Consider the following 144,179-nt stretch of genomic DNA (forward strand, 5'->3'; position numbering starts at 1 on the left):
GAGGAGGTCCCTGTGGTGTTGGTGTCATTGGTTCCGGAGAAGGCGGAGCTGGGGCCGCAGGTTCAAAAGGGAACATTGACATCGCTTACCTCTCTAGTCCCCCGTGGAGACCACCTCTCCCCGACCCAACTAAAGGAGGTTGCCCAGTTGCAGACAGAATTTTCAGACGTGTTCTCGCCCCTGCCCGGCCGCACCCGCCTCATAGAACACCACATTGATATGCCCCTGGGGGTGGTAGTGCGCAGCCGCCCTTACAGGCTGCCCGAACACAAGAAAAAGGTGGTTCAGGAAGAACTCGAGGCCATGCTCAACATGGGCATTGTCGAGGAGTTCCACAGTGGCTGGAGCAGCCCGGTGGTCTTGGTTCCCAAGGCCGACGGGTCGGTCCGGTTCTGTGTGGACTATAGAAAAGTCAACGCAGTGTCTAAATTCGATGCATACCCAATGCCTCGTGTTGACGAGTTGCTGGATCGACTAGGCACGGCTCGTTTTTATTCGACACTGGATTTGACAAAGGGTTATTGGCAGATCCCCTTGACTCCATTATCCCGAGAGAAAACGGCCTTTTCCACAACGTTTGGCTTACACCAATTTGTCACACTTCCTTTTGGGCTGTTTGGGGCGCCCGCTACGTTCCAGCAGCTTATGGACAGGGTCCTCTGCCCCCACGCCACCTATGCGGCCGCATACTTCGACGATATTATAATCTATAGTAATGACTGGCCGCGGCATCTGCAACACCTAAGGGCCATCCTTAGGTCGCTGAGGCGAGCGGGTCTCACAGGCAATCCGAAGAAGTGTGCGATTGGGCGGGTAGAAGTACGTTATCTGGGCTTTCACTTGGGCAATGGGCAGGTGCGTCCCCAAATTAATAAGACAGCAGCCCGCTGACTGATCTCACTAAAAAGGGGGCACCAGATTCGGTCCAGTGGATGGAGCAATGCCAGCGGTCTTTCTCTGAGATAAAGGCTGCACTGTGTGTGGGGCCACTGTTACACTCCCCTGACTTTTCTTTCCCCTTTATGTTACAGACGGATGCATTGGACAGAGGGCTGGGGGCTGTTCTGTCCCAGGAGGTGGAGGGGGAGGATCGCCCAGTGCTGTACATCAGCAGGAAGCTGTCGGTGCGTGAGGGGCGCTACAGCATGATAGAAAAGGAGTGCCTGGCCATCAAGTAGGCGGTCCTCGCCCTCCACTACTACCTGCTGGGACGCCCTTTCACCCTCTGTTCGGACCACGCGCTCCTCCAGTGGCTCCATCGCATGAAGGATGCCAACACGCAGATCACCCATTGGTATCTGGCACTCCAGCCCTTTAACTTCAAGGTGGTCCACAGGCCGGGGGCGCAGATGGTCGTGGCGGACTTCCCTTCCCGTCAAGGGGGGGGGGAGTCGGCTGCAGGCCGGACGGCTGCCCGGCCTGAGTCGGGCGGTGGGGGTATGTGGTAGCGGGGACGGGGTCAAACGTTGGTCTGTGAACGGAGGGCGGAGTCAGGGAAGGTAAGTGGCAGAATCACTGCACCTGATGTCAGTTAACCTCTGTTTGTGTGTCTTCCCCAATGACCATGCCCTATAAAAGGAGAGAGAGAGAGAGAGAGAGAGAGCATAGGAAGGGGGCTCTCTCCCCAACCAGACACCTTGTGTGTGTGCATGCATGTTTGGCTGGGAGATTGTGAATGTCACTGGAAAATGCAAAATAAAGAGTTTTTGGAAACTCAGTTCTGGCCTACCGTACTTCTGTGCTCCACCCACCTGCTCAAATTTATATATATATATATATATATATATATATATATATATATATATATATATATATATATATATAGCGGGAACGTAGCTAGACCAGTAAATTGAGAGCTATGCCTTTTGGCTCAGCTCTCTCTTTACCACAACAGACCGGTTTAGTGTCCACATCACTGCTGACACTGCCCCGATCCGTGTGTCCAACTCCTGCTCCCCCTTACCCTCACTTGTGAACAAGACTCCAAGATAATTAAACTCCTTCACTTTAGGTAGCAACTCCCCCCTGACCCGGAGTAGGCACTCCACCCGTTTCCGGCTGAGCACCATGGCCACAGACTTGGAGGTGCTGATCCTCATTCCAGCCGCTTTGCACTCGGTTGCAAAGTATCCCAGCGCATGCTATAAGTCACAGATTGATGAAACCAACAGGACCACATCATCTTCAAAAAGCAGAGACATGATCCTGCTGTGGAGTGGCACGGTGGTGTAGTGGTTAGCGCTGTCGCCTCACAGCAAGAAGGTCCGGGTTCGAGCCCTGTGGCCGACGAGAGCCTTTCTGTGTGGAGTTTGCATGTTCTCCCTGTGTCTACGTGGGTTTCCTCCAGGTGCTCCAGTTTCCCCCACAGTCCAAAGACATGCAGGTTAGGTTAACTGGTGACTCTAAATTGACCGTAGGTGTGAATGTGAGTGTGAATGGTTGTCTGTGTCTATATATCAGCCCTGTGATGACCTGGCGACTTGTCCAGGATGTACCCCGCCTTTCGCTCGTAGTCAGCTGGGATAGGCTCCAGCTTGCCTGCGACCCTGTAGAACAGGATAAAGCGGCAAGAGATAATGAGATGAATGAATGATCCTGCTGCTACCAACCCGGTGTTTCTGCACAAATATGACCTAAAACATCATCAGATTTTAACACAAGTCCTAAAAGTAGATAAAGAGAACCCACTGAAACAAATGAGACAAAAATATTATACTTGGTCATTTATTTATTAAATAAATAAATATCTGAGTGGAGATACTCAGATGATGGAGTGGCATCATTCTAATGAACTCCCCTTGTGACATAGAAAGGGGAGCCAAATCTGAACGGCTTGTTGAAGGTCATGTTTTCTGAAATAGGCAGCACAAAAAAAAATCACAACAAAAACAACAACACAAAACCTGACTGGGTGTCTTATTTCAGAGTCTGTGGGTTGGTAGGCTCTGGATACCTAAATGTACGTGAACAAACACTGAAAAAGTGAGTTTTACATAATAATCACATGATTTACTGACATATTAGAAATATTAGTAATGATGTAAATAAGCTTACTCACTGTTACACACCACTAAGGTCAACAGTTTTGGGCACTCCTACTTATAAATGGTTTCCTTCATTTTTAAATATTTTCTACTATTTTAGAATGATAAGACATGAACATAATGAAGTAACATATGTATGCAGTTATGCATGGCTCAAGAACAGTTTTAAACAAATCAAAGCTATATTTTAAATTCTTAAAAATATTCTTGATGATGCTTGCACACACTCTTGGCACCTTTTTAACCAGCTTGATGAGGGAGACAAAACATCTTAAAATTCCCAAATAGGCTGACAACTTGTTGGCTGCTAATTCTAAATTAAGTTCTAAATGAAAATTAAACACTGGGGAAACAATTTTAAGTCATAATTATTTGTTTTAGGTCAGAACTATTTCTTTAAACAAATTCTTCATCGTAATGTCTTTAAGATAGTGAAAATACCGTATACAGGATATTCAATCTAATCTGTCCAAATGTTTTATTTACAGTGTATATGAGAAGTGAAGTATGTAAACTCACTTGTTGTTGTAGATCCACCCCACAATCCATAACCACCAAATGATATGAAGAATTTGACCAGAAGCCAGACTTCAAGGCGACAGTGAGTTTTTCTTTCTCTGCCTCAAAATAAGCCTCAAATAAGGCTTTAAACTGAAAGACTTACAGCCAATCAATTGAAACGAAGGTTTCTTTGTTTTAAAGCGAGACGCCCTTTCGATTTTATAAAATCGGTGAAATTTAGTTCCCTCTGAAATTTGGTCATTCTGATATATGTTTATTTCTCACAAAATATCAGGCCATTCTGTGGCTGGGAAGTTATTTAATTTGAGGAGATTCTCTAGCAAATAATGTGCATGAAATCGCTTGCTTTGTGCAGTCAAGCAGACAGAGGAAGTCTGTGTGTGTATGCACAGGTTTACCTTTGACCGTGCACTGACAGTTACATCATTCTGTCACTCAACGAACAGCTGATCACACCGAGGTGCTCGCTGACCGCCGATATTTATTAGTTTGGTCCTGCGTTTCCTTTCCTTCGCAACATAACATCTTTCCTTCTCACTTTCCATTACTGTAATCAGTCTTTCATGTTTCATTCACACACTCACGTCCTCCATTTTTCTCTCCTGTTTCAAATTTGTATCCCACAATGCCTTGCATGACTGGGGAAAGCCCACCATGTCATGCATGATGTAGTATCTTGAACTGGGTCATGGTAAAGGACGAAAAAATAGCGGAGAATTTAGGGTCAGGTGGCAAAAATAACTGGGTGTCAGGGAAAATTCTTTTCATGACCTACACTTGAAAAATCTGAAAGACAGTCTACCTTTAAGAAGTGAATGATGCTGAAATTGAGTATTGATATCTCAGAACATAGTCATACTGTATATTTAAATAATATTGGCTGGCTTTGGGTGGTCTATCAGACATGTTCCATTCAGCTAGCATGATATTGAACAAGTCGAAGACGAGTTGGTGTGTATATATATATATATATATATATATATATATATATATATATATATATATATATATATATAAAACATCTTTCCTTCTCACTTTCCATTACTGTAATCAGTCTTTCATGTTTCATTCACACACTCACGTCCTCCATTTTTCTCTCCTGTTTCAAATTTGTATCCCACAATGCCTTGCATGAATGGGGAAAGCTTTATATATATATATATATATATATATATATATATATATATATATATATATATATATATATATATATATATAATTGGGGTTTTTCTCAACAACTTAAAGGTTCACTGTGTATGCTTCACACCCTGGCTTTTTCTCATGCTAGACAATAGGTATGATCCTCCATTTTACAAAATTTGGGTTCTCAAACTTATTAATCAGCACCAGCAAACACAGATTCCTCTTCTTTCTTCTTTTTCATCTTCCTTTCTGCACTTCCTTCCAGATTCACACTGCTGCTTATAAAAATGAGAAAAGCAGAAGGCGCTTACTGGAGCTTTGTCCATTCTGGGCTACTATAGTGGTGCAACATGGAACTGGACCCGCACCCAAAGTAAATAGAAAGGGCTCATTCTAAACTAATGAAAACACAATGATTTGTAGTCACAGTAATGAATACAGTAAATAATAAATAAATAATACAGTAATGAAACATACTTATTATATTCCATTTATGTTAATAGATTCCCCTAAATCCAATATACAATACTGTGTAAAAGTCTTAGGCACATGTAAAGAAATGCTGTAGACCAAAAATGACTCAAATAATAATGAAATGAAATGTTTCAATGTTAAAAAATACTGTAAACAGCAGTAAGGCATAATGAATGAAACAAAGTCAATATTTGTTGTGGGATGACCCCTTGCTTAAAAAAAAAAATTGTACTCTTAGGTACAATGAGTGCAGTTTTATAAGGAAATGAGCTGTAGGTTTTACTGAACATCTTACAGAACCAGCCACAGTTCTTCTGGACACTTTGACTGTCACACTCGCTTCTTAATTTTGCACCAAAACCCAGCAGTCTTCATTATGTTTTCTTTTTTAATCTGAAAACTGCTCTCTTATGTCATATGCTCATCAGATACAAACATATTTTTTTTTCCTGTAACATTTAATTTTGTGCTGGAAAACGAGTGTTTGAACTCTAAAATGTTTTTGTACTGACTAGTGGGCGGCACGGTGGTGTAAGTGGTTAGCACGGTTGCCTCACAGCAAGAACGTTCTGGGTTCTAGCTCAGCGGCTGGCGGGGGCCTTTCTGTTGCGGAGTTTGCATGTTCTCACCATGTCTGTGTGGGTTTCCTCCGGGTACTCCGGTTTCCCCCACGGTTCAAAGACATGCGGTTAGGTTAATATGGGACGGCCTTGGGCTGAGGTGCCCTTGAGCAAGGCACCTAACTCCCAACTGCTTCCTGGGCGCTGTTAGCATGGCTGCCCACTGCTCTGGGTATGTGTGTGTGTTCATTGCTCACGTGTGTGTGTGTATGTGTGTGTTCACTGCTTCAGATGGGTTAAATGCAGAGAGGAATTTCACAAGTGCTTTCTTTCTTTCTTTCTTTCTTTCTTTCTTTCTTTCTTTCTTTCTAATGTAGAAGTCATATTTTTTCCATACAAACTTTGTTATAGATTTCTTTCTTTCTAATTCTAGAAGTCATAAAAACAGAAATCTATAACAAAGTTTGCATGAAAAAAAGGGGGCAAATACTTTTGCACAGTAATTATTACTGTGCAAAAGTATTTGGCCCCTTTTTCATATATATATATGAACTCCTATTGCACTTTTAAGTCGGTCAGATGAAGTGACAAATCATGGACCCTCCCTTCAGCCTCATCATTCACGGCTTCTGGAAAGGGTTGCCAGATTTTCCCTTAAACTCCTCATTTACAGGACAGATTCTGTATTTGAATGAACAGGATTGCAAAATGATCTTGTTTTCGTCAATGGAAGTCAATAATCGTGGCTTTTAAAAATGTTTCTCGAGTTTAGAGGTGAAGATGCTTGGCTGTATAGTCTGGTGGTTTTTGAAAGTGTTGGCCTTGTGTGAAAGAGAATGCAATAATCAGGACAATCTGGCAACCCTGGCTATAACTGTAACCAGCACAGGGCTTTAAAAGACGCGGGCAAGTCAGAGGTAGAGTCAGTGTCTGTTCTCCAAAACCCTGTCTTGTCTTTTTTTTTCTTTCTTAAAAATCTTCAATACAACGTTTGCACCTTGATAGTTATCCCTGCTCTAATACTGCATAAATAAATCTAGGCTTTTTCTCATCATGATCATTGGAGTATCAGTGCTACAGTGTTATTGTCTTTCTTTCTGAAGAATGGTTTTGATGCACCGCCGCAGTTAGAGAGCTTTCCTATGACGATGACGTGGAGTGAGCGGACCTTAAGGAGAACAGGAACCGCACCTCCTTCACCTGCAGCCGCACCGATCAGTGCAGCCAAGAGGAGCCTGTCCAAGCTCAGCCGCAAACACAGCAATGGATCTGTCCAGTAAGTGTGTGAAGACTGAAAGTGAACTCTGTTGTAGTCTGAATCAAACAGTTCTGTGTCCATGGCTTTCTTCTTTTCCAGATCAAACACACCTGAGTCAGGCAGATCAGATCAGCATTCTCTAATAGTCAGCCATGTCTGCACAAAGAAAGGTACCACCTTGAGGTGGTGGTGGTTCCTTGGTGAAGGTATTCCCATCAAGATCACATCTACTCTACGTTTAGTATGTATCTTTCACCTGGAAATGTGGCCATCCATCCATCCATCCATCCATCCATTATCTGTAGCCACTTATCCTGTCCTACAGGGTCGCAGGCAAGCTGGAGCCTATCCCAGCTGACTATGGGCGAAAGGCGGGGTACACCCTGGACAAGTCGCCAGGTTATCGCAGGGCTGACACATAGAGACAAACAACCATTCACACTCTCATTCACACCTATGGTCAATTTAGAGTCACCAGTTAGCCTAACCTGCATGTCTTTGGACTGTGGGGGAAACCGGAGCACCCGGAGGAAACCCACGCAGACATGGGGAGAACATGCAAACTCCACACAGAAAGGCCCTCACTGGCCGCTGGGCTCGAACCCAGGATCTTCTTGCTGTGAGGCGACAGTGCTAACCACTACACCACCGTGCCGGAAATGTGGCTAACTATTAAAAATTTACAAACTACAGGGGCAGTCAGTAGAGCGCATACCTCCGCCAAGCCACATATCCAGATTGGCATCAAAACCTAATCGATTGTTCCTGAGTCCATGGCTCAAAATTTCATCAAAATTCATTCACTACTTTTTGAGTGGGTGGCACTGTCGCCTCACAGCAAGAAGGTCCTGGGTTCGAACCCAGCAGCTGGTGAGAGCCTTTCTGTATGGAGTTTGCATGTTCTCCCCGTGTTTGCGTGGGTTTCCTCCAGGTGCTCTGGTTTCCCCAAAGACATGCAGGTTAGGTTAACTGGTGGCTCTAAATTGACCGTAGGTGTGAGTGTGAATGGTTGTTTGTCTCTATGTGTCCGCCCTGTGATAACCTGGCAACTTGTCCAGGGTGTACCCCGCCTCTCGGCCATAGACAGCTGGGATAGGCTCCAGCTTGCCTGCGACCCTGTAGAACAGGATAAGCGGCTACAGATGATGGATGGATGGATACTTTTTGAGTTACGTTGAAAAAAGACAAACAAACGGAGGTGAAAACATAACCTCGTCCAACAAAATTGGCAGAGGTAATGATTTAAGAACTAAAAGGACCTCTGGTTTACTCTAACAGGAAATTAAAGGTACATCACATTGACCTCCATAGGTAAAAGCTCGTATCACCTCAGTGACAAGGAAAAGCAGGATTTGGTATATTTATTTCTGAGAGTGCTCTCCTGAAGATCTGCTGCCTAGACAGTTGATTGATGTACTCAAAGGACCAAAAATATCACAGACCTGTCCATGGACGCTAATACAGACAGAGCAAAGATCTGCAGTATTACAGTACATAGTTATCGGGCTCAGGTACAGGGACGGACTGGCCATCAGAAAGTTCTGGAATTTTTAAATTGTATTTTATTTTCCTCTGAGTGGGACACTGGGTTTTTTTTCCCCCCCAGTTCTTTTTGACACATGCTCAGGATCAGGACACACACACATAGTAGAGCAGGCAGGCACGAGGGCACTACCAGTCAGAAAGATGTATCACGGTCATTGTATGATTTCTAGCCTGAAATGGAGCACCAGCACTACTTGACGGAATATAATTTTGAGCCATTGATGGTTTGCTTACGAATTAAGTCAAAATTTTATCATAGAAATTATTGAACAAAAAATGAGCTGAATAATTTGTTTCACATATTATTTGATTGCGGTTGTTTCTGTGGAATCAGGTGATATTAAAGCAAATGAAACATGAGGCAAGAGGAGTAGAAACAGTGCAGGATGTTGTAATACTAGATACACTTTCTCGTGCTGATTTTTATTCCCAGTCTTGTATACTGTATATAATACACATTCACATACTGTATGAATTACACAAAGGACTTGTAGCTCAAGAAAATGTATAAGCATACAGGCTAAATCACTCATACAGTGTTGAATTATACAAATCAGATACGTTTTAAAAATACATATGATTAATGTTCGCAAAACAATTCAGCTAATTTGTAATTATGATCATTAAGATTTTCGACACTCCTATAACAGACTTTATTGGTTTACTGAGAGGTCAGTACTAAGTGAAATTGATTACATTTTTATGAACTAAATGCTGAACCACATATTTAGCACACTTTGATAACCGACACTCACCGGCCACTTTAATAGGAACTTGTTCTTGAGTCTAAGAGTCCTGTTCTTGGCTGACAGGAGTGGAACCCAATGTGGTCTTCTGCTAAGATGCTTTTCTGCTCACCACGGATGTAAAGAGTTGCTATGAGTTGCTATATCCTTCCTGTCGGCTCGAACCAATCTGGCCATTTTCCTCTGACCTCTCTTACCAACAAGGCCTTTGTTTCCACTGACAGAACTGTCGTTCGCTCAGTGTTTTTTGTTTTTCGCACCATTCTGTGTAAACTAGAGACTGTTGTGTGTGAAAACCCCAGGAGATCAGCAGCTTCTGAAATACTCAAACCAGTCCATCTGGATCAAACCAACACACACAGTGCCACAGTGAAAGTCACACTTTGAGACCACAATTTTTCCCATTCTAATGTTTGAAGTGAACATTAACTGAAGCTCTTGATGTGTACGTATCTGCATGATTTTATGTATTGTCCTGCTGTCAAGGGACTGGCTGATTAAAGAACTACATAAAACAGCAGGTTATGGTGTTCCTAATAAAGTGGCCAGTGAGTGTATGTGACAGTCGGCTGGAGATTTCTTGAATAGACTTTATTTTTGACAGAAAGTATTATTTTGTCATATTTTTCAAATATTGCATGCAGTTCATAGATATTGCTGGTTGAATTCTCTGTGCTGAAAGGGGACCCTTGTGCCAATGAATGGACAAAGTACTGCGTTTGCACATGTTCAAATCTGAGTTCCAGAGTTCCTTTCTTCTCATTAAAAATTCGCTATTCCTGTCTATTTTAATTGAAGACCATATTGGGATGGTTCATGGTCACCATGTTGCTCATGGTTGTAGTCAGTATGGTTCTGAACTTTCCAATCCTGTCTCACTCTTTTACCCAGATCCAACTCGTCGGGTGGCACTGCCATGTCTGTGGAGGGCATGGGCTTCAGGCAACCAGCCAAGAGCAGAATTCGCCGGCATCAGCACCGCCTTTCCTCTGTGTTCAGCCGCGGTGTTCTCTCAGCTCGTGGAGACATAGCTACAGCTGGAGAAGAACCATCAGTAACAGACGATCCCTCAGAACTGTCCAGTCACATAACGGCACCAGGAATCCTGAAAATTTTTGGCAACGAGATCTGCAAAGGTGCAAACTATAAGAGTGTCCTGGCTACAACCCACTCCAGTGCCAAAGAACTGGTAAAGGAAGCGCTTGAGAGGTGAGGACACCAGAGCTTCCTGTATTTATCTGGGTGGATTCATCTGAAATGTTGATATTTTTATTACTCGCCAATGCCACTTAAAATGCCCAATGAACAAGCCCTGTTCCATGACACTGCATCTTTCCCATTAAAAGGTATTAAGCAGCTTTCCAACATAACTGACCTGGCAATAACATTGACTGGAATACTATGAAAGAATTTACACATCGGACTTGATTTAAAAAATCGCAAATAATGAGTGCTAATTATACGTGATACGTAATACATGATCAATCAGATCATGTGCACAGTTCATGGACATGTTGTAGGTCATTTCCAACGAAAAATTTTGTGATTGACATACCATGTAAAGTTGGGAGGGAATGTAATTTGTGAGTGAGATTTTTGAATGTGCTTCATGAATTTTTAGATCTCATAAGATCTTGAAAGATTTATCAAAGAAATATAACAATCCAATCCAATATACGAGCGTGAGTCTGTTAATAAATTAGGTATATCTGAAAACCTTTTCAAATGCTTTGGGAACTGAATATTTAAAGCTAGACGGCCTTTCGATTTCATAAAATCGGTGAAATTTAGTTCCCTCTGAAATTTGATTATTGTGATATATGTTTATTTCTGTAATATCTAAAAAAAAAAAAAAAGGCCATTCTATGGCTGGGAAGTTATTTAATTTGAGGAGATTCCCCGAGCAAATAATGTGCATGAAATCGCTTGCTTCGTGCTGTCAAGTAGACAGGGGAAATCCATGTGCGCATGCGCAGGTTTAATTTCTTCTTCTTCTTCTTTTGGGTTTTACGGCAGCTGGCATCCACAGTGTTGTATTACTGCTATCTACAGGTTTACCTTGATCGTGCACTGACAATTACATCACTCTGTTGCTAAATTAACAGTTGATCACACTGAGCTGCTTGCTGATTGGCGATATTTATTAGTTTGGTCCTGCGTTTCCTTTCCTTCGCAACATAACGTCTTTTTTTCTTGCTTTCTGTTACTGTAGTCGGTCTTTCATGTTTCATTCACACACTCACATCCTCCATTTTTCTCTCCTGTTTCAAATTTGTATCCCACAATGCCTTGCGCGAATGGGGAAAGCCCACCACATGATGCATGATGTAGTATCTTGATTTGGGTCATGGTGAAGCAAGAAAAAATAGTGGAGAATTTAGGGCCATGTGGCCCTAAAGTCATTAATTGTTCTATTTAAAAAAAAAAAACCTCAATAAAATTGGAAGTCTGTGATTCGAATTCAGTAGCTTTTGGTCCACTAAACAAAAATAATTGACTGTCAGGGAAAATTATTTTTATAAACTTGAAAAATCAAGGCAGTCTACCTTTAAGATGAAACCAACATCATTAGTAATAATAAGTCATAATTGTGAGGAACATTCTGTTTACTTCGCTAAGGCATATTTTTTGCTAAAATTTTTTTAAACAAATGGTATCAATTTGGCTTCAAATTAATTCCACTAGTATTTTACCTACCTCACACATGCAAAATTAATCAATTTGCAGAGACAGAGCTTCATGTTTTGCAGCTTTAGAAAGAAAGGCTAATTACTTATTCATTAAGCAAACCCACAAAATGGACAATAAGCACATGTGCTCATGTGAAAGAGCAGTCTTCTGGAGACCCTGTCAATAAATAAATAAATAAATAAAGTTAATATAGTTAAGAAACATTTTGTTCTACACAAAAATCTTTCGTTAACCAAGCCATCATTAGTAACTCTAACCTTAGGCACAGTAGTAGTTTAGTTGTAAAGCCTCTTTGATAGTGGCTTCAGGAACAAGTCCTGGGCCTTCCAGAAAGCCACTGGTTGGCCCTTTAGAAAGACCATGAACCTTTAAACGGTTCAAAGCATCAAAGCTCGGATTGGATCCTGGTTTCCTTTTAAGGCTCATCTGCCAATTGAGTAGATTCAGTAATGGGTGCTGGCAAGGTCTCTCTGACTATTACAGCTTCTTTTCCGTCTTTTGTCATGTTCCTTACGGAGCAGAAAATGACTTGAACAATGACATTAAACCACTACTGTGACGTCATACCATTCCCTTGAAGCCACTTTTTCTCCCAAAACATTCCTGAACCAATCTCTGTGGTTTTCTTTTCAAAAACTTCACTGATAATCCTTGTTTGTGCCCTTGGATGAAAAGCAGAGAAGTGCCTTGCAAGTACATGATAAAAAGAAGAATGTACTCGATTTCCGCTATATGCTGGAGAGTTATGTCAAATTCAGAACTGTTGAACTGTGGGTTTATAGCTTAATACAGTATTGTTAAATGATGTAGGGGGGAAAAGTAAGAAAATTTAGCATGAAACAGCCATTGTGCACATGGCCAGATGCCTGTTCGAGTTAAGTCGAATGTCTGAATGCCAAATGTCCCATTTATGTTCAAGATGGGGGGAAATTTGAGCAGAAATGAATTCATTCAATGCACTGCAAACCATGAATGCTAACCACGAGGATGCTGACTCGGGATTTTAGAAAACAGTTTTTGGGTTTTTTTCACTTTTCTCCCATTCCACAGCGAGACGTGCGCGCGCGTGTGTGTGTGTGTGTGTGTGTGTGTGCGCGCGTGTGAGTGAGTGAGTGCATGTGCGCCCATGTTTTTATATCTTGGTAGGAACCACCAAATGTCCACAAGACAATCAGAATATCTGACTGTTTTGATCTTATAGGCACAACTGATTGGTTGTTTTCATACAAAAAAAAAAATCCTGAAGCTTCTATTGAAAGAAAAAAAAACCCTCAAATCCTTCAACACCAAATGTTTCCTTTTGGTTACTGAGGTTATGGTTAGAGTTCGATTTAGGTGTAGCATAGCATTAATTAGCTGCATTAATAATCACATCAGTAAAAGGTCTTCACAAGGACAGGACGGCAAACGTGTATATGTACTTGAGTGTGTTTGTATTGTTGTCTATACAACTACTGTACATTTTAAATCAGCAATCAGGCAGAAGCATTTTCTAAAGCGTGAACATTAATTTGTTCCGTGTGTGTGTGTGTGTGTGTGTGTGTTCCATTAAAACTTAACTTAGCATCAAACCAGGAACCCTGCAGCTGTGAGGCAGCAATGCTACCCACTACACCACTGTGCTGTTCCTGTTTTATGTATACCCACACTAATGATCTTTTCATCTTACAAAAAAGTCCACTATCAAGATCTTACACTCTTTCAAGTCATTTCCTGAATACCTTGAATGAAAACATACAAATGTCTGTGACTTCTGTTGTGTTTTCATAGATACTCTCTGAACAAGGCGGATGCTGATGCCTATGTCCTTTGTGATGTTATTGGCTGCATCAGAGAAAGAGAATGGAGAAGCGAGTGTGTGCGTGTGGTGGGAGACAACGAGCGGCCGCTGCTCCTGCAGTCACTCTGGAAACCCAGAGAAGGCTATGCGCGGCGCTTTGAAATCCAGAGCAGAGCCAGCGTGGAAGAGAAGATCTCCAGAGACAAGGACACAGTGACTGCAGGTACAGCACAGCTGCATGTCTAGACAAATCAAGTCCTTGATAATATTTACAAACAGATTTGCAACCAGTTTTAGAACGTCTTTTATGAAAGACTGGAAAAAGCAAGGTGATGTATTTTTCTAATCTTCAACTGTCCAGTTTCGGGGAGTCTGTGCCCAAGATAATCTCAGATTTCTGTTCTTGGCTTACAGTACTGGAGCCTGATGTGGTCTTCTGTTGTTGTAGCCCACCCACCTCAAGGTTAGATGTTTTGTCCATGCTGAGATACATTTCAGCTCACCACAGCTGTAAAGAGTGATTATTTGAGTTAAGGCCAATTTATGCTGACAACCCAGTCCTCGCAGACGGTGTCACAGATAGCTTCTGCGTAGCCCCCCCCCACCTTCGCAGACGCTCTGCGCGCACCTCCCAAAAATTGTGACCACCGCAGAAGCCTCGCAGACAGCGTCGCAGACAAGAGGGCTCTGATTGGTCCACTCTACATCCGCTGTACACGCACTTCCGCTTCCCTACTTTCCCGGTTTGTTTTGTTTTCACTACCGCCATTTTTAAAAACACGAGCGAAGATGGAGCAGCACGAAGAGCGGTTGATTGAGGAAGAACGTACATCTATACAACTCCAGTTCTAGTCATTCTAAAAAAAAAAAGTTCTAGTCATTATAAGTAACCGGAGGATAAACACTCCACTGACCACACCCACCAAATACTCCTAGCGACTTCGCGCCCCCTTGCGTTGTGCCGGTGAATAACATCGCGCACGCCTATACTCCCCGTTCAACAATAAATTACAACTGTCTGCGAAAAGCTATCTGCGAAAGCCTTGTCGCAAGAGCATGCAGAGGCCTTAACTGTTATCCTTCCTGTCAGTTTGAACCAATCTGGCCATTTTCTTCTGACCTTTTTTATCAACAAGCTGTTTTCACCCACAGACCTGTCGCTCACTCACTGTTTTTTGTTTTTTGCACCATTCTTTGTAAACTCCAGACTCTTTTTTGGGGGGGTGAAACTCTTAGGAGATCAGCAGTTTTTGAAATACTCAAACCAACCCATCTGGTACCAACACCCATGCCATGATCAAAGTTACAGAAATCATAGTTTTGTTTCATTTGAATGTTTGACGTGAAGCTTTTGACCTGAATCTGCATGATTTTTTGTATTGTGCTGCTGCTAGATGATTGACTGATTAGATAGCTGCATGAATACGGAGGGGTTCTTAATAAAGTGGACAGTGAGAGCATATATGAAATAAAGCAGCAGTGGCACTAAACAGGGCGGCATGGTGGTGTAGTGGTTAGCGCTGTCGCCTCACAGCAAGAAGGTCCGGGTTCGAGCCCCGTGGTCGACGAGGGCCTTTCTGTGCGGTGTTTGCATGTTCTCCCCATGTCTGCGTGGGTTTCCTCCAGGTGCTCCGGTTTCCCCCACAGTCCAAAGACATGCAGGTTAGGTTAACTGGTGACTCTAAATTGACCGTAGGTGTGAATGTGAGTGTGAATGGTTGTCTGTGTCTGTGTGTCAGCTCTTGTACAGGGTGTACCCCGCCTTTCGCCCATAGTCAGCTGGGATAGGCTCCAGCTTGCCTGCGACCCTGTAGAACAGGATAAAGCGGCTAGAGATAATGAGATGAGATGGTACTAAACACAGAAGGCTAACTCATCCAGTACTTGTTTATTTTGCCCTCCAGTTAAGCTGGCTTTTTTCTGTACCCACAGGTCATTCCATCATTGTGCTGTATGATGTTCCTGAATGACCATGTCTCCACTTTTTATTAGGCATGTAACAATATATTATGCGACAATAAATCACAATACAAATTTATGATAATTGATTAAATAAAAAATGAATTACACTTATTATTAGGCCTCGCAATGATCTGGTGACTTGCCCAGGGTGTACCCCGCCTCTCGCCCATAGTCAGCTGGAATAGGCTCCAGCTGTACATAAGTACAGGATAAGTGGTTACGGATAATGGATGGATGGATGGATGGATGGACTTATTATTAGGCTACATGGTCTTGTTTTTTTCTCACTGTAATTGCATTGATTAGACAGCAGAGAGCACAAAAACATACAATAACAGGAATGCATGTGACTTCACCGTAGGCGGAAGTAACACAGATCTAATGCCATGAAAATACTAAAAAAAAAAACAGATTTAAAATGGGAAAGAGCTGTTGTGTGATTGACTGTACAAATATATTCAACAAGAAATCTGAGCTCTCTTTTAACAAACTGCTGAAAGCTAAAGAAAAGTGAAGTAAATGGAGGTAGTACAGTTCATGAAAGTTTATGAAGAAAAGGCCTATTTGTTATTAACTTTTTCATTTTTAACAAAAGGAATGTTTTCGTTAATTGGCTATTACAAATGTGGGTAAATAATTATTGTTGGTTTTTAAGAAAATGAAATAAAATGCTTTTTTTAACTTAACAAAAGGAATATTTAAGTTGATAAAGAATAGGATAAAAAATGTTTATTTTTTTGTTTATAACATTTTCTTCAATTTTTTCCCAAAAATATTATGGTAAAATCATATCATGGTACATGTACCCAGTATCGTGAATCGAATCAAATCAAATCAAACCAAATCATGAATTGGGTGACTCATGCCAGCATGCCAAATTTTTACAGCTGCGCTTGCTAGTTTAGAAATCCATGGCAGGGTTTCTAATGGACACAACTTTATATAGCTTTCCACAGATCCCATATGAATACTTCAACACATTTTATGTCATTTTGTTATTTTTGTTTCCCAGGGATCAATGCTCAGGCTCGTAAACTGCAGAAGACGCGCTCACGGGGGAGGTCTGTTGTGTTCAGTGGAGGCGGGCATGACATTGTCACAGACATTGGGCTGGGTCTGTGCAGGAGTCTCAGTGAAGCAGATCTCAGGCCCTCCCCTGAGCCCCAACAGAACCTTAAGAGCCAATTGGGTGGGGAAGACTCAGAGGCCTACAAAGAGCTTCCCTGTGTGGCTGGCAGAAAAGAAGAGACAGAGAACGGCGATGACAACTGCACACAGTATTCCATTCACCCGCCCGTGCACTTCCCTTACTTCCTGCTACTGCAGGGCTTCAGTTACAGACAGGTAGTACAGATCTGCCCCACCTCTACTACACATTCTCCCCCCTCTGCCTTATCCAACATAAGTTCGACTGTTTTTTGTGGAATTCCTGGTGTGGAGATATTCTATATTTGCAAGCAGTGCATATATTTTCCCAGACATCCATCACTATATCAGTGGACTGCTTGTTCATGTTTGAGCATGTCTAAATCATGTTTCTGCACTTTCTGCAAAACTAATGTTTCTTTAATGCCATTTGCTCTGGCACATTTACCCTCTTTATTAATCAGAAGTATGTTTCGACTCACTGACTTTTTAACACTCTGGCTTTGGGTTGGTATGGGCCGTGTGACGTCAGTGTGCCATGGAACAATATTTTATTCCATAACCCCCTCGATCCCACTGGAAAAGAACACAAAGAGGTCCTGAGTGCCAGACAGAAGGGAAAATCTTCTGAAAAAACAGCTGTGTGTGCAGAACTCAGCTGCATATAAACACAAGGCAGGAAGCAGTGTGCCGAATGTTGGGTGTCCAGAGGGTGGACACATTTCCTGACAGATTAACTTTGTCTGTTGAGTGATTAGCACACTGTAACATTCACTACAAATTATGTGTAATAGGGAAGTGAAGCATCTAAGTCCAGTGTTAAAATCTGTTTGCCTGCTTGAATTAGGATTTAAAATAGTTCAAAGAAAACAAAAAGTGTAGTAATATAAAACAGGACTTATTATTTCTCTTACAACCCTAATTCCAAAAAAGTTTGGATGCTGTGTAAAACATAAGTAACAAGTGTTACCAGGCACAACAAACCTCACCCGGTAGCACTTATGATGAATATGAAGGAAGATATCGCAAAAAAAAAAAAAAATAGGTACCCTATGGGTCCATGTGGCTACTGCTTAGAAATAAAACTGTTTTCTGATCCCATGTCCATACAGTAAATATAGCATATATATTTACTCTATGAAGCAGTAGCCACAAAAATGAAGCATAATCCAAAAATCAACAGTTTGGGGTCTCCATTGATGTATTTTATGCTACATAATGTGCCACACATTTTCAGTGTGAGACAGGTTTGGACTGCAGGCAGGCCAGTTTAGCACCCACACTCTTTTACTATGAAGCCATGCTGAGAATGTAGCTTGGCATTGTCTTTCTGGAATAAGTAGGGACGTCCCTGAAAAAGATGTCATCTGGATGGCAGCATATGTTGTTCCAAAACCTGTATGTACCTTATGGGAAAATTTTCTGTAAGAAGACATTTATTTTGCATTTTTGGAAAGAGTCGCTAATGTCAGTGCTTTGTAACAGTCAGAGGTAAAGCTTTTATTTTAAATTTTCTGACATGAGGAAGTCCACTTTGCAGCAGGCTGCATTATTCCACACCGTTATTTCTTTCTTTATTTTCTTATAGTTTAAATATTAACCAAAAACTGTTAATACAGAGAGGTGGCATGGTGGTGTTGTAGTTAACACTGCTGCCTCATGGCAAGAAGGTTCTGGGTTTGAGCCCAGTGGCCGACGGGGCCTTGCTGTGTGGAGTTTGCATGTTCTCCCCGTGTCTACGTGGGTTTCCTCTGGGTGCTCCGGTTTCCCCCACAGTCCAAAGACATGCAGGTTAGGCTAATTGGTGGCTGTAAAGTGACCGTAGGTGTGAATGTGAGTGTGAATGGTTGTCTGTGTCTATGTGTCAGCCCTGTGATGACCTGGTGACTTGTCCAGGGTGTACCCCGCCTTTCACCCATAGTCAGCTGGGATAGGCTCCAGCTTGCCCACGACCCTGCACAGGATAAGCGGTTATGGATAATGGATGGATGTTAATACAGAGATAAATAAAATAACTGTCTACCAAAATTAGTTTGTTCACAATTGGTGACTAACAAACCAAAGCACCACTGTATGGAGTTTTATTCCTAGCTTTAATCAAGAGTGTGATCAGTATTTGAGAACAGCATTTATTCATTTAACGTTCAGATTTTGCAGTGTTTCCCCCTCTCTCTTAAATAGCCCCTGCTTGCATACAAATTTGTTCTGCTCCTGCTCAAAAAACCTGCCATCTCTCTCAAACAGCCCCTGGCCGTGCTCAGACTGCTTTTATGCACTCACAAATCTTCTGCTCACACATTTCTGTGTGCTCTTGCAGATTTTGGTGATATGACTCTATCAAAATTCCCCAACCAATTGAATGCAAGGTATGACATTGACCAATGATATCGTCACTGGCTGTTTGGGTGCATTCGCTTTACTTATGCATAGTTACTTTTAAACAGGGTTAATCCAGTAATTGGAGTTTTAGGAATAAAGCTCCATACCACTGCTAATGTCTGCTGTGGACTCAAGGAAGAATTCAGCCTCCTATTCAGGACTCTGCTTTTAGTTTCCCATTTGTCTGAACTGGATTTGTCTGATTTTTCACTGCTGTCTGCAACAGTCCCAGTCAGTTTTTCATCTGAGTTTCATCTGCAAGCAGTTGTTGAGAGCTGTTATCACTTTTCACATAGAGGTTGCTGTAAAGATGGAACTAATTTCCACCATTCTTTTGTTATAATAGTTCTCTCTAAAAATCATGAAATGATTGTGGCTTGGATTTTCTTTTGATTTATGTGCGTGTATGATTTATTTGTTTTGGTTACTTTGAGAGGAAGATGAATAACAGATGTACTTGAAGTTTCATGCCTGGCTCGATTTCTCTACTGACCAATGAAAAAGACGTTTTTGTCATATTAATTTTATAGTCATGAAAGACATGATTTTAGTTCTCATGCTCCCTCTGTTTCTTAGTTAAAACATCGTGAATCCACATCTGCCATCAGCATGGAGTCTTTTTGCATAAATCTAAAGATTAATATTGTAATAATAAAATTTAGATGACAAATAGGTTTTAAAAGGGACCTTTTAGCATAAATATATCCACCATAAATCCATACCACCAGAGGGGAACCATCACGGCCTTCTGGGCCTTCAGAGAAGACCTAAACATATCAGCATTTCAAATATTATATTTAATTTATTTCATTCTTTAATAGCTTTCATTATTTCATTATAATTATTCTCTTCTAATTTTAATTTGGCCTCATTTTCTATCAAATTTGCTTCAGAAATGAAAGGGTTACTGTCCTGAAAACATTAAAATAGTTATCCAATGAGATTTTTTTGTTTGCTGAGAAGATTTTAGAGCCGGCTCACTCATTGCTTAGGACTTCATTGCCGGGACAGAAGGCCATGGCAGTGTATGTTTATATAGGAAGTAACAGATAAATTAACCAATCAGATTTTGATTTATAGTGGGAGGGACCAAAAATCTATCAGCCTCGGCCTTCTCAAAAGCCACCATGAGCTTAACCATAAGTCGGTGCAGCAGTGAAGTCACCTTCCAGCCGGTGTAGCGTTCATCAGTAGTGTTAGTTAAGGCTCATAAAGTGGTCAAGCCAGTGCTATCGAGAGCAAGTAGCAGAGACTAACGACCGAGAAACTAAGATTTCTGTCTCCAGACTTTTCTTCCACGCACGCTTGCTATAGTATTTTTCACTCAGACTTAAGTATTCAGTTCCCTCTGTAATTTACTTAGTTACTTTTAAAATCAACATTGACAACTACACACAACGGAGCGACCTGGCAGCCTGCCACTAATCCCTTACAAAATCCTTTGCCTTGTTGCTTTTTTGTTGTGTCTGGCTAAGTTTTGGCTGAGCTGAAGTCCCAGCTCTAATAGTAATGGTTCACCACTGCATACCACCATTACGATGGTACCCAGCATGCATTGCAGAAACATGTCAGACTGTAATTTCTTCTTCATTTATTCAACTTCTTCCTCAATTACCACTCATGAGTGGTATTACACATTTTGCATTTTTTTTACTACTGTATTTCTATATATAAAGGCAAAAGAAAAATCTGGAAATGTCTATGTAACTCATATTATGTGAGTATAGGCTATGCTTCACTCTGATTTTAGTTATTCTGCATCATTGTTGCCGAGAACTAACATTCTCTCTGATCTTATTCTCAGGACTTCATCATCTACTCTTTAAATAGCAGCTGTACAATTTTTGGCTGTAATTCTGAACAATCTGATGGAGTGAAAGATCCAGCTGTAGGTGTGACTCTTTGGGCTCCTGACATCCAACCACAGCACTGCTGCATTCAGAGACTCCAGGTCTCCACTTCTGACCCTCAGCAAAAGTACAGGAAAGGATCAGGAATCACGGTCCTGAAGCCCTTATATGGAGCTTTGGTCAAGAGGAATGGAGCTGTTGTCAAACAAGAGGTGGAGCTTCATTCGGGAGATGTCATAGGCTTGGGTCAGAATTACCTCTTCATGTTTAAGGATCCAAACACTGAAATTTTGGGAAGCTGTCATAATGTAGCTCATCCATGGCTGTGTGAGCCACCACAACCTCATCCTCCCACATCATTTCCTCTTGATCAGACATGTATGTTGTCTACATCAGAGGGCTCAGGAACACCCTGTGCTGCAGAAAGCATCTTGCCTTGCCTGAGGGACACAAATGGACAAGAGCTCATCCTGTTTTATGACGTAGAGCATGAAACACGGGTCCTGGAGGAGATAATTTCAAAGGTAGACCATCATGAAGACTTACACAAGCTTGCCCCGTCTTTCCTAATGTGTTTATGCCTCCAGCAATCAGCCACACATTTTCCCATGACTGACCTGCGACGACTTCTGCTACATATAGCCAGTGAGGTTCAAATCGCTGTATTGGTAAGGTTCAGATTCTAATAGAGAGTCAATTGTATTCAACTGTTTTGAAGTCCTCACAATTGTTCTTCTTGTTTTTATGTTCATACAGGAAAGGGCGAAGGAGCTTGCAGCTGTTCATTCTGAAATGTAGGTCTCTTCTTGACAGTTTTACTATCAGAAACTAGCATGCCATAACTACACTCTTAATGCATTCAGAACCAGTAAATGGCTTCTTAGCTGTGATTTGATTCCTTGGTTGATGTATTTCCATTTGAAACAGGAAGTCAAAGCGAAGGCTTGATGAAGTGCTTAACTGAATTACACGGTCGCCAATAGTGTTTGAAATATGTATGCCATACCTCTGCCAAATCTAAACAATCATGACAGTAGACTAGCAGTAGAAAATTTTAGAGCACTTCCAAGCAATTGCTTAGAAAAGGGAATAGTGTATGAAAGACCCACAGCCAAAAACACACTGATAAACTATGTTTACTGCTAACAAGCTACTACTGTACAGCAAGACCCACCTCTGGGAGTGGGACACAGAGTATAATACATTCTACAGAACATTTAATTAATTTAATTTAATTTAATTGAACCAACATGAAGTTGTGATGAGATATCAATCAGCAGAAATTCAATATATTTCCAGAAGTGATGAATTATAAAATAATAAATGAGAATATCTCCAAAGCTATTTTTTAAAGATATTGTATCATACTAATGTCCATAACACTAAGCTTTGAAACACAAATGTATCCATCCATCCATCCATTATCTGTAGCTGCTTATCCTGTGTAGGGTCGTGGGCAAGCTGGAGCCTATCCCAGCTGACTATGGGTGAGAGGCAGGGTACACCCTGGACAAGTCGCCAGATCATTGCAGGGCTGAAACATAGGCTACGTTTACATTAGACCGTATCTGTCTCGTTTTCTTCGCAGATGCACTGTCCGTTTACATTAAACCGCCTGGAAACGCCAGGAAACGGGAATCCGCCAGCGTCCACGTATTCAATCCAGATCGTGTCAGCTCCGGTGCTGTGTAAACATTCAGAATACGCGGATACGCTGTGCTGAGCTCTAGCTGGCGTCTCATTGGACAACGTCACTGTGACATCCACCTTCCTGATTCGCTGGCGTTGGTCATGTGACGCGACTGCTGAAAAACGGCGCGGACTTCCGCCTTGTATCACCTTTCATTAAAGAGTATAAAAGTATGAAAATACTGCAAATACTGCTCATTGTGTAGTTATGATTGTCTTTAGGCTTGCCATCCTTCCACTTGCAAGTGGTAAGTGATGTGCGCTGGGATCACACACACAGCGGCTCAGTCCCGAAAACACTGCTAGTGTGCTTCACTCGCGCGCTCTGTGAGCTGCGCAAGGCCGGAGTGCGCACCCTCCAGAGGGCACTCGCTGTTCAGGGTGGAGTGATTTGGAGCGCAGGATGCCTGCGGAGCCGAGCGTATCCGTGTATTGGTATTGTTGTGTGCACGCAAATCGTGTATTGGTGTTGCTGTGTGCACACTAATCGTTTTAAAAACGTTAATCTGATGATCCGCTGATACGGTCTAATGTAAACATGGGCATAGACACAAACAACCATTCACACTCACATTCACACCTACGGTCAATTTAGAGCCACCAATTAGCCTAACCTGCATATCTTTGGACTGTGGGGGAAACCGGAGCACCCGGAGGAAACCCACACAGACACAGGGAGAACATGCAAACTCCACACAGACAGGCCCTCGCTGGCTGCTGGGCTTGAACCCAGGACCTTCTTGCTGTGAGGCAACAGTGCTAACCACTACACCACTGTGCCGCCAACACAAATTTAGATTTGGGATTCCTTGGGTAATTACAATTGGTCATGCATTAATGAATTCAATATAAATTTCATATATTTAATTTTGCAATTTAAAAAATGTCAACTGACTTAACAACATGAATAATACAGAATTAATCTTCTCCTTTCATTTTTTAAATAATGAAGTCTTTGGGGTAAACTTGCAGCACATAATAGCATGAAGTGGACCCGAACACTGATTTGCAGAAAACCAAGAGAACCTTGGCTTATTTTTTGGCCTAGTATAAAACCCTCAAACAGAGTGTTCTCAGAAATGGGTCCAAGTAGCTTTCTTTTTATAAGCTAAGAACTCTTAATTATCCAGAGGAACATTAAAGAACTATTTTTAAGTGTGTAGCTTTCTCTGTCTATTATAATAAGCTCTATAGGCACATCTGAATTTTATTTAATTTCAGTTCAGTGTGATTAAATTTTTGTTTAAGCAATTTAATAGAATATAAATGTTGTCATTCATACTTTATACTCTTAGAAAAAAAAAGTTCCATCTAGGACTGACAGTTTGTCCCAAAGGTCTAAAGACACCATATAGAACCCTGTAACAAATATTATTTATGCATAAATACTTTAATAGGAATTTAATAGGAATTTTTCTGATGTTGCATGCTGAGATGCTTTTCTGCTCACCACGGTTGTAAAGAGTTGTTATGAGTTACTGTATTGTTTCTGGCAGCTCAAACCAATCTGGCCATTTTCCGCTGATCTCTCTTATTAACAAGGTGTTTCCACCTACAGAACTGTCGCTTACGCAATGTTTTTTGTTTTTCACACCATTCTGTGTAAACTCTAGAGACTGTTGTGTGTGAAAACCCCAGGAGATCAGCAGTTTCTGAAATACTCAAACCAGTCCATCTGGCTCAAACCAACACCCATGCGCCAGTGAAAGTCACACTTTGAGATCACAAATTTTCCCATTCTGATGTTTGAAGTGAAGATTAACTGAAGCTCTTGATTTGTATCCACATGATTTTATGCATTGTGCTGCTGTTAAGGGATCGGCTGATTAGAGAGCTACATCAAACAGCAGGTGGATGGGTGTTCCTAATAAAGTGGCCGGTGGGCGTATTATAAAGAAATACATCTTTGGAAGTCTGATTATGGTGCTTTGTGTATTACTGCAGGATTTTTCAAGACAGAATTATCATGTATACAGGAATCCTTTCCATTATTAATGTATACTCATGGACATTATAAATCTTGGCTGAAATGAAAACAGAAATTCAGGACTCTCTGGAGAAAACATCAAAAAGCAAACGCTGAATTTTTACTATAAATAAAGAACATTTTTTCTTACTATTAAGTAATATGTAATAATTTCATTTTTTTTCATATTATACTTTTGAAATGTGAAAATTATTATTTAAAAATATTATGCTTAATCAAAAAGCTACAATGAAAACAAACAAACAAACAACAATTTAATTACTATGTCTTTTGACAATGTGACTTACGTCCTAATCATTTTCAACTGAAAAGTTTTGGCCCTCCAAATTTCTATACATTCCTGATTTCATTCCTGGACATAAAACTGTTTATTCTATCCACATTCACTGGATATGAGTAATTGCACACTCTGATTGGTGACTATACTACTAGGCTATCAGCTTATATACCGTGAGAAGAGAAAAAAAATGGCGGAGCATGTTGCTGAACCAACCGAGGATGAAATAAAAATTCTACTCGAAAACAAAACCCCCAAAGCAACAAAATATGGCATAAAAATATTTGATGGTAATAACGCATCTTTTTTTTATTTTTCAAGAATTATTATTATGATAGCATTTTTCACAAATTGCTACTGTCATTTTGCTGGTTTGTTTACATTCTAAGCGGAAATGGTTTTGTCAGACGTTTTGTATAGTTTTTATGTATTGAATTTGCAAAAAATAAAAATGATCTGTTTCTCTAAATCCAGTGAATGTGGATAGAATATAGCAGTTATTCCACTCAATCTCGTTGTACATGGTTTATAGCCAACTCGGTGCAACGTGCCTCATTGGCTATCAGCTCATGCACGACTCGATTTTGTGGAATAACTGTTAAATATTCATTTCACAGGGAAGGTGTTGACTCTGTGGAACTGCATCCGGAGAACCTTCTCAGAAGCCTGCAGCCGCTTGTTCTGTGGATGGCCAACTCCATCGAGGTCCTCCATTTCATCCATCAAGAAGTTCCTTGCTTGTTACATGGGATTTCACAAATGGAGGAGGAAGAGGAGGAAGATTGCATGGGTAATTATTTTACAGAAGAGTATGATAATTTAAAGTGACAGTGATGATATTCTTTATTATCAACCAGTAATCTGTCTGTCCACATGCTCCTGAAAGCTGTTTTGGAGCTGCGCTTGTCTACTGTGCGGCCTGCCAGCAAGGAGGCCATGACGGTCCTGGAGGAGGTCATTATGTTTACCTTCCAGCAGTGTGTCTATTACCTCACCAAGGTCGGTGTGTTTCTGCTTTGGCATGAAGTGCTTGTTAAATAACCCCAGCCACTTTGGCTTTTGTGCATAATAGCTGCCTGTTTTATCACACAGGACCTGCTGTTTTTGTAAGCATGGAGATTGAGTAAGAAAAATAGTCCTGGGCTAACTTTAGCACAACATGCTGTGTGAGTTTGTTTTGTATCTCTCTGGCTGGAATGAATGAGAAATTATCATGAAGGTGAGAATCAATTTGGAGAGCAGCAGCATTATAGCAGTAGCATTGTGGATCACATAAATGTGGAGCATTCATATATTCATAATGAAGTACTTCATCATGCAGAGACTTTGACTGCTTCCAGGTGGCTAATTTAGATGTGTTTTTGACAAACCCAATGAGGACAAACAACAGTTTTCAGTCGTAAAACATTTCACTCACTTTTGAATTCTTTTTTTTAAATTCAGATTTTAGAACTGTGATCATGCACAGGTATGTAAAAATACAGAAACATGGAATTTAAAGGCACTTCCAGACAAATTATGGAAATTCAGAATATGTTTTGGAAAAGGTATGGCTAGATATGGATATCTATTACCATACTAGCATAAACCCAAGACGCTATGGATCTAAGTTCCTTGTCTTTAGACATTTCCTTCATGCTACAGTTGTTTAACATTTTCAGGAAAATCAAACACGGGTCTTCAGAAGGTCCAGAATTTTGTTTATGAGGAAACATAAGAACCTTGAAGAGGTCAATGTCAGGGTCATATCGCTGTAATATTATACTTATTACATGAGCCATTAAATGAAGGAAGACACTGCACATCCATTTCCTGAACAGGATGTACAGTACTGTGCAAAAGTCTTAGGCACGTCTAAAAAAATGCTGTAGACCAAAAATGGCTTAAAAATAATGAAATGAAATGTTTCAACATTAAAAAAAAGACGATAAACAGCAGTAAGCCTTAATAAATGAAACAAAGTCAATGTTTGGTGTGAGACAACACTTTGCTTTATTAAAAAAACAAAAAAAACAAACAAACCAAGAGTCATCAGGAGATGACATATCCCCCCGGCGGCCACATGAAACCCCACTCCAAATTTTCCTAAGTTGAATTGGTTGCCATGGAAATACAGAAAAATAAAAATCACAGAAATGTCAAAAGGCACTACTCCTCTAGTCACTTAACATAACTGTCAGGTTTTGTGAAAACATTCCTAGTAGTTTTTGAGTTATGCTCCAGAAACTAAAATGTTTACAGATGGACAGACAGAGCAATAGCTATATTCCCCCACATTATATGTCGGGGGTGGGGATAAAAAATAGTAGTCTCAGGTACAATGAGTGCAGTTTTATAAGGGAATGAGCTGTAGGTTTTACTGAGCATCTTACAGAACCAGCCACAGTTCTTCTGGACACTTTGACTGTCACACTCGCTTCTTCATTTAGCACCAAAACCCAGCAGCCTTCAATGTTTTCTTTTTTTCATCTGAAAAGTGCTCTATTATGCAATATGCTCATCAGATACAAATTTTTTTCAGTACAAAACCATTTAATTTTGTGCTGGAAAACGAACGTTTGAAACTCTAAAATGTTTTTGTACTGACTCGATAATGTAGAAGTCATAAAATAGAAATCTATAACAAAGTTTTTATGAAAAAAAAAGGCTGCCTAAGACTTTTGCACAGTACTGTAGGTCAGAAACTGAGATGTGTTCCTCATGCCCCAAATCATTAGGCATTTATGTAGTCTCTGTCTATACTGGACAGACTCAGCTGGAGATAGAACACCTGACTGCACACTAAGCCATAGTTTGGCTTTATCACATGATTAGTTGACTTTATTCCAGTGCGGAATTGAGATTTGTAATAATCTGTTCCCTATGCTGTAGGCCCGGCTGTAGGAGTACTGATTTAAATTAACAAAGTATGTGTCCCATGCAAAGTTAAAAAGCTTCCTTTTTAATTACTTCAGGATTTTCAATTGAACTGTTCCTTGTGTCCAGTGGAAGGTGGGCAATCGTCCAACTTCCCTTCAGCCTTGAAACTTCTGAAAACCTTTTCCTAATGTTTATTCCGTCTCCTGTTTCTATTAAATATAGTTACCAGAATCTCAGCTATCAACCATCAAACAAGGAAGGACTTTAGTTTAACGGAATAACAGGCTGAGCAGAGAAGTTTAACTGTCCAAAAGCAGGTCTCAATTCTCACAGTCTGAAAAAGTGCTTTCATTCAGGGCCTATTGCTATTATGAAAAAAGTGACTTTCAGACCAAAAGATAAAGTATCATATCCACTGGGGATAATTAACAGTTATTCACAAAATAGAGCCGTACATGAGCTGATAGCCGACAAGGCACGCAGCGTTGGCTTATAGCCGACTAAACAAGAATGAGTGGAATAACCGTTTTATTCTATCCACGTTCACTGGACTTTGAGAAACGGAGCATTTTTATTTTTTGCAAATTCGATAAATAAAAACTTTATACAAAACATCCATCAAAATAATTTCCACTTAGAATGTAAACAAACTGTCGAAATGACAGGAACAATTTGTGAAAAATGCTATAATAATAATAATAATAATTCTTGAAAATTAAAAAATGTTCTTACCATCAAATACTTTTATTCCACATTTTGCTGATTTTTTTTTTTTTGTATTTTGGGGGGTTTTGTTTTCGAGTAGAGTTTTTATTTCATCCTCGGTTGGTTCAGCAACACGCTCCGCCGTTTTGTTTTTCTCTACTCATGGTATATGAGCTGATATCCTAGTAGTAGAGTAGCCAATCAGAATGCGCGATTGCTCATATCCAGTGAATGTGGTTAGCATATATGGAGATATGTTTTAAGGTGCCTGTGTGTTCCTTGCTAAAGGAGCTGTTGAACTGAAATTTCCTTTCTTGTGCCTTGATCATTTGGCATAGCCTGTATTTAGGAACTGCTCCACGTTCCATTTTGGAAAAATTCCTTGAGGCATCCTGTCTCTGGGAAAATCTGAATTCGTCTTTGGTTTCTGGGACGTTTCAGTTCATCTTTGGTCTCGAAGTTGATCTACTATCGGAAGATTTCCATAGGCGTCGGCTGATTTGAGGGATTTTAGGATCCGGAGTGTGGGATAGCCTTGGTCTGAGGGAAGTGTACTTCATGACAGATTTGTGATTTGGACCATTGCTCTCCTCAGAGAATTCCTTCTACTAAATCATGAACTTGGCAGAGCATAATGCAGTAAATGCACCATGTAATCAATCACAGTTGAACATTTTAGCTGGCTAGTTAACCCAGTAGGTTGACTTGATACTTAGCTTATTACCGTACAGGAAGGTTGCAGCATCTTAAAATCAGAACTCAGGAGTGCCACTGAAGATTTGTTTTAGGCATATTCGCAAAAAAAATCTTAAACTGCCTGCTGCTTTATTCAGTACTGACTTTGTACAGCTTCCATGAGTTTCAACAAAAAAACAAACAAACCACAAACTCAATCTAATATCTGTCATGCCATAGGTATAGTCAATATTTTTAATAGGAAATGCAAACATGACCATGAGGAAAGGCAACAGACGGTTTATAGCCTGAATAACATTTGCAGCTCTCTGTCTAATTTGTAGGCCTGCTAGGCTTCTCTATCTAGCAGAAAAGGAAGCAGCTGCTGGTCGGCTTAGGAAAATAAAAGCGTGGTGTGTTTGTGGGTTTGCAATTCCCAGAGGCAAGGACACATTCATGTGGTGCTTCTGGGAACATAATAAATAGTCTGATTAACAAAAAAACATTCAGTGCATTTTGTGTAGAGAAATATTAAATATACATACATGTACGCCTGATGCAGCAGACGGATAGCTGCCAAACAGCTACAAATCATGTTCCTTTTTAATCACACATCAGGAAATAAGGAGCCATTGTTCTGTTTTTTTTTGCTCTTCTCTTACTTTTTTCTCCATTTTACATGATTTGCAGCAGGCTTGCCAAAGCAGCCAGTGGTTGCCAAGAGTGTGTGGTGATACAGCAGTTTAAGAATGTATACTGCATATATGATGGCCAGGGTTAAAACTGCTGCCAAGTACGGACTGGATACAACTGTCCATGGACTGAACAAAGGCAGTGTTGTCATGTCTGAGCACGCAGAGAATAAAGAAGTGTTGAGCTAGAGAAAGTGGGGGGCAGGACACTGAGGGCCTGAGTGGAAATCTTTTTTTTTTTTTAAACAAGGCTCTTCTCTCGAGCTGCTCCTGCTGTAAATCTTAATGTTCCTTCAAAAGCCTTCCTTCTTGAGAGGTTCCCCTTCAGCAGGCTTGTAGTAGACATGTGCCGATAAACAAATATGTGGCACATAAGGCGTATACCACAATGCTATTGAATTTTTACCTCGCCCGCGATAGTGTCTACATTAAACTGTAGAACCCTTCGCTCTTTATCATCTCGTGTTGAGCTAGATAAGCTCATGAATGACTATAACATTGTAGTCACCTGTATCCAAGAACATCGCCAAGTGCACGCTGATTCAGAACCAGAAATTATCGCTTGTAGCCTCGGGAAAAGCACACTGTTCACTGCATCTGCTACAAGAAATGAATGTGGTGCCTCAATCGGAGGCGTAGGCTTCTGCATTCAATTGAATCTGTTACCACTACTTACGTCAGTTAAGAAATACAGCGACCGTTTGATAGTTGCTACATTCAAAGGCAACCCCAAGACAGCGATTGTATCCTGTTACGCACCACATAGCGGTCTTTCTGATGAAATTGCTGATGATTTCTACTCATGCCTGAACAGAGTGGTAACAAATGTACCACAACAAGCAATGTTGCTCGTATGTGGAGACTTCAATGCCCAGTTGAGAAACAGATTCTCATTGCACAAGATCACCAACCGAAACGGCCAACTACTTTTGGATTTTACACAACAGCACAACCTTATTATTGGTAACCAGTCATTTTGTAAGCCCACTCGTAAACTCTGGACCTACCGTTCACCTAAGGGCTCTCTCTCACAAATAGACTTTTGTTTGTACCAGAAGCGCTGGCGCAATAGTGTCCACGATTGTCAAGCCTACTCAACATCAAACCCTATCGGAAGTGACCACCGCATTGTTTCAACTTCTGTTAAACTTAGCCTGCGTACCACAAAAGCTGCTAGGAAGAAGTTATATTGGACCTCAGTGATGACTGACTCCCAACTTGCTTCTAAGATCGACACCAGCGTAGTAACACAATTCAACCACCTTCCTGAAGAAGAACAAAGTTACTCATCTTTTATTAAGATTGCAAATGAAGTCGGTGCGGAGCATCTTCCACCAAAGCCTCGCCCTCCAAGACCTGTTAGTGTCCGCCCTTCGGTAGTGGCAGCTCGCCAAGCCACTCTGCATACCTCAACAGGTCAAATTCAATCTGCTCAGAATCATCTTCATAGGACATTTGATCACCGCGAAGATAAGCGTATTAATGAAATCCTCAGTACCTTCGAATCTGCAGCAGCTGCCTCAGCTATCAAGTCTGCCTGGGAGCTCGTGAAGAAACTTTCCGGTAAAAAGTCAAGTAATCCCATTTGTATTGAAGGAGATGATCGCTTGCACATCTGGGAAAATCACTTTGAAAATTTGCTCAACGTAGATCAAGCTAGTGTAGATACTGATCAACCAGTTGAGAAAGTCTTCGATCTGTTCCAAGAAATACCAACTGGTGAATTATCACAGGCAGAAATTGACGCTTCTATGAAGGCAATGAAAAACGGTAAAGCTCCTGGACTTGACGGTCTCCCACTAGAGTTTTGGAAAATGCCAAAGGTGAAGAAACAACTCCGTAAGTTCTGCAATCAGACTTACTTTGGCAACCGTCCTGAGGAATGGGGTCTTTCTGGCCTAGTTCCAGTCCCCAAAAAAGGAGACCTTAGACTGCCAGACAATTACAGAGGCATCGCACTGTCACAGATTGCGTCAAAAGTCTATAACCGATGCCTCCTGAATCGAATCCGGCCAGTTATCGACAATGTCCTCAGGAATAACCAAAACGGATTCAGACAAGGAAGGTCCACTACCTCACACATTCTTGCCCTCCGCCGTATTGTAGAAGAACTGAAGAACTTTAGCAAGGAAGCAATCATAGTTTTTATCGATTTTCGAAAAGCATTCGACTCAGTAAACAGAGAGAAAATGCTGCAAATATTGATTGCTTACGGCATCCCAGAAGAAGTGGTTGAAGGAATAAAGGTCATGTATAACAACACCTCTGCTCAAGTTATCACCCCAGACGGAATGACTGACCCCTTTCTTATCAATACCGGTGTACTACAAGGTGATCCACTTGCACCCTTTTTATTCATTATCTGTCTTGATTATGCCCTGCGAACTGCAATCCAAGACACTGATGGACTCACGTTGTACAGACGTCGTAGTAGACGATACCCAGCACAGACTCTATCAGATCTAGATTATGCTGATGATATCGCCCTCTTGGAGGATACTGTTGCAGAAGCTCAAGACCTGCTTCGACGTGTAGAAGACGCATGTAAAGCTATCGGCCTACACTTGAATGCCTCCAAAACCAAATACATGCATCTGAATCCTACATCCCAACAGGGTGTATCTGCATCTGATGGCTCCAACATTGAACGTGTTCAAGATTTTAAATATCTTGGAGGGTATACAGACTGCGCCCATGATATTGAGTCAAGAATCGGTCAAGTTTGGGGCGCCGTACACTCTTTAAAGAGAGTCTGGAAAGCTCCAATCAAAAAGTCTACCAAGACAAAGGTCTTCAAAGCTTGTGTAGAGTCCATACTTGTCTATGGCTCTGAGTCGTGGGCATTAAACAAAGTCAGGAATGTAAAGTTGGATGGAACATACACAAAGATGCTGCGCGCCATCTACAACGTATCATGGAGGGATCATATCCCGAACACACAATTGTATGGCCCACTTCCAGCCCTATCTCAAGTAATTCGAAAGAGGAGGCTTGCCCTAGCTGGCCATGTGATCCGAGGAAAGGAACCAGCCAGCAAGTTACTGATGTGGCAACCAGAAGGAAAAAGAAGAGTTGGTCGTCCTCGAACTACCCTCAAACAGATCATTGAAGATGATACTCAGCTTTACTCAGACGATCTCATCAATGCAATGCATGACAGAGAATTTTGGAGGAAGAACTTTGTTCTGGCTTCACCGGAGTTCAAGGACAACGCATGACTCACTGCGATGGAGTAAGCGGGGCGAAGTATTGTAATCAGTGTGGTTTGTTTGTGTGTCTGTCTGTTAACAATCTAGCGTCTAGACGGTTGCACCGATTGACTTAAAATTTTCAGGGTAGGTAGGCAATGGTCCATAGATTACCTGAATAAAATTTGGGGGTAATAGGGTCAAGGTGAAGGTCAAAGTCACCGGAAAGGTCAACCTTTTGGTCAAAATAACACATTTTCCATTATAACTCAAAAACAGTTGCTGATAGACAGATGTTTACTATTATGAGCACATACCATCGGAACTCCCATATGGCCTTTCATTTGGCACCATGATCTTTGACCTTGAGTGACCCTGAATGGTCAGACTCAAGGTCACGGATTTTCAGAGGGCTGTAACTTGAAAACGGTTAATGGTAGAAAGATATTCACCATTATCAACTTGTAGGATGTGCCATATGGGCTTTCATTTGGCACCATGATCTCTTGACCTTGAGTGACACTGAAAGGTCAAATCGAAGGCCATGGGTTTTCAAAGGGCTATAACTTTAAAATGGTTTATGATAACCAGATGTTTACCATTATCAACATATAAGAAGTCCCATATGGGCTTTCAGTTGCCGCCATGACCTTTGACCTTGAATGACTTTGAAATGTCAAACTCAAGGTCATGGATTTTCATAGGACTATAACCTGACAGCTGATGACTGAGAAATATTACCATTATTAACATATAGGTACGGTATAAAATAAGTTCTGCTGGGCGAGGTTTGTTTTGCCTGGCAACACTTGTCATATTTGTCTCTATTAATTTGCTTGGTCTAACACAGGGGTTTTCAAAGTGTGGGAGAGTCAGACCCCCTCAGAGAGCAAATAAACAACAGCGCCCCCCCCCCCCCCTTACAATTTTTGTTGTTGCTATACTAAATGTTCCATTCGTATTTAAAAAAATGGTTGTTGTACACATTTTTAATTTTTTTCTTTTACACATTTTAAACATCTGTGCTTTTTAAAACCTCTTTTTTACACATTTTAAACATCTGTGCTTTTTAAAACATCTTTTACACATTTTAAACATCTGTGCTTTTTTAAAACCTCTTTTTTACACATTTTAAACATGTGTGCTTTTTAAAACCTCTTTTTTACACATTTTAAACATCTGTGCTTTTTTAAAACATCTTTTTTTACACATTTTAAACATCTGTGCTTTTTAAAACCTCTTTTTTTTACACATTTTAAACATCTGTGCTTTTTAAAACCTCTTTTTTTACACATTTTAAACATCTGTGCTTTTTTAAAACCTTTTTTACACATTTTAAACATCTGTGCTTTTTAAAACCCCTTTTTTTACACATTTTAAACATCTGTGCTTTTTAAAACCTCTTTTTTACACATTTGAAACATCTGTGCTTTTTAAAACATCTTGTTTTACACATTTTAAACATCTGTGCTTTTTTAAAACCTCTTTTTTACACATTTTAAACATCTGTGCTTTTTTAAAACCTCTTTACACATTTTAAACATCTGTGCTTTTTAAAACCTCTTTTTTACACATTTTAAACATATGTGCTTTTTAAAACCTCTTTTTTACACATTTTAAACATCTGTGCTTTTTTAAAACCTCTTTTTTACACATTTTAAACATCTGTGCTTTTTTAAAACATTTTTTTACACATTTTAAACATCTGTGCTTTTTTAAAACCTCTTTTTTTTTTACACATTTTAAACATCTGTGCTTTTTTAAAACCTCTTTTTTTACATATTTTAAACATCTGTGCTTTTTTAAAACCTCTTTTTTTTACACATTTTAAACATCTGTGCTTTTTTAAAACCTCTTTTTTACACATTTTAAACATCTGTGCTTTTTAAAACCTCTTTTTTTACACATTTTAAACATCTGTGCTTTTTAAAACATCTTTTTTTACACATTTTAAACATCTGTGCTTTTTTAAAACATCCTTTTTACACATTTTAAACATCTGTGCTTTTTTTTAAAAAACATCTTGTTTTACACATTTTAAACATCTCATACGGTAGCATAGTTAGCTAGCACCTCTTGGCAGACAACACACTGTGGCAGTGGAGCATCTTCAGGTCCAGTCCATGAAAATCCAAACTTTAAATAATCGTGGTCATACTTCCTTCTTTTTTTGCTTGGCCCAGACTCTGACTCCTCACTCACTGTAGCTTTAGGTACTAAAAAATCAATCCATTTTGTCTCTGGCAAAGGCTAGCTGAAGCTCGCTAAATGTCCGCAATAGTAACTTATTCTGGTTTATTTTTCCTCACGTTGCGCCCCCCCGAAGAACTCTGGCGCCCCCTAGGGGAGGCGCGCCCCACACTTTGAAAAGCCCTGGTCTAATACATTGTCTTGCAAAAGTATTCATCCCCCTTGGTGTTTGTCCTATTTTGTTGCATTATAAGTGTCAGGGTGCAGGTGCTTACGGCTGTATGTGCAAGGGAGAGCGGGAGAAGCAAACTGGAAACGAAGTCAAATCACAAGCTGAGAATCGTAGTCAAAGAGCAGGTGAGGGTCGGTCAATGGGCAAACAGAGCAATGCAAGCAGGACTAGAGGCCGAAGAGGTGAAAACGAGAACGAGGGTCGAAGAAACTATAAACAGGCAGAAAGGAACCGGCTTGGTATGACAGGAGTAAACACTGAACAATACTTCGTGACTATGGGAGTGTCAGAGAGGCTTAAGTAGCAGGACTGACGAATTGTGAGTGAGAGATAGGTGTAATTAATAAGCAGGTGACAGAGGGTGCTGTGGTTCTTGGGCATTGTAGTTTTGAGAAGCCATGTTTGTAGTCTGTTCTATTTCGTTTCTCCTGACCGCCAGAGGCGGTGCTTTCAGCACATGGATATCCATCACACGAACGTGCAGGTCGAGTAATAGTAACAACAAAGTCACGTGTGACCTGGGTGACGTCACCCCGTGACCCCGGCATAAAAGACCGGTGAACCCAGGAAGTGACCTCTTGCATCTTCTCACGTTTGCAGGTTGCGAGTTGGATTGGAATTTGGACAAAGCGCCGTGTTAGTTTCGTTACCCGTAGGGTTGGGGCTGTGCTTACGCACCCTCCAAGAAACTGCGTTAAGTCCACCAATTCCTTTTCTCTTGTTATATTCGTATTTTACTCCGTTAAGCGGAGCGCTCTCGCTCGGTGGAGTTAGCTGATTAGCCCTCTGGGGCGGTGTCCTCGCCACTGGAGGCCGGCTTGTGTTCGTTCAGGTAAGCGGTTTTCATTCATTTAAATTAAAGCGGTGTTTTTCACCACTGTTTGTTATCAGTTCTGTGGCGCACAGCGCCTATCTTTGTTAATATTATCGACCGCCTTGTTTTGTGGAGCCTTGCCTCCGGCCTGCTCACGGGCCGGCTGTCTTGTGTGTGTTGTATTCGTATTGTTACTCCCTTAAGCTGAATGCTCTCGCTCGGTGGAGTTAGCTGACTAGCCCTCCGAGGCGGGGTCCTCGCCGCTGGAGGCCAGCCTATTTTCGTCCAGGTAAGCGGTCTTCATTCATTTAAATTAAAGCGGTGTTTCTCGCCGCTGTTTATCAGTTCTGTGGCGCACGGCGCCTATCTTGTTAATATTATCGACCGCCTTGTTTGTGTAACCTTGCCTCCGGCCTGCTCACGGGCCGGCTGTCTTGTGTGTTTAGCGGCGTATGATGTCTTCTCACGCTAGTGAGCGACTGTTAGTTGCGGCTGTCTTTTAAACCCGCGGCAGTAGGCTCGAGGTCCGGGTGCTCCCGCTTAGGCCCCCGCACCATTTTTTTTCTTCCTCTCCTGACCACGGGTGTGTTCGCCCGGTCGTTTTCGTTGCTGCCTGATTGTTTATTTTGGGATACTTACTTGGGGTGTTCTCGCCCTATTTTTTAAGTTCCCCTTTGCCAGCCAGGTGTCATGGACCTATTCTCTTGCTGCGCCAACCGCCGGGCCCCCCTCGAGCCGGAGGACGGCCACCGCGAGTGCCCCTCGTGCCTGGGTATTGATCACCTGCGGCAGGGGCTGACGGACATGGCCTGCACAGACTGCATGTGCCTGAGCGTGGCTGCGCGGACCGCCAGGCTGGCTCGGATGGATCCCCCGTCCGACATCCCCCGGGCCTCGGGGGGACAGGACATGGTGCCGGCTGCAGCAGCGGGGCCCAGCAAGCGCCGTGGGGCGCCCCCACGTGTCTCCGCTTCCAAGGGTGATGTGCGCCAAGCTGGAGGAGATGAAGGCCCTGCTGGCGAATCTCCAGCCTCCGCCACAGGGCAGCAGTGTTCCCGCAGCCACCCCATCTGCCTGGCAGCCCGACCGTTCGCCACTTCTGTCACCGGCCGTTGATGCATGCGGCCTGGATGAGCTGTCGATCCGGGTGTCGGAGAGCTTTGACTGCGGTGGGTCTGACGGTCACGACTCCACCTCTCCGGCGGGTTCCCAGGCCACCAGCCATGGTACCGTGGCAGCGTCGGAAGGCGGACGCTCATCCATCCAGCCAACGCTGAGGGCTGCATTGGCCCGTGGGGTTGGACACGCCCCGGTGGCCCAGCATCAGAGCACTTTCTTCAGAGGCTCCACAGCCTTCCTCGTTGTCTGTTCCGCCCTCGGCCCCATACATCGGGGAGTTACAGAGGTGTTGGGTGGACCCTAGATGCCTTCCCACCTCCCTAGTGACTGCAGGGCCCTGGCAGCAATGCAGGACGCCCTACCTACGGCCTCCAGCAGATGCCCAACATTGAGCCCTCCGTGGCTGCCCTCGTCCTTTCGGACGCCCGATGCCCCCGCACTCAATGCCGTGCGACCGCACGATGAGGTCGTCGGGGATACGACACGGCGGCACAAATGGGTCGTATTGACAATTCCATGTCCCATCTGCTGCTGGCCCTCGCCCAGACGCTGGAGGGGACGAGCACGGCATCATGGGAGCTGTGCGACGCGGCTCTCCAGGCCTTTGCCTACTCGTCACGGGAACTGGGCCGGCTGATGTCGTATCTCACCCTCGCCCGCCGGCAGATATGGCTGGCGCAGTCCCCTCTGGCCGAGCCCGACCGGCGTGTGCTGCACTCTCTCCCTGTTTTCCCCAGGGAGCTGTTTGGCGAGGTCGCTCAGCAAGCCCTGGACCGGAGCGCCCAGGTCGTCCAGGCGCGACAGCAGTTCGCTGGCCTCCGCCAGGTCCACCACCACAGCAACGCTGCCCAGTCCTTCAGGGGGCCCACACCGGCTCTGTCTCAGCCACGACCCGCCAGGAGACCAGACGGGTTGATTACTTTCGTCGCCCCACTACCTCCCGGACCCGCAGCGCCGCCCCCTACACCCAGTCTGCTCCTCGTCGTCCCCATGGTGACCGACGGGGGCGGTCTGGGCGGCGCTGACGACAGCGTGCCGGCGGTCGGCCGCTTTTCCAGTGAACAGCTCCAAAGCTGGAGAGCGTTGACCCCAGACCCCTGGGTGCTGGTGACTTTCACCGAGGGTTACCGCATCCAGTTCTGCCGCCGACCGCTGCGTTTTCATGGGGTCAAACACACCACCGTGAGCCATCCGGGGAAGTCCCTTGTCCTCCGGCAGGAAATCGCCACCCTCCTGGAGAAGGGAGCAATCTCTCCCATCGACAGGCAGAGACAGCAAGGTGGGTTCTACTCCAGGTATTTTCTGGTTCCGAAGAAGGACGGCGGTATCCGCCCAATCCTCGACCTGAGGCCCCTCAACTCCCACTTGAAGACCATGAGATTCTGCATGCTGCGTACAGTGGATGTCTTACACCACATCCAGGCGGGCGACTGGTTGCCACCATCGACCTGAAAGACGCCTATTTCCATGTTCCCATTGCGCCACACCACAGGCAGTTCCTGCGGTTTGCCTTCGAGGGCCAGGCTTTCGAGTTCAATGTTCTGCCCTTTGGGATATCGCTGGCACCCCGTGTGTTCACCAGGTGTGTGGCAGCGGCATTGGCACCACTTCAGGCAAGGGGTTTGCGTGTCCTGCCTTACCTGGACGACTGGCTCGTCTGTTCATGGTCAGCAGCTCAGGCCCGCACCGACATCGCGACTGTGCTCTCACATGTCACAGAGCTGGGGCTCAGGGTGAATTACAAGAAGAGCTCGCTGGTGCCCAGCCAGGAGACGATTTTCTTGGGCAGGCACCTGGATTCGAGGTCGTTGATGGCAACCCCCTCCCAGACCAGGATCCACAACATCCGCCTGCTACGTGGCCGCTTTGGACGGGGCAGGTCACTCGCCCTGAAGACCTTTCAGCGCCTGCTGGGCATGCTTACGGCAGCCTCCTCTCTGGTCCCGCTGGGGCTCCTGGACTTGCGTCCACTTCAGAGGTGGCTCAACGGTCTCCACCTCCACCCGGCGCTACGGGCTGTGTTCCTCGGCCTACAGCACTTCCTCCCAGGCCTGGCCGGCAGACACGTCCTGGTGCGGACGGACAACGCTACGGTAGTGTACTGCATCAACCACCAGGGAGGCACCAAGTCCCTCCAGTGCTTGGAAGTGGCTGGCCAACTTCTGCGGTGGGCCCATCAACATCTCTTGAGCCTGCGTGCCATGTACTTGTCAAGCACTGCCAACAAGGCAGCAGATCTGCTGTCCCGCCAGGACCCCGATCCCGGGGAACGGAGATTCAACCCAGCGGTGGTTCTTGCCATCTGGGAATGTTTTGGCAGGGCAGAGGTGGACCTCTTTGCCTGCCAGGAGTCGACACACTGCCCTCTGTGGTTCAGCCTCCACGGCCCCAGCTCCCTGGGCCAGGATGCGCTGGCGCATGCTTGGCCGAGGCAACTGCTGTATGCCTCCCCCCCCTCTGCCGCTGATCGTGCCAACCCTACACAGGGTTGCGATGGACCACCACGGGCTGCTGCTTGTCGCCCCTCGGTGGCCGGGCCGAGCGTGGGTTCCGAAGTTGCTGCAACTTCCGAACGGCGACCCCTGGTGCCTGCCAGTGAGGATGGACCTGCTATCACAGCTGGGAGGGCAGATCTGGCACCCGGATCCAGCCCGTCTGCAGCTCTGGGTGTGGCCGCTGAAGGGCCGGACCCCCTGCTAGGTCTTTGTGAGCTGGCAGTGGTCAACACCATTGCAAGCTCTCGGGCACTCTCCACCAATGCCCTCTACGCCAACAGATGGAGGCTTTTTTCCAACTGGTGCTTGACTTGGGGGGAGGAGCCTACATGCTGCCCCCTGACGACCATTCTACTGTTCCTCCAGTCTCTGCTTGATAAGGGTCTTACTCCTTCCACCATCAAGGCCTATGCAGCTGTCATCTCTGCTCAGCATGCCAGAGTTGGGGAAGGACTGTGGGGTCCCACCCCTTGGTGGCACGTTCTTGAAGGGTGCTCTCCGGTTGAGACCCCTCCGACGGGGCCGGGTACCCACATGGGATCTTCACTTGGTGCTGCAGGCTCTCTGCGACGCACCGTTTGAGCCCCTGCTCATGGCAGACATTTCATGGCTCTCCCTGAAGACTGCTTTTCTTCTGGCCATTACATCGACGAGGCGCGTCGGGGAATTACACGCGCTGTCAGTCAGTGGGGAGTGCCTGCAGTGGCACTCCGGCAATAGTGGGGTCACTCTGTGGCCTAACCCCTCCTTCCTCCCGAAGACCCTCTCTGCTACCTTCGTCAACCAGCCCCTTAGCCTTGCGGCGTTCGAGGCGGGCCATGGTGAGAGGTCGGAACTTTTGTGCCCAGTTCGCGCCCTCAGGGTGTACGTGTCCCGTACGGAGGGCTTCCGTAGGAGTGACGCCCTGTTTCTGTGCCACACAGGGCCGAGGAGGGGTCTGGCGCTCTCTAAGCAGAGGCTATCCAAGTGGATAGTCGGCCATATTACATGCCTACAGGCACAGTGGCTCCCCGATTCCTCCGGCTGTCAGGGCGCACTCTGCACGGGGCGTGGCGGCCTCATGGGCATCACTGAAGGGCGTGCCCCTTTCAGACATATGCAGCGCAGCCTCCTGGGCTTCCAGCTGCACCTTCACCAGGTTTTACCGTCTTAATGTCGTCCCACATAATCCTGTGGCGACGGCCGTCATTCCAGGCCCGTCACAGCAGCACTGAGTACGGGTAGGCACTCCTCATGACCTGGTTGGTATTAGTCATCCATGTGCTGAAAGCACCGCCTCTGGCGGTCAGGAGAAACGAAATAGAACGAGGGTTATGTATATAACCGCGGTTCTATGAGTTTCGGATGACCGCCAGAGCTTGGCAGTCACTTGGAGTGTACACGAGAAGATTTGCCAAGAGGTCACTTCCTGGGTTCACCGGTCTTTTATACCGGGGTCACGGGGTGATGTCACCCAGGTCACACGTGACTTTGTTGTTATTATTACTCGACCTGCACGTTCGTGTGATGGATATCCATGTGCTGAAAGCACCGCCTCTGGCGGTCATCTGAAACTCATAGAACCGCGGTTATATACATAACCCTCGTTTAGAGCTGTCACTCTCAACGCCATTACTGACAAGATGGAATTAAAATGGATTTTTGGGGGGTTAGCACCATTTGATTTACACAACATGCCTACCAATTTAAAGGTGCAAATTGTTGTTTTATTGTGACACAAACAATAATCAAAACTGCTCACTGTATGGGAATTAATGTCAACTTTCATGCCATGGGTTTCCTTTTGTTTTGCTGGTTTCTTCCCAACATCCAAGAACATGCGTATGGCTATGCTAAATTGTGACTAGGTGTGAATGAGTTTAGGAAAGAGTGTATGAATGCCATCCAGGGTGTATTCCTGCCTCACATCCAGTGCTCCTAGGATGAGCTTTGGACCCTGATCAGGATGAAGTAACTATTGAAGATGAATGGAGAGGAATTTCATCTTATCTCATCTCATTATCTCTAGCCGCTTTATCCTTCTACAGGGTCGCAGGCAAGCTGGAGCCTATCCTAGCTGACTACGGGTGAAAAGTGGGGTACACCCTGGACAAGTCGCCAGGTCATCACAGGGCTGACACATAGACACAGACAACCATTCACACTCACATTCACACCTACGCTCAATTTAGAGTCACCAGTTAACCTAACCTAACCTGCATGTCTTTGGACTGTGGGGGAAACCGGCACACCCAGAGGAAACCCATGTGGACACAGGGAGAACATGCAAACTCTGCACAGAAAGGCCCTTCGCCGGCCACGGGGCTCGAACCCAGACCTTCTTGCTGTGAGGCGACAGCGCTAACCACTACACCACCGTGCCACCCGAGAGGAATTTCATTGAAAGAAATTATTTTTAGTATTTCCACTAATTTCAATATGGATGGATTATAGATTATCAATGAATTGTGTTGACCTAAAGAGAAAATACGTGTGCAGGTGATTTTTCACCGAAATATTAAACATCTTTTTTGTGGGCCTTTTAATTTCTTTTGTTTTCAAAATGACGTCATTTGAAGATCTTAGTTTGTCACGTATATTATTTGTATTCACACACAGCTCCTGTACCCGGTCCTGCCAGGCCTGTTAGACAGTAATCCTTTCTCGGAGAATGGGCAGGTGCACATCCCTCATGAAGTTGCCAGTGTGTTGGACATCCTTACAAAGACACTGAATCTCACCAAAGACTTCCACATACATCCTGAAATTTCCGTACAGCTATTCGCTTATCTCTTCTTCTTCGTCAATGCCTTCCTCTTCAACCTGCTCATGGAGAGAGGTAAAAGTCTCTTATTGGTGTTTCTCTTTCTGAAATGACATGATGTGCATCTTAATACCAGGGATAGTATATAGACATATAGGATGCACCTCTTTTACATTTGGTACCAATACAGAGAGATGCTTGTGCTAATTCGTTTCCCAAGTTTTGTCCAGCATTTTCATTATTTTCATGAAGTGCACTTACAGTATGTCGTAAGTATTAAGACCAGTGTCTGTCAGCCAATTTTTTTTTTTTACCAGTCTCTTTTTCAATTATTACAATTCTTCATTTCACATGTTCTGATTCAGTAAGTGTATACACAGCAAGCTGATTTTGTAACATTTTATTTAGACTGACACTTGTATGTTGTTTGTATGAAGGGTCAGGGGGGAGCTTTTACCACTGGTCCTGTGGGGTTCAGATCCGTGCAAATTTGGATGTGCTGATAGACTGGGCTTACATGGCAGGCCTCGGAGAACTGGCACAGAGCCACCTCCTCAAACTCTCCTCCGCTGTCAATCTGCTGGCCACCACTCGAGAACATCTGCTGCAGGTCAGAGACACTTTCTTTCTCCTCTTTATACGTGAATATACACTCACTGGCCACTTTATTAGGTACACCCATCCACCTGCTGTTTGATGCAGTTCTTTAATCAGCCAATCCCTTGACAGCAGCACAATGCACTACTGTCTTATACATCTTACCTTTTACTTTTGCTGGGACTTTCCTATCACAAACGACTCCCAAAATCCTTCTCCAACTGCTCCACACTGCCTGCACTCTCTTTTCTCACCTCACTATCGCAGCCTCCATTTTCCTGCACAGTTGACCCCAGGTACTTGAATTCACCAACTTTCTTTACGTCTACTCCTTGCAGCTTCACTTAATATTTAACAAAATACAGATATGAAATCTTCTAACTATCGAGTGCAATTTTGAAAGGAGTTAGACAGTGTTCATTGATACTTCAGTTCTTTTGGACCATCCTGTCCATGCTGACAATCCTAAATGCAAACAGAAGCATTTTTCAAGCCTTGAAACACTTCTCACTCCCTCTGACTGCAGTCTTATAAAATGTTACGAACACAAGGACAACTGTTGGAGTGCACACAGGCCCGGCGCCATGGGGGGGCGAAAGGGGGCGTCGCCCCCTCGTGGCTACAGCCCCGCCCCCTCAACGGAGACTCAGATCACTTAATTGTTTTCTTATGAAAATATAGTGTATTATAGACGTATTAATAATTTGCATTTTCAAATACGAAATATTAAGTGGTTGCGCATTGCACAAAATACATTTCACATAAATCACTACTAAAACTGGCACGGTAGAACAAATCTGATTGGTTGTTATGATTCTTACGTTGCAATCGTAGAATTCAACTGTATTAAGGTAGGATTATTTCAAAAAGCCTGAATTTAATATTAACCCTGTTTTAGACATATGTATCAATCCTAACTACTGGGGACTACTAGTTATTGTGGGTGTATGTGTGAAATGCTGACACAGCCGCGCACACACAGACCTGTGATAAGGACAAGGGGAGGGGTCGTGCGAGCGGGGGTTTTACATGTACACTTACAAGTGCACAATCCTGTAATATGCAGTCAGTTTACGGGAGTAGTCTTTCCCCCTCCGAATTAAATGAATTCAATCACAATATTGTGAATCCATTTTCTTTCTATAGGCTGAGTTTATCTCCGTTTATGTTGGTGTATGTGTTCATATATGGTCCGCTTTGTGCTCAAATAGCGTAAGAATACGTGTCGTTGACGTCACCCCCCATGCAGCGGGGGTGAAAATTCATCACTTCAGAGTGTTTTGTCCCCTACACGCCTAAACTGGGATCGCGGATTAAGTGGTTAGCGTTGACTCAGTGCGAGTCAGGAAGGCTATTACTGGTGCAGCCGCGGGGTCTGTTGATTTTTTTAAATTATGATTTTGGCCGCCGAGCCAAGTACCTTAGACTTGCATTGATGTTTTGTTTTCATGCCGCGGAGCTATTTGTATGTATTTTAAATGTAAAGGACTTGCCTATAGGTTTGTGTATGTTGTTTTATGTTTGGCATCTTTCCGGTTGTACCGCGTGTCTGTGAGAAAATTGGAGGGGAGGGTTAACAGGTGGGCACGGGAGTTGATAAAGCGCAACTGCCCTGGTAATATGCCACATGATTTTCCCGTAAGCAACCTTCGGGGCCGTGGTTTTGTGGTTGGCGCAGTTAATTGTTTGAAACACGTTGTCAGACCGCCATCACTACTACACACTATATGAAAAATATTTGCCCCCTTGCGATTTCTAATTGCCCCCTTAGTAAACTGTTCCTAGCGCCGGGCCTGAGTGCACAGAATCATTCTGTCGTGTCGTCATCCAATTACAAGTTTCTATTGACTGTCTTTCAACGTTATCCATCAGGAATAGACATCAGGAATTAGTGCAGTGCTTAGAAATAATTAACAGGGAGTATTAACCATTAAAGGATTAAGACTGGCGAACACAAAGGGTCATTCAATCCAGCAGATAAAGATGACATGGCGGATAAGCCTTGCCTACATGTATCCAGTGCGGGTTTTTTACTCTGTAGCATGGTTTATTGTCTGCATGTGAAAGTCACCATTCATGATACACAGCGCTGCATTCTACATGCTCTAAATAGCAATAGTGTGGCTTCCTTGGATGAGAAAAATAGCAATATTCTTATCGGCTGAAAGTGACCTGAGACATTCACTCATAGATAATGAACTCATGATTCAGTAGCAGCAAATTATGCTCATCCTTTAAGTGTAACTCTTAAAGCAAATGCTACGTGCAGATAAATCATTTGGACATATTTTTGTTACTCTTAGACCTTCTTAACTTAGTCACAGGTGTAATTCACTTTTACACCACTGTCATAAATACAAATCGCACTTTGAGCTCCCGTCGTGAACATCTGTACACATGCATTTGTTGACAAGCTGAAGGATACAGAACCGGCAAAGATGGACCAAACTTTTTGGTGTGTGATGAATTTAATTATTTGCATGCTAGCCTGAGATGGGACCGAGGTTAGATGACTTTTTGTCATCCAGAAAACTACAAATCTCAGTGAAACGGTGATAACACTGATAAGGTTACAACCTATGTTGCATTTGTAATCTTTCATCGTAACATGGGCAGGGATGGACACTCTGCTCTTGGATTGTCATTGTTTTCCCGTTAGACATGAGACAGATCATTACTTCTGTCTTGAAGTAAACATGCATGCTCAGACTTTTTTTTTTCTCTGTGGCAGTTAAAGTTATGGCAGTACTGCACATAACTCTGATTAGTGATATTCTAAGCGAACATAACCAGAATCATACTATCACTGACCTGTTTAATGCCAAAGAACAGCTAGTCAACTAAATTAACCTTACAGAAATTCGATGTCCTTGACACAAAGTGATGCAAACTTGGACAGCCAACAAAGCTAGACAGCAACCGACACAAGAGCACTTATTACCAGTACTGATGTCCGAGTGTTATCTAGCAAGTTTGCTAACATCAACTCAATATAGCTAGCGGCTAAACTTCTGTCGAAATGGACTGACTTGGTTTATGATCAAAGCCTAGTGAGTCGACAACTTTGCTAACACAGCCAAAGATCAAGCAAGTGCAACAATACAACACATAGCAAGCCAGCTAATGTAATATTACTTGCTAGTTAAACAGAAAGAAGGCCAGTTTGGCGTCTGTCTTGCAGTCTTTTATCTCTCTTAGCTCTCGCCAACAAGTAAAAACCAGTCCAAGATTTACTCTTATCCAGTCTTTTGCTCGCTCACTCTCTTGTTCTCTTCCTGGCTTCCTCTGACAGTATCTTCTTTGGTCTCTCAGCTTCTGCCACAATGTCTGTACTGAGAATACCGAGCTAGCTTCTTCAGTTCTTGTTGTGTGACTTGGTGCTGTAAAGCGTTACGCAGCTCTCGTGAGAGGGCTCAGGGATGCTCCACCAGGGATACATTGTGCTATAACTGGTGACCTGGGCACGGACTCGGAATGGAAGACAAGCCGTTCTCCCTATGACAAGTCAATGTACCATCAAAATGATTTTGAAGCTGCTATTTTTAAGTAAATTCCTACATAGTGCTGATTTAATGTTCTCTACTAGTGACCAATGCAATTTCAACTAAATGTACTTATATGAGTGAAACTTTCATACCCATCTTTCCTTGTAGAATAACAGGAATAAGATTACTTGTATCCTGTTTTTCATCGGGGTCGGCATGGTGGTGTAGTGGTTAGCACTGTCGCCTCACAGCAAGAAGGTCCTGGGTTCAAGCCCAGTGGCTGACGGGGGCCTTTCTGTGTGGAGTTTGCATGTTCTCCCCGTGTCTGTGTGGGTTTCCTCTGGGTGCTCCGGTTTCCCCCACAGTCCAAAGACATGCAGGTTAGGCTAATCGGTGGCTCTAAATTGAGCGTAGGTGTGAAAGGTTGTTTGTCTCTATGTGTCAGCCCTGTGATGATCTGGCAACTTGTCCAGGGTAAACCCCGCCTCTTGCCCATAGTCAACTGGGATAGAATCCAGCTTGCCTGCAACCCTGCACAGGATAAGCAGCTATGGATGAATGAATATTTTTCATCTGAATCAATAATTTCACCATTTGAGCCATACGTTTTGGGTCATTTGATACAAACAGAACTGTGCAGTTTGCAATGCATTTCTACTAAGCTGTCTTAGAAAATCACATGTCCTTAAATTGCAACATTTCCATCCAGTGGAATTGGGTAGTTTCTTCATTTCAGTTTTTTTTCAAACCCATAAATTAACTCCACTCTCACCTGAAACAGATCTGCTCAGTTCTGCCCTTATTTTGAAAATCGACCCAGAAGGCAGATGTAATTTCAACAGAGAGGGCGTGTCAGTTGTCTTATAGGCAGCAGAAGGTTCTACAAATCACAAACTGTTTCTAACTTGCCTAAGTAAATCCATATGTTCCTCTGTACAGGCATCATGGGGTTCTTTGAGGACAGAGTTTTCTTCACTTAGCCCTGCTCAGCTGCACCACATGCTGAGGGAGTACAACCCACAGCGGCCCTGCCCCTCCGCATGGATGCCCTGCAGTGTTGATGCTGACGCAGCATGCCGAACTGGTAAGAAAGTGTAGACAGTAACATTGATATATGATAGTAATATTGCCCTGCAGCAGCAGATCTCAGATTTTATGTCAGGCCGACACAGGAACGATCAAGACCTTTTCCGGGTTGTGTGTCACACCGTCACTGACTTGCAGCAACCCAAGTCCAGTGTGAGATTGAATTGTTTGTGTTATTACTGTAAATGCACATGCCCCTTTTTTGTCCTCCAGCTGATATTCTGGAGAGTTTTGATAACCACCCGCCTCTTGTCCTGCCCATCGATGACTTTCAGCTGAACTTAAAGAAGCCTATTGGAGATACAAGTCTCATTCAAGAACTTGTTCAGCTTCAGGCAGACATCAAAACACTTAATGTTGGAACATCATCTGCACAGTGTGCTCAGGTAAGCAGTAATATTTAAATAATATTGGCTGGCTTTTTTTCATGGTATATCAGATATATTCCATTCAGAATGCAATATATCTGATATACCATGAAAAAACACCTGCCAATAATAATAATAATAATAATAATAATAATAATATTATTATTATTACACATTTTATGGAACAGTTATAGATTTTACAAGATTTGTTCACTCGCTAGCACGGAAGTTTTACGTGTAATATGTATCTTATGGCATTTTCAATTCACTGTGACAGTTTACTGCAGGTGCTAATGGTGAATGAAGAAATGCTTTCAACGAGAAGCAGAAAACTTTCTCATTGAATATTCACATCAGCTCTGACGTGTGACGTTTTGTTGTCTTGACAACCATGCAATATCGTAAACCATATTCAATGCTCATTCTCCATTGGGTAGAGTGACATAATACATGTAGGATAAGTGATATGCTAACAATATTGCATGCTATCAAACCAAATGAATGAAACCCGCTAGAAGGGAATAGAATACATGTTTTTATTCCATCGAAAAAGTGTCCTGTATGTATAATATTAATGTGGCAGCGGGGGCGTGGTCAAGCACCGGTCTGTGACAGGAGGGCGGAGTCGGGGAAGGTAAGTGGCAGATTCACTTCACCTGAGAGCAATTAACCTGTGTTTGTGTGTCTTCCCAGGGACCGCGCCCTATTTAGGGAGGGAGAGCGAGAGCAGAGGAGATCTCTCCCGAACCAGACACCTGATGTGTGTGTGTGCGTGTGTCTGGGTAAAACCTCTTGTGTCCCCTGAAAAGTGGAAACAATTAAACTGTTTGTTGAACCTGATCTCTGTCCTGCCGTCCTCTGTGCTCCACCCACACCTAGGGAAGTCTACAGTGGAACCGAAACCCGGGAAATGGAGCACCAACCCAGCAGCCCCATGGAATCCTCCCCGTTCACCGACCTGGTCCACGCCCTCGCCACGGCTCAGCAAAGCCAGCACCAGGCGCTCATCACACTCCGAAAGGAACAAGAGCGGCGCTTCGATGCCCTGGTGCTGGCCCAGCAAGAAGATCGCAAGGCGTTCCGGCGTCTCCTCGCGTCGGCGGGGCCCACCAGCGCTCCGGCCGCGGGCCCGTCTCCCCTCACCTTAACTAAGATGGGCCCGCAGGATGACCCCGAGGCTTTCTTCACGTTATTCGAACAGGTCGCTGAAGCCTCGGGGTGGCCGATGGAGCAGCGCGCGGCGCGCCTCCTCCCCCTCCTGACGGGAGAGGCGCAGCTGGCTGCACTACAGCTCCCCGCCGATCGCCGGCTGGCCTACGCCGACCTTCGCCGGGCTGTCCTTCAGCGCGTGGGGCGCACGCCGGAGCAGCAGCGCCAGCGCTTCCGCGCGCTGCGGATGGAGGAAGTCGGCAGCCCGTTCGCGTTCGGCCAGCAGCTCCGGGACGCCTGCTGGCGGTGGCTGAGGGCCGAAGATCGCGACGCCGAGGGAATCGTCGATCAGGTGGTACTGGAACAGTTCATCGCCCGCTTACCAGCAGGAGCCGCGGAGTGGGTCCAGTGCCACCGCCCGGCGTCGCTGGATCAGGCAGTCGAGCTGGCGGAGGATCATCTGGCGGCTGTCTCGGCGGCAGGACAGCGGATGTCGACATCTCTTCTCTCCTCTTCTCTTTCTCTCTCTCTCTCCCCTCCTTCTGTGTCCCGTCCTCGCCCCATTCCCCCACCGCGGAGGCGGGGGCCGGCACCACCCCTGCCGGCCCGCCGCACCCGCGGTGCCCTCCCGTTTCTCCCTTCTGTGTCTGTCTCTCCCCCACCTCAGGTGAGTGAGCCCCAGAGCACCGGTGCAGAGGGGAAGCCCGGGCCGGTTTGCTGGCGCTGCGGGGAACCGGACCACCTTCAACAGCAGTGCACAGCAATGGAAGTGGGCGCGGTGGTTCGGATCCCCGACGCGCCAGAGGCCGCCCTCGATCGGGCCGGAGCGTATCGCATACCGGTGAGTATCCAAGGGGCTACATATCAGGCATTGGTGGATTCTGGTTGTAATCAGACCTCAATTCGCCAAAGCCTGGTTCAAAACGAGGCATTGGGGGGAGCACAAGGGGTGAAGGTTTTGTGTGTGCACGGGGATGTTCACAGCTACCCTTTGGTGTCGGTCCACATTATTTTCAGAGGGGAAAAATTTATAGTGAAGGCGGCGGTTAATCCTCGCCTTACCCACTCGTTAATTTTGGGGACTGATTGGCCGGGATTTCGGGGTTTAATGACGCGCCTAGTAGAGAGTGGGTCCTGCCAGTTGACAGGGGGAGGTCCCGGTGTCGTTTTGGCGGGAGCAGCTGTCGCGGAGCCGTCTACGTCATCTCCGCGTCAGGGTGAGGAGCCACCGGCTCCTCCTCTCTCTATTGGGGAATCCCTCGCGGATTTCCCATTGGAGCAGTCGCGAGACGAGACTCTGCGGCATGCGTTTGACCAAGTGAGAGTAATCGATGGTCAAACGCTCCAGCCGAACGCCACCCCGTCCTTCCCCTACTTCGCGATTATGAAGGATAGATTATACCGAGTGACGCAGGACACTCAAACTAAAGAGCGAGTCACGCAGCTTTTGATTCCAAAGAGCCGCCGGGAATTAGTATTCCAGGCGGCTCACTTTAATCCCATGGCTGGACACTTAGGGCAGGATAAAACACTAGCCCGAATAATGGCCCGATTCTATTGGCCGGGGATTCGCGGCGATGTCCGTAGGTGGTGTACGGCATGCCGCGAATGCCAGTTAGTAAATCCAGCGGCCATTCCAAAAGCGCCGTTGCGCCCTCTACCGTTAATCGAGACCCCGTTTGAAAGAATTGGGATGGATCTCGTCGGGCCATTAGATCGGTCAGCACGAGGGTACCGCTTTATATTAGTTCTAGTGGACTATGCAACGCGATACCCGGAAGCAGTGCCTCTGCGCAATATCTCAGCACGCAGTATTGCAGAGGCACTCTTCCGCGTCATCTCCCGAGTTGGAATCCCGAAAGAGATTCTGACTGATCAAGGCACTACGTTTATGTCACGAACACTACGCGAACTGTATGGGTTATTGGGGATTAAGCCGATCCGCACCAGTGTATATCACCCACAAACGGACGGTTTAGTAGAACGGTTCAACCGCACCCTCAAAAATATCATTAAAAAATTCGTAAGTGAGGACGCACGTAATTGGGATAAGTGGCTCGAACCCTTGCTGTTCTCAGTGCGAGAGGTCCCTCAAGCCTCCACGGGGTTCTCCCCGTTCGAATTATTATATGGGCGTAAGCCGCGCGGCATCCTAGACGTGCTGCGGGAAAATTGGGAGGAGGGACCTTCACAGAGTAAGAATGAAATTCAGTACGTTATGGACCTGCGCGCAAAACTCCACACGCTCACCCACCTAACTCAGGAGAATTTGCGGCAGGCCCAGGAACGGCAAGCCCGCCTGTACAACAAGGGTACGCGCCTTAGAGAGTTCACACCGGGAGATAAAGTACTCGTACTCTTGCCCACGTCGAGCTCCAAATTAATCGCCAAGTGGCAAGGACCCTTTGAGGTCACACGGCGAGTCGGGGATGTCGACTATGAGGTGAGGCGAACAGACAGGGGTGGGGCGCTACAGATTTACCACCTCAATCTGCTCAAACTCTGGAACGAGGAGGTCCCCGTGGCGTTGGTGTCGGTAGTTCCGGAGAAGGCGGAGCTGGGGCCGGAGGTTCAAAAAGGGAATTTGGCATCATGTACCTCTCCGGTCCCCTGTGGAGACCACCTCTCCCCGACCCAACTCACGGAGGTCGCCCAGTTGCAGGCCGAGTTTTCGGATGTGTTCTCGCCCCTGCCCGGTCGCACTAACCTCATAGAACACCACATAGAGACACCCCTGGGGGTGGTAGTGCGTAGCCGCCCTTATAGACTACCCGAACACAAAAAAAAGGTGGTTCGGGAAGAACTTCAGGCCATGCTCGAAATGGGCATCGTCGAGGAGTCCCACAGCGACTGGAGCAGCCCGGTGGTCTTGGTTCCCAAGGCCGACGGCTCGGTCCGGTTCTGTGTGGACTATAGAAAAGTCAACGCGGTGTCTAAATTCGACGCGTACCCAATGCCTCGCATTGATGAGCTGCTCGATCGACTAGGCACGGCTCGCTTTTACTCGACACTGGATTTAACGAAGGGATATTGGCAGATCCCCTTGACTCCATTATCCCGGGAGAAAACGGCCTTTTCCACACCGTTCGGCTTACACCAGTTCGTCACACTTCCGTTTGGGCTGTTTGGGGCGCCCGCTACGTTTCAGCGGCTGATGGACCGGGTCCTCCGGCCCCACGCCACCTATGCGGCCGCCTACCTGGACGACATTATCGTTTATAGTAACGACTGGCAGCGGCACCTGCAACACCTGAGGGCCGTCCTTAGGTCGCTGAGACGGGCGGGACTCACGGCCAACCCAAAGAAGTGTGCGATTGGGCGGGTGGAAGTACGGTATCTGGGCTTCCACTTGGGCAACGGGCAGGTGCGTCCCCAGATTAATAAGACAGCAGCGATTGCGGCCTGCCCGAGGCCCAAGACCAAAAAGGGGGTGAGACAGTTCCTGGGGCTGGCTGGCTACTATCGTAGGTTTATACCTAATTATTCGGACGTCACCAGCCCGCTGACTGACCTCACTAAAAAGGGGGCGCCAGATCCGGTCCAGTGGACGGAGCAGTGCCAGCGGGCTTTCTCTGAGGTAAAGGCTGCACTGTGTGGGGGGCCACTTTTACACTCCCCTGACTTCTCTCTCCCTTTTATGTTACAGACGGATGCGTCGGACAGAGGGCTGGGGGCCGTTTTGTCCCAGCAGGTGGAGGGGGAGGATCGCCCGGTCCTATACATCAGCCGGAAGCTGTCAGTGCGTGAGGGGCGCTACAGCACGATTGAGAAGGAGTGCCTGGCGATCAAATGGGCGGTCCTCGCCCTCCGGTACTACCTGCTGGGGCGCTCTTTCACCCTCTGTTCGGACCACGCGCCCCTCCAGTGGCTCCACCGCATGAAAGATGCCAACGCGCGGATCACCCGTTGGTATCTGGCGCTCCAACCCTTTAATTTCAAGGTGGTCCACAGGCCGGGGGCGCAGATGGTCGTGGCGGACTTCCTCTCCCGTCAAGGGGGGGGGGAGTCGGCTGCGGGCCGGACGGCTGCCCGGCCTGAGTCGGGCGGTGGGGGTATGTGGCAGCGGGGGCGTGGTCAAGCACCGGTCTGTGACAGGAGGGCGGAGTCGGGGAAGGTAAGTGGCAGATTCACTTCACCTGAGAGCAATTAACCTGTGTTTGTGTGTCTTCCCAGGGACCGCGCCCTATTTAGGGAGGGAGAGCGAGAGCAGAGGAGATCTCTCCCGAACCAGACACCTGATGTGTGTGTGTGCGTGTGTCTGGGTAAAACCCCTTGTGTCCCCTGAAAAGTGGAAACAATTAAACTGTTTGTTGAACCTGATCTCTGTCCTGCCGTCCTCTGTGCTCCACCCACACCTAGGGAAGTCTACAATTAATAATAATAATAATAATAATAATAATATTGGCTGACTTTTTTTGTGGCATATCAGATATATTCCATTCAGCTAGCATAATAGTGAACAAGTTGAAGATGAGTTCAGTATCATGCTAGCTGAATGGAATATATCTGATTTACCACAAAAAAAGCCATTATTATTATTATTATTATTATTATTATTATACATACACATTCAATGGAACAATTATAGATTTTACAAAAAGTTCAGAACAGGGGGGTAACTTACCAATATCGAATGCTGATTCTGATTGAATGTAATTCAATGTTCTGTCAATCCAATGTACATGTACAAAGTCAAAGTTCTAACAATAAAAATGGTACAAGTTCAAAAAGCCTGAACAACATCTCAACTTATATACAAGCTATATACAGGTTGAGAGTTCAAGTTCAAAGTTAATTTTGGTAGTGGTTAATTATTACACTGCAGTTGTTCAAAACAAAAGGGCTTTGCTGAGTGAAATCCACGAGTGAAGTCCTCTTGTAAAAGTCTCCGTCACTTTTCCTCACCTCCAAGTAGAACTTTGACAATATTTCCGCTATTGCTCTCTTTTCCAGTTTTTCGATGTCCGTTGGTATGTTTTTCTCTTGTAAATATGCGTGAAGAATATATAATGAAGTGTTGGTAGCCTTTTGGGTGTTCAGCACGTCTTTAATTTCAGTTTTCAGTTTATTTATTTATTTAGCACTGAATTAACCCTGTCTTCTCTCTTTCCCTGCTGACAAAGAAATGATTGTGCGCATGCACAGCAGAAAAGTTTTGTCACTGGATCTTCGCATGAGCTCCGATTTGTAACGTTGTGTTGTCTTGACAAGGTGCAATATCATAACAATATTGCACGCTCATTCTCCTTTTGGGGAGAGTGGTGTAATACATGGAGGATAAATGATATAACATTGCATGCTATCAACCCACTAGAAGGGAATAGAATACTGTTTATGTTTTTATTCCATGCAAAAAGTGGCCTGTATGTATAATAATTAATAATAATTACAGTCCACTCCAGAATTATTGTTACACTTTATGAAAATGAGTCATTATCATGTTGAAAAATCCTTCTACCCTTCTATCCTATGTCTTAAGCACCTAGCAGGAGCAAGGGTTTGTTTGTTTTTAAAGAATGTCAGTTATATAATTTAAATATTCTTTGGGGAGTCAGTCCTTTTTTGCACATAATATTAATAAATAAGTAATTAATAAGATTGAGAGATTAGTAGTTTCTTCAACTGTCTAAAAGATTGTGCAATGATTAGTTTGTGTTGTGTATATTTTATAGAATTATTCTCTAACAGGGTGCCAACCATTCTTAAATGGACAGTAAATAATGCTCAGCATCGCCTTTTTACTCATGAGGCTAATAATTGTAATTGTATCAAATTGTAATTGCACTTGCTCTTTTTTATCTAAAAAAAAACCCAGGACAGTTGGATTTTATTCATGAGACATTAGGGAGGGTTAATTACCAATACAGACATAACTAGAAGGGCACTCGGTAGAGTGCATACCTCAGCCAAGCCATATATTCTCAACATCAAAATCAAATCACTTGAACCTAGGATAATCCTGAAGCTGTACACTGAATTTCATCAAAATCCGTTCACTACTTTTTGAGTTACAATAGGAAGAGACAAAAAAATTCCTGCATACACATATCCAGATTCTGTATCGACATACATATTCAGATTTGCATCAAAATCTATTCGATTGTTCCTTGGCCCATGGCTCACCTTTTCTCAAAATTACATCGAAATCTGTTCACTAGTTTTTGAGTTACGTTGGGAACAGACAAACAAACAAACAAATGGAGGCAAAAACATAACCTCCTCCAACAAAATTGGTGAATGTAATAACGACTGTTGAATATGTATATAAGCAGTGGCCTTAATACTACAATTATTATAACATTTGGATACAATGTGAATTGATTTAGAAAATGCTCCTGAAGCTCACACAAATTTAGGATTAATCACTAACCACACTCTTGCGTCTAACTTTTAACCCATGTGACTACTACTATTACTACTACTACTAATTATTATTATTATTATTATTATTATTAGCCCTGTGATGACCTGGTGACTTGTCCAGGGTGTACCCCGCCTTTCGCCCGGAGTCAGCTGGGATAGGCTCCAGCTTGCCTGCGACCCTGTAGAAGGATAAAGCGGCTAGAGATAATGAGATGAGATGAGATTATTATTATTATTATTATTATATTTCAAAAGAAACCACTCACTTCTTATTATCTGTTATGTAGCGTGACTCTGCCCTACCCATGAAAGCCAAATGCATCAAAATGGAGGTTCTTCTAAAAGCGCATCTGGAACAAGGACACACACCATCGATGCTGCCTAAGAACTGTGATTCTTCCACTTCTTCAGTATCAGGTGATGAGGGCACCTGTGAAGTTCTGCTTACCCAAAAGATAAAGGCTCTGGATCTACAGGACAAAAAGGCAAACCACAATAGCAGAACTAAGCACTCAGCACTGGAAACCTCGTGCTTGCTTACCCCTCCGAACACACCACTGAGCTCAGAGCTGATGGTGTCTGAGACCGAATGCCAAGACATGGAGTCCCACCATCACACTCCCCAGTGCTGTGATACAACCAAACAAGAAGAAGGTGAGATGCAAAACAGAGAAGCTATTGCACACATCTTGTGAAGTTCAGGATGATGATCTTAGCAGTACTATGTTGTACTGGGGCAGCCACGGCCTGAAGGTTAGAGAAGCAGCCTTGGGCCCAAAGGGTTGTTGGTTTGATTACATTATATTACATTACATGGCATTTAATAGACATTCTTATCCAGAGCAACAAACAACGAGTGCAAAAGTCAGGTACATGAAGTACTGAACTTCTAGACAAGAAAGTTTTAGTGCCAACTGAATAAGTGACCGCAATACCTGGTGTAATATTCTGTTGAAATACCAATACTTAAACAGTCAAGGAAACAAATCAACCATATAATGTACAACTAAATAGAGAAATCAAACAGCTAACCCCAGGCTAGACTGTACACAGTCTGGGTTGGTCTAGACCAATACGCAGTTAAACAGTGGGCAGGGAAGAAGGGGAGAGGTGCAGCCTGAAGAGGTGAGTCTTCAGTCTGTCCTTGAAGGTAGTCAGGGAGTCAGCAGTTCTAACCTCAATGGGAAGGTCATTCCACCAACGGGGAACCAGGACAAACAGTATTCTTGAGTGGGCTGAGCAGGAGAGGAGGAGGGGCCAGGCGACTGGTAATGGCAGAGCGTAGGGATCTGGCTGGCATGTAGGGACGGATGAAACTCTAGAGGAGGCCCTAACCCTGTGACAGCCCCCGTAAGCTAGCAAACCCCCCCCCCCCCCCCCCCCGTAAGCTAGCACCAACATCTTAAATTTGATGCAAGCCATGATAGGTAGGCAAGCAGAGGGGTGACATGGGAAGAACGAGGGAGGTTGTAGACCAGGTGAGCTGCAGCATTCTGGATGAGCTGTAGGGTTCTGATGGCAGAAGCTGGAAGGCTAGCAAGGAGAGAGTTGCAGCAGTCCAAATGGGAGAGGATCAGTGCTTGGACCAGAAGCTGAGTAGAGTAGGCGGTAAGAAAAGGGCGGATCCTTCAGATGTTGTAGAGGAGAAATCTACATGTCCAGGTCACTGCAGCGATGTTCACTGAGGAGAGTTTAGTTTGATTCCTAGGACTGGCAGGAAAAATGTGAGGGGAATTTAGTGAATGAGCATGTATCTGTATCGTGGCTGAAGTGCCTTTGAGCAGGGCACCTAACCCCCTACTGCTCCCTGGGTGCTGTAGTGTAGCTGCACACTGCTCTGGGTACGTAGGTGTGTGCTTATTGCTCACTTGTGTATGCATGTGTGTGTTTACTGCTTCAGGTGGGTTAAATGCAATGGAGGAATTTCACTGTGCTTGAGTGTGCATGTGACAAAAAATAAATGCTGCTTCTTCTTGTAGATTAAATAGAATCCTCTGATTGACTGAATCATATCAACTGTCATATTGATTGAATGATGTTTAAATTGCTTGAATCTATAGGTGGATGTGGAAGGCATAAAGTCAGCAATGATGAAGTGTTTGTGGTGGAGCTGCTGAAGGGCCCTGGAGGACTAGGACTGTCTCTAGTGGATGGGGTGGTGAGAACTGCTGTAGAACTTTCCTCCTTTCCTGAAATAATGTTTAAATAATGTTTGTTTTTTTTTAAATTTGCATTTTCCTTCTTTAGTTTGCACTAAAGCTACAAGGGTAGTAGTAAATCACATAATGTGCTCATTTTCATCTGAGCTGTTAAATAATCTCAAATAGACTTGCTTAAGTGGTTTCAACAGTGTGTCTTCCCATCTGCCAGTCCACTGCAATGCACCAGGCACACACTCATACACCCCTATGGGTATGTTTTTGGGAGGTGCGAGGAAACCAGAGTACTTAAAAGAAAAAATGTACACGGACACATGGAAAATATACAAAGCACTGCATTGAGAGTAACTCGAGCTCAGGATTGAATCAGAGACTCTGGAGTTGTAAAGCAGTAATGCTACATGCTACACTATTATGCCGTCCAAGTTTGAGTTTGGTTTTGTAAAACTGTATGTGGTTTAAAGTAAAGAAGAAAGGTTAGGATGCAAATAATGTCTTGGTAAACTGACTACATTTGTGTTAATGGGTTATATTTGTTTCATTTTTGGTCAATTAAGTGGGTCTTCTCATGTCATTTTTTTTGTCTTTTACAATTGACTGAGCAGTCCAGAGTTTTTATTAAGCTTCTGGAGCTATTTGAGAGAAAAGAAGAAAAAAACATTCTTGTGAGACATTTGAATATCAATCTGTTTATGATATTAATACAGACAGAGAATTTTTGGTCTCTCTCTCAAAAAAAAAGTTAACTTCAAGTTATTTGTTTTGTAAAGTGCACCCCCATGTGGTGGAGAACATACATGTAGCTTTGATTCTCACAGCAGGACACATGGTGTCTGGGCAAATATCTGAATAACTATTGTACATCGATCAGCCAGAACATTATGACCACTTAGAGGTCAAGTGAATAACACTGATTATCTCATTACAGTGGCACCTGTCAAGGGGTGGGATATATTAAGCAGCAAGAGAACAGTCAGTTCTTAAAGTTGATGTGTTGGAAGCAGGAAAAATGGGCAAGTGTAAGGATCTAATGCCCCTTTTCCACCAAATCAGTTCCAGGGCTGGTTCAGGGCCAGTGCTTAGTTTGGAACCGGGTTTTCTGTTTCCACTGACAAAGAACTGGCTCTGGGGCCAGAAAAACCGGTTCCAGGCTAGCACCAACTCTCTGCTGGGCCAGAGGAAAGAACCGCTTACATCAGCGGGGGGGCGGAGTCGTTAAAACCAACAACAATAACAAGACCGCGAAAGATCGCCATTTTTAAGCGACGAGAAGCAGCAGCTGTACAAATGCGAAGTCATCCATTATTATTATTATTGTTGCTGCTGCTTCTTCCGTGTTGTTTTTGCTTCGATATTCGCGCCAAGGTTTATGCAAACGTAGCGATGTAACTGACGTATACAACGACGTAATGACGTGGCTTCCCTTAGCACCACGAGCTATGGAAAAGCAAACTGGTTCTCAGCTGGCTCACAAGTTGAACGAGTTGTGAACCAGCACTGGCCCCGAACCAGCACTGGAACTGATTTGGTGGAAAAGGGGTATAAGTGACTTTGACAAGGGCCAAATTGTGATGGCTAGATGACTGGGTCTGAGTATCTCCAAAATGGCACATCTTGTGGGGTGTTCCCAGTATGCAGTGGTTAGGACCGACCAAAAGTGGTCCAAGGACAATCGGTGAACTGGTGACAGGGTCGTGGCTGTCCAAGTGATTCACCTGGGGCATGAAGGCTAGCCCATATGGTCCAATCCTACAGAAGAGCTACTGTAGCACAAACTGCTGAAAAAGTTAATGCTGACACGTTTCTGTCTTAGCCAGCGTTAACTTTTTCTGCAGTTTGTGCTAGCTCTTCTACGTATCTTCCCAGCCATCTAGCCATCTCAATTTGGCCCTTGTTAAAGTCGCTTAGAGCCTTACGCTTGTCCATTTTTCCTGCTTTCAACACATCAACTTCAAGAACTGACTGTTCTCTTGCTGCCTAATATATCCAACCCTTTGACAGGTGCCATCGTAATGAGATACTCAATGTAATTCACTTCACCTGTCAGTGGTCTTAATGTTATGGCTGGTCGGTTTATAATACAGTGAAAATTACTCAGAAGCATGAATATACAGTGGTGCTTGAAAGTTTGTGAACCCTTTAGAATTTTCTATATTTCTGCATAAATATGACCTAAAACATCATCAGATTTTCACACAAGTCCTAAAAGTAGATAAAGAGAACCCAGTTAAACAAATGAGACAAAAATATTATATTTGGTCATTTATTTATTGAGGAAAATGAGCCAATATTACATATCTGTGAGTGGCAAAAGTATGTGAACCTTTGCTTTCAGTATCTGGTGTGACCCCCTTGTGCAGCAATAACTGCAACTAAACATTTCCGCTAACTGTTGATCAGTCCTGCACACCGGCTTGGAGGAATTTTAGCCCATTCCTCCATACAGAACAGCTTCAACTCTGGGATGTTGGTGGGTTTCCTCACATGAACTGCTAGCTTCAGGTCCTTCCACAACATTTTGATTGGATTAAGGTCAGGACTTTGACTTGGCCATTCCAAAACATTAACTTTATTCTTCTTTAACCATTCTTTGGTAGAATGATTTGTGTGCTTAGGGTCGTTGTCTTGCTGCATGACTCACCTTCTCTTGAGATTCAGTTCATGGACAGATGTCCTGACATTTTCCTTTAGAATTCGCTGGTATAATTCAGAATTCATTGTTCCATCAATGACGGCAAGCCGTCCTGGCCAAGATGCAGCAAAACAGGCCCAAACCATGATACTACCACCACCATGTTTCACAGATGGGATAAGGTTCTTATGCTGGAATGCAGTGTTTTCCTTTCTCCAAACATCATGCTTCTCATTTAAGCCAAAAAGTTCTATTTTGGTCTCATCCATACACAAAACATTTTTCCAATAGCCTTCTGGCTTGTCCACGTGATCTTTGGCAAACTGCAGACGAGTAGCAATGTTCTTTTTGGAGAGCAGTGGCTTTCTCTTTGCAACCCTGCCATGCACACCATTGTTGTTCAGTGTTTTCCTGATGGTGGACTCATGAACATTAACATTAGCCAATGTGAGAGAGGCCTTCAGTTGCTTAGAAGTTACCCTGGGGTCCTTTGTGACCTCGCCGACTATTACGCGCCTTGCTCTTGGAGTGATCTTTGTTGGTTGACCACTCCTGGGGAGGGTAACAATGATCTTGAATTTCCTCCATTTGTACACAATCTGTCTGACTGTGGATTGGTGGAGTCCAAACTCTTTAGAGATGGTTTTGTCACCTTTTCCATCCTGATGAGCATCAACAGCACTTTTTCTGAGGTCCTCAGAAATCTCCTTTGTTCGTGCCATGATACACTTCCACAAACATGTGTTGTGAAGATCAGACTTTGATGGATCCCTGTTCTTTAAATAAAACAGGGTGCCCACTTACACCTGATTGTCATCCTATTGATTGAAAACACCTGACTCTAATTTCACCTTCAAATTAACTGCTAATCTTAGAGGTTCACATACTTTTGCCACTCACAGATCTATAATATTGGATCATTTTCCTCAATAAATAAATGACCAAGTATAATATTTTTGTCTCATTTGTTTAACTGGGTTCTCTTTATCTACTTTTAGGACTTGTGTGAAAATCTGATGATGTTTTAGGTCCTATTTATGCAGAAATATAGAAAATTCTACAGGGTTCACAAATTTTCAAGCACCACTGTAGAGCTGCACAAAATAACATTTTAATAAATATACATGAAATAGGGGCGGCACGGTGGTGTAGTGGTTAGCGCTGTCGCCTCACAGCAAGAAGGTCCGGGTTCGAGCCCCGTGGCCGGCGAGGGCCTTTCTGTGCGGAGTTTGCATGTTCTCCCCGTGTCCGCGTGGGTTTCCTCCGGGTGCTCCGGTTTCCCCCACAGTCCAAAGACATGCAGGTTAGGTTAACTGGTGACTCTAAATTGACCGTAGGTGTGAATGTGAGTGTGAATGGTTGTCTGTGTCTATGTGTCGGCCCTGTGATGACCTGGCGACTTGTCCAGGGTGTACCCCGCCTTTCGCCCGTAGTCAGCTGGGATAGGCTCCAGCTTGCCTGCGACCCTGTAGAAGGATAAAGTGGCTAGAGATGATGAGATGAGATACATGAAATAGTGGCACGGTGGTGTAGTGGTTAGCGCTGTCGCCTCACAGCAAGAAGGTCTGGGTTCGAGCCCCGTGGCCGGCGAGGGCCTTTCTGTGTGGAGTTTGCATGTTCTCCCCGTGTCCGTGTGGGTTTCCTCTGGGTGCTCCAGTTTCCCCCACAGTCCAAAGACAGGCAGGTTAGGTTAACTGGCGACTCTAAATTGACCGTAGGTGTGAATGTGAGTGTGAATGGTTGTCTGTGTCAGCCCTGTGATGACCTGGCGACTTGTCCAGGGTGTACCCCGCCTTTCGCCCGTAGTCAGCTGGGATAGGCTCCAGCTTGCCTGCGACCCTGTAGAACAGGATAAAGCGGCTAAAGATAATGAAATGAGATGAGATACATGAAATATTGATTGTTGACTGTAATATGAGCATGATTCCAAATTTGAATGTGTGCTGTGAACATCGTAAACAGATCTCTCAGATCAGATCTACATGACTGTTTCTAAGTGTTTTGACAAATCAAGACATCCAGTAAACATAATCAAAATATTGTCGAACACAGTATTGTTTAACCACATCCCATCAAATGCTGATAAATGTGGTTTTAATGGAAAGCATATACCAGTCACTTTATGGAGCAATAGAGTTATGGTATAACATTTTCTTAATATCATCCTACTCAAGACACTCTGGTTTGAGTCTGTGAGATACTGTAATATCTGATGTGTTCTGTTATCAGGAAACACCAATGAAGATGAATGGGATTTATATTAAATCTGTGATCCCAGGGTCTCCTGCAGCTCTGAGTCAGAGACTGAGGCCGGGTGATCGACTTTTGGCAGTGAATGGCCATGGATTGGTTGGTTTGGACTACCACATGTGAGTCAACTTATACAAAGGCACTCGATTTGCGATTATATATGCAAGATGTGAATCATAAAATCCATTTCTGCAAAATGAAGAATTATGCATCAATCTAAGACCTTATTTTCTCATCTAGTGGCAGGGAGCTCATTCAGAAGGCTGGAGAGCAAGCTCAGTTGCTAGTTGCCCGGACTGAAAGTCGTCATGAAGACACGGTGCCAAAACGCTGAGCATACCAACCCATCTCTTCCTGACACACAAGTGCACTTTGAAACAGTTCTGCGAAAATGCCAAGATTTTATTCTCCTCAGTTTTTTTTTGTCTGAAGACACCATTTAAAACATTTTTTATAACGCTTATGACATGAATTTCCTTTTATATAATTTTTACTTCGTTTTTGTAATCTGTTTAACACATGGTCACTATACTTGTAGCAAAAATGATTATTAATTGATCAGTATACATAATAATAATAATAAACAGGACATTTCATTTGCATTCATTCTAAAACATCAAAACCGTAAACTGGTATGAAACAATTTAAAAACATTACTACTATTTAAGGTTGTATGAAAGACCCTAGGATCTCTGTTCAACTATCCTTCTCTTATTCAGACTCTAGATGTACAGGATTAGGGGGAGATGGGGGAGAGAGGATGGATGAGAAAAAAAGGACAAAGAGAGGCAGTGTGAGCTGGAAAGAAAGAAAAGTGAAAGACAAAGCGTCTCAGAGCATGTCTGCTTGGGAGAGTGCGTGCTTGTTTGTGAGATATCCAAGTTATTTCACAGTAAAGATAAGAATATTATTGTTACTGGAATCATTACAGTGGTGCTTGAAAGTTTGTGAACCCTGTAGAATTTTCTATATTTCTGCATAAATATGACCTAAAACATCATCAGATTTTCACACAAGTCCTAGAAGTAGATCAAGAGAACCCAGTTAAACAAATGTGACAAAAATATTATACTTGGTAATTTATTTATTGAAGAAAATGATCCAATATTACATATCTGTGAGTGGCAAAAGTATGTGAACCTTTGCTTTCACTATCTGGTGTGATCTCCTTGTGCAGCAATAACTGGAGCTAAACGTTTCTGGTAACTGTTGATCAGTCCTGCACACCGGCTTGGAGGAATTTTAGCCCATTCCTCCGTACAGAACAGCTTCAACTCTGGGATGTTGGTGGGTTTCCTCACTTTAACTGCTCGCTTCAGGTCCTTCCACAACATTTCGATTGGATTAAGGTCAGGACTTTGACTTGGCCATTCCAAAACATTAACTTTATTCTTCTTTAACCATTCTTTGGTAGAACGACTTGTGTGTTTAGGGTTGTTGTCTTGCTGCATGACCCACATTCTCGAGATTCAGTTCATGGACAGATGCCCTGATATTTTCCTTTAGAATTCGCTGGTATAATTCAGAATTCATTGTTCCATCAATGATGGCAAGCCGTCCTGGCCCAGATGCAGCAAAACAGGCCCAAACCATGATACTACTACCACCACCATGTTTCACAGATGGGATAAGGTTCCTATGCTGGAATGCAATGTTTTCCTTTCTCCAAACATAACGCTTCTCATTTAAACCAAAAAGTTCTATTTTGGTTTCATCCGTCCACAAAACATTTTTCCAATAGCCTTCTGGCTTGTCCACGTGCTCTTTAGCAAACTGCAGATGAGCAGCAATGTTCTTTTTGGAGAGCAGTGGCTTTCTCCTTGCAACCCTGCCATGCACACCATTGTTATTCAGTGTTCTCCTGATGGTGGACTCATGAACATTAACATTAGCCAATGTGAGTGAGGCCTTCAGTTGCTTATAAGTTACCCTGGGGTCCTTTGTGACCTCGACGACTATTACATGCCTTGCTCTTGGAGTGATCTTTGTTGGCCGACCACTCCTGGAGAGGGTAACAATGGTCTTGAATTTCCTCCATTTGTACACAATCTGTCTGACTGTGGATTGGTGGAGTCCAAACTCTTTAGAGATGGTTTGGTAACCTTTTCCAGCCTGATGAGCATCAACAACGCTTTTTCTGAGGTCCTCAGAAAAAAGTATAATATTGCAAGTATAATATTTATTATATTAAGTATAATATGAGCAAGTATAATATTTTTGTCTCATTTGTTTAACTGGGTTCTCTTTATCTTCTTTTAGGACTTGTGTGAAAATCTGATGTTGTTTTAGGCCACATTTATGCAGAAATATAGAAAATTCTAAAGCGTTCACAAACTTTCAAGCACCACTGTAAATTATTGTAAAAGGTTGGTCACAGATCAACAATCAAGAAATAACAGAAACAAAAGGTATTTTTTTTTAAATAAATACTCTTCCGTTGACACTGTGGATGTCTTCAGTCTTCTGCAAGATGAAGTCAATATTAAGTGCATTATGACAAATTTGGCCAGTTTCAAGTTGTATAAATGTGTATAATTAATAATGAAATAATATTGGCTGGCATTGAGTGGTATATCAGATATATTCCATTCAGCTTAGCATGATATTGAACAAGTTGAAGACGGGTTTTCCAGCATAAAAATAAATGTTACAGGAAAAAAGAAAAATGTTTGTATCTGAGTAGCATATTATATAAGAGACCACTTTTCAGATTAAAAATAAATAAAATAAAATAGAAAATTAAGAAGCGAGTGTTACAAAGTGTCCAGAAGAACTGTGGCTGGTTCTGTAAGATGCTCATTAAAATCTACAGCTCATTTCCTTATAAAACTGCACTCACTGTATTGGAGACTACCTTTTTTTTTTTTTAAAGCAAAGTGTCATCTCACACCAAATACTGACTTTCATTTATTATGGCTTGCTGCCGTTTTTTTTTTTTAAAGCGTTGAAACATTTCATCTCATTATTTTAAAGCCATTTTTGGTCTACAGCATTTCTTTACACATGCCTAAGACCTTTGCACTGTGCTGTGTATATATAAAGTATTTTATGACGTTATTTTAACTTTGCCAATGTAACAACCGGCGGCACGGTGGTGTAGTGGTTAGCGCTGTCGCCTCACAGCAAGAAGGTCCTGGGTTCGAGCCCCAGGGCCGGCGAGGGCCTTTCTGTGTGGAGTTTGCATGTTCTCCCCGTGTCCGCGTGGGTTTCCTCCGGGTGCTCCGGTTTCCCCCACAGTCCAAAGACATGCAGGTTAGGTTAACTGGTGACTCTAAATTGACCGTAGGTGTGAGTGTGAATGGTTGTCTGTGTCTATGTGTCAGCCCTGTGATGACCTGGCGACTTGTCCAGGGTGTACCCCGCCTTTCGCCCGTAGTCAGCTGGGATAGGCTCCAGCTTGCCTGCGACCCTGTAGAAGGATAAAGCGGCTAGAGATAATGAGATGAGATGAGATGTAACAACCATTATACAGTCAATAACCAAGGTGCATGTATGCTAGTCAGAACAACCTTTGACTTTTTTAGCAATAAGGCTGCACAGCGATTCTATAACTTACAGGTTTCAGAACTTAAAGAACAAGTTAAGTTGCTAGTGAAGCACAGCACAGTATACTGTTAATGGTAAATTTCCATTGAAAAACATCTGTCATAATGTGATTGAGTCTTTGTTAAATACTACATGTAGCTTTCTGTTTTATGACTTCTCCACTGAGTCAGTACAAAAACATTTTAGAGTTCCAAACATTCGTTTTCCAGCATAAAATTAAAATGTTACAGAATTTTTTTTTTGTATTTGAGCAGCATATTACAGATGTTTATTAAAGGCTCAAATATTTTGAGTCTCTTGTTAAATACTAATATAATTAGTATTTAACAAGAGACTCAAAATATTTGAGTCTTTATATTTAAAAAAAAAAAAGGAACTAAACAGCGAGGCAAGAGGACACAGCAGTTTTTGGTTCAGAAGGCAGGGTTTTATTTACCCAAAAATGTTTAAAAAAAAAAGTTTACAAAGACCAAAATTATTAATAATAACTAGGCCTATAAAGAAAGGTTAACAAAATATAACTTGCCTTGAGCCACAGACATGACGTTAACTGAACAAAAACTGACTTCCCGCAATGAGACAAAAGGGAACATATATGGCTTGGCCAAACCAGACAACACAGAAGGGGTAAACAAAAAATAAAACACTGACTACAAACAAAGCAAAACTCCTGAAAACCAAAATCCCCCTCGGGCATATGGTGAGACGTGGTACGGCCTAACGAGCAGGCTCCAAGGTTTAGATCTCCTCAGCCCTCAGCCACACCTTTTGCCCAACCAGGAAGGGACCGTCCCCAATGCTCAAGGTAACTCAGAAAAATCTCAAACACATGATTAGAGACAAACAAACAGCTTTCGCAATCCTACAGTGTTTAAAACGCCCAATAGCAACACTGCTTTAAGCAAGACTGAATGAATGAATAAATAAATAAGCAAGACCATAATCTGACATCAAAACAAAAAATTCCCACAATTTGTTGTGACCGACAAGTACAATACTGTCCATCTCACAGGTCTTGTGTATGTGTGTGTGCAGACGTGTATGTATTCATGCACATATGAATCTGCCTGTGGAATCATGGTGGTTTAATATTAAGTTCAGTTGTCAGTGAAGCTCCACCTGACATGCTAGCAAACTCTTTAAATTAAAATTAAATTGGGTAGCTAATGTTACTAGAAAAGAAAGATTTCTACATTTTATTTGGCAAGATTATCCTAAAACATTTCTGAAAGGATTTCAGATAAGTTAACTAACTAACAGTTAGCAAGTTAACTAGTTATGTGTTAACATTAGCCGTGGAGAAGGCTATGGCAACTTGGTGGGCAAATCCATAGAAAGCCATTGGACTAACCAGACTGCATAGCTATTGCAACGCTATTGCTAGCTCTAAAAGCACAGACAACTTCATTGCAAGCTTTCTCTTGGAATAAAATGCTTATATAGCTCAATATGCTTCCGCAGGTTGGACAGCAAGTTTTTGTAGGCCGTGATGTGCTCCGTTTTAGGCAAACAAAGCAAACATTTAAAACGAAACGAATCTATTCTTTTCAGAAAATTGAAACATGGGTTTTAAGTATGGTCCTGGGTGCATGCATTCCCCAGAAAAACTATCTCCTTCCATTCTGCCATTAACTGATCGTGTTAAATAATGCGGCTGAGAAATCATTGAACTTGATTTTATCCAGTCTATGGACGTGACGTGACGTGACTCTAGTGATTACTGATTGTCTCAGTGTCACCTGCGAAAAACCCAATCACGTTTTAGAAAAGAAAAAACATCCATGGTCAAAGCCACTCCATAGTAACGAGGACCTTGATAGAAATGTAGTGGAGTGAAAAGTACGATGTTTGTCTTTCAAATGTAGTGAAGTTAAAGTCATAAGTTTCCAATAATAATACTCAAGGAAAGTACGAGTACAGATACTCAAAAAGTGTACTTAAGTACAGTACTCAAGTAAATGTACTTCGTTACTGTCCACCTCTACTTGGTAACACACAAACTTTACAAAAGCTTTGTATTTTCTCTTGTTTTGAACCTGTTTGTATTTTTGGACTGTGAGTACTGTATTATCTCTGATATCCTGTCTGTACCTCACTTGACCTATTTTTTGACTCTGCCTTTGTCTACATTTCAGATCTGTTTGCTAGCAATGTTTTCAATAAAACTTCCCTGGCATTTACATCTGTCTATAACCCTGACATGACAGAAACTGTCAATTGTCCAACAAGCTAGTGGACTAATAAAATTGTTTGTTTTAACTAGTTTTATGAAACTGTCATGACTATGTTCTGTAAAATGTGTTAGCAAATAATCCCATGTTATTTTTAAAAAGTAAATTAAAAATAAGCACTGGTCAAAAAAACATCTCTCTTATGAAAATAAAGATACAAAATTTCATTGTCTGGTGATCAAGTGTTTATGAGATTGTGGTAGCGGGGGCGTGGTCAAGCGTCGGTTTGTGACCAGAGGGCGGAGTCAGGGAAGGTAAGTGGCAGAATCACTGCACCTGATGTCAGTTAACGTGTGTTTGTGTGTCTTCCCCAGTGACCACGCCCTATATAAGGAGAGAGAAGGCAGAGGAAGGGAGCTCTCTCCCCAACCAGACGCCTTGTGTGTGTGCATGCATGTGTGGCTGGGAGAGTGGAAAATAAGTACACTGAAAAGTGGAAAATAAAAGAGTTTTGTTGAACTCAGTTCTGGCCTGCCATCCTTCTGTGCTCCACCCACCCATCAGAATTGCTACAGTGGTGCCGAAACCCGGGACCGGAGCACAGAGGAGAACAGCCCCATGGAGTCCTTCCCCTTCGTGGACCTGGTCCATGCCCTCGCCACGGCCCAGCAGAGCCAGCACCAGGTGCTAATCACCCTCCGGAAGGAGCAGGAGCAAAGGTTCAAGGCCCTGGTGCTGGTGCAGCAGGAAGATCGTCAGGCGTTCCGGCACCTCCTCGCGTCGGCGGGGTCCACCACCTCCACCGCCGCGGGCCCTCCCCACCTCACCCTAACAAAGATGGGCCCGCATGAGGACCCCGAGGCCTTCCTCACGCTCTTTGAGCAGGCAGCAGAGGCTTTGGGCTGGCCGGTGGAACAGCGCGCATACGCGCCTCCTCCCCCTGCTAACAGGCGAGGCGCAGCTGGCTGCGCTACAGCTCCCTGCCGACAGCCGGCTGGTCTACGCAGACCTCTGCCGGGCCATCCTCCAGCGTGTGGGGCGCACCCCCGAACAACATCGACAGCGCTTCCGCGCTTTACGCCTGGAGGAAGTCAGCTGGCCGTTCACGTTTGGCCAGCAGCTCCGGGACGCCTGCTGGCGGTTGCTGAGGGCTGACAACCGCGATGCCGAGGGAATCGTCGATCTGGTGGTACTGGAACAGTTCATCGCCCGACTACCCAAAGGGACCGCGGAGTGGGTCCAGTGCCATCGCTCGGTGTCGCTGGATCAGGCCATCGAGCTGGCGGAGGACCATTTGGCGGCTGTTCTGATGGCAGGACAGCAGATCTCCTCTTCTCCCCTCTCCTCTCTTTCTCTCTCTCTCCCCCTCCCTTTCTGTGTCTCGTCCTTGCCCCGTTCCCCCACCGCGGAGGCCGGGGCCGGCTCCACCCCAGCCGGCCCACCACACCCGCGGTGCCCTCCCATTTCCTGCTTCCATGTCTGTCTCTTCCCCCCCTCAGGTGAGTGAGCCCCAGAGTACCGGTGCAGAGAGAAAGCCCAGGCCGGTTTGCTGGCGCTGTGGGGAGCCGGGGCACCTCCAGCAGCAGTGCTCGGCAATGGAGGTGGGCGCGGTGGTCCGGATCCCTGACGCGCCAGGAGCCGCCCTTGATCGGGCCGGGGCGTATCGCATACCAGTGAGTGTCCAAGGGGATACATATCAAGTGTTGGTGGACTCTGGCTGTAATCAGACCTCAATCCACCAAAACCTGGTGCAAGACGAGGCATTGGGGGGAGCACAATTGGTGAAGGTGTTGTGTGTGCACAGGGATGTTCACAACTACCCTTTAGTGTCGGTCCACATTCTTTTTCGAGGGGAAAAATTTAGTGTAAAGGTGGCGGTTAATCCTCGCCTTACCCACTCGATAATTTTGTGGACTGATTGGCTGGGATTTTGGGAGTTAATGAGGCATTTAGTGAAGAGTGGGTCCTGCCGTAGTTCAGCAGGGGGAGGTCCCGGTGTGGCATTGGTGGGAGCAGCTGTCACAGAGGCGTCTACGTCATCTCCGCGTCAGAGTGAGGAGACGCAGGCTACTCCTCCTTCTCTCGGGGAATCCCTCGCGAATTTCCCATTAGAACAGTCGCGGGACGAGACTCTGCGGCATGCGTTTGACCAAGTGAGAGTAATTGATGGTCAAACGCTCCAGCCAAACGCCACCCCGTCCTTCCCCTATTTCTCCATTACGCGAGATAGATTATACCAAGTGACGCAGGACACTCAGACTAAGGAGCCGATTACACAGCTTTTGATTCCAAAGAGCCGCCGGGAATTGGTATTCCAGGCGGCTCACTTTAATCCCATGGTTGGACACTTGGGGCAGGATAAGACACTAGCCCGAATAATGGCCCAGTTCTATTGGCCAGGGAATTGTGGCGATGTCCGTAGGTGGTGTACGGCATGCCGCGAATGCCAGTTAGTAAATCCAGTGGCCATTCCAAAAGCGCCTTTGTGCCCTCTACCATTAATCGAGACCCCGTTCGAAAGAATTGGGATGGATCTTTTCGGGCCATTAGATTGGTCAACACGAGGGTATCGCTTTATTTTAGTTCTGGTGGACTATGCAACGCGATACCCGGAAGCAGTGCCTCTTCACAATATCTCAGCACGCAGTATTGCGGAGGCGCTCTTCCGAGTCATCTCCCGAGTCGGAATCCCCAAAGAGATTCTGACTGATCAAGGCACCTCATTTATGTCATGCACACTGAGCGAACTGTATGGGTTATTGGGAATTAAACCGATCTGCACCAGCATTTATCACCCACAAACGGACGGTTTAGTCGAACGGTTCAATCGCACACTCAAGAATATAATTTAAAAAATTTGTTTGCGAGGATGCACGCAATTGGGATAAATGGCTCGAACCCCTGTTATTTGCAGTGCGAGAGGTCCCATAAGCCTCCACGGGGTTCTCCCCATTCGAATTATTATATGGGCGTAAGCCGCGCGGCATCCTAGATGTATTGCGAGAAAATTGGGAGGAGGGACCTTCCCCCAGCAAAAATGAAATTCAATACGTTATTGACCTGCACGCAAAACTCCACACTCTCACACACTTAACCCAGGAGAATTTGCCGCAGGCCCAAGAATGGCAAACCCGCCTGTATGACAGGGGTATGCGCCTTAGGGTGTTCGCACCGGGAGATAAAGTACTCGTACTGTTGCCCACATCGAGCTCCAAATTGATCGCCAAGTGGCAAGGACCCTTTGAGGTCACACGGCGAGTCGGGGACGTCGACTATGAGGTGAGGCGAACGGACAGGGGTGGGGCGCTACAGATTTACCACCTCAATCTGCTCAAACTCTGGAACGAGGAGGTCCCCGTGGCGTTGATGTCGGTGGTTCCAGAGAAGGCAGAGCTGGGGCCGGAGGTTCAAAAGGGAACACTGACATCGCGTACCTCTCCGGTCCCCTGTGGAGACCACCTCTCCCCGACCCAACTCACGGAGGTTGCCCAGTTGCAGACAGACGTGTTCTCGCCCCTGCCCGGCTGCACTGACCTCATAGAACACCACATCGAGACGCCCCCGGGGGTGGTAGTGCGCAGCCGCCCTTACAGGCTACCCGAACACAAGAAAAAAGTGGTTCGGGAAGAACTTGAGGCCATGCTCAAAATGGGCATCGTTGAGGAGTCCCACAGTGACTGAAGCAGCCCGGTGGTCTTGGTTCCCAAGTGTGAGGGAAATTTAATGGACGAACATTATTATTCTCTGTGTTCCTGTATGTTGAGCTCAAGTGACTTAATGGATGAACATTATTATTCTCTGTGTTTCTGTATGTTACTGAGTTACTGAGAAGAGATGTTTTTCCACATGCTGTAATCACTTTTCTGTGGCCTTGGTGGTAATGAGCAGGGTGCTTGAGTTCGTCCTAACTACGCATCTTCTCATGATGTAACCACCTTTCCTGACCTCGGTGGTGATAAGCAGGGAGCTTGAGCTCTTCCTAACTCGCATCTGCCTGCACATACCAGAGCACGCCAGGTGCACACTTTAACAAAGCTTCATAGAAAATCTTGAGCCAATCACATGAAGACACAAGAAGTGAGCGAATGCTTTCAGAGTATAATAGATAACATTCCTAAAAACACAACTCAGAGTGCGCGTACTCTCGGCATCATCAGAAGTGATGTCTTCTTCTATTCTTCTCTTTCCTTTCCTATTTTATATCTTTATATGATCTACTATAATAAATGACTGAAAAGACAACTGTTAAGCGTTCTGAAGTGTTTATTAGAAATTTCCATTACAATTTGGCGTCCCCTGGGTGGGCCCTATGCGTCTGATCCTCGGACGACGGAACACTCCCAAGGCTACGGTGCGGAGCTGAGAACTCGGACGAGAGACCAGACCGTCAGGGCTCACCGAACCAGTAAGTGATAACTTTGCATTCTTGTGTAAAGAAATTAGTGGAAACAGTATTTAAAAAATGATACAAGAAATGGACAGAGATTTGTCCTAGTATTTAAAGAATGATATAAGAAATGGACAGAGATTGTCCCAGTCAAGGAAGACTGATATAAGAGACGGACAGAAGTTTGTCCGAGCCCAGGAGGACTGCTAAACTGTGGTACCATCAATATGTTTGCAGACAACGGATAAAACACAATTTTGAGACAATAAACTGCGAGTAGTTTATTGGGTTGTGTTAGAGAATTATCCGCCTAAGTGACGACTGGGTAATCGCTCGCCTACTTGAGGAGGGGAAGTACGGGTGCGTGTTTCGACGGATTCACGTTCAGCGATTCGTGGGAATTGAATCTTGCTCCCTTTGTTCTGTGTGAACAACTGGCCCGTCTGGGGAACGGGATAGAGAGGTTCGATCGCGAAAACGCAAAGACACACCGGTGTGCACGCAAAATATTGATGAATCAACAGAGTACTGTCCTCCTCCAAATTCTGAAACAGAGAAACAGCTTTTGTACACATGCGCGAGTTGTCTTTGAGGTTGTTGTGTTAAATGATACCTACTTTGGTTTAAGGCAAATGTCAGATTAATCGTTTACTAATAAGAACACACCTAAAAGATTATTGTGTTGCATTTTTGGACATAGTCCAACTTGCTCTTCTTGTGATTCTGAAAAAAAAAAACTCAGCCATTGTTGTCATAACCTATTGATATAACAGTGTAAAATGAGGAACAGAAACAGTAAGTTAGGGAAAGAAAAGAAAAAGCAAGTAAGTGTGAAGCTACATGTGCTATAATAAGAACTGGCTGTTCCTATGACAGCCCAAACATCCAGTTTATGAAAACCTCGTATGGCGAGGATTATTTGGCACAGTTTGATATATGGGTAAAGGACTTAGGATTCCCTGAAAAGGGCAGTTTTAGTCCCAGGCAGATAGGACAGTTAGAAGAAAGTTGAAACAGAAGGAAAAAGAAGAGTCTGCAGATAATGTTAAGTTCTTAGGGGACTGGAGGGCGTTTTCTGCATGGAAAGAAGAAACACTTAAGAGAGAGTACAAAAGAGAGAAATGACAGGCAGGGCTCTCACCCTCTTCTCAGTGTTTGAAATTTCAGATGGACCCTGACCTGGAGTCTGACCCACCACCCCGACACACACTGCCTCCTCAGCAAGGCGGAGCATCATTCCCACAAGCACCTCACCCACAGAGAAGGGGAGAAGTTGAGACGAAGGAAAAAACTGAGCCTCTGGAATCTCCCCCAGCCTACCAGCTGCCTCCAGCATCAGCGCCTCTCAGCGCTTCTCCATCACACATGAGATCCGGTCTTATATATGGTGATGGAAAAGATACTCTCCTGGACCTGACCACGTGCTCACCAATGGGTCCACAAGGCTGTAACCTAAAGTCTGAAGTTCTTCATCTTCCAATGGTGGAAGTGGCTGGAGCTGATGGCGTGCTTTTAGTCCACAGACCCTGGATGACAGCTGATATCAAGGAAAGCATGGCTTCTCTTCCCAATGGGAGAGAGGTAGGAGGAAAGAGATTTAGTAACGAACTGTTGATATTTTGCAGAGAATTCCGACCGACCACCCATGAACTTCACTGCCTAATCATGACCAAGATGGGTATAGATTGGAGCAAAGTTTCCAAAGATTGTCTGGAAGCTGACCAGCGAATGACTACACCAGACTGGAGCGTGGCTGGCAATGGTGAGTATAGAGATACCATCACTGCTCTCTGTGCTCGTCTGGACAGTACTTTTCCCTTGAACATAGACATTACTAAGATCAGTATGTGTAAGCAAGAAGATGTGAAGTGGTGTCAGCGTTTTTCGCCTGTCTCACCGCCGTGCATGAGAGAAAAAAAAACAAAACAACAACAACACAGTGGCCTGACCAGACCCGTGAACCTGGCTGCAGTGGAGAGCACTCCTGAGTCTCACCAAGATCGAGCAGTACGCTGTGCATGCAGAAAAGCTGCTGAAACAGAAGGAGAAGACAAAGTCGGCACAAAGTGACCAAGAAATGACCTACATGCCACCACTCTCACTCTTCTCCAGACTGCTCAGCCTGGACCTAGAGGACGAGGTCGAGGTAGGGGCCGAGACAGGACAACCTGGAGTGACTCGTCCTGGATAAAAGGTGCAACCTGCTACAACTGCAATCAGAAGGGACACATTGCTCAAAATTGTCTCCACAGTAACAGGCAGAAGCCCCGTGAGGAGTACAGCAAAGCAGACTGATGGGCGGACTCCGGGAACGGGCCCCACACAGAGAACAGGGGAGGTAACACACACACACACCTGATGATACACATACACATAGACAGGAGCATTCACATAACGTTAAACACATTAGTAGCAGCACCTGCATGCAACAGCAAGACTACACAGAAATGCCCGATACACCAGTCCAAATAAATACACCTGAAGTTGCATTAAGTTTGTTAAAATACACAACTACTCCTTTTTCTAAAACTCCCTTGTATGCCCCTCACTGTATGTGGGCATGTGTTAACCTTTTTAGTAGATTCTGGAGCAGCACACTCAGTGATACAACATGGGGTACTTCCAGTAGACCCACCGCTCAGCTCAAATTCTATTCAGACAATGGGCATCTCAGGATGACCTGTAACCAAAACTTTCTCGGTCAACCTCCCGTGTGAAAGCGAGGGAGGAATAGTTACGTCCCACTCATTCCTCATCTCACATACATGTCCAGTAAATTTGTTAGCACATGATTTAATGTGCAAATTAGAAGTAAATCTCACATCCACTCCAGATGGGCTAACTATTGAAGTAAGTGAAATGTGCAGTGTGCAGTATGGGTTTGGAAGCCCTCTGTATGTGTATGTCTGGCAGCTCTGCTCAGATCAGCTCACACAAACTCCAAAACACCTTGTACAGCTCACACACTTGAACACCTCATCAGTTGACACAGATTATATGAAAGAGGAAGATTTGCATTATACAGCACATGTTCACCAAGGGCAAGATGTAGAGTTTGAAAAGACTTGGTTTGCAGACCCCCATGCACATGAAAGATTGACCCTCAAACTATGTATTGGTCTAAACATTATTGCGCTGTGCAGGTCCATTTTACTCGTTGTCCAAACAGCTGCATCAATGTTCATCGCAGTGTTCTCAAACATGTTATACGCAGCCTTGTGTCAGAGGACTCTGAGGTCGGCTGCTGCCAACATGATTTCTTTGACATCATTAATTCTATATCCCATGTCTCATTACCAAGGCCACGAGCCGCCCATTGGAAAGACGTGGGGAAGTGGGTCAGGAAGTGTGCAGTCGATGGCAATGAATGGTCCCAAACAGAGGACCCTAGTGTGTTGTTTTGTCAAAGGCTTGGGGTCTACAAACAAAGTCATGCTATGTGTGTGTATGTTAAGCGCAGCGTAATATTAGCCACTGATGACCAGGGTCCTGGGGACCCCGGCCATAGTGGCCTGTTTGTCTCTGTTTCCACAGGCATAACTCCAGCAGAGGTGCACCCCAAATTGGCGGGAGTTCCAAATTCCGTTTGGGCGAAGGGTAAACATGATGTGGGCCTAATAAAGAATGCTGAACCAGTGGTGATCACCCCCAAATCAGATTTCAGTCCTAAACAGACCCAGTACCCACTCAAACTAGAAGCAATCGCAGGTATAAGACCGGTCTTTGATTCGTTGCTGAAGGCAGATGTAATTGTCCCTTGCCAGGACTCTCCAGTGCGCACTCCTATTTTTCCAGTTAAGAAGGCAAGAAAACCGTCCCAGCCCGATGAGTGGAGGTTTGTCCAAGATCTGCAAACAGTCAATGCTGCGGCTGTCCCGCACACGCCTAACGTCCCTAAAGAGCGCTCTGCAGACCACACCCACTCTGGGACTGCCTGACCCCAATAAACCATTTGTTCTATGACCTCTGTTCTTTTGCAGAAACACGGGGATAGATTGAGACCTGTAGCCTACTTCTCCAGCAGGCTGGATCCAGTGGCAGCTGGACTTCCTGTTTGCCTGCGTGCAGTTGCTGCAGCTGAAAAGGCGGTAACTGCCTCCAGAAATATTGTGGGGTATTCTAACCTCACCCTTTGGTCCCACATGCTGTCTCCCTGCTTCTGTTGGAAAAAAAAAAGACGTCACATTTGTCAGCACAGAGATGGTTGAAGTATAACACTGTCATACTTGATATGCCTAACATCACTGTGAAACATTGTTCTGTTAGGAATTCTGCCTCTCTTCTCCCTACAGAGGACGATGGAGAGACACATGACTGTGTTGCTCTCACTAATGATTTTTGTTCCCCCAGGGCAGACTTAGAGTGACCCTTTTGGAAAATGCAGACATGATCCTCTATGTGGATGGTTCAGCCTCCAGAGACCCAGAGACGGGAAAGAACAAAGTAGGTTTTGCCGTAGTCTCAGATCACGAGGTCCTCAAGGCGTCACGTCTGCCCTCAAACCTGTCGACACAGGCTGCAGAGCTCTGTGCCCTCATTGAGGCATGCAAATTGGCGGCAGGGCAATCTGTCAATATTTTTACGGACAGTAGGTATGCATTTGGCGTTGTGCACGATTTTGGCACCATTTGGAAACAGAAATTTTCTCACTAGCACAGGATCTCCCATTGCACATCATAAACTGGTCTCTGAGTTGTTGGATGCTGTTCTACTCCCTAGAGCCATTGCTGTGTGTAAGTGTGCTGCCCATACTAATAATACTGATCTTGTGTCTCAAGGGAATGCCAGGGCGGACGCGGCAGCTAAGTGTGCAGCCTCGGCTTCCAGTTCACCCTCTAACCTTGCCTTTCCTCAGGTTTCTACCCCTTGTTTACAGCTAGCGGACCTTCAGAGCACTGCCACTCAGGACAAGAGACGAGTCTGGAAACAGGCGGGCTGTATCCTTGCAAACTCGGTCTGGGTTTGTCCCTCGGGCCGTCCCTGTCTACCAAAATACATGTTCCCTTTCTATGCAAAATTGGCACATGGGCTCACCCATGTGTCAAAAAGGGGGGATGGTAGCAGAAGTAACAAAGAGATGGTTCACAAAGGGGTTTTCAAATTATGCTGCGAAATTTTGCAAGCAATGCTTGATATGTGCACAATATAATGCAGATCAAGGTATCAAACTAACTCAAGCAGCACACCCAATACCAGACAAACCATTTGATCACCTCAAAATGGACTTCATTGAACTGACACTTAGAGAGGGAAAATGGGTCACTTAAAAATAAACTAAGCAAAGCTTGTGCAGAAACAGGGCTAGGATGGACAAAGGTCCTCCCTGTAGCACTCACACAAATGAGGATGCAAACTAGGCCTAAACATGGGTTAAGCCCATTCGAAATTCTGTTTGGACGAGTACCCAACACGGGGATAGGGCTAGCTCAAGGAACACTGCCGGACACCACACTGTGTGATGATGCAATGTTGAATTACTGTGCAACGTTGTCCTCTGCTTTGATATCTATCCACAAACAGGTAAAGAAGCACTTCCCAAACCCGCTGAGGGACCTCTGCATGATCTACAACCAGGGGATTAGATCGTGGTAAAGGACTTCCAACAAACCAAGTGGAACAAGCCACGGTGGAATGGCCCATTCCAGGTCCTGCTCACGACCCCAATGGCAGTGAAGGTCACAGGCAGAGTGATGTGGATCCACGCTAGCCACTACAGGAGGGTTCCTGAACCAGCTGAGCAGGAGGAAAAGGAAGGCCTAAGTGACCAGACGCTGACTAAAGCTCGTGAGGAAGAAAGGCATCACTGCATGGAACAGTGCGAGTATCACATCAATCACGTATGCACCCTCAATAGGGAAGAGTATTTCAGTGTCTAGCTGATAGATAAGTCTTAGGGTTTTGAGTTTCCTCCAAGTCCCGGTGAGGTGGGACGAGGGCTGATAGGGCGTGCCCGCCCTCTGAGCACCAATACACATCAAGAAGGGCAAGGGTTAACTAGGTAACATCAATGAGGCACTGAACAAGATGCGCAAGGTTGCTGAACAATCATAAGCAGATGAACATGGAGGAGTTGAAGACAGCTGATCGTGTTAGTTCAGTGGATGGAAGACTCTGATTCTATCCACCGTACCGGTCCTGGGCTTAGTGATTGTGATGCTATGTTTGCTCCCTGTTTTCTGTCAATGTTGTATGTCTGTGTTTCAGAGGCAGCTGACAAATATTGGTTACCAGATGGTGAAAATAGACTCTGATGACTTGCCTGACTGGCCTCCAAACTCACATGAAGACTATAACCCACCGTTTGATGACATCAGCACAGTTGACATGAAACTAGCCCTAACTTAAAACACTTTCATTATGATTGTTTCCTGTTCTATTATTCCTGATCTATGTATATGGCTTGCTAGCATTCATTTAAGATGTCTATGTCTTATAAAAACAGCCTTAGCATTATCCCTGTACACTCAATGACGTGTTAAGTCGAATTTCTCTGAGAACTCTTATCACTGAAACTGTGTACAGTTCTTTTCTTTCCTTTTAGCAATTTATCCTATAGGATAAAAAGGGGGGAATGTGAGGGAAATTTAATGGACGAACATTATTATTCTCTGTGTTCCTGTATGTTGAGCTCAAGTGACTTAATGGATGAACATTATTATTCTCTGTGTTTCTGTATGTTACTGAGTTACTGAGAAGAGATGTTTTTCCACATGCTGTAATCGCTTTTCTGTGGCCTTGGTGGTAATGAGCAGGGTGCTTGAGTTCGTCCTAACTACGCATCTTCTCATGATGTAACCACCTTTCCTGACCTCGGTGGTGATAAGCAGGGAGCTTGAGCTCTTCCTAACTCGCATCTGCCTGCACATACCAGAGCACGCCAGGTGCACACTTTAACAAAGCTTCATAGAAAATCTTGAGCCAATCACATGAAGACACAAGAAGTGAGCGAATGCTTTCAGAGTATAATAGATAACATTCCTAAAAACACAACTCAGAGTGCGCGTACTCTCGGCATCATCAGAAGTGATGTCTTCTTCTATTCTTCTCTTTCCTTTCCTATTTTATATCTTTATATGATCTACTATAATAAATGACTGAAAAGACAACTGTTAAGCGTTCTGAAGTGTTTATTAGAAATTTCCATTACACAAGGCAGATGGGTTGGTCCGGTTCTGTGTGGACTATAGAAAAGTCAACGTGGTGTCTAAATTTGATGTATACCCAATGCCTCGTATTGACGAGTTGCTGGATCGACTACGCATGGCTCGCTTTTACTCGACACTGGATTTAACAAAGGGTTATTGGCAGATCCCCTTGACTCAACTATCCCGAGAAAAAAACGGCCTTTTCCACACCGTTTGGCTTACACCAATTTGTTACACTTCCTTTTGGGCTGTTTGGGGCACCCGCTACTTTCCAGCGGCTTATGGACAGGGTCCTCCGCCCCTCCGCCACCTATGCGGCCGTGTACTTAGATGATATCATAATCTATAGTAATGACCGGCCGCGGCATTTAGAACACCTAAGGGCCATCCTTAGGTCACTGAGGCGAGCGGGTCTCACGGCCAACCCGAAGAAGTGTGCAATTGGGCGGGTGGCAGTACGGTATCTGGGCTTCCACTTGGGCAATGGGCAGGTGCGTCCCCAAATTAACAAGACAGCAGCGATTGCGGCCTGCCCGAGGCCCAAGACCAAAAAGGGGGTGAGACAGTTTCTCGGGCTGGCTGGCTACTATCGGAGGTTTATACCTAAATATTCGGACGTTACCAGCCTGCTGACTGATCTCACTAAAAAGGGGGCACCAGATCCGGTCCAGTGGACGGAGCAATGCCAGCGGGCTTTTTCTGAGGTGAAGGCTGCACTGTGTGGGGGGCCACTGTTACACTCCCCTGACTTTTCTCTCCCCTTTATGTTGCAGACAGACTCATCGGACAGAAGGCTGGGGGCTGTTTTGTCCCAGGAGGGGGAGGATCGCCCAGTGCTGTACATCAGCAGGAAGCTGTCGGTGCGTGAGGGCCACTACAGCACGATAGAAAAGGAGTGCCTTGCCTGACCATCAAGTGGGCGGTCCTTGCCCTCCGCTACTACCTGCTGGGACGCCCTTTCACCCTCTGTTTGGACCATGACAGACATACCACTGTAGCCATGGTATATTTAACAATTATTCCATGAAATCAGGTCGTACATGAGCCGATAGCTCGGCTATAAGCCGTGTACGATGAGATTAAGTGGAATAATTGTTTTATTCTATCCCCATTCACTGGATTTTGAGAAACAGAGCATTTTTATTTTTTGCAAATTTGAGAAATAAAAACTTTATATATAAAATGTCAGACAAAATCATTTCTGCTTAGAATGTAAACAAACCGGCGAAATGACAGTAGCAATTTGTGAAAAATGCTATAATAATTCCTGAAAAATAAGAGATACATTCTTACCATCAAATACTTTCATTTCATATTTTATTGCTTTTTTTTTTGCATTTACGGGGGTTTTGTTTTCAAGTAGAGTTTTTATTTTGTCCTTGGTTGGTTCAGCAAAACGCACTGCCATTTTCTTTTTCTCCACTCACAGTATATGAGCTGATAGCCTAGTAATAGAATAGCCAATCGAGTAGTGTGTGATTGCTCATAAACAGTGGATGGGGAAAGAATAATCATGGTTATACAATGAATAGTTAGACTATGGTGTAACTATGTAACTGGAAAAACATCCAGGTGGAGCTGCTCTGCTTGCGACCTGGGCTTGCCGTCACTGCAGCCAGCTCTTGTTTCAGTCTGTTTTTGTACGTTTGCGTTTGTTTTTATGTGCGCGATTGTTGAGTGTGTAACACTGCAGAACGTGAAACAACATGGCAAAACTAATTTACTATTTATACCTCGTACTAATTATCGCCGGACTTTGGATTCCCTGCCAAGCTCACTTCGGGGTCAAGGAGGCCCAAACACCTCTCCCCTACACCAGAGATGCCCTGCTGGCGCTGCGATCAGCTGGAGTCACCCCCGTTTTGGACCTACCGGAATGCATGAGAGTGCAGTCAATGCGAACGCGGCCCAGAAAATGGGGCCGGCGAGGCGGAGTGCAGCAGCGTCTGCTGAGGAGAGGCAGTCGGCCTCCCCTGCCGTCTATGATTCTCTGCAATGCGAGGTCACTCCGGACCAAGATTGATGAGCTTCGGATTAACACCAAGGCATGCTTTGAGTACCGCACCGCGAGCCTGTTGGCTATCACAGAGACATGGCTCCATCAAGATATCCAAAACTCTTTAGTCGACATCGAAGGATTTTCGCTTATCCGCGCTGACAGGACTGAACAATCGGGGAAAAGCAGAGGAGGTGGCATGGCGGTGTATGTGAGTAACAACTGGTGCAAACAATACACAGTTAGGGAAACGTTTTGTTCTCCTGACGTGGAGCTCTTGCACCTGCACTTCACACCGTTTTATCTACCAAGGGAGTTTGGTAGTGTATCCGTGTGCGTTGTCTACGTACCCCCAAGTGGGAATGCAGCTCGAGCTGCAACTCGCATTGCAGACTGTGTACACAATGAACTACAGCGTTCGCCAGGCGCACCGGTGTTTATTATGGGGGACTTCAATCTTTGCAAATTAAAGCTTGCTCTCCCTGGGTTCGAGCAATACGTCAAGTGTAGCACACGCGACAAAAGAACTCTCGATAAGTGCTACGGTAACGTCAACAATGCATACGTCGCCAAACCCAAACCTCCCCTGGCCAACTCAGACCATAATGTCATTCACTTAATCCCAAAATATAAAACTATGTTGAAACGCAGCAAACCCCAAGTGAAAATTGTAACTATGTGGACAGAGGAGGGGATAGAATCCATCAAAGTCTGCTTCCTGTGTACAGACTGGGACGTTTTTCATGATGCTGAAATTGATGTGGCCACAGACACAATCACTGATTATATTAACTATTGTGTGGACAGTGTGCTGGACAAAAAACAAATTGTGGTCTACCCAAACAACAAACCCTATATAACCAAGGACATTAAGGACTGTATAAATAGAAAAAAGGCAGCTTTCAGAAACAATGACAAAGTGAGTCTGAAAATTGTACAAAAAGAACTCAATAAGTTATTGAGGGAAGCCAGGAATCATCAAAGGGACATGATTGAGACTGAATTCTCAAACATGAACTCCAAAAAACTATGGGACTCAATGAAAGACATTGCAAATATGCGCCCAAGCAAAGTGGACATAAGCACTTCCGACGATCACCAGAAGGCAAATGAATTAAATGACTTTTTTCTCAGATTCCAAACTCAGGATTTTAATAACGAGTGTATGTTGGTTTTAGATTCACTCAGTGATGAGACGAATGTCCATGAGGTAGACTGCCTCAAAATACAGACTCTATTCCAGCAGGTTTGCACAAAAAAGGCCATGGAGCCAGATGGGATCTCTGCCCGCCTTCTAAAAACCTGCGCAGAGGAACTCATCCCAGCCTGGTGTCCAATCTTTCAGTGGTCACTAGACTCTCACACTATCCCAGCTCTATGGAAAAAGGCAGCCATAACACCAGTCCCAAAAAAGTCTTGTCCCATTGAAAACAATGACTTTAGACCTATAGCTTTAACATCCATAGTCATGAAATGTTTTGAAAAATATATGGTGTCTCTTTTAAAAACTGAGGCAAACCCAAAACTAGACCCATGGCAGTTTGCCTACAAATGCCACAGAAGCACAAATGATGCTATAAGTAGCATCACCCACCTAATTTTAAAGCACCTTGAGGACCCAAAGGCTTATGCATGTTTACTTTTTATTGCTTTTAGCTCTGCTTTTAACACAATTCAGCCATTTTTACTACTAGATACACTGAAGAACATGGGTGTCAGCACTTTTATCATTAAATGGTATTATTCATTTTTAACAAACAGGATGCAGTATGTAAGAGTCCATAAAGCAACCTCACAATCTAAATCCATAAGTACAGGGGCTCCTCAAGGTTGTGTGAGTTCCCCTGTACTCTTCACCATTTATACGAATCAATGTGTGAGTAAACACTCACACAACTACATTGTTAAATTTTCTGATGACACTGCCATTTTGGGCCTTTTGCATAAAGACCAGGATGCAGCACCATACCACCTAGAAATTAAGCAGTTTGTAGACTGGTGTGATGCCCATCACCTGGTTGTCAATGTAAAGAAAACGGAAGAAATGATATTTGACCCCAGAGCAGTTTCTGATTCAAGACCAGTATGCATCCACAACACCCCCATCAGTCAGGTCTGCTCCTATAAATACCTGGGTGTACTTATGGACAGCTCACTTACATGGCATGTTCACATTGACAGTCTATGCACTAAACTCCAGCAGAGGATGTATTTTTTAAGACGACTAAGACTGTATGGTGTTAGTAGCAGGCTTCTGTTTTTATTTTTTCAAATGGTTTTAGAAAGTGTGATACAGTATGGTATGGAAACCTGGTATGGGAATCTGACTGTCCAGTTGAAAGCAAAGTTGGGGCGTCTGGTCAAAACTGCACTTAAAATTGTTGGTCATACAGATCAAGGTTATATGCAATCTCTCTATGAAAAGTCAGTGCTCAGGGAGGCACTGAAGATTTTAGATGACCCCACCCATATATTGTACCAGGAATTTACTCTGCTACCCTCAGGGAGACGTTTTAGAACACCACATTACAGACTGAACAAATATAAAAACTCTTTTCTACCAACTGCCATCAAAATGCTCAATGACAGATAGCAGCCATGCTACGCAGTACACAGTTTTTTTTCTTTTTTTATGTATAGTTTTATGTTTTTTATGTATAGGTCTATGTTTTTATGTATTCCATTGTTGGGGTTCACCCAGTCGGAAACGGTCAACTTACTTCTCGGGACCCCCGCCCTCGTACCACCCAGAGCTCTGGGGGGGTTAGTCGCAAAGAAAGACAGGAACCCCAATGTAGTTCACATCTTTATTCGCAAGTTTCCCCCAATTGGACAAGAATACAGAGGGTTATTATATACGAGTGTTATCTGTGTGTAAATGACATCACTGCTTGATATCTATGTGTATGTGTGCATGAATGTGTGTATGTGTGTGTCTATGGGGGTGTGTGAGTGAGTGAGTGACATCATTTTGATATCTGTGTCTATGTGTGTGTGTATGTGTGTGTGTGAGCAAGTCACATCTTAATTGCATCACTGTTCTGATGGAATGTTCAGATGTACACTGCGTTCCAAATTATTATGCAAATGACATTTTTCACTGGTTTTCCTAAATAAATAACTAAATGACAAGTCATCATAATTTTCAAGTCATCAACCATTAGAGTACAAAGCAAATATTTTTGAACGAACCTTCCAATGATAACAGTATTTTTTTAAAAATTGAAAAACTGAAAATGCACTGTTCCAAATGATTATGCAAAGCAGAGTTTCAAAAGATGTTGTTCTTGTAAAGAACTGAAAATGGCCATTTATGAAATTTGAAGCATTAGCAGGTGATAATTACTGGAATCAAAACCTAGTTCAATCAAAAAATCTTACAGTTCAAGTTGCATTACTGGATGTGTAGCTGATTCAGAGCACACACAGGTTTGTGCAGATAAAGACACATTAAGAAAGGTTCTTCCAGATAAATACATCAGAACAAGAGAGTAAATGATAAAATACTATTACAAAGCAACAAACAAGTCACTTTTGAAGCTGCTGATAGCTCTGGAGTCTAAGAAACACCAAGGTATAGATACGCAGTTATGTATAAACCTTCTATTTGGTCATCCTTAACCAATGCTCACAAGCAGAAACGACTCCAGTAGGCCTAGAAATACATAAAGACTACTTTTCAAACAGTCTTGTTCACTGTTGAGTGTCCTTGCACTGTTGAGTGCCCTGGATGCTCCAGGTGGATGGTTGGTGAATGACCACCATGTCCTAATAAGGCTACTACATCAGCAAAGAGGAGACAGAGTCATGATTTGGGCTGGAATCATGGGGAGACACCTGGATGCCTCCTTTAGGGTACCCAAATGTGTGAAAATGATGTTTGGGAAGTATGTTGAGTTTAAGACTGACTACTGACCACTTTATATCGTTTTCATGTATGGGCATGGCAGTGCACCATCTCATGCTGTTAAGAATACCTATGCACTCATGCATGTGGTTTTCTTGTATTTCTAGGTTGTTTCTGCTTGTGAGCATTAGTTAAGGTGGGCCAAATAGGTTTCTTCATAACATCTTCTTGGTGTTTGTGGGACTCCAGAGCTACCAGCAGCTTCAAATTTGAACTGTTTCACCTTTTTCCTGCTTTGTAATATATTTTAGCATATATTCTCTTAATCGAATGTATTTATCGGACAGAAACCTTTCTTAATGTGCCTTAATCTGCACAATTATGTGTGTGCTGTGAATCAGCTACAAATCCAGTAATGGAACTAGAACTGTAAGATGTTTTTGAGTAATTATCACCTGCTAATGCTTCAAATTTCATAAATGGCCATTTTCAGTTCTTTACAAGAACAACATCTTTTGAAACTCTGCTTTGCATAATCATTTGGAACAGTGCATTTTCAGTTTTTCAATTTTTAAAAAAATACCGTTATCATTGGAAGGTTCGTTCAAAAATATTTGCTTTGTACTCTAACGATTGATGACTTGAAAATTATGATGACTTGTCATTTAGTTATTTATTTAGGAAAACCAGTGAAAAATGTCATTTGCATAATAATTTGGAACGCAGTGTATGTGTGTGTGTTTGACTTGCGTGCAAGTGAGCAGCTTGATCTTGGGGCAGGTCAAATAATCTCCATCAGTGTGTGTGTAAATCATAACATAATGACATATTTTTGATGATATGACATGATAGCAAGGTACAGACAGATTTTAAAGGTCATTGCTTACGTGCACCCCTTCAGGTCAGATATAACATAGGGCAATATGTACTTAAGATGGTGATGGAATTTTTCAACACAGATATGTTATAAAAAGTAAACAAAAAATAAGAACATGTCTAGTCTACGAAGTCAGAAATTAATGCCAACAGAAATAGTTTAAAAGATCTAAAAGCTAAAGGATGAAAAGCTCATAAATTCTTAACACATGAATGTGTGTCTTGTGCTAAGTCAGCAAATTACATCTTGATTTCATCAATATGTAGTAAGACAATCATAAGCAAAATAACAAATAAGAATATATCTTTAATAATCCTAAATTATATTCTGTAATTATAAAACTAACTTAAAACTATAAAACTAACTTAAATCATTGAATACATCTTAGATCTAACAATTAAATCTAAATCACTGCCATAGTATATGCAATAGTCCAAAATAATAAAGGATCTTAAAAATATAAAGTCTTAACTCTTTGTGCAGCTGTGGTTGTGTGTGATATCAAAGGCCATTGTGGGTGTGTGTGATATCGCAGACCCTGTCGCCATCTAAACACATCTCTGATCAACAATACACATTTCATATCAAAATAAACAAAATGTTCCCAAACAATGTCCAGCCGAGACATAAGGTCATTTTAACTAAGAAATTAATCCTTAATTTGGTCAAGAATTCTACTTATATAAACCTAACAATTGTCTTAATTAATTATTGTCTTAATGTACCGTATGAATGTTGTATGTGTTGCAGTGACTGTTTAAGCCTAACACAAATTTCCCCCCTGGGGACAATAAAGTACACTCTACTCTACTACTATTTACTATGGTTACTATATAATCATGGCTTGAAAACAATTATTATTCCCCAGTAAGCATGATAAAACCACTGTTTCAAAATGATCGAAATTGTGATGTGTTTACCACAGTTTTTTTTTTTAAAGATGTAATGTCATACCATTGTATCCATTAATTTTTCACCCTACTTAGAAATTATAAATCACTGTTTTCACTTCAACAAAATGCTTAATTTTCCTAAGGGAGGTTATACACAGGAAGCAAGGTCATGTGTCCATAAACAATTAAAGTATATTATTATTATTATTATTATTATCCATCCATCCATCCATCATCTGTAGCTGCTTATCCTGTTCTACAGGGTCACAGGCAAGCTGGAGTCTATCCCAGCTGACTATGGGTGAGAGGTGGGGTACACCCTGGACAAGTCGCCAGGTCATCGCAGGGCTGACACATAAACACAGACAACCATTCAATTCACACCTACGGTCAATTTAGAGCCACCAATTAGCCTAACCTGCATGTCTTTCGACTGTGGGGGAAACTGGAGCACCCGGAGGAAACCCACGCAGACACGGGAAGAACATGCAAATGCCACACAGAAAGGCCCTCGCCGGCCACTGGGCTTGAACCCAGGACCTTCTTGCTGTGAGGTGACAGTGCTAACCACTACACCACTGTGCCACCTATTATTATTATTTTAATAAATTAATTAGTAGGTTATGTCTGGGTTATTGTCATGTATGAGGTAGGTGGATGTACTGTAAGTGCAGAAGTACAAGTTTAATAACAGTGAAGATATGTGCAAGAGTGAAAACAGACACAAAGGCAAACAGTCCAGATTGGCAGGCTAAATCCAAAACGTAAAACATGCAAAGGGTCATGCGAGGCACAAACAGGATATTAGAGGCAGAACGAGAAACAGGAACAAGAAATCACAAACACGGGTAGTAAGGCTCGATAATGCATACTGACGTAGCGTAATACTTTGCATTGATCATGCGTCAGCACAGTCCTTAAATAGGTGCACATATAGCTCCTTAAAGTGCATATCACGGGTAAATTCAGGAGCAAGATCAATGTAATTCTCCTATTTTATATTAAACTTTGGTCAAATATCTGTCACAGTTTGTGCAATTTTTTTACCTTGCGCAATACCAGAAAAATTCAGTTGAAATCAAGCCATTTGAGGTGAATTGGTCCACCTCTGAAAAAACTTTGCATTTGAATTTCCTGGCAAACATTGATTTTTGTGACGTCATGTGTGGGATGCCTCCCTCTGAATCCTACGTCAGCGCTGGTTTGTTTATGAGAAAACGACCCGGTGGTTTTCTGCAAATTTCTTCAACGTTATCGTGTAATTATTAAAATGGTTAACAGATGTATCGTAGGAGGGTGTAGCAACACCAGTCTTGATGGGATTAGGACTCGTCGTTTCCCAAAAGACCGGACAATGGGAGAGAAATGGGAGCGCTTCGTGCGAGGCACCCAGAAGCCGAGGACCAAAGCAGAGCTGAGAAAAAGACCAAGAAAATCAGCAGTTCACAAGTTGACTGTTGCTAGGTAAGAAATAATTCTGACATCTCATTACATTCTTCATCCAAAGGTGAAGTAACATTGCGCTCAGGTGACAATTCCATATTTCAATGCAAAACCGCTCGCTGCTAAACTTGGTCTACATAGGCTGTGCACTGAAACCGTGCAAAGCTCGCGCAGCCTGCTGGCGCTTCCGCAGGTGACGTCATGAATCTGTCTCCAGACTCCCTTGGGATTTTTCCAGACGCGTTTTAGTTTTTTTCTGCTCTAGACAGATGGCCTTGTGCAAAATTACTCTTCTGGATGAGTGTGTAAAGGGACATATATAAAAAATGAAATTGCTCCAGAAGATGCACTTTAATTAAGTTCAGGTGCGTGTCGTTAACGGCACGCGTGCTGGAGCCAACTCGACGCGCACGCAGTCCGGAGCGCGCCTTTACGTGCACGCGCCACAGCATGCAGGACTGAAGGCCAATTTATGCTGACAACCCAGTCCTCGCAGACGGCGTCACAGATAGCGTCTGCGTAGCCCCCCCACCTTCGCAGATGCTCTGTGCGCACCTCCCAAAGATTGTGACCACTGCAGAAGCCTCGCAGACAGCGTCGCAGACAAGAGGGCTCTGATTGGTCCACTGTACATCCGCTGTACATGCACTTCCGCTTCCCTACTTTCCCGGTTTGTTTTGTTTTCACTACCGCCATTTTTAAAAACACGAGCGAAGATGGAGCAGCACGAAGAGCGGTTGATCGAGGAAGTGAGGAAGTACGTACATCTATACGACTCCAGTTCTAGTCATTATAAGTAACCGGAGGATAAACACTCCACTAACCACACCCACCAACTACTCCTAGCGATTTCGCGACTTCGCGCCCCCTTGCGATGTGGCGGTGAATAACATTGCGCATGCCTATTACTCCCCGCTCAACGATAAATTACAACTGTCTGCGAAAAGCTATCTGCGAAAGCCTTGTTGCAAGAGCATGCAGAGGCCCTGACTGTTATAATTATCACTATTTCCGTTTTGGAGTCTTCGTTATGTTTTTTTGTCTGAACATTGTTAAAGTAATACTCTGCTTTCTTTACCGAAATATAAACATGTTTCTGTAGCATTTAACTCAGTGCTGGAAAACCAGTGTTTGGTAATGTAAAATGTTTTTAATACTGGCTCGATAACTTAAATATTTATTCCTCTTCATTAGTTTTGGATGCAAATAAAAGTTATTTTGTTCATTCTAAACTGGAGTGATATTTCAATAGACAATTGAAGTGACAATCAATGAATAAAACAAAGAGATAACTGTTTCAGTGGACTGAAAGAGTCGACTCTTTTCGGAACTGAGTCAAATGATCCGAATCACTGAACAGACTCGGTTGGAGCAACAACTAAAACAACGAAGACACAAGTTCAAGTCTCAGTGCGGCGAAGCGAGAGGAGTCGAACAGTCTCTGTTTACTAAAATGGCAAAAGTAGATTTATACGCCGAATATAAAGGGGTTTATGTGCCAGTGCATTTGCACACTCCCGACAGCCTGAAATATTATGAGGATTTCACTTTCCGATCAGATGACATCCTTATCATCACCTATCCTAAATCAGGTAGGGAAATTTACTCTCCACAGACTTCTCGCTTCATTGGGGATTTTGTCATGTGGTTTTTAGGACACTTGGAGAAAGTGCAAATGGACCTTTAATTCATTTATAGCACAACTACTGTCACTGAGCACATCATGACCTGACAGAATTTCCACTCAGTACACAACTAACATGATGCATATGATTAATATTTGTATGTGTTAGTGAATGGACCATTGAACTGTGTGCAGAGGATCACATTTCACGCAGGAATGAAAAAACATAGCTTCAGGAATGTTGCAACTGGTCACATGCCATAACTTGCAAAGCTGTGCACAATGAAATATTACTGTAACCGAGGTCTTTTTTTTTTAATTTGTCACAATATATATAAATACAGTTACAATAAAATAAAACGAAAAGCAGGTAATGATAAAATTTCTAAAACTAAATCTTGTGACAGGTGGAAGCTATAGGACTTTTGTCCCAATTGATAAACTTCTCCTATAAATAAAAAATTTTATATATATATATGTGTATGTATAATGTAAAGTCTTTATATAATTTGATCTTATTCTTCAAAATTATCAAAGTTTATGGGCTATAAAATAGGGTTCAATAGTCAAGTAAAGAGTTAATGAGGTTTGTACTGTGACAGTTGATTATGATAGTAGCTAATTACATGTTTCATAAACATGTCTTGAAAGTACTGACAGTATTCAAGGCCGAGGTCAGTATTCAAGGCCGAGGTCACGGTATTTCACCATAGAGACCGACCTTAAGCTGGTAAAATATTTATTTTTTTTCTTTATGAAATTCTAACAGGAAACGGGAGCGCCCGAAAGGGAAAACCGAGCCGAGCCGCTATTTTGAATCCTCGGCTGTAATGCAAATGATGGCTTCCTTACAAGTGCACTTCCATGGCAGGAAAACAACTACATTTTGCCGCCTACGTAGTCCCCTATTTATACAAAATTGAGTCATTCAGGATTCAGCCATGTTTTCAGCAAGTTAGACGTTTTAAGCTTTCTCCTGAAATGTTTTCTTTTATTTCTTCTTCCTCAGGGTAATAAAACTCGCTTTCGCTGTGAACACTGTCGTTATCGCTATCCATGCTGTAAAATTAATGCTATTCTCCTGAGAAATGCGAAGATAAATGTTGACAAAAAAAAAAAAAAAAAGCTACAATGTTTGTTGTTGTGAACGAGCGAGTCGCCAGAGGTCCGTAACTACCGTAGGATACGGACCCGCTCGCCAGCCAATCAGAGCGCAGGATTTGGAACGCGAAAAAATAAGTTTATTCGCTGAAATAAATTTAATTTGAACATATCCAACACCGAGGGCGTAGGTTTGGTATTAACACTGGTGGGGACATAAACCCAATGCCAACCCGCCAACTTCATGTCAACATTATAGGGTCACAATATTTTGTTCCGTTGTGTTCCACACAATCTAATCTAATCTGAACACTGGGTTCCGTGAGGCTGGCAGGGGGAGTAGACTGTCTGCTGTGTAATCTTTAACTAGTTTTAGAATGCTAGTTTAAACTGATATGTGATTGATTGAACGGTAAAACAGGATGAAGGCTCTAGAACTTTGACACGTTGAAAGGTTACAATTTTACTTGGCAACAGAATGTATCTGAATTCTGTTTGGTTGTTGTTATATTATTGCCCTTTTGTTATCTTCTTGAGCCCAGAGGGGAGGGAGAGGGGTTTGCTGAAGTGCAGATCAAGTCAACTTTATTGTCAAATTTGCTATACATGCTCGACATACAGCACAGATGAAATTTCAGTCCTCTCTGACCCACGGTGCAAACAGGCAATGCAATAAATAAAAATAGAATAATTGAAAAAACAAACAGTATAAACACTCTAGATAAGAACTAGACATAGACTAAACACACACACACGTAAATTGGTGCAAATAAACAGTCAAGGGCACTTGAGGTATAGCAGGTAAACATGAAATAAGCAGTATAAACAATAAACTAATGGCTGTTAAGATGAGGTAGTGCAGAATAGTGCAAATGAGTGAGGTAAAGTGAAATGTGCAGTCCCTGAGTTCAGTGTGTTAATGAACGTTGAGATTGTGTGTGTATGTGTTTGGGGGGGGGGGGGGGGACTGTGAGGGTGACATGTCAGATGCTGAAGGGGGGGCAGGGGGGAGTGCGAGCAGAATCTGTGGCAGGGGGCAGAGGGGGGAGGAGAGGCAGAACAGGGAGGGAGTTGAGCCTCCTGACCGCCTGGTGAAAGAAACTGTTCTTGAGCCTGCTGGTTTTGGCCCGGAGACTCCGCAGTCTCCTCCCCAACGGCAGCAGACTGAAGAGGCTGTGAGATGGGTGGGTGGGGTCACCTGCAATCCTGATGGCTTTGTGGGTGAGGCGGGAGTTATAAATATCCATTAGAGAAGGGAGAGAGACACCAATGAGCCTCTCGGCTGCTCTCATGATGCGCTGCAGAGTCTTGCAGCAGGACACGGTGCAGGCGCCATACCACATAGTGATGCAGATGGTCAGGATGTTCTTGATGGTGCCTCTGTAGAATGTGTGCATGATGGGGGCCGGGACTCTTGCTCTCCTCAGTTTGCAGAGGAAGTACAGACTCTGTTGGGCTTTTTTGGCCAGTGATGCAGTGTTGTTGCTCCAGGACAGGTCTTCAGAGATGTGCACACCCAGAAACTTGGTGCTGCTCACCCTCTCCACTGCAGCACCGTCGATAGATAGTGGAGCATGCTGGGTGTGCGCTCTCCTGAAGTCCACAACAATCTCCTTCGTCTTCTCCACGCTCAAGCGGAGATTGTTGTCCTTGCACCACATGGCCAAGTGGCTCACCTCACTCCTGTAGATTGTTTCATTGCCATTGTTGATGAGACCCACCACAGTCATGTCATCCGCAAACTTAATGAAGAGATTAGAGTTGGATGTTGGTGTGCAGTCGTGGGTCAGCAGAGTGAAGAGGAGGGGGCTCAGCACACATCCTTGGGGGGCCCCCGTGTTCAATGTGATGGTGCTGGAGGAGTTGCTGCCGACCCGTACAGTCTGTGGTCTCCCCGTCAGGAAGTCCAGCAGCCAGTTGCACAGGGAGGTGTTGAGTCCCAGCCGGTCCAGTTTATGAATGAGCTGCTGAGGAATGATCGTGTTAAATGCTGAGCGAAAGTCTATGAACAGCATTCTGACATACGAGTCTTTTGTCTCCAGGTGGGTGAGGGCTGAGTGGAGGGCAGCGGAGATGGCGTCACCGGTCAAACGGTTGGACTGATATGCAAACTGGAAAGGGTCCAGGGCAGGGAGGGCAGACTTGATATGCTGCATGACTAGCCGCTCGAAGCACTTCATGAGGATGGGAGTGAGTGTGACAGAGCGGTAGTCATTGAAGCAGGAGGGAGATGGCTTCTTCGGGACCAGGATGATGGTGGTGGCTTTGAGGCACGTGGGGACAACAGCCTGGCTTAATGAGATGTTGAAGATGTCTGTAAAGACATCTGTGAGCTCCTCGGCACAGTCTCTCAGGACACGACCAGGAATGTTATCAGGACCCGGGGCTTTCCGTGCATTTGTCGTCCTGAGAGCTCTCCTCACACTGTCAGGGGACAGCGTCAACACCTGGTCGCCGGGAGGTGGTGGGGTCTTCTGTGCGGTGGTGCTGTTGTCTGCCTCAAAGCGAGCGAAAAAGTCGTTCAACTGATTCAGCAGAGACGTGGAGTTGTCACAGGTCTGCGGCGAGGGCTTGTAGTCTGTGATGGTCTGAATCCCCCGCCACAGGTTCCTGGTGTCTCTGCTGTCGTTGAAATAGTGTTCTGGTTGAGGAAAATTGTGCAAAATGTATTTCTTCAATTCAGAACACGCTTAATTTCTGATCAAGAAGGCGGAGGCTGTTATGCTTATTATGTGAAAGTCTTATTTGCAGAGGTGGACAAAGCCCCCAACTTTATTACTTAAGTCAAAGTACAGATCCCACTGGTTAAATGTTACTCCACCAAGTTGTACAGTCAAATTTTTACTTAAGTTAAAGTATTGAAATACTTGCTTTTAAAAATACTTAAGTATTAAAAGTACATTTTCTGTCAACGCATTGTTATATTATTGCCATAATGCTTACAAAACCTAATGCCGTTACCAAAGACAGAAATGTGAATTCACAAAATGAGTGCATGCTGTGCCATCATGGCGGTTTAATGTTAAGCTAGCTAGTCAGTGAAACTCCACCTGACATGCTAGCAAACTCTTTTCAAACTCGAAATCACAATGGGTAGCTAATACTAGTAGAAATCTCTCTTTTCTAGATTGTTTATTTGGCAAGATTATGCTAAAACATAACTTATCTGAAGTCCTTTCAGAAATATAACGTTATTCATGTTAGCGTAACTCCATTTTTACATGCTAACTAACAGTGTCCAAGTTAACTAGCTATGTGTTAACGTTAGCCGTGGACAAGGCGATGGCAACTTGGCGGGCAAATCCATAGAAAGTCATTTGACTAACCAGACTGCATAGCTATTACAATGTTATCGCTAGCTCTAAAAGCACAGACAACTTCGTTGCAAGCTTTCTCTTGGAATAAAACATTTATATACCTCAAGATGCTTCTGCCAGTTGGATGGCAAGTTTTTTGTAGGCCGTGATGAGGTTCGTTTTCAGCAAACAAAGCAAACGTTTAAAATGAAATGAATCTTGAATCCTTTCAGAAAGCTGAAACATGGGTTCCAGGTATAGCCATGAGTGCTTGCATTCTCCAGAAAAACTGTCTCCTTCCATTCTGCCATCAACTGATCGTGTTCAAATAATGCTGCTGAGAAATCATTGAACTTGATTTTATACAGTCTATGGACATGATGTGAGTGATTACTGATAGGCTGTCTCAGTGTCACCTGCGAAAAAACCAATCACGTTTTAGAAAAGAAAAGGAAAAAAAATCCACTTTCATAGCCAGTTCATAGTAACGAGTAATGAGGACCTTGACAGAAATGTAGTGAAGTTAAAGTCATAAGTTTAAAAAAAAAAAACAAACAAACCTTTTTTTGGAAAAAAAGTAAGAAAGAATATGTGGGATGGATGTCACAGGGTCAGATACATAGAGAAGGACATCATCCACATATAAGGAAATTTTGCACTCCTTATTTGCTCTTAAGATTCCCTTAATATCTGTATGCCGCCTAATGGTAGCTGCAAGAGGTTCCATAACCAGTGCAAAGAGTAATGGGGACAGGGGGCAGCCCTGTCTAGTCCCGCGCTGAAGAGGAAAATATGGTGAATAAGTGTCATTAGTTCTAACTGAAGCCATAGGGGAGGTGTACAACAATTTAACCCAAGAAATAAGTGTTCCCGAAACCAAACTGCTTAAGAACATAAAACAAGTAATTCCATTCCACACGATCAAAAGCTTTCTCAGCGTCCAGAGATAAGCGCCTTTAAACACTGAGATGAGGATGATGTGTAAAGGATATTAAATACACGCTTGATATTAAAAAATAATGGTCTATTTTGATAAATCCAGTTTGGTCACATGACACAAGGGAGGGCAAAACAGACTCAAGATGGAGAGCCAACACCTTAGCCAGTATCTTAACGTCAACGTTAAGGAGACTTATGGGACGGTAGGAGGAACAATTAAGGGGATCCTTGCCCTTTTTCAAAAGCAAAGATATTGATGCCTGGCATAGGGTTGGGGGGAGGCACTGGGATTTTAAGCTATCATCAAATACATCTTTTAGCAGAGGGCTTAGTTTTGCTGAAAACTTTGTATAAAATTCTGTAGGAAAGTTTTTTGCTCTCTGTAGGCACAACATGGATGCAGGAGGTCATTCCTCTGATCTGCAGTGAGGGAGAACTCACTCCAGTGCACACTATACCAAACTGGGACCGGGTTCCATGGCTGGAAGAGCACAGGGCCAAAATACTCAATGTGGAGCAGAGGCCTTCTCCACGCACCTTTGCGACCCACTTCCATCATGGCATGATGAACAAGTCCTATTTTACAGTCAAGCCAAAAGTATTAGCATACACTCTTCCAATTCTGTTCTGACTAACATGATAGCCAGTCCTCCGGGTGCTCTGGTTTCCCCCACAGTCCAAAGACATGCAGGTTAGGTTAACTGGTGACTCTAAATTGACCGTAGGTGTGAATGTGAGTGTGAATGGTTGTCTGTGTCTATGTGTCAGTCCTGTGATGACCTGACGACTTGTCCAGGGTGTACCCTGCCTTTCGCCCGTAGTCAGCTGGGATAGGCTCCAGCTTGCCTGCGACCCTGTAGAACAGGATAATGTTCTAGAGATGATGAGATGAGATGATAGCCAGTGTGTAGGTACCTGGCCAGGAAAGCAAGCATGCCCAAAAGTATTGCTATTCTGGCTTTCAGTACCTTATATTCTTACATCAATTTTCAGTGTGCATCATTCCTAAGTCCTCTTTTTAGAAATGAAATGCACGTCATATTTATTTCTTTTTAGTTCAAGACTTTGGGATTATAAAGTTCTGTTTGCCAAAATGAGTTATTGTTCTATTTTATTGAGTATCTGTACTTCAAGTAAAGTACAGATACTCAAAAAGTGTACTTAAGTACAGTACTCAAGTAAATGTACTTCGTTACTGTTCAACTCTGTTTATTTGATAAAAAGGTGTCTGGGCCATGAACACTGTCCACATCACCATCGGGTTGTTGTTTACATGTGTCATGTTACACGAACTTGGTCAGGGCTCTGCAGGTCTTAACTGAAGCATTTCAAATTGAGGGTTAGCGGGCTGCTAAAGTTTGCAGGCACTTCACAAGCACGACTAGGTGCAATGTTAGCCAACATTAGCACAATTTGATATGATTTAATAATGTCTTTGTGACCTTACTGAACACCAGTTGTTGTCAGTATCAAGTCAGATTATTTACATGCCACACAAACTTAGAAAACAAACAGTCATATTCGTATGTTGTCGATTTTACACACTGAATATGAACTGTTGTTCACTGATTCATTTTACAGGCTAATCTAATGTTACATTCCTCAAGGACAATTTGCTAGCTTACTAGCTAGCAGCCTGTCACTGCACTGCAACCGCAATTGGTAGCCAAACCTGCATGCTGTTTTCGCGACCACGCCCCCAGAGTGAATATTCATGAGTGAATTTTGCATGGTGTTTCACCCAGTGGAAACCTACAGTAACCATTTGTGTACCGCGCACGGAGCGTGATTTTTTTCTTTTTTTTTTCTTCTTCAATCAGAAATATTGGTAGGGACATATCAGCTGTCGTTTGATATTGGTAGGGATACATCCATACCGTCCATACCCAATTCTACACCTATGTCTAACACACACCCCTTGTCTCATGATACCTCCCATTCGACACCCTCATCCAAGTGACATGTTTGTAAGTAAATAAATAACCAACCAACACACTTTTGCATACTGTGGCGCTACTTGGCATGCAGTTCCCTATTATTTTCACAAAATAGCTGTCTATATCTTATGCACTTTACCAACTCACTTCAAACACCTTTCATACAGGGACGCATCATAAATAATGGAGAAACCCACCACAGCTATGATCAATTTCTCCTCCATGGTAGGTTTATTTGGAATGGGTTAAACGGAACCAAAACTTTATATGACCGTCTTCTCTAGGATTCTTTAGAGCGCAGCACTTCTAAATTCCAATTGGTTGCCACTGAAAGGTGTCATAGCTCATTACCATAAAGTGGCCTGGACTTCAACTTTATTCTGATGCCCTGAAGCTGACTCACATATCACAAGCTCACAAGCTGTGTCTGAAATCAGTCACTACTCAATGATTTCAAATGACCTATTAAGGGGCAGCATGGTGGTGTAGTGGTTAGCACTGTCGCCTCACAGCAAGAAGGTTCTGGGTTCAAGCTCAGTGGCTGACGGGGGCCTTTCTGTGTGGAATTTGCATGTTCTCCCCGTGTCTTTGTGGGTTTCCTCCGGGTGCTCCGGTTTCCCCCACAGTCCAGAGACATGCACTTGGGTTAACATGGGGCAACCATGGCCTGAGGTTGGGCTGAAGTGCCCTTAAGCAAGGCACCTAACCCCCCACTGCTCCCTAAGCGCTGTAGCATCGCTGCCCACTGCTCTGGGTATGTGTGTGTTCATTGTTCACTTGTGTGTGCATGTGTGTGTTCACTGCTTCAGATGGGTTAAATGCAGAGGTTAAAGTTCGCTGTGTACTTAAGTCTGTGCTTGAGTGTAAGAAGTGACAGATGAATTAATCAAACAGATTTTGGTTTATAGTGGGAGGGACCAAAAATTTCTCGCTCTAGGACTTCTCAAAGGCCTCCGTGAGCTTAACCGAGAGTTGGCACCGTCAGCACAGCAGTGAAGTTACCTTCCAGCTGGTGTAGTGTTCGTGAATGCTGATAAAGCGGTCAAGCCAGTGCTATCAAGAGCAAGTAGCACAGGCTAACGACCAAGAAACTAAGATATCTGTCTCCAGACTCTTCTTACATGCATGCTCGCCACAGTATTTTTCACTCAGACTTCAGTATTCATTTAGTGTGACTTAATTAGTTACTTTTAAAATCAACAATTCTCCAGATAACCATGTTGTCACCGTCAGTGCACCTCTTGGGTCCTCCGACCATTGTGTGGTAACTTCTGTGGCAAACTACAGACTTCCAACACAGAGTAAACCAGGCAATCGTAAGACCTGGTACTATGACAAAGCTGATTGGGATGGTATGCACTCATATTTGGCCGATGTTAGTTGGACTTCTCTCTTAAAAGGCCAAAGTGCTAATGCAGCATGGTCCTGTGTGAGAGATAAGATTAGTGAGGCTATGGACATGTTCATTCCTTCCAAGACAACCAAACATCTGTATTCTGATAAACCCTGGTTTAATGAAGATTGCAAATTAGCAGTTCAAAGGAAACAAAATGCATTCAAAAGGTAGCAAAATGACCGAACAAAGGACTCCTGGGCTTTGTATATTAAGTCCAAGGCAGAGTGTCAGTGTGTTGTGCGCCGTGCTCGTGTGCAGTTTTCACAACACTTACAACAGAATCTCAAGCACGCAGACAATAAGCAATGGTGGAAGCTTGTCAAAACAGTGACTGACAGCAGTAAATCGTCTTCTGTCCCTCCATTAGTGAGCGATGGTAAGACTTTCAGTGAGGCAAAAAACAAGGCTGAGTTGCTGAACAAGACTTTCGCTGCAAATGCTCACCTCAACGACAATGGCAAGACTCCCCCAAACTCGTCACCCAAAACCAGTGGAGTCCTTTCCTCTCTGAAGTTCTGGCCCAAAACTGTTCTCCGGAAACTTTGTAATTTGGACACCTCCAAGGCCAATGGCCTAGATGGAATATCGGCAACAGTACTTAAGAAATGTGGCCCCAAACTTGCCCCAGCTCTTGCCAAGCTATTCCAGATATCTTTTGACACACAGACAGTTCCCTCTGATTGGAAAGCTGCCCATGTGATAGCTGTACCTAAAAAGGGAAACAAGAAGGATCCCGCCAACCATAGGCTCATATCATTACTGCCGATAATATCCAAAGTCATGGAAAGTATTATCTGTGATCACATTCGTAAACATCTTGACACGTACCGGCTTCTCTGTGACAGCCAGTATGGTTTCCGAGAGAAGAGATCAACAATTAACATGCTTTCATATATTACCCAGTGGTGGAACAATGCTCTTGACTCTGAGAGAAAGCCTTTGACCGTGTTTGGCACCGCGGTCTATTGTCCAAGCTGACCTCCTTTGGTATTCAAGGTGACCTGTATGGCTGGATTTCATCCTTTCTAGCTGACAGACTCCAATCTGTTTGTACTAGACGGGTTTACCTCTTCATCAGTGCCCATAACTGCCGGAGTTCCCCAAGGCAGTGTTTTGGGGTCCTTACTTTTTCTCATTTTTATTGATGACCTTGCATCTCACTTAAAGAATGACCTTCACCTATTTGCAGATGATTTAACTCTACATTTCGTTATAAAAAAATCCTAGCCTGAGAAACACCTGTGCTGAGAGCCTACAATGTGACCTGGACAAAATAGACAAGTGGGCCTCTGACTGGTGTATAACATTCAGTGCAGGTAAAACTGAGATGATTATAAGTAGGAAACGAGAACAGACCCACCCTCCTCGCTCTTTCATGAACGAAGAGCTAAAGCCCACACAGAGTATTAATCTCCTTGGTGTCACCATCACCAATACTCTAACTTGGACTCCATTCATCAAAAGCCTTGCCAAGAAGACGGCTAGGAGGTTATACATCCTTGGGCACACAAGAGACCTTCTCCCTCTTCAGGCTCGGATAACAGTATATAAGGTGTATATCCGTCCCCTCATGGAATATGCTTCTCCAATATGGAGTGGTGCTTGCACAACGGCTCTAAAGCTGCTAGACAGACTCCAAAGGAAAGCTGTACGCCAACTTCAAATTAGGGACCCACAACAGGCCGGCATTTTCCCCTTGGACCACAGGAGGAAAGTAGCCAGTCTCAGTACCTTCTACCGGCACATCTTCCTGCAACCCTCTGAGGAACTTGTAGGAATTCTGCCGACCCAAGTTACTGGAACACAGGTAACCTGTTCAACTACAAGTGGTCACCCATACCTCGTCAATGTGCCAAGATCCAACACTCAGCTTCATTTATCTTGATATGTACCAAGGACAAGCAGGCTGTGGAACTCACTGCCAGCCTCGGTTTTCCCTGTCATTGCAAATGTGAACACTTTTAAAACTGCAGTTAACAGATTCCTCTTAAACTCTTCTTAATGTTACTTTGTCGTATCTACATGTATATCTACTGTTTTAGAGGTAATGAAATGTGGATGGCAATGTTCAATGTAACTTCAAGGCAAGATTGTGATGACGCATTCTTTTTTTTTTTTGCTATTATGTTTTGTATTATTTGATTTAATGTATGAGCCGCTCGTCATCTTTAATGATGGCAACACCAGGCTCTTGTTGAACCTAATTAAAAAAAAAAACATTGACAACTCCACAGGATGTAGCTACCTGGCGCACTGTCACTAATCCCTTACAAAATTCTTTGTACAAAAATATTATACTTGGTCATTTATTTATTGAGGAAAAGGATCCAATGTTACATATCTGTGAGTGGCAAAAGTATGTGAACCTCTAGGATTAGTAGTTAATTTGAAGGTGAAATTAGAGTCAGGTGTTTTCAGTCAATGGGATGACAATCAGGTGTGAGTGGGCACCCTGTTTTATTTAAAGAACAGGGATCTATCAAAGTCTGATCTCCACAACACGTTTGTGGAAGTGTATTATGGCACAGACAAAGGAGATTTCTAAGGACCTCAGAAAAAGCGTTGTTGATGCTCATCAGGGTGGCACGGTGGTGTAGTGGTTAGCGCTGTCGCCTCACAGTAAGAAGGTCCGGGTTCGAGCCCCGTGGCCGGCGAGGGCCTCTCTGTGCGGAGTTTGCGTATGTTCTCCCCGTGTCCGCGTGGGTTTCCTCCGGGTGCTCCGGTTTCCCCCACAGTCCAAAGACATGCAGGTTAGGTTAACTGGTGACTCTAAATTGACCGTAGGTGTGAGTGTGAATGGTTGTCTGTGTCTATGTGTCAGCCCTGTGATGACCTGGCGACTTGTCCAGGGTGTACCCCGCCTTTCGCCTGTAGTCAGCTGGGATAGGCTCCAGCTTGCCTGCAACCCTGTAGAACAGGATAAAGCGGCTAGAGATAATGAGATGAGATGCTCATCAGGCTGGAAAAGGTTAGAAAACCATTAGGGATGCAACGGTTTTTTGATTGTATTCGTACCGTTCGGTACGCCCAGCACGGTTCGGTACGCGTAGGCGAACCGCGGTATTTCGGTAAGCGCGACATTAAATTTTAATTTTTAATACAAAGTCATTGCTCATGTACAGGGCCGCTGACAGCTTTGGCTGGGCCCGGGACAAAATGCTCCGAATGGCCCCCCCAACAACCCCCCCCAGGGCCAACCGCATATTTCGGCACGTGAGTGCAGGGTTCAGAAGCGCAGTGTGCTGCTTTGCAAAGTCGGAGCCGCTGTCAGCTGCTATCAGGTTTGTGCATGTGTGGGTTTAGCAGAGCAGAAGCAAACGAAAAGCCAATGTAAAATGCAGGCTTGAAAAAAAAGCCCAAAACCAGCAACCTCACACACATTGTGATCCTGTGAAGTAATCCCCATTTTCACTGAATCTTTCCCCCCTGTACTGTAACGGAATAAGCGGTTACTGTTATTTTGTATCCTTTAACCGAACGTCATTAAATGTATTCCATTACGCCCAGGGCTTAATTTGAGCCGGAACATGACGGAACAAGATCCGGAACCTCCGTCGTCGGATCCGGCAGCTATTTTCATTTCATTCGGTGTTCCGGCAGCTATTTAAATGGATCAGATCACTTCCGTGACCATCACAAAGGGAAAAAAAATCAAACAATAAATTAAATAAATAAGTAAATAAAAAATTGTTTAGTGTTCGGTTTTGATATCTATTGTTGTTTTCTCTCCTATGACATCCACAAAATCTATGCGGAAGGGGAAGAGGGGGGACATGGGGTGTATACTTCTCAATAGAACACCGGGTTTTTTGTAGCCGTTAGCTTGCGCTGTGGAAAAAATGGCAAAAAAACAAGAAAGCTTAATTCTCCAACTTGTTTTGTAAACCCTTTATTTATTAACTATTACTTGAATTGATTGCACTTTTGTTTGCTGGCACTGCTTTTAAATTATTCTCTTTTTTGGGCTTTTTCCACCTTTATTGGATAGGACAGTGTAGAGACAGGAAATGAGCAGGAGAAAAACAGGGAGGGCTTGGAAAATGACCACAGGTCGGAATCGAACCCGGGTCCCCGGATTTATGGTATGGCGCCTTATCCACCTGAGCCACGCTGGCACTGCTTTTAAATACCCTACTTAAATCCTTAAAATGAGTCATGTAATGCATGTCTTGTGTGATCTGATCTCCAATGGTGAAATAAACCGGTTGTGATATGAGTACAGTCTGTTATTTTAGAAGATAAATTTAATATATAATTTAATATATAGCCTAATAAAAAATAATATTTTATAACATATCACAACATATTACTGTCTGTAACTGTTCGTCACTAAAGCGTTTTCTAAGATCATAATGTCTGATATTATTATTTTTTTTAACACACACAATAGGCGTGTGTGCGTAAAGTTTTTTTTTTTTTTGAGTCGCCGGACCCACCCTCCTCCTGCGTTCCGGGACCTCCCACTTCACAAATTAAGCATTGGTTACGCCCCAAGCCTGCATGCGACAGCCCCCGCAATGCCTTCCTAAACTCGTGGATAGTCTACTATAATCACGCGATTGGGGTGCTCTTGAAAGAGCAGCGATGGACAGGGGATTTCGGGCAGGGCTGGGGTCGAACATAGTATACTGTGCGTGCGTACTGTCCAGTGTGAAAAGCAGAGAAGAACACACCGCTCGAGAAACGGCGGGATATGATGCTAATGTGAATATTCTTAGCTTCAATCAGATATATGAAACACAATGTTATTAAGCCGTTGTGGTTATGAAATGATTCAATGCCCTGTGCGTTTGATATGGTGTTCAGTGTGACTTGCTCTCCCCTCGTTTGTAACATGAATTGTGTGCCGCGCGTGCCTTGGTTGGGGTTACTTTACAGGGCTGGAAAAAGTTGGCTGTGTCTTACCTGGCTCAGCTGCCCCACTGCCTTTGCTAGTACCTGCTGCATCATCCGAATCTTTTTTAAAATATTTATGCAGTGAGCCCCTGAGTCTCTTGGTTTCTTCCTCTTTTTCTCTTTTCTTTTCTGTGCTCCTGACTTGTGCATGTTGGCAAATGGCACGCACGCTGATTGTCAAAGCGCTATGATCGAACGATGTCGTTTTTTTCCCCTTAATCAAAGAGTCAGACCAAACCATTTTTGCATTAGGGGTGGTAGGGGGTTCTTGATGCCTTTTTCAAAGACAATAAAGGCAAAAGATCTAGAAATCATTTATTGAATGCAAATATAGCACATTTCTCCCCCAAATCAACACATTTTGAAATGAAATAAAATAATTTAATCACAACTTCATGAGAGCCCAGTTCTGGCCCCCCCCCCATTCCTGGGCCCGGGACAACATACCCGTTTGTCCCCCCCTGTCGGCAGGCCTGCTCATGTATTCTGTGTAGCGTACAATACACAAGAGTGCTTAGGACCCCGGGGAAGCGGTTTCTCCCTTTAAGCCCTGCCCACAAAGAAACAAGAGCCAATCACATTTTCAGAATTTTCCCTTGAGCCTATCAGCACTCCGAAACAGACACCGGGGAAGTAAAAGAGGAATGCGTGTGTTCTAGTAGCACTTAGAATCATGGCGAGTGGACAAGAAGACGAGAGATTAAACTTTGAAGAGGCACCATCTTCGTTCAAATCCACAGTGTGGAGTCATTTTGGCTTCAGTGTTAAGTATGACGAACAAGGCACAAAGACAGTCAGCAAGCAAAACACAGTCTGCAAACACTGTTTTGCAATGCTTGGCTACTCATCAGGTAACACATCCAACATGATGGCACACCTGTGTCGCAATCACCCGGGCATAAACTTAAGTGGAACAAGACCTGTCACCAAAACACAACAATCCATCCCAGCTGCCTTCCAACAGCAATATTCAACCCATTCCGAAAAACACAAAAGCATAACTCGTGGAATTGGCGTGTACATAGCCAAAGACATGCAGCCATACTCTGTAGTTAACGCACTCTGTAGTTTTTTTTGTCTTGTGTGGGTGACAGTATTCAGGTGACTTTACTACATTGCTGCCCTTTACTGTATTTTATGTTTATTACCTATTTATGAGGGCAAGTATGATAAGGAACTCCATGTTTATAATAAAACCCCTTTGATTTCATCAATGCCTTTAATTATTTGACATTTTACACTTGATATTGTACCTAGTTTTTCAAATAGAAAAAGCAAAAAAAAAACTACTGCATGTTAGAGCAGAGACAATATTGACATACCGAAACCGAACCGAAACCGTGGCCCATAAACCGTGAACCGAACCGTGGTCACACTGTACAGTTGCATCCCTAAAAACCATCTCTAAAGAGTTTGGACTCCACCAGTCCACATACAGACAGTTTGTGTACAAATGGAGGAAATTCAAGACCATTGTTACCTTCCCCAGTAGTGGTCGACCAACAAAGATCACTCCAAGATCAAGGTGTGTAATAGTCGGCGAGGTCACAAAGGACCCCAGGGTAACTTCTAAGCAACTGAAGGCCTCTCTCACATTGGCTAATGTTCATGAGTCCACCATCAGGAGAACACTGAACAACAAAGTTGTGCATAGCAAGGCTGCAAAGACAAAGCCACTGCTCTCCAAAAAGAACATTGCTGCTCGTTTGCTAAAGATCATGTGGACAAGCCAGAAGGCTATTGGAAAAATGTTTTGTGGACAGATGAGATCAAAACAGAACTTTTTGGTGATGAGAAGCATCATGTTTGGAGAAAGGAAAACACTGCATTTCAGCATAAGAACCTTATCCCATCTGTGAAACGTGGTGGTGGTAGTATCATGGTGTGGCAGCGGGGGTGTGGCCTAGCGTCAGTTTGTGAATGGAGGGCAGGGCCGGGGAAAGTGAGTGGCAGAGTCAGTGCACCTGTGGTTAATTAATGTTGTGTGTCTGTGTTGCATCGACAGAAGATAGGAAAGGAAGAAGAGAGCAGAAAGAGGGAAGCTCTCCCCACTAGAACACACACGTGTGAGTGAGTGAGTGAGTCAAGCTGAAAAGCTAAGAAAATAAGTGAAATAAAGTGTGTGTGAACATCAACTCCCGCCTGCCGTGCTTCTGTACTCTACCCACATCAGGGACTTGTTACAGTGGTGCCGACACCCAGAAATACAGAAGGGAACCACCACATGGAGTCCTCCCCATTCAAAGAGCTCATCCATGCCCTAGCTACCACCCAGCAGAACCAGCATCAAGCACTGACCGCCCTTTGGAAGGAGCAAGAGCAACGCTTTGAAGCCTTGATGCTGCCCCAGCAGGAAGATCACCAGGCGTTCCAGCATCTGCTCGTGTCATCAGGGGCTTCGACCATCACCACGATGGACCCCCCTCATGTCACCCTCACAAAGATGGGCCCACAGGATGATCCGGAAGCTTTCCTGACACTCTTCGAGCAAGCAGCCGAAACGTGGGGGTGGACGCTTGATTACCGCACGGCACGTCTCCTCCCACTTCTGACTGGTGAGGCTCACAGTGCTGTAGCTCCCTGCTGACAGCCGGCTCATGTACGCCAACCTGAAGAAAGCCATCCTGCAGTGTTTCTCTCTCTCTCCTACCCCGTTCCCCCACCACAGAGGTGGCGGCCAGCTCCTCCCCAGCCGGTCCATTGCACTCGCGGTGTCCTCCCATCTCCCTCTTCCGTGTCTGTCTCTTCTCCCCCTCAAGTGATCGACGCCCATAACGCTGGTGTAGAGGGAAAGCCTGGGATGGCTCCCCGGCCTGAGTCAGGCGGTGGGGGTATATGATAGCGGGGGCGTGGCCTAGCATCAGTTTGTGAATGGAGGGTGGGGCCGGGGAAGGTGAGTGGCAAAGTCAATGCACCTGTGGTTAATTAATGCTGTGTGTCTGTGTTGCAGTGACAGAGGATAGAAAAGGAGGGAGAGAGTAGAAAGAGAGAAGCTCTCTTGACCAGAACACGTGTGTGTGTGTTGCATGTGTGACTGTGTGAGTGAGTGAAGCTGAAAAGCTAAGAAAATAAGTGAAAGTGTGTGTGTGTGTGTGTGTGTGTGAACATTAACTCCCGCCTGCCTTTGTACTCCACCCACATCAGGGACTTGTTACACATGGTTTGGGCCTGTTTTGCTGCATCTGGGCCAGGACGGCTTGCCATCATTGATGGAATAATGAATTCTGAATTATACCAGCAAATTCTAAAGGAAAATGTCAGGACCTCTGTCCATGAACTGAATCTCAAGAGAAGGTGGGTCATGCAGCAAGACAACGACCCTAAGCACAGAAGTCGTTCTACCAAAGAATGGTTAAAGAAGAATAAAGTGAATGTTTTGGAATGGCTAAGTCAAAGTCCTGACCTTAATCCAATCGAAATGTTGTGGAAGGACCTGAAGCGAGCAGTTCATGTGAGTAAACCCACCAACATCCCAGAGTTGAAGCTGTTCTGTATGGAGGAATGGGCTAAAATTCCTCCAAGCCAGTGTGCAGGACTGATCAACAGTTACCGGAAACGTTTAGTTGCAGTTATTGCTGCACAAGGGGGTCACACCAGATACTGAAAGCAAAGGTTCACATACTTTTGCCACTCACAGATATGTAATATTGGATCATTTTCCTCAATAAATAAATGAGCAAGTATAATATTTTTGTCTCATTTGTTTAACTGGGTTCTCTTTATCTACTTTTAGGACTTGTGTGAAAATCTGATATTTTAGGTCATATTTATGCAGAAATATAGAAAATTCTAAAGGGTTCACAAGCACCACTAATGTGTGTGTGTGTTTTGCATCAAAATTTAATCAATTGTTCCTTAGCCCATGGCCCCAAATTTCAAAGTTCATTCATTACTTTTTTGAGTTATGATGGGAAAAGACAAACAAATGGAGATGAAAACATAACTTCCTTCAGCAAACTTGGCGGAGGTAGTGAACGACTTCCAGTCATTTTGACGCTCTCATCGATATAGCGAAGGGTGTGGAAGCCTGCTTCCGCCACCATAATAATGAAAAGGTTTGTCATAATTATGACTCAGGTTACCATCATGACTTACTTTTCTAATCATTATGAGATATTATGACTTATGAATTATTAGTTCATATATGTTTCAAATATTTTTCTGTAAAACTACTTTGTGACAGTGCCTATTGTTAAAAGTGCTATACAAATAAATTGACTTGACTTACAATCTCATAATAATCATCATAATTATGAGATGTTCTCATTATCTGACTAAGTGACTGGTGCAAATAAACTTCCTTAAGATACAGCTTGAAGAACAGTACTGAATAAAGTCAAAGCTTCTTTGTACCCAGTGGGACTTCCATGAGCATTACAGATGTTAGTACAACACTGTGGCTTTTGCCAGATGTACAGCATTAGTCTCATTTCCGAATAACCTGTGTCACTGGGATATGAGTTTGAGAGACATGAGTTGTTTTTGCTCTCTGTAGGCACAACATGGATGCAGGAGATCATTCCTCTGATCTGCAGTGAGGGAGATCTCACTCCAGTGCGCACTATACCAAACTGGGACCGGGTTCCATGGCTGGAAGAACACAGGGCCAAAATACTCAATCTGGAGCAGAGGCCTTCTCCACGCATCTTTGCGACCCACTTCCATCGTGGCATGATGAACAAGTCCTATTTTGCAGTCAAGCCAAAAGTATTAGCATACACTCTTCCAATTCTGTTCTGACTAACATGATAGCCAGTGTAAGGTACCTGGCCAGGAAAGCAAGCATGCCCAAAAGTATTGCTATTCTGGCATTCAGTAGCTTATATTCTTACATTAATTTTCAATTTGCACAATTCCTAAGTCCTTTTTTTAGAAATGAAATGCATGTCATATTTATTTCTTTTTAGTTCAAGACTTTGGGATTATAAAGTTCTATGTGTTTGCCAAAATGAGTTATTGTTCTATTTTATTACATGCCTCTATACAGTATGTGTGAAAAGTTTTACAAAGATATTTTGTCAAAAAAAAAAGTATTTTCAAAAATAGAAAATTGAAAAGCTATATAGTAAACTTTTGTATTAAGATCGAAATACGCTAACTCAGGGCTTTTCAAAGTGTGGGGCGTGCCTCCCCTGGAGGGCGCCAGAGTTCTTCGGGGGGGGGGGGGGGGGGGGGCGCAACGTGAGGAAACATAAGCCAGAATAATTTACTATTGCGGACATTTAGCGAACTTCAGCTAGCCTTTGCCAGAGACAAAATGGATCGATTTTTAGTACCTAAAGCTACAGTGAGTGAGGAGACAGAGTCTGGGCCAAGCAAAAAACCAGACCCTCCAGGATTTCGCGATGTTGCGATTTGCAACTTCAACGCAAATTCAACCAATCCCCGCGAATTCAGGGCGGTGTTGCAATTATATCCAATCACCGCAACCTTCCCGCAAATTTGACCAATCGTTGGTGTCGTCTTGAGGTGACGTCGACAAACTACCTTCCGCGCGCAGTGTTGCCAGATTGGGCGGTTTTAAGTGCATTTTGGCGGGTTTTGAACATATTTTGGACTGGAAAACGTCAGCAGTATCTGGCAACACTGCATGTGCGAGTCAGTGTTTATGTAGGCTTAAATTCTGTTACTGAAAGTGTGTTATGTTTACAGTGAAGGACTGTGTGCACTTTACATTATTTTTTACTTAATACAAGAAATTAATGGCTGCCAACATTTTTGCCAAAATGGTATTTTATTTTCCATTGTTTAGGCAGCTTCAGCATCATACTGTGAGATTCTGTTCAAATTGTTTTTTTTTTCTTCTATGAAGCCTGAGCCATTTATTTTATTAGTTTATAATTATTGTTTAATTTAGTCTTCAGGAGAGACTGCCTGCACACAGTACTAGTATTAATAGTTTTTTTTCTTACATGAAAGCTGAGGCATTTATATTATATTTTAAGGTAACTTCATGTTGTGCTGCGAGGTTCTATGCACTTTAACTTTTGAACCAACAAGCGCATTTGGATAAGTAAAGCCTATTTTTCTGCATTTTTGTAGTCCTGGTAATCTTTTATATTGGTAAAGTTGTTTATAGGACCATTTCTCAGTGTCTTTGTTTTTTTAATCAATAGTTTTTCAGTAATAACTTAATATTTTAACATATCACTCAATTTTAATCACAAAAAGAGAAAATCACAACAATTTCTCGCAACTTTCATCGCAATTTTTTGGAAACCCCCCCGCAACATCAGACATTTTAGCCCGCAACAATCACAAAAAAGGCCTGCGGAATCCTGGGGGGACTGAAAAAAGAAGGAAGTATGACCATGATTATTTAAAGTTTGGATTTTCATGGACTGGATCTGAAGATGCTCCACTGCCACAGTGTGTTGTCTGCCAAGAGGTGCTAGCTAACGATGCTATGAGATGTTTAAAACGTGTAAAACAAGATGTTTTAAAAAGAAAAGCACAGATGTTTAAAATGTGTAAAAAAAACATGTTTTAAAAAGCACAGATGTTTTAAAATGTGTAAAAGAAAAAAATTAAAATGTGTACAACAACCATCTCATCTCATCTCATTATCTCTAGCCGCTTTATCCTTCTACAGGGTCGCAGGCAAGCTGGAGCCTATCCCAGCTGACTACGGGCGAAAGGTGGGGTACACCCTGGACAAGTCGCCAGGTCATCACAGGGCTGACACATAGACACAGACAACCATTCACACTCACACCTACGGTCAATTTAGAGTCACCAGTTAACCTAACCTGCATGTCTTTGGACTGTGGGGGAAACCGGAGCACCCGGAGGAAACCCACACAGACACGGGGAGAACATGCAAACTCCACACAGAAAGGCCCTCGCCGGCCCCGGGGCTCGCACCCAGGACCTTCTTGCTGTGAGGCGACAGTGCTAACCACTACACCACCGTGCCGCCCCTGTACAACAACCAGTTTTTTTAAAATACGAATGGAACATTAAGTATAGCAACAACAAAAATTGTGGGGGGGGCGCTGTTGTTTATTTGCTCTCTGAGGGGGGGCTGACTCTCCCACACTTTGAAAACCCCTGCGCTAACTGGAACACAGCCTAACAATATTAATAACAATATCCAAGCAGGCACATTGATCAGTTTATAACTTAAGTAAAGTGACAAACCACAGCACCTCTCTAATTCTTTTCCAGGTTGTTTATGTAATACGAAACCCGAAAGACGTGTTTACATCCTCCTTCTACTACTATGGAATGGCTTCATATCTGGTCAATCCTGGCACTGTTGATGAGTTTCTGGAAGAGTTTCTGAAAGGCAAAAGTAAAACTATTCTATCTTTTTTTCCACTTTGCATTTGTAATTTGGCTTTTATGAAGCTGTTATGAATGTAAAAAAAAAAAATCTCAAAAGGTGCAGCTTCAAATATGGGATGTACTAGTATTATTCTATCCACATTCACTGGATATGAGCAACTGCGCATCTGATAGCCTAGTAGTAGAGTAGCCAATCAGCTCATATCCTGTGAGTAGAGAAAAACAAAATGGCGGTACGTATTGCTGAACCAACCGAAGATGAAATGAAAACTCTACTTGAAAACAAAACCCCAAAAAATACAAAAAGCAACAAAATATGGAATAAAAGTATTTGATAGTAAGAAGGTATTTTTTTTATTTTTCAAGAATCATGATAACATTTTTCACAAATTGCTATTGTCATTTCGCCGGTTTGTTTACATTCTAAGTGGAAATGATTTTGTCAGAAATTTTGTATAAAGTTTTTATTTACGAATTTGGAAAAAATAAAAATGCTCTATTTCTCAAAATCCAGTGAATGTGGATAGAATAAAACGGATATTCCACTCACTCAATCTCGTCATGCATGGCTTATAGCTAACTCGGTGCTTCGTGCCTCGTCAGCTATTAGCTCATGTACGACTCGATTTTGTGGAATAACTGTTAAATATATTGCACAATGGGATAGTACAGCTGTGGCAGCGGGCGCGTGGTCAAGCGTCGGTCTGTGAATGGAGGGCGGAGTCAGGGAAGGTAAGTGGCAGAATCACTGCACCTGATGTAAGTTAACCTGTGTTTGTGTGTCTTCCCCAGTGACCGCGCCCTATAAAAGGAGAGAGAGAGCAGAGGAAGGGAGCGCTCTCCCCAACCAGAACACTTGTGTGTGTGGCTGGGAGAGTGTGAAAAGCTGAAAAGCTACAAATAAGAGTTTTGAGAACTCAGTTCTGGCCTGCCGTGCTTCTGTGCTCCACCCACCCGCTCTGATTCCTACAGTGGTGCCAAAACCCGGGACCGGAGCACAGAGGAGAACAGCCCCATGGAGTCCTCCCCCTTCAAGGACCTGATCCATGCCCTCGCCACGGCCCAACAGAGCCAGCACCAGGCGCTGGTCGCCCTCCGGAAGGAGCAGGAGCAAAGGTTCAAGGCCCTGGTGCTGGCGCAGCAGGAAGATCGTCAGGCGTTCCGGCACCTCCTTGCGTCGGCGGGGTCCACCACCTCCACCGCCGCAGGCCCTCCCCACCTCACCCTAATGAAGATGGGCCTGCATGACGACCCCAAGGCCTTCCTTGAGCTCTTTGAGCAGGCAGCAGACGCCTGGGACAGGCCGGTGGAACAGCGCGCGGCGCGCCTCCTCCCCCTGCTAACGGGCGAGGCGCAGCTGGCCGCACTACAGCTCCCTGCTGACAGCCGGCTGGTCTACGCCGACCTCCGCCGGGCCGTCCTCCAGCGTGTGGGGCGCACCCCGGAACAACGGCATCGCTTCTGCGCTCTGCGCATGGAGGAGGTCGGCTGGCCATTTGCGTTTGGCCAGCAACTCCGGGACGCCTGCCGGTGGTGGCTGAGGGCTGACAACTGCGACGCCAAGGGAATCATTGATCTGGTGGCGCTGGAACAATTCATCGCCCGATTTCCCAAAGGAACAGCAGAGTGGGTCCAGTGCCATCACCCGGCGTCACTGGATCAGGCCATCGAGCTGGCAGAGGACCATTTGGCGGCTGTTCTGACGGCAGGACAGCATGTCTCCTCTTCTCATCTCTCTCTCCCCCCCCTTCTGTTCCTCGCCCCATTCCCCCACCGCAGAGGTGGGGGCTGGCTCCACCCCAGCCGGCCCACCACACCTGCGGTGCCCTACCGTTTCCCACTTCCGTGTCTGTCTCCCCCCCCTCAGGTGAGTGAGCTCCAGAACACCGGTGCAGAGAGAGAGCCTGGGCCGGTTTGCTGGCGCTGTGGGGAGCCGGGGCACCTCCAGCATCAGTGCTCGGTGATGGAGGTGGGCACAGTGGTCCAGATCCCCGAAGCGCCAGGGACCGCCCTCGATCGGGCTGGAGCGTATCGCATACCGGTGAGTATCCAAGGGGATACGTATCAGGCTTTCGTGGACTCCGGCTGTAATCAGACCTCAATCCACCAAAGCCTGGTGCAAGACGAGGCATTGGGGACAGCACAATTGGTGAAGGTGTTGTGTGCACGGGGATGTTCACAACTACCCGTTAGTGGCGGTCCACATTCTATTTCAAGGGGAGAAATTTAGAGTAAAGGCGGCGGTTAATCCTCGCCTTACCCACTTGATAATTTTGTGGACTGATTGGCCGGGATTTCAGGAATTAATGACTCATTTAGTGAAGAGTGGGGCCTGCCATAGTTCAGCAGGGGGAGGTCCCGGTGTGGCATTGGCGGGAGCAGCTGTCACAGAGCCGTCTACGTCATCACCGCGTCAGAGTGAGGAGCAGCAGGCTCCTCCTCCCTCTCTCGGGGAATCCCTCGCCGATTTCCCGTTAGAGCAGTCGTGAGACGAGACTCTGTGGCATGCATTTGACCAAGTGAAAGTAATCGATGGTCAAACGCTCCAGCCAAACGCCACCCCGTCCTTCCCCTATTTTTCCATTATTAAGGATAGATTATACCGAGTGACGCAGGACACTCAGACTAAGGAGCCGATCACACAGCTTTTGATCCCAAAGAGCCGCCGGGAATTTATATTCCAGGCGGCTCACTTTAATCCCGTGGCTGGACACTTGGGGCAGGATAAGACACTAGCCCGAATAATGGCCCAGTTCTATTGGCCAGGGATTCGCGGTGATGTCCGTAGGTGGTGTACAGTGTGCCGCGAATGCCAGTTAGTAAATCCAGCGGCCATTCCAAAAGCGCCTTTGCACCCTCTGCCATTAATCGAGACCCCGTTCGAAAGAATTGGGATGGATCTCGTTGGGCCATTAGATCGGTCAACACGAGGATATCACTTTATTTTAGTTCTGGTGGACTATGCAATGCGATATCCGGAAGCAGTGCCTCTTCGCAATATCTCAGCACGTAGTATTGCGGAAGCACTCTTCCGCGTCATCTCCCGAGTTGGAATCCCCAAAGAGATTCTGACTGATCAAGGCACTAGGTTTATGTCACGCACACTGCACAAACTGTATGGGTTACTGGGAATTAAGCTGATCCGCACCAGCGTTTATCACCCACAAACGGACTGCTTAGTCGAACGGTTTAATCGCACCCTCAAAAACATAATTAAAAAATTTGTAAGCGAGGACGCACACAACTGGGATAAATGGCTTGAGCCCGTTATTCGCAGTGCGAGAGGTCCCACAAGCCTCCATGGGGTTCTCCCCATTCGAATTATTATATGGGCGTAAGTCGCGGGGCATTCTAGATGTACTGTGGGAAAACTGGGAGGAGGGACCTTCCCCCAGCAAAAATGAAATTCAATACGTTATCGATCTGCGTGCAAAACTCCACACACTCACTCACCTAACCCAGGAGAATTTGCAGCAGGCCCAAGAACGGCAAATCCGCCTGTACGACAGGGGCACGCTCCTTAGGGAGTTCGCACCGGGAGATAAAGTGTTCATGCTGTTGCCCACGTCGAGCTCCAAATTGATCGCCAAGTGGCAAGGACCCTTTGAGGTCACACGGCGAGTCGGGGACATCGACTATGAGGTGAGGCAAACGGACAGGGGTGGGGCATTACAGATTTACCACCTCAATCTGCTAAAACTTTGGAACAAGGAGGTCCCCATAGCATTGGTGTCGCTGTTTCCAGAGAAGGCGGAGCTGGGGCCGGAGGTTCAAAAGGGACCATTGACTACCACTCCAGTCCCCTGTGGAGACCACCTCTCCCCGACCCAACTCACGGAGGTTGCCAAGTTGCAGATAGAATTTGACGTGTTCTCGCCCCTGCCCAGCCGCACCCACCTCATAGAACACCACATTGAGATGCCCCCGGGGGTTGTAGTGCGCAGCCGCCCTTACAGGCTGCCCGAACACAAGAAAAAGGTGGTTCAGGAAGAACTCGAGGCCATGCTCGACATGGGCATTGTCGAGGAGTCCCACAGTGACTGGAGCAGCCCGGTGGTCTTGGTTCCCAAGGCCAACGGGTCGGTCTGGTTCTGTGTGGACTATAGAAAAGTCAACGCAGTGTCTAAATTCGATGCGTACCCAATGCCTCGTATTGACGAGTTGCTTGATCGACTAGGCACGGCTTGTTTTTATTCGACACTGGATTTGACAAAGGGGTATTTGCAGATCCCCTTGACTCCATTATCCCGAGAGAAAACGGCCTTTTCCACACCATTTGGCTTACACCAGTTTGTCACGCTTCCTTTTGGGCTGTTTGGGGTGCCCGCTACATTCCAGCAGCTTATGTATAGGGTCCTCCGCCCCCACGCCACCTATGCGGCCTCATACCTGGACGATATCATAATCTATAATAATGACTGGCCGTGGCATTTAGAACACCTAAGGGCCATCCTTGGGTCGCTGAGGCTAGCGGGTCTCACAGCCAACCCGAAGAAGTGTGCAATTGGGCGGGTGGAAGTACGGTATCTGGGCTTCAACTTGGGCAATGGGCAGGTGTGTCCCCAAATTAATAAGACAGCAGCGATTTGTGGCCTGCCCGAGGCCCAAGACCAAAAAGGGGGTGAGACAGTTCCTGGGGCTGGCTGGCTACTATCGGAGGTTTATACCTAATTATTCGGACATCACCAGCCCGCTGACTGATCTCACTAAAAAGGGGGCACCAGATCCGGTCCAGTGGATGGAGCAGTGCCAGCGAGCTTTCTCTGAGGTAAAGGCTGCACTGTTACCCCTTTTCCACCAAATCAGTTCCAGGGCTGGTTCGGAGCCAGTGCTGGTGCTGGTTCACAACTCGTTCAACTTGCGAGCCAGCTGAGAACCAGTTTGCTTTTCCATAGCTCGCGGGGCTAAGCGGAGCCACGCCATTACGTCGCTGTATACGTCAGTTACGGCGCTACGTTTGCATAAACCTTGGCGCGAATATCAAAGCAAAAACAACACGGAAGAAGCAGCAGCGGCAACAACAACAACAATAATAATATATTACTTCGTGTTTGTACAGCTACTGTTTCTCGTCGCTTAAAAATGGTGATCTTTCGCGGTCTTGTTATTGTTGTTGGTCTTAACAACTCCCCCCCCCCACACACACACACTGACGTAAGCGGTTCTTTCCTCTGGCCCAGCAGAGAGTTGGTGCTAGCCTGGAACCGGTTTTTCTGGCCCCAGAGCCAGTTCTTTGTCAGTGGAAACAGAAAACCCGGTTCCAAACTAAGCACTGGCCCCGAACCAGCCCTGGAACTGCTTTGGTGGAAAAGGGGCATGTGTGGGGGGCCACTGTTGCACTCCCCTGACTTCTCTCCACTTTGTTTTGCAGACGGACATGTCGGACAGAGGGCTGTTCTGTCCCAGGAGGTGGAGGGGAGGGTCGTCCAGTGCTGTACATCAGCAGGAAGCTGTTGGTGCATGAGGGCCGCGACAGCACCATAGAGAAGGAGTGCCTTGCCATCAAGTGGGCGGTCCTCGCCCTCTGCTACTACCTACTGGGATGCCCTTTCACCCTCTGTTTGGACCACGCACCCCTCCAGTGGCTCCACCGCTTGAAGGATGCCAACGCGTGGATCACCCGTTGGTATCTGGCACTCCAGCTGTTTAAATTCAAGGTGGTCCACAGGCCGGGGGCGCAGATGGTCGTGGCGGATTTCCTCTCCCGTCAAGGGGGGGAGTCGGCTGCAGGCCGGACGGCTCCCTGGCCTGAGTCGGGCAGTGGGGGTATGTGGCAGCAGGGGCGTGGTCAAGCATCGGTCTGTGAATGGAGGGTGGAGTCAGGGAAGGTAAGTGGCAGAATCACTGCACTTGATGCAAGTTAACCTGTGTTTGTGTGTCTTCCCCAGTGACCGCGCCCTATAAAAGGAGAAAGAGAGCAAAGGAAGGGAGCTCTCTCCCCAACCAGAACACTTGTGTGTGCGTGTGTGGCTGGGAGAGTATGAAAAGTTACAAATAAAGAGTTTTGAGAACTCAGTTCTGGCCTGCCGTGCTTCTGTGCTCCACCCACCCGCTCTGATTCCTACAACAGCTTATATGAATAAGGTTATTTTTTTTTTATCAATGTATTTTTATTGAGCTTTCAAACCTACCGTATACAAAGAAAGTAAACATTAAGGACAGAATCAAAGGCAATATAAGACATTACAAAAAAAGTCCACAAACCAAAACAAAAAGACACAAAAGATACACAAAAAAAGCCCACAAAGTAGTTACCTACTTATCTTACATATAGGGTACATTACACAGAGTCAAGGTGCATTGTCAGCTGTTCCACATAATGCAAAATCTACCCAGAGGTTAATCCTTTAAGAAATAAAAGGATACCATACTACATCAAACTTGCCCATTGATCCATTTGATGTGTATCTAATCTTTTCAACCTTAAGGAAAAATGACATCACAAATCCATCTGCCAAAGGAGGGAGGTTTGTCATTTTTCCAATTTAAAAGAATGAGTCACCGTGCTAAAAGTGAGGATTAGGCAATCCAATTTAACTGGGGCTTTTGTAGGGGAAGATCTTCTGATGGTACACCAAAGAGTCCAATAAACGGACAGGGATCAATATTTAGGCCTGAAATTGCTGAATATACTTCAAATATTGAGGACCAGAATGAGGTTAGACTGGAGCATGACCAAAATGTGTGGAGAAGAGTAGCAGGTGCTTGCCTACATCTGTCACAAATAGGATTAACCTCTGGGTAGATTTTGGATAACTTAACCTTAGACATGTGGAGCCTGTGCACAATCTTAAACTGAATTAATCTATGCCTTGCACAAATGGAAGAGGAATGGATTCTTAGAAGTGTGTTTAGACCATTGATCATCTGTAATATTTGTACCATTATCCTTCTCCCAGTTATCTTTTATTATCATCAATGAATAGCCTTCCATGTCAAATATACTTGTGTACAACCTTGATATACAACCCCGATTCCAAAAAAGTTGGGACAAAGTACAAAATTGTAAATAAAAACAGAATGCAATAATTTACAAATCTCAAAAACTGATATTGTATTCACAATAGAATATAGACAACATATCAAATGTCAAAAGTGAGACATTTTGAAATGTCATGCCAAATATTGGCTCATTTGAAATTTCATGACAGCAACACATCTCAAAAAAGTTGGGACAGGGTCAATAAGAGGCTGGAAAAGTTAAAGGTACAAAAAAGGAACAACTGGAGGACCAAATTGCAACTCATTAGGTCAATTGGCAATAGGTCATTAACATGACTGGGTATAAAAAGAGCATCTTGGAGTGGCAGCGGCTCTCAGAAGTAAAGATGGGAAGAGGATCACCAACCCCCCTAATTCTACGCGGACAAATAGTGGAGCAATATCAGAAAGGAGTTCAACAGTGTAGAATTGCAGAGTTTGAACATATCATCTACAGTGCATATCATCATCAAAAGATTCAGAGAATCTGGAAGAATCTCTGTGCGCAAGGGTCAAGGCCAGAAAACCATACTGGGTGCCCGTGATCTTCGGGCCCTTAGATGGCACTGCATCACATACAGGCATGCTTCTGTATTGGAAATCACAAAATGGGCTCAGGAATATTTCCAGAGAACATCATCTGTGAACACAATTCACCATGCCATCCGCCGTTGTCAGCTAAAACTCTGTTCAAAGAAGAAGCCGTATCTAAACATGATCCAGAAGCGCAGACATCTTCTCTGGGCCAAGGCTAATTTAAAATGGACTGTGGCAAAGTGGAAAACTGTTCTGTGGTCAGACGAATCAAAATTTGAAGTTCTTTATGGAAATCAGGGACGCTGTGTCATTCGGACTAAAGAGGAGAAGGACGACCCAAGTTGTTATCAGCGCTCAGTTCAGAAGCCTGCATCTCTGATGGTATGGGGTTGCATTAGTGCGTGTGGAATGGGCAGCTTACACATCTGGAAAGACACCATCAGTGCTGAAAGGTATATCCAGGTTCTAGAGCAACATATGCTCACATCCAGACGACGTCTCTTTCAGGGAAGACCTTGCATTTTCCAACATGACAATGCCAAACCACATACTGCATCAATTACAGCATCATGGCTGCATAGAAGAAGGGTCCGGGTACTGAACTGGCCAGCCTGCAGTCCAGATCTTTCACCCATAGAAAACATTTGGCGCATCATAAAACGGAAGATACGACAAAAAAGACCTAAGGCAGTTGAGCAACTAGAATCCTACATTAGACAAGAATGGGTTAACATTCCTATCCCTAAACTTGAGCAACTTGTCTCCTCAGTCCCCAGACGTTTACAGACTGTTGTAAAGAGAAAAGGGGATGTCTCACAGTGGTAAACATGGCCTTGTCCCAACTTTGAGATGTGTTGTTGTCATGAAATTTAAAATCACCTAATTTTTCTCTTTAAATGATACATTTTCTCAGCTTAAACATTTGATATGTCATCTATGTTCTATTCTGAATAAAATATGGAATTTTGAAACTTCCACATCATTGCATTCCGTTTTTACAGTGGGGCAAAAAAGTATTTAGTCAGCCACCAACTGTGCAAGTTCTCCCACTTAAAAAGATGAGAGAGGCCTGTAATTTTCATCATAGGTACACTTCAACTATGAGAGACAGAATGGGGGGAAAGAATTCAGGAAATCACATTGTAGGATTTTTAATGAATTAATTGGTAAATTCCTCTGTAAAATAAGTATTTGGTCACCTACAAACAAGCAAGATTTCTGGCTCTCACAGATCTGTAACAACTTCTTTAAGAGGCTCCTCTGTCCTTCACTCGTTACCTGTATTAATGGCACCTGTTTGAACTCGTTATCAGTATTTAAGACACCTGTCCACAACCTCAAACAGTCACACTCCAAACTCCACTATGGCCAAGACCAAAGAGCTGTCAAAGGACACCAGAAACAAAATTGTAGACCTGCACCAGGCTGGGAAGACTGAATCTGCAATAGGTAAGCAGCTTGGTGTGAAGAAATCAACTGTGGGAGCAATTATTAGAAAATGGAAGACATACAGGACCACTGATAATCTCCCTCGATCTGGGGCTCCACGCAAGATCTCACCCCAGGGGGTCAAAATGATCACAAGAACGGTGAGCAAAAATCCCAGAACCACACGGGGGGACCTAGTGAATGACCTGCAGAGAGCTGGGACCAAAGTAACAAAGGCTACCATCAGTAACACACTACGCCGCCAGGGACTCAAATCCTGCAGTGCCAGACGTGTCCCCCTGCTTAAGCCAGTACACGTCCAGGCCCGTCTGAAGTTTGCTAGAGAGCATTTGGATGATCCAGAAGAGGATTGGGAGAATGTCATATGGTCAGATGAAACCAAAATAGAAATTTTTGGTAAAAACTCAACTTGTCGTGTTTGGAGGAGAAAGAATGCTGAGTTGCATCCAAAGAACACCATACCTACTGTGAAGCATGGGGGTGGAAACATCATGCTTTGGGGCTGTTTTTCTGCAAGGGGACCAGGACGACTGATCCGTGTAAAGGAAAGAATGAATGGGGCCATGTATTGTGAGATTTTGAGTGAAAACCTCCTTCCATCAGCAAGGGCACTGAAGATGAAACGTGGCTGGGTCTTTCAGCATGACAATGATCCCAAACACACTGCCCGGGCAACGAAGGAGTGGCTTCGTAAGAAGCATTTCAAGGTCCTGGAGTGGCCTAGCCAGTCTCCAGATCTCAACCCCATAGAAAATCTTTGGAGGGAGTTGAAAGTCCGTGTTGCCCAGCGACAGCCCCAAAACATCACTGCTCTAGAAGAGATCTGCATGGAGAAATGGGCCAAAATACCAGCAACAGTGTGTGAAAACCTTGGGAAGACTTACAGAAAACATTTGACCTCTGTCATTGCCAACAAAGGGTATATAACAAAGTATTGAGATGAACTTTTGTTATTGACCAAATACTTATTTTCCACCATAATTTGCAAATAAATTCTTTAAAAATCAGACAATGTGATTTTCTGGATTTTTTTTTTCATTTTGCCTCATAGTTGAGGTATACCTATGATGAAAATTACAGGCCTCTCATCTTTTTAAGTGGGAGAACATGCACAATTGGTGACTGACTAAATACTTTTTTGCCCCACTGTATTTACAATTTGCACTTTGTCCCAACTTTTTTGGAATCGGGGTTGTAGTTCCCCTAACCTCAGGCTGCGCCTCTAGGATTGCATCCAAAGAGGATGTCTGTGGTAATGAAGGGAAATGATTAAAATGACTTTGTACAAAATGTCTGACTTGCAGATATCTGAAAAAACTATTTGCTGGCAAAGCAAACATTTGTCTAACCTGATCAAATGACATGAAAATGCCATCCTTATACAATGTCCTAATATTCAACACCCCATTTTTAAACCACTGAATGGTTTAACAGAGAAGCTGGAAATAGATGGTTGGCCATAACTGGAGCATAAACCGACATGGAGACTAGTCCATAGTGTTTACGAAACTGAGACCAAATCTTTAGAGAATGAAGCACTACTGGATTCTGGCAGGGCTGAGGTGAACGTAAAGGAATGGACGAACACAAAAGAGCTGAAAATGAGATAGGACTGCAAGAGTTAGATTCAATTTGTAACCAGCCTGGAAGATCCATGAGGGATGAGTCCCAAAGCCAATACAATAGGCATTTGATGTTGGCAGCCCAATAATAAATTTGAAAATTTGGCAGAGCCATCCCACCATATATTTTTGGCCTTTGTAAAAACAACTTCCTAATCCTTGCCATTTTATTATTCCAATTAAAAGATGAAACAACACTGTCAAGTTTTGTAAAGAATGTTTTTGTAAGAAAACATGGAATACATTGAAAAAGAAATAAGAATTTGGGAAGGATGTTCATTTTAATTATACTAATACACCCAGCTAAAGATAAAGGCAGTGCGGACCAGTGGGTGAGATCCTGTTGGGTACGCTCAAAGTGGGGTGAAATTGGCCTTCACAAGCTGAGAGTGAGACTTTGTAACAGACACACCAAGGTAATTTAGTTCATCATTGGTCACTTTGAATGGTAAAGAATGAAATGTGATTTGTCTAGCAGCTGTATTAATAGGGACGAGCTCACTTTTGCCAAGATTAAGCTTATAGCCAGAGAAGCTACCAAAAACATTTAGGGTAGTAAGAATATGTAGGATGGATGTCACAGGGTCAGATACATAGAGAAGGACATCATCCACATACAGTATAAGGAAATTTTGTGCTCCTTATTTGCTCTTAAGATTCCCTTAATATCTGTATGCCACCTAATGGTAGCTGCAAGAGGTTCCATAACCAGTGCAAAGAGTAATGGGGACAGGGGGCAGCCCTGTCTAGTCCTGTGCTGAAGAGGAAAATATGATTGTAGCGAGACTCTGATGCGGGTGGAGCACAGAAGCACGGCAGGTGGTTGTTTGCGACTTGTATTTCCTTTATTGCTGCTTTTCAGCACACAACTCAGACTCTCTCTCACATACACACACAGGCTAGTAGTAAGCCCTCGGCGCCGACCTCCCCTTCTCACTCTCCTTTTATAGGGCGCGGTCACTGCAGGAGACACACAAACACACGTTAATTGACAACAGATGTAGTAACATGACCACTCACCTTCTCTGACTCCGCCCTCCATGTACAGACCGTTGCTCGGCCATGCCCCCGCTGCCACACCGCCCAACTCCTCCCCCCCTTGACGGCAGAGGAAGTCCCCCACTGCCATCTGTGCCCCTAACCTGTGGACCACCTCGAATTTAAATGGCTGGAGTGCAAGATACCAATGGGTGATCCGCGTGTTGGCATCCTTCATGCGGTGGAGCCACTGGAGGGGCGCGTGGTCCGAACAGAGGGTGAAAGGGTGCCCCAGCAAGTAGTACCGGAGGGCGAGGACCACCCACTTGATGGCTAGGCACTCCTTTTCAATCGTGCTGTACCTGCCTTCCCACATCGACAGCTTCCAGCTAATGTACAGCATAGGACGCTCCTCCCCCTCCACCTCCTGGGACAGAACGGCCCCCAGCCCTCTGTCCTATGCGTCTGTCTGCAAAATAAAGGGGAGAGAAAAGTCAGGAGTGTGTAACAGTGGCCCCCCACACAGTGCAGCCTTTACCTTCGAGAAAGCCTGTTGGCATTGCTCCATCCACTGGACCGAATCTGGTGCCCCCTTTTTCATGAGATCAGTCAGCGGGCTGGTGACATCCGAATAATTAGGTATGAACCTCCGATAGTAGCCAGCCAGCCCCAGGAACTGTCTCACCCCCTTTTTGGTCTTGGGCCTTGGGCAGGCCGCAATTGCTGCCGTCTTATTAATTTGGGGACGTACCTGCCCATGGCCCAAGTGGAAACCCAGATACCATACTTCCACCCTCCCAATCGCACATTTCTTTGGGTTGGCTGTGAGACCCGCCCGCCTGAGCGACTTTAGGACGGCCCGAAGGTGTTCAAGGTGCCGCAGCCAGTCATTACTGTAGATGATGATGTCATCCAGATACACGGCGGCGTAGGTGGCATGGGGGTGGAGGACCCTGTCCATAAGCTGCTGGAACATAGTGGGCGCCCCAAACAGCCCAAAAGGAAGTGTGACGAATTGGTGTAAGCTAAAAAGTGTGGAAAAGGCTGTTTTCTCTCGGGACAGAGGAGTCAAGGGGATCTGCCAATATCCCTTTGTTAAATCCAGTGTCGAATAAAAACGAGCAGTGCCTAATCAATCGAGCAACTCGTCAATGCGAGGCATTGGGTACGCATTGAATTTAAACACCGCGTTGACTTTCCTATAGTCCACACAGAACCGGACCGACCCGTTGGTCTTGGGGACCAGGACCACTGGGCTGCTCCAGTCGCTGTGGGACTCCTTGATTATGCCCATTTCGAGCATGGCTTCAAGTTCATCCCGGACCACCTTTTTTTTGTGTTCGGGCAGACAGTAAGGGCGGGTGCGCACTACCACCCCCGGGGGCGTCTCAATGTGGTGTTCTATGAGGTGGGTGCAGCCGGGCAGGGGCGAAAACACGTCAGAAAATTCTTTCTGCAACTGGGCTTCCTCCGTGAGCTGGGTCGGGGAGAGGTGGTCTCCACAGGGGACCGGAGCGGTGGGTGATGCCAATTTTCTTTTTTGAACCTCTGGCCCCAGCTCCGGCTTCCCCGGAATTACTGACACCAACGCCACAGGGACCTCCTCATTCCAACGTTTTAAAAGATTGAGGTGGTAAATCTGTAATGCCCCACCCCTGTCCGTTCGCCTCACGTCATAGTCAACGTCCCTGACTTGCTGTGTGACCTCGAAGGGCCCTTGCCACTTGGTGACCAATTTGGAGCTCGACATGGGCAGTAATATGAGTACTTTGTCTCCCAGAGTGAACTCCCTAAGGCGCATGCTCCTGTCGTACAGTCGGGCTTGATGTTCTTGCACTTGCCACAAATTCTCCTGGGTTAAGTGGGTGAGTGTGTGGAGTTTGGCGCGCAGGTTGAGAGAACATATTGAATTTCGTTCTTACTAGGTGAAGGTCCCTCCTCCCAATTTTCACGTAGCACGTCCAAAATGCCACGCGGCTTACGCCCATATAACAATTCGAAAGGTGAAAAACCTGTGGAGGCTTGTGGGACCTCTCGTACTGCAAATAACAGGGGCTCGAGCCACTTATCCCAATTACATGCATCTTCGCTTATGAACTTCCGAATTATATTTTTGAGAGTTTGATTGAACCGTTCTACTAAGCCATCCATTTGTTGGTGATGGACGCTGGTGTGGATAGGCGTAATCCCCAGTAACCCATACAATTCGCGCAGTGTGCATGACATGAATGTAGTGCCTTGGTCTGTCAGGATTTCTTTCGGAATCCCGACCTCGGAGATAAAGTGGAAGAGTACTTCTGCTATACTGCGTGCTGAGATATTGTGGAGAGGCACCGCTTCCAAATATCTCGTTGCATAGTCCACCAGAACTAAAATAAAGCGATATCCCTAATGGCCCAACGAGATCCATCCCAATTCTTTCAAATGGGGTCTCGATTAAAGGGAGAGGGCGCAAAGGTGCTTTTGGAGTGGCCGCGGGATTTACTAATTGGCGTTCGCAGCATGCCGCTCACCACCGACGGACATCCCCGCGAATCCCTGGCCAATAGAACCGGGCCATTATTTGGGCTAGTGTCTTATCCTGCCCCAAGTGTCCGGCCATGGAATTAAAGTGAGCTGCTTGGAATATGAATTCCCGGCGGCTCTTTGGAATTAACAGCTGTGTTACTTTTTCACCAGTTTGAGTGTCCTGCATCACTCTGTATAGTCTATCCTTAATGATAGCAAAGTAGGGGAAGGCCAGCGTCGCATTTGGCTGGAGAATTTGACCATCGATTACTCTCACTTGGTCAAATGCATGCCGCAGAGTCCCGTCTCACGACTGCTCTAACAGGAAATCCCCGAGAGAGGGAGGAGAGGCGGGGTGCTCCTCACTCCGCGTATCGCCCTGACGCAGTGCTGACGTAGACGGCTCTGTGACAGCTTCTCCCGCCAATGCTACTCCGGGGCTTTCCCTAGCCGAATTACGGCAGGACCCACTCTTTACTATGTGCGTCATTAATTCCTTAAACCCCGGCCAATCATGCCCCTTTTCCACCAAAGCAGTTCCAGGGCTGGTTCGGGGCCAGTGCTTAGTTTGGAACCGGGTTTTCTGTTTCCACTGACAAAGAACTGGCTCTGGGGCCAGAAAAACCGGTTCCAGGCTAGCACCAACTCTCTGCTGGGCCAGAGGAAAGAACCGCTTACATCAGCGGGGGGGCGGAGTTGTTAAGACCGACAACAATAACAAGACCGCGAAAGATCGCCATTTTTAAGCGACGAGAAGCAGCAGCTGTACAAATGCAAAGTCATCCATTATTATTATTGTTGTTGCTGCTGCTTCTTCCGCGTTTTTGCTTCGATATTCGCGCCAAGGTTTATGCAAATGTAGTGACGTAACTGACGTATACAGTGACGTAATGACGTGTCTTCTCTTAGCACCGCAAGCGATGGAAAAGCAAGCTGGTTCTCAGCTGGCTCGCAAGTTGAACGAGTTGTGAACCAGCACCAGCACTGGCCCCAAACCAGCCCTGGAACTGATTTGGTGGAAAAGGGGTATCAGTCCCCAAAATTAGCGAGTGGGTAAGACAAGGGTTAACCACCACCTTTACACTGTTTTTCCCCTCGAAAGAGAATGTGGACAGACACTAAGGGGTAGTTGTGAACATCCCTGTGCACACACACAACACCTTCACCATTCATGCTCTCCCCAATGCCTCACCTTGCACCAGGCTTTGGTGGATTGAGGTCTGGTTATAGCTGGAATCCATCAAAGCCTGATACGTATCCCATTGGACACTTACCGGTATTTGATATGCTCCGGCCCAATCGAGGGCAGTTTCTGGTGCGTTGGGGACCCGGACCACCGCGCCCACCTCCATCGCGGAGCACTGATGTTGGAGATGTCCCGGCTCCCCACAGCGCCAGCAGACCGGCCCAGGATCTCCCTCTGCACCGGTGTTATGGACATCACTCACCTGAAGGGGAGGAGACACAGACAAGGAAGGGGGAAACGGGAGTACACCATGGGTGCGCCGGGCCGGCTGGGGGGGAAGCCGGCCCCCGCAGTGGGGGAATGGGGCGAGGACGGGAAGCAGAGGGAGGGAGAGAGGGAGAAGAGAGAGGAGCAGAGGAGACACACTGTCCTGCCGTCGGAACGGCAGCCATGTGGTCCTCCGCCAGCTCGATCGCCTGGTCCAGTGATGCCAGGCAATGACACTGGACCCACTCCACCGGTCCTTCTGGAAGTTGCGCGACGAATTGCTCCAGTGTCACCAGGTCAATCGCTCCCTCAGCGTCGCGGTTGTCTGCCCTCAACGCAGTAGGGCGCGGTCACTGGAGGAGACACACAAACACACGTTAATTGACAACAGGTGTAGTGACATGACCACTCACCTTCCCTGACTTCGCCCTCTATTCATAGACCGACGCTCGGCCACGCCCCTGCTGCCACAATGATGAATAAACGTCATTAGTTCTAACTGAAGCCATAGGGGAGGTGTACAACAATTTAACCCAAGAAATAAAAGTGTTCCCAAAACCAAACTGCTTAAGAACATAAAACAAATAATTCCATTCCACACAATCAAAAGCTTTCTCAGCATCCAGAGATAAGAGCCTCTGCACACTGAGATGAGGACGATGTGTAAAGGATATTAAATACATGCCTGATATTAAAAAATAATTGTCTCATCTCATTATCTCTAGCCGCTTTATCCTCCAGTTTGATCACATGACACAAGGGAGGGCAAAACAGACTGAAGACGGAGAGCCAACACCTTAGCCAGCATCTTAACGTCAATGTTAAGGAGACTTATGGGATGGTAGGAGGAACAATTAAGGGGATCCTTGCCCTTTTTCAAAAGCAAAGATATTGATGCCTGGCATAGGGTTGGGGGGAGGCACTGGGATTTTAAGCTATCAACAAATACATCTTTTAGCAGAGGGCTTAGTTTTGCTGAAAACTTTTTTTTATAAAATTCTGTAGGAAAGCCATCTGGGCCAGTACATTTTCCACTCTGCATGCATGTGATGGCTTTATTAATCCCATCTAGAGAGATAGGACTATCTAAAGATTCTCTTATGTTTTCATCCATGGTGGGTATGTCCAGACCTACAAAAAACATATCCGTTACTCTCCGGTCAGAAGGGTGTTCAGAAGTATATAAATTACAATAAAAATCACTAAACTGCTTATTGATATCTAAAGGGTCTGATAATAATCCTGTTTCAGACTCAATTTGATCAATTACATGAGTAGTGGATGTCGGTCTCAGACTGTAAGCAAGAGCTCTGCTTGGTTTCTCTCCATGTTCATAGGACATATGTCTGGTTTTTAACAAGGCCCGTTCCACCTGTCCAGTTGAAAGCATGTCAAATTCAGCCTGATACATCATTCGTTGTTTATACAGCTCTGGGGTTGGGACAGTAGCATAGGCCCTGTCTACTCCAGAGATAAGTTCTGAAAGTTCAGTTTGTCTGGCCATTCGTGCTTTGTGGACAGAAGCATTATAGGAGATAATATGCCCCCTCAGGTAAGCTTAAAGGGCCTCCCAAAGCAAGGAAGGGGAAGTCTCTTTGTTTACATTTGTTTCTAAAAATATGTCTATGTAAGCATTAATAAAGGCAATAAATGATTCATCTGACAAAAGTAGTGGACTGAGTCTCCATCTGAATCTGCTAGGTCTGTAGTTGGGGAAGATCAAAACGAGTGTTACAGGGGCATGATCAGATATCACAATACTGTTATAATCACATTCTTTAACCAGTGGAAGTAAGGACTTGTGTATAAAGAAATAATCTATGCGTGAATAAGTATGGTGAACACGTGAAAAAAAGGAATATTCTCTCCTTGTAGGATAAAGGAATCTCCATGGGTCAGACAGCTCACAAGACTGTAAAAAATTCTCTATGTATTCGACTGTTTTGGAGTTACTAATTGGGCGGCTTGACGATCTATCTAATACAGGGTGAATTACACAATTATAGTCACCAGCTAAAATAAGCTGATGAGTATTTAAGTAAGGTATACCTGACAGGAAGCTGTACATAAACTTAGAATCGTCCCAGTTTGGAGCATACACACAGGCTAATATCACAGGCCGACTGTAGAGTTTACCTACGTCGATAAAGCGTCCATTTGGGTCTGAGATGGTTTCAGATGCTACAAATGAAACTGATTTGTTAATCAAAATTCCAGCCCCCCTGGCCCTGCTCTGAAAAGTTGAGTGGTATACCTGTCCCACCCAGCCTCTCCTTAGACTATTATGATCTGACCTGCGCATATGCGTCTCAGTTAGGAAGGCTATATCAGTTTTCAGAAGCTTAAGATGAGCTACTGTAGGACCTTGGTGCGTTTAATAGGATGATTGAGCCCTTTCACATTCCAATTGGTAAAGTTAACAGACTGGCCACTCCCCCCAGAAGGCATATGTGAATTAACTGTATTCAGCAATATAAATAATATTACACAAACATAACAATCTGACTTGTGACAGATGAATTTTGTGACTCTGGCAGATGATATTGTTGTTCCACATGAAACAATGTGGAACCACAAGTGGGCACAGTGAAAAGAAAAGTGATCGACAAAATAGAAAAAAGACTTTCATTACACAAGCAACACTTACCCCCCACCACTATCCCAAACAAAGTGCATAAACCCAGGGGCAGCACGCCCCAAATATTCCAAATCTCTAACTTGGGTCTCTAACATAACCAAAACCGACCCGAAGCACAGCGGGCAGCCAGAATCATAAGGAAACAAGCAATGCCAACCATTCTGTATGCCACAGGTAAATCAAATGAAACAGTTTTAGTGGGACACCTGCTTTAAAAACACACAGGCTCAAATTTTAGCCCTCTAAAAATAGTGTGCTATCCAGCAGTAGTATCTTATTAATAAATTCTGTCAGCAAAAGAGTAGCCCCATATAAAATAAGCTAGGCCTACGCTAATTTAAAAGTAATAATAAATGGGCTAAATAAAACAGCCTCAAGAAAAACAGATCAAACATATTTTAACACCAGCAGGGAAAAAAGAAAAAAAAAAATTCAAGGCACATTGAAAAACGTGGCTCCACCTGCTGGATTGTTTGACAAAAAAGGGGCTTCTATTGGTCCATAAGAAATTAGGACAGAAAATACGGCCTCCACCATAAAACCATAACATCATAAAACATGTACTCTCTCACTTGAATAGGTATGTATGGTCAGATTCACAAACCAAAACGCTCTCAAGTAAACATGAAAGATCAGTCACTTAGATATAGGCTAATCCATTTTTAAAGTAGCCTATGAAGATACCTGATTATGCGATAGAATGTTCTCCTTAATATGTGAGACGGCTAGCTCAGGATCGGTGAAGGAATGTTCCTTGTCTTTGAACATGATCCGGAATGTAGCTGGATAACAAAGGCCGAACTTAACATTCTTTATGTTTCTACGGAGCTTCCTTGCCTCTGCAAAAGCGGCTCGCTTCTTTGCTACCTCTGGAGCGAAATCCGGAAAGATGTGCACACGCTTCTCCTCGTAAAACAGCTGTCTCTTCTGACTGGAAAGGGAAAGGATGCGGTCCTTCATGTCTCCATGATGTACGCGGATTATGAAGGGCCTGGGCCTGTCTCCCTGTTGATGTTTTAGTGCTAGTGAATGATGGCAATGGTCCAGGCATGGAGTTTCTTCCAGGCCCAATATCTCCTTCAATGCAGTTGCACAGAATTGCCGCGGATTGTTCCCTTCTTTACCTTCCTCTATTCCCACCAACCGAATGTTCTGACGACGGCTACGGCCTTCCAAGTCCAAACATTTTTCCGTCAGACTGCACACATCTGACTGCAGCTTTTTCACCGTAATTTCCAGGGCCATGACAGTCGAGCTCCACTCTGTGGCAGACTGCTCGAGGTCGCCAATGCCCTTGGTATTCTGTGCATTAGCAGACTGCAATGAGCTTAACAGCTGTATGCAACTCTTGGCGGATGGAGGATATTTCTTGATGAAGGGCAGTTGTTTGTGTGTCTATTTTCGTGCCCAACGATTCAATCACCGTCATAATTTTCTCAACGGATTCTGAGGAAAGTTGCTGTGCATCAGCTTCGGTATTAGCTCTTCTGCTAGTAGTAGCAGGCTTCGGTGGGCGACCAGCCATTTTTAGACGAGGCGAAAAAACCCAAAACAAACAAACAAACAAACAAACAAACAAACAAACAAACAAACAAAAACTTAGGCGAGTTCTATCTATACTTCAATTCCTTCAGTAGTGCCATACAACATTTAGAAGTTATATTCAAATGTCAATATGTATTTTGCACGCTTATAAACACAATTAAAGTAAAGTTGCCCGCTGAGCTCGAGGACCTCGCAGCCTCACATGTTGAACGCGAACCGGAAGTCTGAATAATCTTATTTAGTGTAAATACACAGGTGATTATAGAAAATGGCATGCGCTGATTGGTCAAGAAATTCAGACTATTTCTCGATAATCACCTCAAACGACTCAGCAAAATGGTGACCAAGCACTTTGTCAGCGTAAGTGAGGAAAAATTACAAATTATGAAAGAAAATGCTGTTCCTAAAAGCACTAAAGATGCTATGACGTTTGGTCTAAAAAAATTTAAAGGTAAGGTGAGATTGTGATTTATTTTATCCATTTTAAAACAAAGTATTTTATGTGAGTCAGCATAGATAAGTGACACAAGTCTGCATTGTGCCTTTATTACATTTACATGCCGCTTTTGAAATTTGAAATAATTTTATTTTAAATAATTTTTATTTTTTTAAAATAAACACTGGTGTATTTATACTCAAACAATTATCCGCTTCAAGTGCAGTGAATATCAGTGACTAACAACCTCGACTTCGTCTCAGCTGTTATTCACTGATATTCACTTCACCTTTGGCGAATAATTGTTAAATATATGTGATGGGATTAAACTAGATGCTGAATAATGAACATTTAGTTTCACTGTAATTAATAAATAATTCTGAACAACTACTAAAGAATGTTTTAAGATGAATAATTTATTGAATACACCTGATGATCATTGTAGTGTATTAGTACCATATTTTATCAGTGTGTTGCCTCTCGTGTTTAATTTGTTGTCTTTTCTGTGATAAACCTAACATTTGTGTACCAGTGTTCTCATCAGTGCACATTTTCACTGTCCACAGTAATGTTTGGTTCGTGGTTTGACCATGTGAAGGGCTGGCTCAATGCAAAAGACCATGATCACATTTTCTTCATTTCATATGAGGAAATGATACAAGTAAGCATTTTCTGCTCATCTCACACTGCACATGATAGTTTTACAGCTTCAAACTTTTTTCTAACCTCTATGTATTTTCAGGGATGAGAGTTTTCCGCTTTTCGGCGGATTTCCGCTTTTTCTGAGTAAAAATCGACCTTTTAATATTATGCCAAATCCATTGAGAATTTTTTTTTTTATTTATTGAGGGGGGTTGGGGTATGTTCCTTCGTGATACTCAAGTGTAATTCATTCCTACGACGATGTTACATGTTTACATTTTCGCCATCTTTAGTCTCGCTAAGTCTCGTGGTAGAATACGTGTTATCTACAATGTAATTGGCCAAAACATCAATGGCGAGAGCATGATAGCCAATCATAACAGTTCTTACAAAAGTACCCACATCCGTTCTGTTTTATCGAAACTTGCAACTTGCACATGTTCATCGTCGCTGCTCTTCAAAAATACGTTTCTCTTTCGTATCGGCTTTTTTACTCAAAATGCCGAATGCAATTGACAAGCGAGACGAAGCGAAGGTACGTGAAATCGATGCTGGTATAAAAAACAAGTTTAGGTGGGATTGGTTGGATCGTAAAGTTACGATAACTTCAGTAGATGGCAAGCATGAACCCGTGTCTGTTACCATCGGCAATTTCGTTAAGAAACTCAACGTCGCGGGAAAAGCACTGTGTACTGTGTGTGATGATGTGGTTAACTACCGATCAAGAGGACTGAAAGCATGTGACAGCCACGCTGTAACCGCAAAACATCGGAAGCAGGCATTTTTATTGAAGAGCAATTATTCATTACCAAGTGCTTTTCAATCGAGGACATAGGGAGAAAAGGTCAGTCACCCTAAGAAATTTTATTTCATATATGAACAATTTGATAATTAATAGAACTTAAGTTTAATGTGAATTTAGTTTGTCATTTTTGTTGATCATGAATTATAACCATACCCTTGAATGTAGAATGTGATTTTATTTTGAATTCAAACAATACTCCTATTGATTTGAAACATATTTTCATGTAAATATATAAAAAAGAGAACAGATTTTTTTTTTTTTATCTACTACAGCTCAGATTACAGGAAAAGTGGTTTGTAAGGCCTTATTTTCAAATTTTCCTGGGGGGGGGGGTATCCCCCCGTTGGCTTCGGGCGCCTTCGGCACCCTCGCATACCTTTATCTTGTTTTCTGCTTTTTTGATGACCACCCACTCTCATCCCTGATTTTCATAATAAGACCCTATGCATGCATCATACTCAGTGACAAAATAAACACTGAGACATACTCATAATCATAGATCTATGCTGCAGGATTTGAAAGGCTCTGTGACGAAAATTGCCCAGTTTCTTGAAAAGCCTCTGAGCCCAGAAGTGATTGAGAAGATAGCTGAGAATTGTCAATTCAAGAACATGAAGCAGAACAAGATGTCCAACTATTCTCTGGTTCCAGAAGAGTTCATGGATCAAAAGAAATCTGAGTTTCTCAGGAAAGGTAAATCAAGATTCATTTTGCCTGTCGCTTAGGCTAAGTGCATCTCCTAAATGACTAAATGTAAATCTCCAACATACAGTATGTAAATGTTTTGTGTTTTCCTTCAGGAATCACTGATGACTGGAAGAACCTTCTTACTGAGGCCCAGACTGAGAAATTTAATGCTATTTACAAAGAGAAAATGAAAGACGTTGGTTTCAAATTTGTTTGGGATTGAACTGGGGGTGGGGGGGAGGGGTGTTAGACCAAAAATTTTTTTCTACCCCCTCCAAAATATGGAGATGATCTATCTAAGTATGGAAATACCAATATTTGGCCAACTGAAAAATGCTAACCCCCCTGTACATACCCTCTGAAGTTAATAACCCCTCCAGATGTTGGAAGCATCCCAGAAGGGAACTCAGCCTGTTCTATGTACTCTACTACACCTAGTATCTTCTTAGCTTTTGACCGTGTTGCAACAGAAGCCATTATTTACCTGCAAGAATACAAATAATGACTATTTAATACATTGGGAGACATAATTCAGATATGAATCATTTGTGCATACTGGTTCTTAAAACTAAATTAGTAACCTTAAGTAATGATCCTCTGTGCTTAAAAATAGTTAATATTTGAGGTATTACTGAAGAGTGTGACATTCATCAATAACTTTAAAACTTGCTGAAAAAGAGCAGAATTACCATATGTTTAATTTACTTGAATGTAAGGTTACTTACCACTAAGCTTATTACCTTAAAATAATGATCATCTGCACTGAAAATGTTGTAGTTGTACCTACAGTAGTGGCATACCTGAAGAGGTTCACATTCATCGATAACTTTAAAACACATTAAAAAAAGCAGCATTCTAATATCAAACAGCACTGTAATGTATTTTGTCATATTGTAAGAATGGAAACTTTCAGAGGGTATGTACAGGGGGGATAGCAAGGTTCAATTTAATAAAATTTGACATTTTCCCACATAGATGGACCATCTCCATATTTCTAGGGGGGTAAAACATGGAAAAGTCAAAATTCTTAAAATAACAACCCCCCCAATTGAACAAACTCATCACTGAGAATAATTAAGTGATTTGAATTTGTACTGAATTTGTTTAATCAGCTGATCCCTTGACAGCAGCACAATGTATAAAATCATGCAGATACAAATCAAGAGCTTCAGTTAATGTTCACTTCAAACATCAGAATGAGAAAAATTGTGATCTCAAAGTGTTACTTTCACTCGCGCATGGGTGTTGGTGCCAGATGGACTGGTTTGAGTTTTTCAGAAACTGCTGATCTCCTGGGGTTTTCACACACAACAGTCTCTAGAGTTTACACAAAATGGTGCAAAAAACAAAACAGAGTGAGTGACAGTTCTGTGGGTGGAAACGTCTTGTTGATAAGAGAGGTCGGAGGAAAATGGCCACACTGGTTCGACCTGCCAGAAAGGATATAGCAACTCATATAATCACTCTTTACAACCATGGTGAGCAGAAAAGCACCTCAGCATGCAACAGCAGAAGACCACATTGGGTTCCACTCCTGCCAGCCAAGAACAGGATTCTTAGAATCAAGAACACCTTCCTATTAAAGTGGCCGGTGAGTGGATATGTATTTTAAAGATAGACTGCCTTTCAGATTTTTCAAGTTTAGGTCATAAAAATAATTTTTCCTGACACCCAATTATTTTTGTTTAGTGGACCGATAGCTACTGAATTCGAATCACAGACTTCCAATTTATGAGTTTTTTTTTTTAAATAGAACAATTAATGAATTTAGGGCCAAGTGACCCTAAATTCTCTGCTATTTTTTCCTGCTTCACCATGACCCAATTCAAGATAGTACGTCATGCATCATGTGGTGGGCTTTCCCCGTTTGCACAAGGCATTGTGGGATACAAATTTGAAAAAGGAGAGAAAAATGGAGGACGTGAGTGTGTGAATGAAACGTGAAAGACCGACTACAGTAACAGGAAAGTGAGATGATGTTATTTTGCGAAGGAAAGGAAACGCAGGACCAAACTAATAAATATTGGTGATCAGCTGTTTGTTTAGTGACAGAATGATGTAACTGTCACTGCACGGTCAAGGTAAACCTGTAGATTGCAGTAATGCAACACTGGATGCCAGCTGCCGTAAAATCCAAAAGAAAAAAAAGGAGAAGAAGGTGGTAAACCTGCACATGCGCACATGGACTTCCTCTGTCTGCTTGACTGCACGAAGCGAGCAATTTCATGCACATTATTTGCTAGGGAATCCCCTCAAATTAAATAACTTCTCAACCACAGAATGGCCTGATATTTTGTGAGCTATTATAGAAATAAACATGCATCACAATGACTAAAATTCAGAGGGAACTAAATTTCACCGATTTTATGAAATTGAAAGGCTGTCTAGTTTAAAAAGTGTATAATGATTTTACTTGAAATTAGAAGTCAGGATAGGAGATATTTTAATTAGCATAACCCTGCAAAACTAATCATAAACTAGGATTAAGAATCAGATGACTATTCCATCTTTTGGATATTTTTTCATGAGATTAACTTTTTATTCTTTTTTGTCATAAAGAAGGCAATTGTGGAGTTATAATTATATTCTTGCTTATAATTTTATTTTACTTTCATGGTAGTGAGAGACCATTCTTCTGCATAACTATTGCATATCTGTGTTATTTCTATGTTCTTTGAGCCTTTTATTACAAAATATTAATACACATCAAATATTAAACCTGTTTTCCTCACAAATAAAGGAATAAATAAAGAAAACAAGCATATCATATTTTTTTCATTATTACAGGGCTTGACATTTATGGTAGTCCGACTCTCCGGGACAACCGAATGTTTGGTCCGGACAAGTAAAATCCGCATCTGCCTGTCTGACAGGACGAGTTGAATATCTGTTGACAATCATCATTTTTATAGTAAATATTCAAGAATTACACCAATAAAGTTCCATCAAAACTACTTCGATCCCCTCAGTGATCCAGCCATGTTGTTTACAAAATTCTGGGGAAGGCGCTATTGACCAAATACTACTATTGACCTTTAAAGCACTGAATGGTTGTGCGCCACAGTACCTGAGTGAACTTCTGGTCCTTTATGACCCGCCATGCCTACTTAGATCAAAAGGTGCAGGCTATCTGCTGGTACCTCATATAGTGAAGGCTACATCAGGGGGCAGAGCCTTTTCTTACAAAGCCCCACAGTTATGGAACAGCCTTCCAAGTAGTGTTCGGGAATCAGACACAGTCTCAGCGTTTAAGTCTAGGCTGAAAACATATCTGTTTAGTCAAGCCTTTTGTTAATGGTGTCTATGAGGTAAAGGTGTAGATCTGGAGGGTCCTCAGACATAGACTGTTTGGTAAACTGGGATGTATGGATGCTGTCAGTCCCCTACTCACTTGCTCACTCGAGTTTGTTGACAGTGTAACGGCTGGCTGCTTTATGTCCCGGGGCTACCTCATGCCTGTGTTACCTTCTAGTGCTCCCCTTTTAGTTATGCTGTCATAGTTAGTTTTTCCGGAGTCCCTGCTTGCACTCAGCACAAAATGTATGCTGTACTTACTCATCAGGTGACATTGGGCATACCTAACAACCAGAGGTGGAAAGTAACGAATTACATTACTCGCGTTACTGTACTTGAGTAGCTTTTTTGTGTACTTATACTTTTTCAAGTAATTTTTAAAGAGTGTACTTTTACTTAAGTATGTTTTCTTTTAAGTAGTGTACTTCGGTACATTTTACATCACAACTGTTACTGAGTAAAAAAAATAAATAAATAAAAATAAAAAAAGGCTAAAATGGAGAAGGGGAAATGCGTTCTGGAAATGAATCACGGGAAGGACAGTTGTCGCGCGCGCGAGTCTCACACAGACGAAGGCAGACATGCACCGGCGCTTTAAGGGGGGGGGGCTTCGGGGGGCTCAAGCCCCTGGGCCACAGCCAATCAGGGGCCTTGTAATATTAATAAAATAATAAACTGTCGGAATCGTGGGCCTACATTAATGTACGGATACAAATAAGGTTAGAAATAAATGAGCGCACAGTAGCCTGCTGTAAGAGACATGGTGGATGTGGTTCGCGAAACGAACACCCACAACTGTACCAGAATAAAATGTAACAAAATGTAACGTCACGCACGAAAGCGCGCCAAAGACTGCAGACTACAGAGACACAAATTTAGAGGCTTTGAAAGATGAAGCGTTCACATGTTAGCGGGGCGCATAAAAGGAAAAAAAGAGAGAGATGCAGGTAATGATAGAATCATTGCCTAAAGTCACAGACTTTTTAAGGTAAGGATCACCAATCTGTTCAGAATATCAGCTACTTATCAGTTATCAGCCTACCAGCAGCTAGGCTATGTGCAGCTAGGCTAGATATGCTATGATCTGTCCAACAGTAAAATCAGTTGTGATTTGAATACGTGTCGTGTGATTTGAGTTATAATCCTGTTAGTATAATAGCATATTTCGATGGGGATAATAAAATGTCTAAAACGGCATCTACTGAAGAAAATGATGAAAAGATTGTAGCCTATAATGTTCACAGTTCGGACAGCAGACAGAGTAAGCATACTGAGGGGAACAGCAATACAAAGCTAGCGCAGATCCACATTTCTCGCTAGCTGTGTTGGGTGTGTTGTTAACCCGTGTGGATTTAAGTGAAATACTTGAGAAGTTCTGTGGTCAAGACAACGTTTTAAGGTAAGGACGCTTGATTATTAATGTTTGTCCGCCGTGGCTTGTTGTTGACGAAAGGCCCACATGATTTTGCCTTATGCAGCTACTGCTAGCGTCATGCTTTGAACTAGGTTAAGCTCATTTGTGCTAAAGGATGGGTTTATTGAAGGACTTTGATGTAGCTAGTTTCTTTTTAAAAAATCGTATGCTCAAAACAGTATGCCCATGTTCATCATGTTTAACTTTTTTCTTGATGGAGTGCGTGAAATATTGTTGCAAGTGGTATTTCGATGCAGTCATGTCAAAAAGGCAGTTGAATGCACGGTCTTATTCAAGGAGAAGGAAGACTTGCATGATGCTTGAACATAGATCGGTAAAATAGACCCTAGTAGGACTTGGTTTCGTGTATTTCGGTCTGTAGAGTTATGAGTTTGGCCGCTGTCCATGATGTTTACCTTTCATGTGGCCGCCGAGCCAAGTACCTTCATCATCATCATCATGTTCCCCTGTCAAAAGTTAAACTCTCTAGGGGTGCTTCTGCTGTAGCAGTTGCAGCAGTTGCTCAAAGTTTGATTTGTCCATCATCATACGTCTTATCTGTGGGGCGTCTATGCCCAGCAGATTTTCCCATTTCGTCCATTTGTAACCATTTTTGTCAAACAGGAGCTGCTTTTGCACTTGGTTATTGCCCATCCGGCAAACGTGAGCAATATATATTAGTTGTTGTACGTAGCAGGATAGTTTTATATCCTGGGTTCCTGTCAGTTTCCGGAGGTCAGCGTTGGACATCTTGTAGCTCCAGTCTACATCTTCATTTGTAGTGTTCTTTTGGTCAGGGGCATTCTTTCGTTTATATCCACCTTTAATCATTTTCCTTAGGAAGCCGTGCCACACTACCTCAATTTTGTGAATTTCACTGGATGATAGTTGCCATGCCTGTGTGCTGTACAGGAGGCGAGATCGAACGCATGCCACTAGGAACTTTATATGGGTTTTTAGTAGTATTCAGTGGTCAGTTAGAACGTGTTTCAGTTCATTCCATTTCATGAATGCAGCACTTATCCTAGCATGCAGGAAGTGTGAGGATTCATCACAGTTGCTGACATTATAACCAAGATATTTAAAGGTGCGGACGTTTTTAATATTAGTGCCGCCAAGGGAAATGATACTTGGTTTACATTTGATATCCTCATTGACGTTAAAAGCCATTGTTTCTGTTTTGACATATGATATTTGTAAACCAAAGCGGGTGTAGGTCTTATCATACAACTGAAGAATATTCTGAAGCTCCTCGATGGATCCAGCAAGTATGGCCTGATCATCTGCGTATAGAATCTCTGTTATGCAACCCTCTCCTGATGCCCGTGCTTTCGTACGCATTTCTCTTGTGGATACCTCATTTGGAATGCAATATCTGAACTTGAAGCCTGTATCTGGGTACAGTTTTGATATCTCATGCTGTGCAATCCTGACAACAAAGTCCATATAGATATTAAAAACTGATGGCGATTCTAGGGCACCTTGTCTTCCCTGATGCAAATCCTACACAGGATCCTGTAGGATCCTGTAAGATCCTATAGGATCTTATTTAGGAATGGGATCCTGAATAGGATCCTACATAGGAACAGGATCCTATTTAAGATCCTGAATAGGATCCTATGTAGAAATAGGATCTTGCACAGGATTACATTCCTATTTAAGATCCTAAGTAGAAATAGGATCCTATATAAGATCCTGTGCAGGATCCTAAATAGGATCCTAGAAGGAGCCAAAATCTTGGAAGTGATAGGATCTTGAACAGGATCCTGTATAAGATCTTGAAAAAGTATCAGGATCCTGTAAAAGATCCTAAGTAGGATCCTGAATAAGATCCTAGCTCATATGCTTCAGGATCCTAAGTAGGATCTTGTAGGATCTTAAACAAGATCTTGAGTGGGATCCTGAATAAGATCCTAACTCAAATGCTTCAGGATCCTGAGTATGATCTTGTAGGATCTTAAACAAGATCTTGAGTGGGATCCTGAATAAGATCCTAACTCAAATGCTTTAGGATCCTGAGTATGATCTTCTAGGATCTTAAACAAGACCTTGAACAGAATCCTGAATAAGATCCTAACTCAATTGCAGCAGGATCCTGAGTAGGATCTTGTAGGATCTTAAACAAGACCTTGAACAGAATCCTGAATAAGATCCTAACTCAATTGCAGCAGGATCCTGAGTAGGATCTTGTAGGATCTTAAACAAGATCTTGAACAGGATCCTGAATAAGATCCTAACTCAATTGCAGCAGGATCCTGAGTAGGATCTTGTAGGATCTTAAACAAGATCTTGAACAGAATCCTGAATAAGATCCTAACTCAATTGCAGCAGGATCCTGAGTAGGATCTTGTAGGATCTTAAACAAGATCTTGAACAGGATCCTGAATAAGATCCTAACTCAATTGCAGCAGGATCTTGAGTAGGATCTTGTAGGATCTTAAACAAGATCTTGAACAATCCTGAATAAGATCCTAACTCAATTGCAGCAGGATCCTGTGTAGGATCTTAAACAAGATCTTGAACAGGATCCTAACTGGATACAAACAGGATCCTGGGTATGTTCTTGTAGGATCTTAACAAGATCCTAAGTAGGATCCTGAATAAGATCCTAACTGGATACCAACAGGATCCTGAGTAGGTTCTTGCCGAATGAATTCCCAGTACTCTGATTCAGCAAATTCAGGGTAGCATGGTGTGGCAGCGGGGGCGTGGTCAAGCGCCGGTCTGTGACAGGAGGGCGGAGTCAGGGAAGGTAAGTGGCAGAATCACTACACCTGAGAGCAATTAACCTGTTTGTGTGTCTTCCCAGTGACCGTGCCCTATATAAGGAGGGAGAACGAGAGCGGAGGAGAGCTCTCTCCACAACCAGAAACTGGAATGTGTGTGCGTGCGTGGCTGAGAGAGAAAGCTATTCCACTGAAAAGTGAAAATAAATGAGTTTTTGCAGACTCAGTCTCTGTCCTGCCGTCCTCTGTGCTCCACCCACACCTAGTGAACGTTACACATGGAAACAAGGCTTGCTAGCCCTAAATTCTTGAATAGATAGTGCATTTAAAGTTTTTTTGCGAGGTTTTTTTAAACTTAAATAAATATCCTTCTGTACAAGAGCAGAAGAGGGCTCACACATACTATATGTGATTTAGGGTTTAAATATAGCTAAATATGATGACCTTTATTTCAACAAACCATAATAATGTGAATATGGAAGACAATTTTAACTATTCCATGATAATATTTCAGAGTTACAGTTTTCATGAGTTTGCTTGAATAAAGTTATAAAGAGCAGTGTTCCATATTTATTCAACTATGAAACCTAGTACAATCAACAGCATGTTTGGTTGAAAAATAACCTTCATAATAATGTGATTCATCTAAAAGCCCTGGTGCAAATCCTGGCCAGGATCCTAGCAGGATCTTACCAGGATCCTAACCAGGATCTTGTACAGGATCTGAAATATAATCTTAAAGGATCTTGTCCAAGATCCTACAGGATCCTGTAGGATGTTATAGGATCCTGTTCAAGATCCTGTAGGATGTTGTAGGATCCTGTTCAAGATCCTGTAGGATGTTGTAGGATCCTGTTCAAGATCCTGTAGGATGTTGTAAGATCCTGTTCAAGATCCTGTAGGATGTTGTAGGATCCTGTTCAAGATCCTGTAGGATCCTGTAGGATGTTGTAGGATCCTGTTCAAGATCCTGTAGGATGTTGTAGGATCCTGTTCAAGATCCTGTAGGATGTTGTAGGATCCTGTACAGGATCCTGTAGGATGTTGTAGGATCCTGTACAGGATCCTGTAGGATATTGTAGGATCCTGTACAAGATCCTGTAGGATATTGTAGGATCTTAAACAAGATCTTGAACAGAATCCTGAATAAGATCCTAACTCAATTGCAGCAGGATCCTGAGTAGGATCTTGTAGGATCTTAAACAAGATCTTGAACAGGATCCTGAATAAGATCCTAACTCAATTGCAGCAGGATCTTGAGTAGGATCTTGTAGGATCTTAAACAAGATCTTGAACAATCCTGAATAAGATCCTAACTCAATTGCAGCAGGATCCTGTGTAGGATCTTAAACAAGATCTTGAACAGGATCCTAACTGGATACAAACAGGATCCTGGGTATGTTCTTGTAGGATCTTAACAAGATCCTAAGTAGGATCCTGAATAAGATCCTAACTGGATACCAACAGGATCCTGAGTAGGTTCTTGCCGAATGAATTCCCAGTACTCTGATTCAGCAAATTCAGGGTAGCATGGTGTGGCAGCGGGGGCGTGGTCAAGCGCCGGTCTGTGACAGGAGGGCGGAGTCAGGGAAGGTAAGTGGCAGAATCACTACACCTGAGAGCAATTAACCTGTTTGTGTGTCTTCCCAGTGACCGTGCCCTATATAAGGAGGGAGAACGAGAGCGGAGGAGAGCTCTCTCCACAACCAGAAACTGGAATGTGTGTGCGTGCGTGGCTGAGAGAGAAAGCTATTCCACTGAAAAGTGAAAATAAATGAGTTTTTGCAGACTCAGTCTCTGTCCTGCCGTCCTCTGTGCTCCACCCACACCTAGTGAACGTTACACATGGAAACAAGGCTTGCTAGCCCTAAATTCTTGAATAGATAGTGCATTTAAAGTTTTTTTGCGAGGTTTTTTTAAACTTAAATAAATATCCTTCTGTACAAGAGCAGAAGAGGGCTCACACATACTATATGTGATTTAGGGTTTAAATATAGCTAAATATGATGACCTTTATTTCAACAAACCATAATAATGTGAATATGGAAGACAATTTTAACTATTCCATGATAATATTTCAGAGTTACAGTTTTCATGAGTTTGCTTGAATAAAGTTATAAAGAGCAGTGTTCCATATTTATTCAACTATGAAACCTAGTACAATCAACAGCATGTTTGGTTGAAAAATAACCTTCATAATAATGTGATTCATCTAAAAGCCCTGGTGCAAATCCTGGCCAGGATCCTAGCAGGATCTTACCAGGATCCTAACCAGGATCTTGTACAGGATCTGAAATATAATCTTAAAGGATCTTGTCCAAGATCCTACAGGATCCTGTAGGATGTTATAGGATCCTGTTCAAGATCCTGTAGGATGTTGTAGGATCCTGTTCAAGATCCTGTAGGATGTTGTAGGATCCTGTTCAAGATCCTGTAGGATGTTGTAAGATCCTGTTCAAGATCCTGTAGGATGTTGTAGGATCCTGTTCAAGATCCTGTAGGATCCTGTAGGATGTTGTAGGATCCTGTTCAAGATCCTGTAGGATGTTGTAGGATCCTGTTCAAGATCCTGTAGGATGTTGTAGGATCCTGTACAGGATCCTGTAGGATGTTGTAGGATCCTGTACAGGATCCTGTAGGATATTGTAGGATCCTGTACAAGATCCTGTAGGATATTGTAGGATCCTTCACAAAATCCTGTAGGATCTTACCAGGATCCTATAGGATCCTGTACAAGATCCTGGTTAGGATCCTACAGGATCTTGTCCAAGATCCTACAGGATCCCATTCAAGATCCTGTAGGATCCTATAGGATCCTGTAGGATCTTG

At 44.0% G+C, this 144,179-nt stretch overlaps 2 protein-coding genes across 3 annotated transcripts in view; both read left to right on the forward strand.

Annotated features, from left to right (window-relative positions):
* Positions 1 to 6,729: 6,729 nt before the first annotated feature.
* Positions 6,730 to 63,802, forward strand: radil2b (Ras association and DIL domains 2b). The gene is made up of 16 exons (XM_060939632.1): positions 6,730 to 7,019; positions 10,184 to 10,501; positions 13,754 to 13,986; positions 16,738 to 17,069; positions 21,055 to 21,768; positions 21,857 to 21,894; positions 25,671 to 25,843; positions 25,940 to 26,052; positions 42,621 to 42,840; positions 43,203 to 43,375; positions 47,787 to 47,931; positions 48,147 to 48,319; positions 56,101 to 56,467; positions 57,874 to 57,971; positions 62,834 to 62,973; positions 63,095 to 63,802. Exons 1-16 carry the CDS (start codon positions 6,886 to 6,888, stop codon positions 63,186 to 63,188), a joined length of 3,465 nt encoding a protein of 1,154 aa, XP_060795615.1. The 5' UTR covers positions 6,730 to 6,885; the 3' UTR covers positions 63,189 to 63,802.
* Positions 63,803 to 90,533: 26,731 nt separating this feature from the next.
* The window catches only part of LOC132898191 (sulfotransferase 2B1-like), a 57,298-nt gene continuing 3,652 nt past the window's right edge, over positions 90,534 to 144,179 (forward strand). The window contains exons 1-6 of one of the 2 annotated variants that reach the window (XR_009656463.1): positions 90,534 to 90,751; positions 108,844 to 109,055; positions 111,516 to 111,642; positions 132,349 to 132,443; positions 133,742 to 133,922; positions 134,030 to 135,507. Coding sequence is in view for 1 of the 2 variants with exons in the window: in XM_060939633.1 (XP_060795616.1) it covers positions 90,613 to 90,751; positions 108,844 to 109,055; positions 111,516 to 111,642; positions 132,349 to 132,443; positions 133,742 to 133,922; positions 134,030 to 134,139 (864 nt within the window). In the remaining variant the exon portion in view is untranslated. Of the gene's footprint in view, positions 90,752 to 108,843; positions 109,056 to 111,515; positions 111,643 to 132,348; positions 132,444 to 133,741; positions 133,923 to 134,029; positions 136,497 to 144,179 lie in introns of those variants that run through there. The other variant, XM_060939633.1, reaches the window with a different exon arrangement.

This window comes from Neoarius graeffei, chromosome 14 (genome assembly GCF_027579695.1).
Source record: "Neoarius graeffei isolate fNeoGra1 chromosome 14, fNeoGra1.pri, whole genome shotgun sequence".
Lineage (NCBI taxonomy): Eukaryota > Metazoa > Chordata > Actinopteri > Siluriformes > Ariidae > Neoarius > Neoarius graeffei.

Excerpts from the sequence above, each read along its gene's own strand:
- radil2b (XM_060939632.1), top strand. The coding sequence starts at position 6,886 with ATGACGATGACGTGGAGTGAGCGGACCTTAAGGAGAACAGGAACCGCA. Across the intron at positions 7,020-10,183 it reads CACAGCAATGGATCTGTCCA|ATCCAACTCGTCGGGTGGCA; the intron begins GTAAGTGTGTGA and ends TCTTTTACCCAG. Across the intron at positions 10,502-13,753 it reads GTAAAGGAAGCGCTTGAGAG|ATACTCTCTGAACAAGGCGG; the intron begins GTGAGGACACCA and ends GTGTTTTCATAG.